This window comes from Eleginops maclovinus, chromosome 22, assembly GCF_036324505.1.
Source record: "Eleginops maclovinus isolate JMC-PN-2008 ecotype Puerto Natales chromosome 22, JC_Emac_rtc_rv5, whole genome shotgun sequence".
In the NCBI taxonomy this organism is placed as follows: Eukaryota; Metazoa; Chordata; class Actinopteri; order Perciformes; family Eleginopidae; genus Eleginops; species Eleginops maclovinus.
This window is the reverse complement of record NC_086370.1, coordinates 3,895,203-4,039,381: the sequence shown is the minus strand read 5'-3', so window position 1 is coordinate 4,039,381 and position 144,179 is coordinate 3,895,203. Positions and strand designations below refer to the sequence as shown.

The 144,179-nt window shown below is 40.6% G+C and overlaps 2 protein-coding genes across 2 annotated transcripts; both read left to right on the top strand.

Annotated features, from left to right (window-relative positions):
• Window positions 1-20,887: 20,887 nt before the first annotated feature.
• On the top strand, window positions 20,888-25,916 carry LOC134859168 (retrovirus-related Pol polyprotein from transposon 412). The gene is made up of 3 exons (XM_063875507.1): window positions 20,888-20,987; window positions 22,411-22,452; window positions 22,721-25,916. Exons 1-3 carry the CDS (start codon window positions 20,888-20,890, stop codon window positions 25,576-25,578), a joined length of 3,000 nt encoding a protein of 999 aa, XP_063731577.1. The 3' UTR covers window positions 25,579-25,916.
• Window positions 25,917-43,406: 17,490 nt separating this feature from the next.
• Window positions 43,407-142,965, top strand: LOC134858944 (cilia- and flagella-associated protein 46). The gene is given in 60 exon segments (XM_063875186.1): window positions 43,407-43,455; window positions 43,560-43,681; window positions 45,365-45,496; window positions 45,802-45,866; window positions 46,774-46,938; window positions 48,759-48,882; window positions 49,402-49,496; window positions 50,166-50,218; window positions 50,221-50,302; window positions 50,466-50,565; window positions 50,970-51,068; window positions 51,926-52,116; window positions 52,817-53,042; window positions 53,275-53,392; window positions 59,695-59,815; window positions 60,695-60,819; window positions 60,972-61,090; window positions 65,838-65,950; window positions 68,175-68,387; window positions 70,444-70,645; window positions 77,871-78,020; window positions 80,558-80,668; window positions 82,169-82,350; window positions 86,911-87,042; window positions 87,155-87,320; window positions 90,669-90,741; window positions 97,724-97,853; window positions 97,946-98,129; window positions 98,954-99,092; window positions 101,510-101,733; window positions 101,826-101,948; window positions 102,791-102,952; window positions 104,984-105,132; window positions 105,273-105,371; window positions 105,451-105,511; window positions 106,784-106,936; window positions 107,038-107,238; window positions 107,329-107,435; window positions 108,133-108,315; window positions 108,688-108,826; window positions 110,858-111,055; window positions 114,034-114,222; window positions 116,572-116,685; window positions 119,138-119,320; window positions 120,035-120,208; window positions 121,573-121,670; window positions 121,969-122,042; window positions 122,508-122,674; window positions 123,650-123,756; window positions 123,950-124,020; window positions 124,657-124,815; window positions 128,509-128,588; window positions 128,931-128,991; window positions 129,781-129,813; window positions 130,985-131,087; window positions 131,203-131,315; window positions 139,309-139,390; window positions 140,433-140,569; window positions 140,834-140,932; window positions 142,749-142,965. Coding segments are annotated over 60 exon segments (7,740 nt in total). The 3' UTR covers window positions 142,865-142,965.
• Window positions 142,966-144,179: the final 1,214 nt, after the last annotated feature.

Here is a 144,179-nt window from a genome sequence, read left to right as displayed (position 1 = left end):
CTGTAACGCTCCATCGGCGTGGAAACATAAGGAGAAGAAAAGGGCATTTGCAAAAGAGTCAGCCACAACCACGGCAACACAAACAGACACAAAGACAGAGGAGCAAGGCTGGGGTCATTATTTTGGTTTTAGCATTTCACGTTTCCTGCTGTTTTTTCAATGCATTTTCTCTTTTTGTCATGTCTTGTTTTACTTCCTGTCTCTGTGTTTTTTTTCCGCCTCATTAATTGTTCATCCTGCCCTGATTCTTTACACCTGTGTCTGATCTCCTTGCTGCCCTTGTGTCTTCGCCTGCCCTCTCCAGCTGTGTCTTATCAATGTAATTAGTCCATTCTCTATACACACCTGCCTGTCATTGTCTTCCCTGGTGGAGTTCAGCTTCCCAAGTTTCATCAGCTTCCTCATTTTGTTTGCTAATTACCCTTTTTTTGGGGGGGTACCAACTCTACCTTTTAGTAAAGCTCGCTTGTACTCCATTTGGCTCCCAATTTACTTGACTCCATGACAGGAAGAGAAAAGAAAGACACAGGGCAGTCTGCTAGAGGCTTATATTTATGATATTATTATCACCCTAGAGCACAAGTTCAGTAAGTAGGGTGTCATAAGAACATGCCGAGAATTCTAGCTGCCTATTCTATGTCTTTTGGAACCTTCTTATCCCTTAAATAGCTGCATTGACCAAAATAGCAGAGCAAAAGCTGATCTGGCTGTCAATTACAGCTTAGAATAGAAGAGCCTTAGCCAAAGCCATTAAAACAGCCAAACTTTCACCTAACTCAGATCATATAAAAAAGCAGACACAGCAACAGCTACACCAAAGCATAGGTACAGTTATTGCATGACAAAGCACAGCCAATTAAGCACAAGCACAGCCAAGTGTAGCAAATTGTAGCTCCAACCATGGCTGTGGCCATCTCGAGGAAGTGTTTCAGCTCCCAATCCTCAGCTAGGCATAACCAGCCACAGCTGTGATCACATTGTGGTCTGGCTCTCTCACATAAATAAAGGGGTTTTATTGGTTTGATTTTGAAATGTATTTCCTCCTCGTGTCTGGTCTGGTTTTACTTCCTGTCTTTTAGTTTTCCCTTGATTGTCTGATTGTGTTCACCTGCTGGCCTTGTGTTTCTGCCTTCCCTTTCCAGCTGTGTCTTGTCTCCATGATTATTCTTGTGTGTTATAAAGGCCAGTCTTTCCTTGTGTTCTTTGTCGGTTTCTCGTTGTCGTTCCCGTCAACGTTCCTGATTTTGTTCATCGTGCTCCCTGGTGTGTAGATCTTCAGTTTCTCTTTTTTTCTTCAGCTTTTGTAAACAAAGCTCACTTTCTGTTAAATCTACCTGGCATTTTGTTTTTTCTACGGCTCTTGGGTCAAACTTCCTGCCAAACCCTGACCTTGTGAAGTGACCACAATCGACCCAGCAGTGCTTTGAGAGGAGGAACTATATGATTTGTCTTAACCTCTTACGTGTATTTTTGGAGAATGGAAGAGCGACCGGAGGTCAAGCATGCTGCTCTTCAGAAGGCTCGCCAGGAGGTGAATAATGAGCCGGGGCTTAAGATCTTGTTGCCTGACCTGCTACAAGATTTGTGTATGACTCCTGATTGCCAGCCTGCACCAGTGTCAGCCCCTACTTCAGCCCCTGTTTATTCCTATCTCCTCCTGCTCCTGCCTTACTTCCAGTTCAAGATCCTGTTCTGGGATCCCATCTGGCCTTGGGAGGTCGGCAAAGCCTACGCCAGATGTCCAAGCTTCCTAGAAGGAGACGCAAGGCACAGTTCTCCAGCCCCTCCTGACTTGTTGGTAAGCCGGTCGCTTCCTGCTCAGGCATTAGTTCGTTTTTTAAACAGAGTGAAAAATGCATAATGAGATTTGTATTGTTTGTGAGCTGTCCCTTCTTTGTTCTATGGGGATTTCAGGATTGTTTCTGATGTGATATGTCTCGTACTTCCTTGTGTTTTCTTTTTCTTCAAACATCTTGGGACGAAGATGGAAGTGTTTATTATTTTAATGTTCTTTCTTCTTTTTTTTTCTCATCTGAAAATCCATTATTAATGTCAACACAGGCTAAGAAAACTGCTTTGTGGAATTCTAAGAGCAAGCAGTAAAAACCCAGAAAAATAGTTTTATGTTTGTGCAAACTGCAGGGTCTCAGTGTTTCTATAAGGAAGTGAAATGAATGAGAATCCTTAATGTACTTTGGAAATCTAAAGTTGTCATAATAATTAATCCTCAAAAAATGCTCGCTTTACGCTGCGCATCACATATTATATAAAGTTTATAAGGGCTTTTAACTGGAGTTAAGCCTCATCACTTCAGTATAATGAATGAGTTCAAGTCTGTCTGCTTGCACCCAGTGTAAAACTCATTGCTTTGCATCGCTCATCTCTCATGCATGCACCATCTGTCTGGGGATTCATTCCATTTTTTCCCTCTCCTCGTATGTTTTGTCGCTCTCTTTCACCGTCTGTCTCCCTCACATCGGGCTGCTGTCTTTTTAATATCAGGATTCTGCCAGTGATCAGGTGACAGGGGTGTACACCATGTCAGATTAGCAAGTCTGCCATATTACCAAGAAATGTGTGGGAGACTACAAAGCCCTGTCAAACGCCAGAAAGGATCCCTGTATAATCTCTCAGTACAAACTCTGCCGCAGGACACAGCGGCTGTTTTTCCTGCAACGCCACAAAAAGAAGATGGATAATAAGGAGGAGGAACCATCCTTACTCGCATGTTCAGCCAGCTGAAGTCTGTAGTAATAATGGCAGTAATACGCACACATCACAATTTAAAACACAGCAAGAGTTTAACATTAAAAACTTGTATGCAGCATAACAGCAGGTAAAATGCATGATAATACAAAACAAAACAACAATAAAATAAATTGTGATCCTTCTAGGTAAAATAAAGTAAGATGAAACCAATCAACATGATACAATATAAAAACCTATAAAACAATAAAAATAAAAAACCCAAATAAGATAATAATTCAAATGAAATAATTAATAACAATAATAAAGGTCAAATGATAAAAAATGACCAACTTAAAAGGGAATGTTGCTAATAAAACGGTTAACTAAATAATAAAAGTCAAAACCTATTAAAAAAGTAAAAAATATGAAAAATTAAAGAATAAAAGAAGATTTCATTTATTATTTTTATGTTACAATGCAATAATCACTTTTATGTAAAAACATTCATTTTTATAATTGTCCCAAAAATGTTTCATGATGTCTCAACACCTTAACATGTTACTCATGTCACTTTTGTTTTCATATCGCTGCTTCTCATTTGTAGCCCTGGTTGTGTACTTATTTGTCTTAATTTTGATATGATACTTGTGTGCTATTTCTCTATATTAAATTAGCTTACTCTTTATTATTCCTTGCCTTTTTTACCTGCTATGCCACTTTTGCTGTAACACTGTGATGTCCCCGCTACAGGTCTAATAAAGGAATCTAATTCTGAAGAGACGAGAAATGTTTGATAGTTTGTAATCCTTCCTGTTCCAGATTAAGTTTAGAATACTGCAGCATCACATCGTTTTTAATGTCATTTTTCCAGCCAGACATGTAAGCTAATTAATGTTGCTAATGGGCTACCCCACACTGGAGACGGTTAGCATTTTCTTCACACCACGTTTCAAGTAACATACTCCCGTCTTTCTGGGAGTCCATCTCCTGAGAGATGTTTGCATGTGATCTTTCCTCAACACCACGAACACCATCGAACAGATTCTCCTTTTAGAACATGGGCTCATCAAAGCTAAAGAAGGAAAACATCTAGAAAGTTTGCGATGAAGAGAAGCTAGTTTTTATGGCTCCAAAACACCATAAATTGACTCTTCAAAGCTCAATGGCTGACCTACTTTTGCGCAGCCAATTATATTATGTCTCCCTCTTGCATCTTTTTAAATGGGTCAAGAAACATAAGATATCTGAAAACAAACTTTGTGCGTTTGAACAAAAGGTATGATATTTGTTCTTCTTTAATGACTGATGATGTTTAAATTTCTTGGGTTGTCAGGATCAATTCAACATGAATACTGTTGATATAATTGGAAAGATGTTTAAGCAGAAGACATACCGGGAACTAAGATGAAAGAAGTATTTTGTTGAAAGAGGAGCTGAAAACCATCCTCAGTTATTCTATGAATGAATAGATAGTAGAAGCAGTAGCATTCTGATAAACTTTTATTTTACTCTGCTTTAGTTACCTGTATGAATTACAATATGACCAACGACACATTTGGCGTTCTTCTGAAGAAGTCCCAATGTTAAAAGTGCTAAAGTGCAGCAAGTGTGCCATTTTTAATGAATGCATATCATGCCCGCAAATGTTCATCAGCAAGTCTTAACTTCTGCAGTCTGATGTTTGTGGAGAGGAATCTTACAGTCATCTCCTTTTTCATCGGAAAAAGTTTGTTCCCGTCCCGTGCTGGTGCTAGTTTGGTTGAATATTGGTTCGCAATGTTTAACCAACTGCCAACCAGTTTGTTCTTCAAATGACCAGAGCCCTGTATGAGCCACGTCATGACGCCATTGTGTATTTTCCTGACTTTTTTGAGCCAACAAACTAAATAGTACTTATCACTATTAGTGATAGCTGTCATATAACATATTTAACCCATTGGTAATACAAAAATGTCGACAACACCACTTTAAATGCATATGTAACTAATGAATTATGTACAGTATGTGAAACATTTTCATACTATTGTCCCACTATTCACCCTATTACGCCCCGCCCATTTTTAACGGCTTTTTTCTTCCGCTTTGTGTATGATCTTCCGGTCAGCTAGTTCCGGTTAGCTAGTGTAACCTAACCTTTAGTGTGACCTTTAAGATGGATGTTACCTGGGCAGAGACAAGCGATGCTGTTCGTAGTAGTGGAGGTGAAATTTTACAACACCCTAGTCAAATAAAAGAGTGGATGGACGACATGAGGAGATGGCCCCCTGTGATGTACGGCGATTTGAAAATGAAAACCTGAATTTGCAGTGATGAACTTGTCACTGCACTTTCCTCCATATGCAGGTGACACGAACATGATAAGGCCACAAGGTGCAATTGCTACCAGGAACTTGATGGTATTTTGTCCATAGTAGTGGCTGTAAGACTCCCCTCTGGAATCAAGGTTGTGGGGCTTCTGAAGGGGCGTTTCAGAGCAGTCGATGACACAGGTGGTTAATGAATAATGCTCTTTGAAACACTGTGGCATTGTTGCCCTAATAGTCTCCCTGGGTAGCCAAGGGATGTAAAGCCGCATCCTCTCCTCCATGACCTCTAACCAGAAAGAAATTACCTTGCTGACAAAGGGCTGTGACACCTGAAACCTCTCTGCGATGTCTTGTTGAAGTAGGTTCAGACGAAGCTTCATGAGAGTCATTAAGACCTGATCCCACGGATGAATATGAGAGCTGTTAGAGAAATCACGGGTTAGGTCATCAGCCAAAGAGGTGAAAGCATCCAGATGCAACCCAGTGTAAAGTAGGCTCAGGTTGTCATTTCGCACAAGCTCTTGATATTTTGCAGTGCTCGCTGAGGGTTGCCTGGTCACACAGCAGAGGTTGGTGAAGTAAAGGTCTTGCAGCATAGTTGTGATCGGTCATGCATTGATCCTCCCACTGCGTTCCGATGTCGCGATGTCCATCACCCTCCGGCTCGAGCTCAGGCTCAGCCTCAGCAGCATTGCTGGTTGATGCCTCTATGAAAATAATGACTCAGTTAAAACTAAGATGTATCCGTGTTGTCATGGCTTAACTAAGGTTAACACTATTTTGAAAACATTTACTCCTAAACTACAATCGTTTAAAACTGTGTTGACAAGCAGTCGATAACAGAATGTTACCACAGCTACTAACTCGCGTTATGGCAAAGTATGTTCTGAGAACTTACCTGATTGCCTAACAAGCTGTCGTCGCGGACGTCGCACCGGAGCTTCATACCCAAGCCATTTCTCGGGATACGGGTGTTGGGTAGTAGGTCTACCATCCACAAAATGAAACGAACAGACATAGGGTCTTTTTGGAGTTTTTTTTAAGTGAAGTGCCCTCAGCCAAAGACGCCGGTCTTCCTCAACGCTAGGAGGCGGATATAGATGAAACGATGGCCCACAGCATTCAATTCGCTTCTTCCCGTGAGTAAAACACTCTTGCTGAAGAGACAATCTTCTTTTTCTCCAATTGTTATGGCAACCACGGACTGCACAAATTATACTCGTCATTTTACCTGACTTCTTTTTGCCCTTGCTTTTAATGTTAGCGAACGCCTCAGCTGTTCCACCGGAAGTACTAGCACAAAATAAACAAGATGGCTCCGCCCTTGTAACCATGGAGAATAGGGTGAATATGGCATAGTGTGAGAATAATCAATATATCTAATGTTACTATGTGCTAATTATGTCATTTGCCTAGCTAAGGAAGTGTTGCGTCAATGTTATTTGGTTTCGCCTCTCTCTCTCTGAGGGTGACTGAAGATCTGAGTGAAGCTGCAATGTGTTAAGAGGCCTGGACACGCCTAATTCGCAGACAAGAGGCCGATACCCCCCGCCTACCAATGGGAGAAGACTACACCTCCAAGCGGGAGGGTAGAACAGATGATTGTAAACAGACAACGTGGCTTATTTCTGTGGATCTGTGAGACAGAGAAACTACTTAAGTGAATAGGAGAGACCTTCCTTTGTAGACCTATCATATCATCATATCATTGTATACATAAACGCTGTTAACTTGACGAGAAGCTTCTGGATTAATTTTGGCTACTCCTTCCTCAAATTGTAGAAAGGCATCAATAGGAAGACTTGACTTTATGATTATCTAAAAAAAATAGGATATCTACATATTTCTTCTGAGTGTTTATAGTAAGAAGCAGGTGTCAAAGAGTATGGGAAACATTTGGCACATACTACATCCAAGTTGTGTATACTGGCATTATAGAATGGAAATATAAAGCAGCAGTGATCTTAAATAACCCTTATTTATTCAGTATTATGGGGATTTTCTGATGCCTTGACATATCTGCACTTTTAGAAAAACCCCAGCATTATCATTCAAATGGCGTTAGACAGGCGCTCTCAATCACTGTAAAAGTCGTGTCTGTTTTTTATCAGTACTAAAATGTTGATCACAAATGCTACACGTATCACCAAGATGGATGCGTCTGGCATGAGTACCTAAGTATCTCATTTTGGAGAACAGGCATTACTGAATACAACCTTGGCAGAGAGCAGTTAAATTCTTTATAACTCCATTACAAGCCAATGTCCCAACAAGACAAACAGAGGTCGGAGTGGAATTACAGATGCTGGAGTGAGCTGTGAAACAAGGATAAAGCTGCTTAACAACTCTTCCTATTTCTGTAAAAAAAACTAAAACTAAAACAGCTTACACCTCCACCGAAACAAAGCATCTGTCGGCTAAACTCCCCGAGTTAACGAGGCATGAAGTCTCTGCTACAGCTCATATCTTATTTTGTTGTCTCTCCTCTGACTGGATTTCCAACTTCATTTTTTCTTTCTGAGCAGACTGATGAATTGAAGAAATGGGCTGGCACCAGCACATTTTGCACTAAATCTGCCAAAACCCACATTCAATACCAGTAAAACTGACCGATGTAATGCCAAACAATTCCTAAAAATACCATTCACAACCTTCAGAAGATAAAGCATTGAATCAAGGCCTATGACAATAATCACATACTTAAAATATGATGATATACACATTCAATGTAGGGAGGGTTACTTTCAATAAGTTACAACTTTAAGTTACTTGTAAAAAAAGCAGTCAAAAGACAAACCCTGATACACATGAGCACATACCACAGTTTAAAAAACAGAAATAAAATCTGAACTGACAGAGAATGCTGCGTTTTAGTTTAACACACACAGTTAAGCTCACACACACTATTTTATGAACATATACATATAGGAAAGTGAAACCATAAAGCAGATTCAGGCAGTAGGTGTATAGATTCACATTCAAGTATTAGCCTACAGAACAGAACAGCTGACAGAGGAGAGATAACATCTGATCCTTTACAACACATGCAAGGTTTTTACTGACAATGTAATCTTATTGAATTTTTTGTATCCTGAGAACATCTATCATCCATCCATCCATCTTCTCCCGCTTTTCCGTCAGGGTCGCGGAGGTAACAGCTCAAGCAGAGAGCCCCAAACTTTCCTTTCCCTGGCCACATCAACCAGCTCTGACTGGGGGATTCTAAGGTGCTCCCAGGCCAGCGAAGAGATATAATCCCTCCACCTGGTCCTAGGTCTACCCCTCGGTCTCTTCCGAGCTGGACGTGCCTGGAACACCTCCCTAGGGAGGCGCCCAGGTGGAATCCTCACTAGGTGCCCGAACCACCTCAACTGGCTCCTTTCAACGCGAAAGAGCAGTGGTTCTACTCCGAGTCCCTCCCGGATGACTGAACTTCTCACCTTATCCCTAAGGGAGATGCCAGCCACCCTGCGGAGAAATCCCATTTCGGCCGCTTGTATCCGCGATCTCATTCTTTCGGTCATGACCCATCCTTCATGACCATAGGTGAGGATAGGAACGAAGATGGCCCAGTAGACAGACTCTTTTCGTCACAATGGTGCGGTAAAGCGACTGCAGTACCGCTCCCGCTGCTCCGATTCTCACACTCCATTGTTCCCTCACTCGAGAACAAGATCCCGAGATACTTGAACTCCTTCACTTGGGGTAAGGCCTTATTCCCTACCTGGAGTGGACAATCCATCGGTTTCCTGCTGAGAACCATGGCCTCAGATTTGGAGGTGCTGATCCTCATCCCAGCCGCTTCACACTCGGCCGCAAACCGATCCAGTGAGTGCTGAAGGTCACAGACCAATGAAGTCATTAGGACCACATCAAGTGCAAAAAGCAGTGGTGCAATCCTTAGCCCACCGAACTGCAGACCCCCTCCCCCATGACTATGCCTCGAAATCCTCTCCATGAATATCACAAACAGGATTGGTGACAAAGCGCAGCCATGGCGGAGGCCAACCCTCACCGGAAATCGGTCCGACATGCTACCGAGGACCCGGACACAGCTCTCGCTTTGGGAGTACAGAGATTGGATGGCCCTGAGTAGAGACCCCCTCACCCCATACTGCCGCAGCACCTCCCATAGTATCTCCCTGGGAACCCGGTCATAATCCACAAAGCACATGCAGACCGGATGAGCGTACTCCCAGGCCCTCTCCAGGATCCTTGCGAGAGTGAGAAGCTGGTCCGTCGTTCCACGACCAGGACGAAATCTGCATTGTTCCTCTCAATCTGAGGTTCGACAATCCGCCGGACCCTCCCTTCCAGCACCTTAAAGTAAACTTTCCCGGGGAGGCTGAGTAATGTGATGCCTCTGTAATTGGCACACACCCTCTGATCCCCCTTTTTTAAAAAGAGGAACCACCACCCCGGTCTGCCACTCCTTCGGTACTGTTTCCAACTTCCACGCAATGTTGATGAGACGTGTCAACCATGACAGTCCCTCAACACCCAGAGCCTTCAGCATTTCTGGGCGGAGCTCATCCACCCCCGGGGCTTTGCCACTGTGGAATAGTTTGACTACCTCAGTGAGATTGCAGTTGATCCCCCTTCATACTCCAGCTCCGCCTCTAACATAGAGGGTGGAGTTGTCGGGTTCAGGAGTTCAGTTGACAACTCCGCTCCTCTCTTCGCCTGAGTGTCCAAAACATGCGGCCTCAGGTCCGATGATACGACAACAAAATCGATCATGGACCTTCTGCCTAGGGTGCTCTGGTACCACGTACACTTGAGCATCCTTATGTTCGAACATGGTGTTTGTTATGGCCAATCCATGACTAGCACAGAAGTCCAGTTACAAACCACCACTGCGGTTCAGATCAGGGGCGCCGTTCCTCCCAATCACGCCCCTCCAAGTGTCTCCATCATTGCCCACCTGTGCTTTGAAGTCTCCCAGCAAGACTAAGGAGTCCCCTTCAGGAGCCCCGTACAGGACTATTTTCAGGGTCTCCAAGAAGGCCGAATACTCTGAACTGCTGTTTGCATAAGCACACACAACAGTCAGAGAGCATAATCCGGTTAAATGCAACCCGTTACTTCACATAGAGTTGGGTATGGAGAGTGTATGGTTATTTGATTGACATAAAGGAAACAAATTGTCGCCACCATATTACAGGGCTTTTATAAAAATCTAAACTTAGATTTCAGCCAAGCCCATAATGACATGAATTTCAGGGTATCAGTCTTGTGTGTGACTTCTCTCCAGCACTGCAACTGCAGCCAAGGCCATTTGGCAAGCAGGGCTATATATTCTATGTCACCAGGAGGAATACACAGCAGAGCCTGAGGAGGGGAAAGAAGTGGAAGAAGGCTGCCAGCGGACACTCCAGAATAATCACTCTCTCCCCCGTCAGCGACACATAGAGTTCTGTCAGCACAAATACAGCCCACCACCCACTCTCTGTCGAGGTCTTACAAACACTACAGAGCCAAACTGACACAGTTCAGCAGGATTTTGGAAAAAAAGCATATGCCAGGTAAACAGTCACAGGCAGTCCTCCTGTGCAGGTCACACAACACCGTAGTGGCAAAAAAGCCAACAGCTTCTCCTCTCAAATGTTTAATGAGAATGCTGCAGTTAGAGCCTGAGGAGAAATGGTGACTTGACTGTAGGAACTTTTGTTATTAATGTGGATTTTAAAAATGTGACAGCTAGTTTATTTTGAATTGACCTGCAGAACCTTGCTGCAAGGTAAGGGTTTTGCCTGAGAATGAAGCATTTGTGAGCTATGGACTGTTGATGAAAAGTCGGAAATTAGAACATTTTAACAGACATTGCCGCAATGTGAGGTGCAGGTGAAAAAACATCACAACAAGAAAAGTTTTTCCTTCAACCAAAAACCAGGCCCTTTTAATTCCTAGCCTTTCACAAGAACTGGAACATAAATTGCATAACGTCAAACGCTCTTTCCACTGGTGCTGCTCTTTCACCAACCAGCAAACAAATGCCCCCTCTCCCTTCTCTTCCCAGTCATTTACAGCTGTTTTCCCGCCTTCCCAAACTAGGCTGGCCAATCGGGCCGTGGCTCTGAAAGGGTATGAAGAGTTAAACAAAAATAAACATTGTTTTCAACATTTAACAAAATCCTCGAGGCCTAAGTACATTCATTATCTGACCTTACAAAACACTGTACATTCAAAACAAACGAGATCTTAACAAAAATGGGTAGTTTTTAACTTAATTGGCACACCTTACATCACACACATTTTAGACCAACCACAGCCAAGACTCCACCTACTCAGAACACATATAAGCAGCAGCGTTGTCCCCCTTGAGGCACAAGATGGCTTCCAGGTCTGAACAAGGGGAATGGTGAATGATAATGTGATTGTGTGGCTTTTTAAATGACATGCATTTAAATACACAGCATCTTTATTTGCCGATGTAAATGTATATTATAAACTTTAACTTAAATAAAAACAACTATTCTAGAACATTTGCCTACCTTTCTTAACAAAGAAACAAATGTTAGTGAGGGAATGTACATACAGTATACAGTATTTGCTTCTTCAAGACTGTGTTATTCTAACAAGGCCTTACTAGTATTGCCAGCTAGATAATTTTACAAACCCTTGGATCTTATTCAATTCAGTCTTTTTTTAAATGAATTTGTAAAACTGGACCCGTGTGGAAAAGTCTATTTCAGGTTGTCGTCAATTAACTTCTCTGTTCATGATGAAGTCTTGCACTTTGAGCCCAGGGGCTTATCATCATCAGACTGATAGCCATGGGTTTTAAGATTGCAATTACCTTTTCTATTATATAAAAAAATGGCAACTATAGAAGGTTAGAGATTTTGTCAAATAAAGTAGCTATAGGGGGCAGCCAATACAACTGTGTTACACTGACAAGCTACAGCCCTTCCACAACCACCCTTTACTAATTAGTATGGCAGCCTGATTCCTGCAACCTCATGAGATATTGGAAGAACTGCAGGATCACAAGATCACATGAACACCCATCTAGATTGCGTTTGAGCATACTGCGAGAAGCTACTAGAAACCAGGAGCGTAGTTTAGCAAAGCGAGACAAAACAGACTGTTTGTTCAAAACAACAATGGCAGCTCTAAAAGTTAGCAGAGATTGAAATAGCATCAGAACTGAAGAGTAGGCAGAAGGGCAAAGAACAACATTAAAGCACTTTTCTCGATAGAAAATACATTTTGCTCTTCTCCTGAATGCTAAACTAAGCCTGACAGATGTTATATCTATCACTAATGGGAATGGACAAGCTAACTGCCTTAGCTAGGAGTCAGAAGGAACATCTGGAGTGTGGTTTAACGTGCTTTACGAAAACATGATTGCACCTTAGCGAGGTAAGAGACTCCCCCACATATACCAAGCTAAATATCTGGACCTGTCGGCGAGTCCAAATCCTGTAGTGTGAAAAGGGTTGTACCTGGTAATGGGTGTGCCGACGAGCTACAGCCAATGAGAGCGCAAGAAACGGGGTGAGGAAAAGCCCTGGGGAGGAGCTGCACAACTTTCAAAAAAGAAGCGTTGTCCAACACAAGTCGACACAGCTGTTTGAAACCTGATTTTGAACTGTAAAGTTGTAGCTAGGCTACACAATTCACTGAAGTTAACGTTAGCTGATGTGCTAACAAGCTTAAGCTAAGTAACTTATTGACAGTTTCTAGGTAAAACAAAATAACGATCGAAATCCATCGTGTCATTTCTTGTGTCACTTCTCGCATGTTTTCGTGAGAAAACGTAGTTTGGAGAGCAGACAGACTCCTCTGGGATTTCTCCTGGTGACGGATCGTGTAGTGTGTGACCCCCTGTCGCCGACCAATGACGTAGTGTGCACACCACAACGACTTCAAGACTCCCGAGCGAGTTGTGTGGTGTGAACTGGCAATCGATCGTAGGCTACGACTTTGAAAGTCGTGTAGTCTGTGCAAGGCATTATGGTCTGACGTGCACCAGGAAATATTGGACGACGTTCCATCTTTGGCAATGTTTTTGTAACGTTTACTTTGATGGGGTATGGACTGTTGGCCTGACAGGGATTGCCAGAGATGAGCCTGAGTCTTCATCATGTCTTCACAACGAGCCTGAGTCTTCAAGATGTCTTCATCATAAGACTGGTTCTTCATCATGTCTTCACCACAAGTCTGAGTCTTCAACATGTCTTCACCACGAGCCTGAGTCTTCATCATGTCTTCACCACAAGCCTGAGTCTTCAACATGTCTTCACCACGAGCCTGAGTCTTCAAGATGTCTTCATCACAAGCCTGAGTCTTCATCATGTCTTCACCACAAGCCTGAGTCTTCATCATGTCTTCACCACGAGCCTGAGTCTTCATCATGTCTTCACCACAAGCCTGAGTCTTCAACATGTCCTCATCACAAGCCTGAGACTTCATCATGTCTTCACCACAAGCCTGAGTCTTCATCACGAGCCTGATTCTTCACAGGCTTTATGTCCGAGGACGTCCTGTCTCCTGTGTCTAAGAGGCTGTGTCGCAGTGGCTGCAAGACTTTCATTTGATCATTTTACGTTAACTCATATTAATGTATTTTATTTGATTTGATTCTATGCAAACGTTGCACCCTTTCGCAACAGATTCCAAGGTTGATGATGCTTCTGTGAAACAGTTTATCTGGTGCATCAGGTTAAGAATACTAGGGAAAAAAATGAGAGAAAACGGAACACAGTTTCTGCAATCTTAGGAACACTTCTCAGTTAATATTGTGCACATAAAGGACCCTGTCACTTAAAGTAAAGAAATGTTGTCTTTGAGGAGATGACATGATACCTTAAGCTTAGTTCACACTTTAGAGACAAAGAAAGAATCGGCAAACCCTGACCAGATAAATAGTTCAATGTTGCTCTTACTTTTTAATGTCATTACAAAGGAATAGAAAATATAACTTTATATGAAAATGATATGATTGGTAGGCATTTGATTTCAATGCGCCATTGTAGTGATGAAAAAAGTTTAGTCCCGCTCAACTTGAATTTGTGGAGACATGGAGTCAATCAGCAGCAACTGCCGGGCGTCACTCTGTAGCTTCATGGCACCGGCTTCCATTGGAAATGACATCCAGCCTGTTATCTTGACATTCGTTGCCTGGACATGTAATAAAAGAGCTGTTTCAATGAAAACAACGACAGGTTTGGTAATGCAATTTGCCTTTGAGAGATTGCTTCTATTTCCTTCTGTGTGCATTGGGTGATTGACAGGGAACAGTGCAGAGTATTGCACCGCTGATATGAAAACACCCAAACTGAGGGATGTGGAAATAAGATTATAGCTGCTGAAATCCTATTTAATCTTTATTGTTCAGATCCTGCTCTGCTGAAGAAGTTGTCAGACTACAGGAGAATAAGCAGCCATTCAAGAACAAACATTTGTATTATATTGGATGTATTGCCTCACAGTGGATTAATATGAGTCCATGTGTGAAATGTATTTCTCCACTGCATGCCATTTAGAGAAAGGTTAGAAAATAATATACCAGCAAATACGAATTGATCTAGTGTTCTCAGCTTTAAATGAGAATACAGATATCCTATTAGGCATTGTGCAGGTTTCTGTGTGTGGGGGAAAGTGAAAAACGTGTGTGCGGCTCCAGCAGGAGCTGAGACTCACTGATCATTTTGGGATGCATATGGTAGGAGGACAGAAAGGGTGGGTGGAGAAAGAGGAGAGGATGAGAGCGAGAAATTCTAATTTGCTCAGGGTTGCATGGCAAATATTTTCTGCTGATATGTTTACAGAAAAACAGGATGGTGGGATGCTTGCTTCGGTTTTTGTATCATTCAACAGTGCACTCCAAATATATTCCAGTACAATATGCTGTACACATCACTGTTTCTTGGACATTGTATCGTCAACACATTGCCATTATATGCAGAAATGTCATGTTCTAAGCAATTGTTATTGGAAGCATGTTCCTCTGGAATAGCCTTAAAGAGCCTGTGATGTTTTCTGCTCTCTGTCTCTTATGTTCTAGCTGATGCAACACTACTTTTTGAGGGTTTTTTCATACATCATGTACCCATTTTATTCTGAATGACTCAGAGAAGTGTGATTTAAATGCTATAGTGACACTTTGCTAGTGTTGTTTGAGCCCAAACTACAATGAAAATGAATGGTGTGTAAATGGAAGTCTCCACAAATGTACAACATGTTTACAACAGGAGAAATTAATGCATCTCTGAATGTTTCCTGTTCCTCATGGGATGGCAGTAGCCTGCTGTGAAATGTAATGATAGTGCTTTTGTGAAACAAATCAGGCTTTCCCATTAAAAAGGTCCACTAAATTGCAGGTGTAATTGTTTTGTTTGAAACTCTATAGAAGAAGATTGACAATGCAAAATCTGCCTTTTGAGCCATTTCCATGTAAAAAAAAAAGTGACTATTCAGAACATAGTGAAACTCAGGGGCAGTCGAAAAGTAAGATTTAGATTTGGACATTTTGCTTCACCTCAAACTCGTCATACTTTCGGAATCTATTGTGAACAACTGAATACAACCTCTCAAACCTTTGGAAACAAATAAAAGATCCACCAGCACTTACAATGAAGTTGCTTGTTTGAAGTGAATATGTCAGCACTGTTCTTGTTGTCCATAATTTGAATATTTATGGTTTATGCACTTATTGTATGTTGCTTCGGTTAAAGCATCAGCTAAGTGCAGTGTAATGTCATTTGTGTAAGAAAAATCTCACTCATCACCAGCTAGAGTTTCAAAATAAGATTCATGTATTTATTATCCATGCAAGACTTGAAGTACTGTAATCATCACATGGTACAACTAGTTCTTCGAACAGTGTCCTTCACATGCTTATATCCAAGAGAGGGTGTTACCCAAGTCACAAGATTGAAGAATACCGGTTCAAAGCAGTATACAATGTTTTGTTCAGATTAGCTAAGGCCCACGTCATGATCATGCTTGTCATATGCCTTTCTCTGTAGAGTCTGAATCATCATGTTATTTATTGTTACATAGCTATTATATACCTAAAACCATGTGTCCTGATTCTCTTCTTCTACATCCTGTCATATACACTGTTATACACTTAGGCCTTTGTTATTATACGCACCTCTGACCTTGAAAAAGCACATTCAGTATTTTCCAAATAAACGTAATGTAAAAAGAGATTTAAAAGGAGTCTGGACGCAGAAGATTACAAAAAATACTGAAAGAGAGTCAAAAACACCGGAAGCAAAGGCCTATTCTTTCGGCCTGTGCTTTGCTTTTCTTGGTTATTTTGTGTAGTGCCAACACTGACAAAACATTGCTGGAGGAACTAGCAGTACGGATGTTAAGTGAAGAACGGAGGAACCAGGAGGGAGCGGGGCAGAGAGTCAGTCTCTGACTCTTTCATAACACTGCTGCTTTAAAGAAGAACACTAAAGCACTCTGTAATCTCAGTCAGCTCAGCATTCGTGAACAAAAAAGCATCACTTTCTCAGCAGTTGAAATGGAGAACATCTGCGTAGGCACATGAACACAAAGCACACAATGTAAGTGTAATAGGCGATAGCCAACAGTGTTTTCAGTTTGACGTCTTTGTATCTGCTGTAAGCAGCAGAGAGGCTGTCTGTTCACAGGAGGTTGCTCGAACATCCTTTCACAACATAATTACGCATCAAGCTGGGATCTAAGCCCAGAGGATCTGTGAGGTTTAGGCAAAACTTTTAAAGCTGGGAAAGGACACGATAACATTTTTTAAAATAAGTGACAAGAGCTCAGTTTGTCTGTATTGTTTCTGAGCAAAAAGGAGTAAATAAGTCGATTATACTTTCGGTACTTTTCTAGCTTGAGTACAAAACCAAACAAAAGAGACAAGGTGGATTATATTGCGGCTAGGCAATAGTAAAAATGTCTAGCTATTGTAATTCTTGTATCTATTTTTGTGTGTTGGCTGTAATATTAAGCTCTTTTTGCTGTAACCAATGAAAATTTCCCCTTTGTGGGACGAATAAGGTATTCATTTTCAGATTCTGAGGCTAACATTAGCTAGAATACTAAACAGGTACATTCGTTATCCAATTTTGCACTATAAACACTTAAATCAGAGGATTTTTGTTCGAAGAAACAGTTCTTTTCCTAAAGTAATGATCAAACATGTTCATTTAATTGTAACAGTTTTGGGTTTTCTTTTACAATCTATTTTGACTGCTTGGTTGTGTTCTGTATTAACTCTGCTTTAGTTTCAGACCCATCCGCTCCCATTAACTCCACCTGCTCCCCACTCCCTAGTATACAGGCCCACTCCCACCAGTACACACCAAGATTGGTTTGCTGCCTTCAGCCTTAGCTTTCCAGCATTGAATACTAGAGCCTGACAGTAGCCTACGTGACTTCTGCCTGTTTTCCCCTGGACTCTGTGTTAGCTTAACCCTTTTTCTTGTTTTGCTTGCTTGTATTTTTGTATCCGTGCTCCTCTATTTTTTCTAAGTAAAGTTTGTGTTTCAGCTGTCTTGAGTTCTGCTTTGGGTATTTTCTTTTAATCGTGACAAGGAAAGCATGAAAAAACAATGTTCCTATGAATGTGTTTAATAAAAAAATGTGGTGCCTATCAGTAAAGATAATCCTGTAAAAGATGATGAGACATCATAGGTTGAAGCATCTTACAATATACCTAAATGTATTAGAAACTGAAGGCTACCACAAGGATTCAGAGAAAATGTAAGTTAGCTAGCTAGCTGACAGTCTGCCGCACAGCGAGTGAGCTTAATTTCCAAATACACATAACTGCAGCGCTATTTACGAATTGTCCTCATTGTGCCATAGTGCTCTCCGGTTCTTTGAGTGACTATTTACAATGCACCCAACAAGTAGTTGACAGGTGCACCATCGAGAGTATCCTGACTGGCTGCATCACCGCCTGGTATGGCTGTTCCACCGCCCTCAACCGTAAGACTCTACAGAGGGTGGTGAAAACTGCTCAGCACATCACCAGGACGGAGCGGCCATCCATGGAGGACCTCTACACCCAGCGGTGTAGGAAGAAGGCCGGTAGGATAATAAAGGACCCCCATCACCCCAGCAACAATCTGTTCTGTCTGCTGCCGTCTGACAGACGGTACCGCAGCATCCGGACCAAGACCACCAGACTCAGAGACAGTTTTATACCACAGGCTATAAGACTGCTGAACTCCTGAGCTCTGTGAATGTCTACTCACATCTGTTTATAGTACACACATACATATATATATATATATATATATATTATACACATCTGCCATACATATCTGTTTATAGTACACATATCTATATATTATACATATCTGCCATATACATCTGTTATACGTAATAGATGCATCTGTCCATACCTCCTCATTCAATAGTGTAAAGTGTTTATATACTTTCAATGTATTCCACATATGTATATATTTCACATCCTTAAATCTTTATTGTTGTTATTGTAAATATTCTTCTCTCTTTTTGCACTATTTTATTTATCTTATTTGCACCATGTATGTTGAGTTGTTGGAGGAGCATGGGATATACGATTTTCATTGCCAACATATACGTTGTATATGCTGTGCATATGACCAATAAAACCTTGAAACCTTGAAACTTTGAAACAACTATTAAAAGTGAAGTCTAAATTCTTAGGTGTAAATTGTGTAAATCCTTACCTCCAATTCCGGCGAAAAAACTGAAGAATAGAGAGCTGGCATCTCCCTGAACATCATCCAGACTGATAGGTTTGAAATGCCATTACTTTCAAGTCTTGCAGTGTGTTTGAGATTCAGAGAGAAAAACATTGTTGAAGTTATTCCTTGTGTTATGTTACATTATTCAACCCAATTTCAAAATCAGTTTGGATTTCAGAACTCCTGTAGTGTGAGCCTGTCTTACTGTATGTCCTGTAGTTCAATGTGTATCAGTTTTAAAAATTGCTGTCAAGTCTGTGCATGTTCTGACTAAAGCCTGAAAAGAAACTCTATGATGCACGGGTCATGACTGGACTCCTCTAGCAATGTGAAAGTACCAAGGGAACTTGGAGTAACCCTGATCCAGAGGAAACACTGAGGGAAGTAGTAACAGCATGACCTTTTAAACGTAAATTTGACATTGGGTCATGGATAAAGCAGACAGTCAGCACTTGACTAGCAAGTTCAGTGTGCCTCAAAAAGAGTCGGGTAGAAGATGTGAGCTAGTCACTGACCCCCTGCAGGCTCCTTCTATGAGTAAATTGAGCGTCACAGTTCTGGAGGGTAGGGACATGAGAGACAGTTACAGTAAAAGGACAGTGTTAGGGAGAGAGAGGTTGAGTATAGCCTGCAAAAGGTTTAACTTGACATCTTGGCTCACTGGGGAAGGATTTCAGAAGCAGAGTAGCCCATCTGTTCCCTTACATAAAGTGTTTCCCCTCAAGTGGGATTGTGAATTGAGGGAAATGCCCATTCAGTCTGGTGAAAGAAAAGCCAAGTGAACCATAAAAGAACTGTGACCATCCTAAAGGGCATGTGGTGGCAGAGATGTACCCTGCCTCCCTGCTTCTCACTATGTGTCATCCTTTAATACGGTCTGTTTAAGAAGTGGTTCAACTGTAAAAGACAGGAATGGAAAGAGAACTTTACTCAATTGGAAAGTGCTGTTGTTTAAAAGACCACGGCTTGACCGGCTTGCTGCTGAATACACAGCTAAATAAATCAATAATCAAGCACTGATCAAGGTTTTCAGTAACTATCCAAGTCTGTTCACCTTTTATTTCAGCAACCATTCTTTAAACACTGTCCATATTGTGTTCCTGTTAGTGTGTACTTTATGTCTGTGTAGCTGGGTGCTGGGAAAAGCAGCTCAGGGCCTGACTCCTCCCCGAACCATTCCCCCTAATTAAAGAGAGTATAAATGGCACCTGCTGCAATCATCCTTCCCCATGGCCCTGTCCTCATGGTCGGTGGTGCAGTTGTCTGCTGACTTCCTATGGTGGTAAGTGGAGCCTGAAGGAATACAAATTGTTTGTACCACATGGCCATCCATTTTTTAACCATTGTTGTCCCATTTGTTTTAGGTTTACCTGCTGCTTGCTGTTTTGTTCATTGCTGTTTAGTTTAGTTTTGTATAGTTACTTTGGTTTTGTTTAGTTTAGTTCCTTTTGCCAGCTGGGATTTTCTTGTTTGTTTAGGTTTAGTTTTTAGTCTTAGTTTGCTATTCAAGCTGAGTGCCAGTATATGGGGAAGGCTAGTCCGTATCACTGTTTGCTGTGGTGGAGATCACCGGGGAGCACGAATGAGTGACCTACTTGCTGTGACTGGTTTGCTGTGACTGCACCTGTGAGTATTTGGTTGCACCCGAGTGTCACAAAGTAGTATGCTACCCCATTAACTGGCCTCATCTCACCAAGGTTTAGTTTATTTTTCTGTTTTGATTTAAATGTCAGCTTTTACATAAAGATTTTAAAACCTTTTGTTAGTAATAAAGATATTAAACTGTACTATTGTTTACAACGTGATGACTTTGTATTTTCTCTTTTTAGCATCCTCTTCCTTAGCTTCTTTTGTTGTTTTATTCATAATTAATAAAAGTTTCTTTTCTGTACAAAACACGTCTCTGCCCCTCAGTACGAACTTGTGCCCAAATCTTTGAAGGTTTATATCTTGGGGTGCAAGTCCCCAGGTGGCGTTGTCGGTCCCCCTTTTATTAAACTTTAATACTCTAGATTTTCACCTCACCACCCCGCCACATTCTGGCGTTGACGGCAGGATCACTGTTCAGGCAGAGGCGTGTAGTTTCTTTATTTTGAATCCCAGTTGGTTAGGTTAGGTTATCTTAAGAACGTGTGTAGTTTGTTTGAAAAACAGCAGCAGGCCCTGGACGGACCCCTGCAGGTCCAGTTTGTATTCTTGTTGTCTCTACAGCCATCTTCCATCATGGAGGAGGAACTCGCCCAATTAAGAGACATGATCAAACAGCTGCAGGCCGAGAACCAGCAGATGCGTCAGGAGCGAGAGGTCAACCAGCCTGAGACCAGTGCCGCGTCTGCAAATTCTTCTGCCCCCAGACATCCTTCTGTCTTTGTACCTGCATCTGAGAGACTGGTATATTTTCCAAGAGACAGGAAGTGCCCAATGTTTAGGGGTAGGACTGGCTTAAGCATTGGTGAGTGGATGGAAGAAGTCCAAGCTTGTGTTCGTACTCGGCATATGTCATCAAGTGAACAAGCACTTTTTATGTACGACCACTTGGAGGGCGAGGCTAGAGAAGAGGTCAAATACAGGCCACAGAGGGAAAGGGAAGATCCAGATAAAGTGTTGGATATACTACAGGAAATGTATGGCTGTACAAGGTCTTATGTGTCCTTACAGGAAGAGTTATTTTCAAGGAAACAGCAACAGGGTGAGACCTTTCAAGAATTTTCTCATGCACTAATGTGTCTGATGGAGAAAGTTGCCAGAAAGTCTCCCATTGGTCTTCTAAATAAGGATGTGCTACTGAGAGACCAATTTGTTGAACATGTGTGTGACTCTTCTGTACGCAGAGAGCTAAAGCAGTTTGTCCGGCACCACCCCACCAGTACCATGATAGATGTCCGCAGTGAGGCCATTAGGTGGGAACAAGAAGGTATGCCGGGGGTTGGACGGGGTAGGAGTCACTCAGTGCCCTCTGTATTTGGTTTCCAGCACACTGTTCAAGAAGGCAATCCCAATGACAAGGCAGGTAAAACTCCTTTAGTCTCTGAGCTAGGTGAACTAAAAGAGATTCTCAAGAATCAGCAAGAGCAGCTAAATCAGCTAACCAGAAGCCTTGCGGCTCTTAATGCACCTAGTGCCCAGGTAAAGCATCACGGCAGAATAGTCATCTGTAGGCGATGCCAACAGCCCGGTCACTTTGCTAGGGAGTGTAATGGTGGGTATGTAGCCCCTAGGCCCCTGCCAGCTTCTGTAGCCGCGCACTCTAGTGCTAATGATAGCCGTGGCCCTCAAAACCAGGGAAACTTTCACCACTGAACTATTGAGCCAAAGTTCAGATGGGGGCTCCAAAGGCTCGGATCCTGCAGTAAATCTGGTGTCCGCTTGCCCGACCATTAGCATATCAATGGGCGGGGTAAGGGTTCCATGTCTTGTCGACACAGGGTCAATGGTGTCAACAGTTACTGAGAGTTTCTTTGTGCAGCACTTCGAATCTTGGGGCCCCGAGAAAACTCCGTTCTTGTAACTGGCTTAGACTAAATGCTGCTAATGGGCTAGCCATACCATATGTTGGCTATTTAGAGCTGGATGTGCAACTCTGTGGCAGAGTCATTGCAAAGCGGGGAGTGCTGGTTGTCAGGAATTCCCCACTCAGTGCAAGTACAGTCCCTGGTGTTCTAGGCATGAACATAATCAAGGAGTGTTACTGGGAGTTGTTTGTAAAGCATGGACCTACTCTCTTTAACTTGCCCTCTGTGTTGCAGGCCCTGACCCCAATTCAGCAGGCTCTTCATCGATGTCACCAGGTTGAGTCTAAGGCCTCTTCTGATCAGTCGGGTTGTGTAAAGGTAAAGGGAGGGAGAGCCTGTAGAGTCCCAGGGGGTACCATGAAAATTGTGACTGCCACATACTCCCAGCATCTGGCAGATGCCTTATTTGAGCCAGTTAGCAGTGGTTTGCCTGCAGGTCTATTGGCATCCACAGCGCTAGTTCGTGTGACTAAAGGTACTCTTCACATCCCAATTGTTAATGTAGGGACCCTAGATGTGGTACTGTACCCTCGCACTGTTCTAGGTATCCTGAGTTATGCCCACCTTGTTGGCTCACCCGAAGGCCTTGAGGAGAGGGAGATATCGGCGACAGTTTCTTCCCAGACTGTAACCCGTTCAGCTCAGGAACAGATTGCAGCAATTGATCTAGCAGCACTTGCAGAAAAGGATCAGTGTCAGGTAAAGTCTTTACTGAACAAGTACATTGGAGTCTTTTCAGCTTATGAAGGAGATATAGGTTGCACTAATCTTATTTCCCATGAAATTCCCTTAGTGGATGAGGTACCAATACGTCAGAGGTATAGGCGTATTCCCCCTTCAGAGTATGAGGCAGTAAAGGCACACATCCACCAGCTCCTTGAGTCACAGGTTATCCGGAAAAGTTGTAGTCCCTTTGCCTCTCCCATTGTGCTGGTAAAGAAAAAGGATGGCAGCCTTCGACTCTGTGTGGACTACCGGCTTTTGAACAGCAAGACTCGGAAGGATGCCTTTCCTTTGCCCCGTATTGAAGAGTCCCTTGATGCCCTGTCAGGAGCCTGCTGGTTCTCCACCCTGGACCTAGCAGCGGGGTACCACCAAGTACCAGTCTCAGAAAAGGACAAATCCAAGACTGCATTCTGCACCCCATTTGGGCTGTTCGAGTGGAACCGGATGCCATTCGGCCTTTGCAACGCCCCAAGTACCTTCCAGAGACTAATGGAAAGGATCTTTGGAGATCAGCATTGTCAGTCATTGTTACTGTATTTGGATGACATTGTTGTATTTCCTAACACTGTAGCAGAGCATGTGGAGCGACTGGAAGCTGTACTGAGCCATCTACAGCATGAGGGTCTGAAAGCCAAGCTGCAAAAATGTTCTTTCTTCAGACCAGAGGTGAGCTACTTGGGCCATGTGATATCCAGAGAAGGTGTGTCAACCGCCCCTGGGAAAATAGAAGTGGTATCCAAGTGGCAGCGACCCAACAATGGGTCAGAGTTGCGTTCTTTTCTAGGATTCTCGAGCTACTACAGATGCTTCATTGAGGGGTTTGCCAAAATAGCGTCTCCATTACATCGTTTGGTTGCTGAACTCACTGGCACTAAATCACGGAAACCATCAGGTAAAACACTAACTGATGAATGGACAGAGGAGTGTGAGCAGTGCTTTGAGGACCTAAAAAGTAGGTTGGTGGCTGCTCCAGTATTGGCCTATGCTAACTTCGCTCTGCCTTTCATTCTAGAGATTGATGCCAGCTTCAGGGGACTGGGTGCCGTGCTCTCTCAGGAACAGGACCGAAAGGTCAGACCTGTAGCTTATGCTAGTCATGGCCTTAGGCCTACAGAATGTAACATGAGCAACTACAGTTCCATGAAACTGGAATTCCTGGGCCTTAAGTGGGCCATGACTGAGAAGTTCAGAGAGTATCTGCTGGGACAGAAATGTGTTGTGTACACAGACAATAACCCTCTGAGTCATCTTTCCACAGCAAAGTTGGGCGCTACGGAACAGCGTTGGGCTGCACAACATGCTGCATTTGACTTTACAATCAAATACAGGCCTGGTCGCATTAATCAAAATGCAGATGCTCTTTCCCGACAGCAACCAGCCAGTTCAAATGGATTAGACCATCTAACCTCTGGCACCCCTGTTCCAGCACTGCAGCAACAAACTAGAGACGCTAATCAAGCGATCCAAGCTACTCAGTCCACCATTGCAGTTTTTCCTTGTCATACTCTGTCAGACCTAAATGTTTTACAGGAAGGTGACCCTACCATCAAGGAATTCCTTAAATTCTGGACCAGGAAGAAGGGCCCGGATGCCGATGAACGACGCCAGGCCTCCAAAGAGACCCTTTTGCTGTGCAGACAGTGGGACCGGCTTATGGAAAGGGATGGGGTGCTCTATCGTCGAGTATGCCAACCTAGGGGAGAAGAGGTTCTCCAACTGGTTCTTCCAATGTCACTCAAGAACAAGGTTCTGAATCAGCTGCACCAAGAACATGGACATCAAGGTGTGGAACGAACCACTGATTTGATCCATCAGCGGTGCTACTGGCCTGCAATGCATCAGGATATCAAGCAGTGGTGCCAGGAGTGTGAACATTGTCAGGTAGCTAAAAATACTCGACCTGCTGCATGTTCCTACATGGGCCATCTGCTCGCTTCTCGCCCAAATGAAATTGTTGCAGTGGATTTTACCATGTTGGAGCCATCTAAGAATGGAATGGAAAATGTTCTTGTTATGACGGATGTCTTTTCCAAGTACACTCAGGCAGTCCCAACTTATGACCAGAGAGCTTCTACAGTGGCCAAGGTGTTGATTAACGAGTGGTTCTGTAAGTTTGGAGTACCAAGTCGTATTCACTCGGACCAAGGAAGGAATTTTGAGAGCAACCTCATCCAACAGCTCTGCAGTATGTGTGGCATTCAGAAAAGCCACACAGCTCCATACCATCCAGCAGGTAATGGCCAGTGTGAGAGGTTCAATCGCACCCTGCACAACCTCCTGCGCAGCCTACCAGTCACAAAGAAAAGGGACTGGGCATGCTATCTGCCACAAGTAATCTTCTCCTACAACACCACTTCACATCAGTCGACCGGTGAGTCTCCATTCTTCTTGATGTTTGGTCAAGATCCTCAATTACCTGTTGATTTCCTCCTGGGCAGAATACAAGAACCTGTATCTGGCAGTACCAACGACTGGATAGTTGAACACCAGACCAGACTACGTCATGCATTTGAGGGGGCCACAAGGCATCTGGAAGCCTCAGCTGCGCAGCGCAAGAAGCACTACGACAAGCGGGTGAGGGAATCTCTCCTCAAAGAAGGTCAGTTGGTCTACATCAAAAATGTTGGATTAAGAGGCCGCAACAAGATCCAAGACATATGGAGCTTGGTAGTTTAAGAAGTACTCAGAGCCCCAGCAGAGAGTGGGTCAGTGTACACTGTTGCCCCTGTAAATGACCCTCGTAAAGTTAAGCACATCCACCGTTCGCTACTGAAGAGTAAGTTGGATACTGTGATTGACTACCCCCCTAGTGAGCCACCAGTGGAGATGGAGCCCCTACCGCTCGAACAGCGTTCACAAGAGGGTGAATGGTTTGTGCTGGTCCCTGGTGGTGCCGATCCTGCACCAGTGGTCGTCCAACCACCTCTGCAGAATCATGCCGCTCTACCACCAAACCAGCCAGAAGCAACAGCTAGCAATCATCCAAGCATCAGTGAGGAACCTCGGAGAAAGACCACCCGTACCAATGCTGGGAGGCACAGAAACCTTAACCACCTACCCCAGGCAGCAGGGAGTAGGGAAATAGGGGCTACAACATCCCAGGTATCTGTGGCTAGTGCTTCTTCTATCTTTAGGCCTTGGCAGTAAGTGTCAATCGTCGGGTTGGCGACTCAAAACAAGGGGGTAGATTGTAGCTGGGTGCTGGGAAAAGCAGCTCAGGGCCTGACTCCTCCCCGAACCACTCCCCCTAATTAGAGAGAGTATAAATGGCACCTGCTGCAATCATCCTTCCCCATGGCCCTGTCCTCATGGTCGGTGGTGCAGTTCTCTGCTGACTTCCTATGGTGGTAAGTGGAGCCTGAAGAATACAAATTGTTTGTACCACATGGCCATCCATTTTTTAACCATTGTTGTCCCATTTGTTTTAGGTTTACCTGCTGCTGTTTTGTTCATTGCTGTTTAGTTAAGTTTTGTATAGTTACTTTGGTTTTGTTTAGTTTAGTTCCTTTTGCCAGCTGGGATTTTCTTGTTTGTTTAGGTTTAGTTCTTAGTCTTAGTTTGCTATTCAAGCTGAGTGCCAGTATATGGGGAAGGCTAGTCCGTATCACTGTTTGCTGTGGTGGAGATCACCGGGGAGCACGAATGAGTGACCTACTTGCTGTGACTAGTTTGCTGTGACTGCACCTGTGAGTATTTGGTTGCACCCGAGTGTCACAAAGTAGTATGCTACCCCATTAACTGGCCTCATCTCACCGAGGTTTAGTTTATTTTTCTGTTTTGATTTAAATGTCAGCTTTTACATAAAGATTTTAAAACCTTTTGTTAGTAATAAAGATATTAAACTGTACTATTGTTTACAACGTGATGACTTTGTATTTTCTCTTTTTAGCATCCTCTTCCTTTGTTGTTTTATTAATAATTAATAAAAGTTTATTTTCTGTACAAAACACGTCTCTGCCCCTCAGTACGAACTTGTGCCCAAATCTTTGAAGGTTTATATCTTGGGGTGCAAGTCCCCAGGTGGCGTTGTCGGTCCCCCTTTTATTAAACTTTAATACTCTAGATTTTCACCTCACCACCCCGCCACATCGGTCTTCTTTTGCTTTTCCCTTTAGTGTTTATTTCCTGGCTTCTTCTGCTGTGCCCTTTAGTGTTTACTTACTGTTTGTCTTCTTTTACTGTTCCCGTTAGCGTTTTCTTCTTCTGTTGTTCCCGTTAGTGTTTTCTTCTTCTGTTGTTCCCGTTAGCGTTTTCTTCTTCTGTTGTTCCCGTTAGTGTTTTCTTCTTCTGTTGTTCCCTTTAGTGTTTATTTAATCTCTTTCTTCTTGTGGTGTTCACTTTAGTGATTACGTCCTGTTTGTCTTTTTTTAGGCTCATTTCCAAACCTGATCTGGTGGGGCCCACCTCTACGCACAGCGTTGGCTCTGGAACCTTACTTCTTGATAGGGGTTGGACTCTAATCTTCTCCGGAGTTGCCCAAGGTGTGAGGCGCCGAGCGGGTGCGGGGATACTCGCAAGCCCCCGGTGTGTGCCGCGTTGTTGGAGTTTACTCCAGCGGATGAGAGGCTCGCCTCCCTATGCCTGTGGGTCATGGGGGGGAAAACTCTGACTGTTGTGTGTGCTTATGCACCAAACAGCAGTTCAGAGTATTCGGCCTTCTTGGAGACCCTGAAAAGACCCCTGTACGGGGCTCCTGAAGGGGACTCCTTAGTCTTGCTGGGAGACTTCAACGCACACGTTGGCAATGATGGAGACACTTGGAGGGGCGTGATTGGGAGGAACGGCCCCCCCGATCTGAACCGGAGTGGTGGTTTGTTACTGGACTTCTGTGCTAGTCATGGATTGGCCATAACAAACACCATGTTCGAACATAAGGATGCTCATACGTGTACGTGGTACCAGAGCACCCTAGGCAGAAGGTCCATGATAGATTTTGTTATCGGACCTGAGGCCGCATGTTTTGGACACTCGGGTAAAGAGAGGGGCGGAGTTGTGAACTGATCACCATCTGGTGGTGAGTTGGGTCGAGTGGCGGGGGAAGCCTCTGGACAGACCTGGTAAGCCCAAACGTGTAGTGCAGGTGAACTGGGAACGTCTTTTTTTATGGTAGTGAGGAATAAAAGACCCAAGGATACCACAATAAGATAAAGATAAGTTTATTAAGCAACCAGTAGTGATCCACAAAGTATTAAGACCAGTTTAGTTAGCTAACAAACTTAAAAGCAACATTTCCTCCTTGTTGACTGTCTGCTCGGCTGTCATTGCCTCCATTGAATTACCTCTACTTCTTGCTACTCCAGACTAGTCAGTCGAGAATGCCCCACGTGCAAGTATATATGGGTATGTCGCTGTGTTGACGTCACAGTTGGTTTACGCAATCACCAATCCGGCAGGTATACTGGAGCCTATAGTGTTTCAGTAATTTCACCACCACTTTAGCTGGTCCAAACAAGTCAAAACATACAGTACTGGAACAAAAAAGAACAATACTGTAGATATTAATAATATTATGACTTTCTCTGCTCGACTTTCTCTGCTCGACAATAAAAGAACAATGCTTTTCCTTATGTCCTTTACATTCATAACCATATGTTGCATATGCTGACTTTTTGTGATTTTGCCTAAAGACTTCAGCCGATTAAATTGCTGTTGTCAAGTGGGAGTTATCAGTGTTTGTAATCCTCATGAAGTAGATAAGGGGTGTGTTATAACAAGTGGAAAGTCTTATCTTTTCAAACCACCCAAAAAAAGATTACAAGAAGATGGCATCAGCCAGGAGGGATGTTGAATAAAGACTAAAAAAAAGTTGAATTTCATGGGAGAGTCATCTTTTTAAGTAAAAGTAGAGAAAGTCTGAACTTTGGATCTTTTTGTCAAATGACACAGCAGCTTTTAGGCATGATAAAACTAATTTTTCCGCAGATTCTTCTTTTTTTTTTGACTGAAAGTTGGCGGGTCGTCATGCTCTCATGCATGTGCCATGCTAGAACATATGATTGACAGGCAAAGCATGTGGATGGGCTTAAAGACATTAAAGACCTTAGTATATTATTTATTTGTTAAAGGCTGCCTATTTCGTCATAAGGCTACCTTTAATTTATTCCATAATCTACTCCACTCTTCATTAAGATACCTTTCCTTTGAACATTCAAACTGAATAAAAACAATGTGTGGGGGAGGCTTTACTTTATTTGGATTTATTTCGAATTTCTTGTTATTAAATTGGGAGTTGCCCTATTTAGAATACTCATGTTGTGAGGGACAGTTGGATGCCTTATTTTGGCCCGTGTCCTTAGGCTCGAGTCAATCTGTTTGGCAAACAGCCAGGGAGCAACTGAGAGGAGACAGAGCACAGCGCTATGTTTAGAAACTAAATGATCAAGGGAAAAACAGACAAATATAATTTACGATTGATCCAAATTTCTCTTTGACACATCTGAGATTTTTTCTGTCATTGTTATTACAGCAAATGCATTATAAGTTTCTGCAAGCACATGTTACTTTTCTTATCATCAAAGAGAAAGAAGGGAGAAAGAGTGAGGGAGGGGGAGGAAGGGAAGCAGCTCCCTTCAGAAATTGCTTTCATAATGTGACCGCCATTTGAACTTTGTCATCAGCATAGCATGTCAACAATTCTTCAGCAAATATACACATAGTGTATAATGTTCAATTCTGATACGGCTTGATCATCATACGCTTACTGCCACATGTATTTCTACAAGGTTTAGAAGGCTGTTTTTTTAGTAAGGGAATAGAGGAAATAAAATGGGACACAGTCAGAGTGAGGGAGGTGGGTGGTTCTTGCTGGTTACCATGGTACCTGTGCTCAGCGATGTTGCAGAATTATTAAATATCACCGAGTGTCCTTTTGCTGTTCGTCCAACTCTTCCAGAAGCAGGTCCTGCCCCTGTCTGGGGAAACACATCAACCGGAGAACAAGATACATCAATTCATACACAGTAACACATTCACAAACTACTATGATAACAGGATGATGAAATACAGGTTCTCATTAGTCAGGTTTCTACTGAAATATTCATAAAAAGGTGTCATCCTCATCTCTCTTTGAAAGGATGGTGTCACAGTTCATAAAGTCAAGTCACGCATCTATGAAGTAAACTTTCATGACACATGAACAAAACCTAATACAATGTATAAAACCCTTTCAGGGATTGGAAATTTCATGCAAGAAAGATATAGTGAAATAAAGAATGAATATGTAAAAGTTACATGGAATCATACACAAACTGGCAAATGTATCATCCCTTTCTACAGTAGTCATATGTTCATATATGGGAACCTTGTCTTTAACGGGGGTAGTTAGGACCCAATTGCAGCACTAGACCAGCATATGGTTCGTGATGACTTTTATTAAACTAGATGGGGGTATTCTGTATGTATAACAAGCAGTTTTGTCCAACACAAAATCCTCCACAAAAACACTGATGTTGCCTCTCAGTTCAGGGCAGGATAAATCCACAGCAGGAAATAGAGAAAACTTCATACTGGAACACGAACCGGTGAAACGCCTCGCAGCAACCAGAACAGGCAAACAGGAACCAGAAAATACACAGGCTGGAATCGAGGTCGGGGACAGAAGGCTGAGGCGTTCAATGGGGAATCCAGATTACAGGTAGGTCCAAAACTGGCAGAGACGACAACAAGAAATCAGTCTGGGAAAGAGGCCGGTAAGGTCTTGCATGTAGAGAGTGAAGAAACAAAGAGGTTTGGTGAGGCAGGAGCTTAAAGACCAGGCTAATTGGATTTGATGCAGTTGTGTGAGCAGGTGTGCAGAGTCAGGAGCAGAGATCAGGTGAGGGGCGGAGAGACTGCAGACTGTGACAGTCTTACCCATATGGCAACTCAATGAGCCAGGTTTAAGGTCTTGCACGTAAAGCACGAGTGGTTGATGTTGCTTTTGATTTAATTTTCCCATCTATTTGGGTAAAGCTTAGCAATAAGAAAATGCAGATAAAGCAAGATAATAAAAAGTACACTTAATCCATCAAAAAGAGAATGGTCAGAGATCAACCAGTACAGATATACTTTAGTTCATCAGGAATTCCCGGTGACATTGAGACAACATTTACAAGTAAAATAGAGATTAAGGTGAACAAGCCTATTCTGCTTTATGGGGTTTTCCCTTTCCTGTAGTGTGCTCTATAGGTTTCTGTGTATGTAAATGGTCTGCATGTGTTCCCTCCAGAGGGAGTTTCTCTCCCACTCACTCCCCCCTGCCTGAAACACCTCCATTGGACTCCTTTGTTTGCTTCAGTCACACAGTGACATCACTACGTAAAAGAATCAGAGCAGACTGGGCTTTAGTTTCAGAGAGAGGGTGAAAAGAGGTGCTGCATCACAGGCAGTACGAGAAAAATAAAGTCCTTCTTGAACATTAAAACATGAAGACATGTCATAGTAGTAAAGAAAGTAAAGAATGTGACCTTATATCTGCCAGCTCTATCACGCACAGTCTAATTTCAACAAGATTCAACCCTTTTCACACAAATCTAATCACCAGACCATTGATCCTACACCACCATCAGGAGAGAAATAGGGTGTAGAGAAGCCCAGCTTGTCAGGGTCGGGGGAAGGACCCAGGTGCAGAAGCAATAGAGGAGGCAGGGGTTCAAACGTATAACAAAGGGCGAGCTTTTATTGATAAAAAGGCTGATAATAAAAATGTACCACGAAGGAAAAGTAACAAAAGAAAACACAGACTAACTGGTGGAAAAGGGAGGGCCGAAAAAGGGAGATGCAAGACGTCACGGGGAAACAGCAAATAACGACAACGACACGACAAAGAACAGACTAAATACAGAGGAGGGTGATCACAAGACAAGAAACAGCTGGGAAGGGGGAGGAGACACACAGGGGCAACAGATGAGCACGATCAGACAATCAGACAGGAGGGAAACTAAAGACAGGAAGTAAACTAGACAAGACAGGAAGTGAACAAGACAAGACAGGAAGTGATAAAACAAGATATACTTTAAAATAAAACTGTAGATCCTAACACAGCTCTTGAGAAACATCTTGATTAGGTAAGGCTGTTTCCTATGCGACCAGCAAATGTGCAATAACCCAATGTTTATATCAATGAGCATGAATGATAATCCCCTCGAAGAAGTGGCTCAGGGTGCAGTTATGTCCATGAATATGAGATATAGTTTTTGATGAGGTCAAGCTGCACTGAAGCACTGTCAGGCAGCAGAAGATGGGAGGTAGAAGTGCATCCAGCGTGTGTCTTTAAGTGGTTTATTGATGCCTGTCAAGGTCAACCATAGCGTGGATAATCACAACCGACACCCTGCCTCTGGGGCTGAGGGAATAGGCAGGACATGGAGGTGTTGGAACCTCTTAACAAGATCTATCAGCCTTGCTTATCACACTCAGCAATCTTAATGGAAACAACATTGAGTCTATAAACATTCTGTAGCATGTTGAGGATGAAATAAACATTACACATCAGCAAGCGTTGGAAGGAAGTGGAGAAATTGCTTCTTCTATTTTTTTATTGTTACCTTTAATGGGGCGAAAGTTTAGAGTGGTAATGGCCCAGTTTATAATACAAGCTCCAAAACGTAAAGAATGCAATGTAACGGTTCCAGAAAATAAGTATAAGAAAATGCAGTTTCATACATTCAACGTACTGCTGCTGTAATGTTTTTTTAGAAGTTATGTGCAAAAAAACAGTCATTGGGGTTACTTAGGGTTAGGGTCAGGGTCAAGCTGGTGCCATTTAAAGGTCCCCTACACATATGCATAAATATGTGTCCCCGGTGCGTAAGGAGACTCACAAAGTGTCCGAAAATACAACCCTCTCTCTTTTCCTCCTCACTTGCATCTCTAAAAATGGGGGTACAAACGAGCTGATCCAGTTTTGCTTATAGTTGTTACATATATAATACATATAATGTGTTTGTTCTAGTGGTAAACACTGAGAAGTGTATCAGAAATAATGCTGTATGTGGTTTTGAACTTAACATGGGGTTTAATCACAGCAGCGTTAAGCTGAGTATCATCTCCAAGTAGAAAACTTTCACAGAGGAGAGAGAGCTGCATGACACTCCAAAGGGGCGTGGCCAGCAGCAGCTAGCTCATTTAAAGCTACAGTCACAGAATCAGCACTTCAGGAACAGGCCTGAAATAGAGAGGGATGAGGCATGCTACAATGGGGGATCTGTTTGGTATTTTGAGCAAAACACTTCACAGACAAGTTTTGTATAGATATCGCCCTACAATATAATGTTCAAATATAGCATGATAGTAGACCTTTAACTATTGCAGAACAAGACGGCGTGATGAGATGACAAGATTAGAAGAGCACCCATCAGAAATCAAAAGATGGAAAATCATGTGGGAATCGTGTGAAAATATAGTAATTATGTTTGTTTCATGTATTAATGTGCTACACCTCCCCTTCAGTGGAGGCTTGACTTGTTGCATCATGTACTGTATGTCAGGCTGTAGTTGCTTCAGTTGTATTAATTCCATTGGGTAGAATTGAGTAAGAGTCAAACGTTTTTTGTAATATTACTTACAGGTAGATTGAAACATCCTTATTAAGAGAGACTTTTCAGAAGGGTTCTAAATGTTATTGCAGCAGATACTGTCATATATATTTATACAGGAATATGTCGCATTTGGGGGGAAAACTGTAGTTGCAAAAAGCTTAGTATTTGTATATCAGGAAAAGAAGAATTGATTGGATTAAAAACAACATTTTCTTATCTGACTCTGCAGATGTATGACCATAATCCAATTGAGTTTCCATTCCTTTTCACTCAATATTTAATCCAACAGTTTTAAGGTCAGCCATTTTTATGTCATGTTGTTTAACCAATCAACACCAAGAGTTGTACTGGAGGCCAACACCAGACCTAATTGAATCACTGGAAAAGTGATTCAAATTGATCAGACTGCATAAAAAACAACAGTCATTATAGTTTGCTGTTCTATGGATCAGCTGATGAATGCTATCGCTGACACAGTGCATTGACACCTGAATTATTCTACGGAGATTAGAAAAGGTTTATTATCTCATCAGATCTTTAAATATCGACCCTTTGGTGCTGCTAGATCATCCTACCATAACACATAAGAATCAATCTTTGGGACCATAAAAAAGACCAAATTTAATGACATCCATCTACTACTAGTTTTATATATTTATCACTCTGGACCAATGTGTTACATCAATAGACTGACTGACTGATAAATCAAAATCGAAATCCAAAAATTGAAGCCTGTGATATGGCTCAACTCGGCTGAACAAAATATGTAATTTATCTCTAAGGCACTTCACTGTACAGCTGATTTAATACTTCTCAACGCATCATAAACCTTCATCCGATACATTAGGACTTTTTAATCAGCCGGTTGAGCCAAGCAATAAAGTCAAACACTCAAACTGTCACATGATGATTTAATTATTTAGGGAAGACCTTGCCGTAGAAAAAAAAATGTTATGTCTGTAAATGTTTTTTTGTCATCGGCAAAAGATAATCACATGATAAAGAACGAGATAATCAACATAGACAATGCACCTCTTTTTATTGTGTAGTCAGATGTGAATCACGACAAACATTAACATGGTAACGTTGTGCTATCGTTTTCACACAGCACAGGCGTTGTGTGTGCATTTAGCCTATGCGTTAAACATACCCTAAAGTGCTTCTCAAAGCATATGTGTAAAATACATGCAGCTTCAGTATAATGCTCTACTTCCGTTTAACTTGAAATTAGTTACTAATCTCTATGGAGTGTAACCAAATCAGCAAATACATGCTGTGAAGGATTGGGCATCGTGTCAGTTATTGCTAAGTATGCATCCAGGGCGCCATCAAATCCAATCCCCACGCTGAACAAATCAGTGGCATCCGTCATCTCCAATAAGAGCGTGAGCTGTGAGTCAGTACCCTCATTAGCGGTCGGAACACATGCTTGCATAGATAAGAAACTGTGTGTCTGACAGCCCAGCTCTGACAGGCAAGATTATTTTCAAATGATGAATTGTTCAAGCTAGCAGTTTGGAAAACACCTCATCCCAAAAGTGCATTTGCCTATTGTGCATAAAGTAGGACATTGGTGGGGTACAGGACAAGAACTTCTGGGAACAAACGGACAGGGGAAATGTCATTCTCAGAGAAATTGAATGAAGAAACTCGTAAAGGGAAGCAAATGTCCAAGAAAAGAACCTTATGATGACTCAGCATCACTCAGGGAGGGTGAAATTATGTGCCAAAACTGCTATGGTGTGTAACAAATGTATTCAAATGCAAAACCAGTGTTCACATCACTTATCAATGGAATATGTCCATTCAAAGGGAAACTGAACACATTGGAAATGTTCTGATGGACGAATAAAAATTTTAATCATCTTGCCATATTTTTTTTGCTTGGCAGTGGACTTCATGTTAACAGTGAACTGATGGATTGGCTTGAATGATTTGAAAGGGGCACTTGGGAAGGGCTTTGGTTTTAGAGTCTCTGTCATATCTCGCAAATTATGTTAAGTTTATTTAAGTGTTTTGTCTTGTCTTGTGACTTTTCCCTTTATTTTGAATAGTAACCTTCCCTCTCGTTTCAGAATCTCTGACCTCCCTTCCTTGTGTGCCTCCCTCTCTTGTGATTGTCCGCCCCGCCCCTGATTGTTTCCACCTGTTCCCTATTACCTGATTAGTGTCCTCGTCGCCCTTTGTCCTGTGCCAGTTCGTGTTTGTTCATGGTAAATTTCTTGTGGAGTCATTAACCCACGAATACGCCTCAGAGCTTCGAGCCACGTCGTGATTTAGTTGTTTTTGTTTTTTTATGCTCCCAGTGTTTTTTCCTCTTTCAGAGTGATTTTGTGTTAATGTTGTTTTTTGTCCATCATAGTGGATCTTTTTGTTTGAATAAATCTCTTTTTGTTAAAACCGGAGAGAGTCGTGCATTTGAGTTCAATCTCGTTTTCTCAGTCGTAACAGTCTCTTAATCCAATCAACGACTGAGGCTGCTGTACTGTATGTCTGTCTTTTATTCAATGAGACTTAGGTTCATGAGAAACAAAAAAATACCCAGCTCAATGAAGGCTTTCTGCATAGGGAATGTTGAATGTATTCATTTAAAGTACAACTAATTCTGTTTAAAATGATGTGCTGATTGAGTTTAAATGGGTCAGCTAATTAGCTCAAGACAACTCACTGGTGCATACACAAGCCTTGTATGGTGTGTTTTTACTCTCGAAAACAACATGGCTTTAGGAATGTAAATGTTGCTTGGTTACAGAAGAAGAATACCCTTTAGTGTCCCACAGAAGGGACATTTACATTCTGCATTTGACCCATCCTAGTTAGGAGCAGTGGACTACCATTATGCATGGCGCCCGGGGAACAGTGTAGGGAACGATGCCTTGCTCAGGGACACCTCAGTAGCACTTGGTTTTTCAGGGACTTGTACCGGTGACCTTCTGGTTCCCTCGAAGTGTCTATGGACACCACCACCACTCTAAAGTCAGGGTTGACAACAATTGAAATGCTTGGCTAAATGAATTAGGTGATTCTTTAGCGCAGAGATGCAATAACATTTTGTTATGTGTGAAATGTTGCAGCAACTATTTCATGGATTGTTGTGTAATGCTCATGTTCTGTATAAGAAGTGGATTTTAAATGTGGCATTACTCATGGTTTTGTGGTTACTCAAGTTGGATCATTTTCCCATGGACTTATTACTTATTATTGCAACCAGTGGTGTCTTTCCCTGCTAGGAGTGAATACAAGTTTCTTTATTTACTCTCTCTATTTGCTTCACCTTTTGGTACCTAAAGTTTGCTACGTGCAAATACCTGGCCAAATACCTGCTCAACCTCAGGCATACCCATCAACCTTAGCTGTACTTTGTGCTTATTAACAAATGTCAACCTGCTTAGATTACACTCAAACTAAGGTAGTTAACAATATACACATCTTTCCTGTTCGATCAGCATTTTAGCAAGCTTATTGAGAACAGGTTAGCATTTGTAAAAGATAAGTGTAATCAGACCAGTGTAAAGCTTTAGATCATTGTAATGAAGACATACTGCATTATACTAATACAACTTTGCCAACACTGTTTATATTTAAGTCAAGCAAATTGTACAAACTAAGTATTGCTCTCTATTGCAGTCACTGTGCCATCAAAGACTAAAGTGTTTGATAAACATGCAGATAAAGAAATGTCCCCTTTAAATCATGGATGAAAGATAAAAGTGTTTTGGCTTCAAGTCTAAAAGCATGTGGGGCTTCATGATTCACATAGCTAAGCATAATGGGACTTGCTTGTATATATAGAAACAACCAGCGTTTATAATTTGGGCTGATGTAATCACTGTTTGGCTGCTGCCATTCTCGTGTATGTGTGCTTCACATGTTCAAAACGCTCAATTATTTATACAAATTTCAAAGTTGATCAATAATTGATTCAATCCCGCTGGTTTAAGATCTTAAGGATATGCTGGTAATAATGCAAAGTTCTTATTCAACACGATGGCTTTCATTTATTATAAATCGGGGGGAACGTTGCTTGTGCATAGCTTGACACAGAATAATACTTTTATGTTAATGCCTGCATAACCCGCTTCATTATAACCTCAAATAATACAGTAACAACAGTATGTGACGAATCTGTTCAGAGTCTTGTTAATTTAAATGCATGTTCACAATGAGCACCCTGCTGTGAAACACAGGGGTGGCAGCACTTTGGGGTTTCGCTTCGACTCATCTCTGGAAAATGTTCTGGCGATGAATGTGATTTCACTGCTGATGTTGCTTTGTTTATCTTTGTTCTCCACCTTGTCTGTGCTCCTGACAACATTGTGACATATGGTTTTATCCTCATTAGGCGTTGCTATCGCCTGTGTACCGGTCCAAAGATAACTCACAGAAAAAGCTCATGGATTATCACTTTATGGCATTTCCATTTCCTTCTTCATTTAACAAGAGACCACGTCACATTTTAGCAAAACAGTATTTATGCCTGTGAGTAGACAGAAGCTGAATGGAGCAAAAATGTGCTGTTGATTCCTAAATGGAGCTTAGCTTTTAGTCATTGGATTGAATTTCAACTCACTCTTCACTTCAGTTAAATTACATTCTGTGAAGAGGCCAGACTTGTTTATGTAATCCCAGACATTTAAGACTTTCTTTGTGAAAACAAGCCTTTTATAGGGCAGCTCCAGCAACAGGGAAAAATGTGTGGATGGAGTCAAAGTGTACTGGTTGTTTGTCCTGAAACACACTCTGCTTTACTGTAAAAAGGCACAGAACTATAACAAACATGTGAGAAATAGGATAATTTTTCCATAGACTTCTTTACTTGAACAGTAGTGTCTTCACCTGCCGGGAGAGAATACGTTTCTTTATTTCACTTCTGCATTTGCTTTACTTTTCATACCTAAAGTTTGCTAACAGCTTTTGACCAAATAGCGGCTCAACATAGGGAATTAAGTTAAATTCCGAGAAGAGGCCAGACGTGTTGATTTAAACCGAGACTTTTAAGACTTTCTTTGTCAATATTGATAATTTATGGGGCAGGCCAAGCAACAAGGAATAAAAGTCTGGTTTAGTGAATGGAGTGCCATGGTTGTTTTCGCTGGAACGTACTCTGCTATATATTGTAACACAGGTGCAGTAAAATGTTTTCTAATGTTTTAAAAGAAGTGAGTAGTGGAATCATTTTCTCATAGACTTTTATGCAACCTAAACTCTAATGGCAACCGGTGGTGTGATCCCCTGATGTGAGAGAATACACGTTTCTTTATTTCACTGCTGTATTTGCTTCACTTTTCCAGACAAAACAGGTTTTACCTAGAAAAAATGAGTGACCAAATACCTGCTCCAACCTGGGCATTAAATTAAATTCTGAGAAGAGGATAGACTTGTTTATGTAATTCCAGACATTCCAGACTTTCTTTGTGAATATGAGCCTTTTATGGGGCAACTCCAACAACAGTGGATAAACATCAGATTTTTCCGACAGAGTAAAGTGCCCTGTTTTTATCTTATTGTACATTCCTGTCACAGTCAAATTATTTATTGTATTTTAAAAGAAGTGAGAAGTGGTATAATTTTCTCATAGAATTCTATGCAACCTGAATTGTTTTTGCAACCAGTGGTGTCATCCCCTCCTGGGAGAGAATACAAGTTTCTTTATTTCACTTCTGCATTTGCTTCACTTTTTCAGACCCAAAGTTTGCTATACCGCGAAATGACTGACCAAATACCTGTTCAACCTAAGGCATTAAATTCAATTCGGAGAAGAGTCCACATAGGTATATGTAATCCCAGAAATAATATCAACTTTTCTTCTCTCAATGAGGTTTTCCTTGACTTCACACGTTGAATGGTAAAAGGACATGTTTTCCAGTCTTTGTGGCCCCTAAGAGTGTTTTAAGCCAGCATTCACTCATTTACTCACATTCATACAGAGGCTGCCAAACAAAGTGCCAGAGAAACTAACATTCACACACCATTGGTCATGCCATTGGGAGCAATTTGGAATTAAATATCTTGCCCAAGGACACATCGACTCACGGACTGCAGGGGCTGTGGATTGAACCACTGACCTCCAGTCCAGGACAACCATCTACCTTCCTGAGGCACAGCCAACCCAAGCCCTGTTCTCTTTCATGTATATCTTTATGCATGTACGTTCAGATATTGATATTTGATGGGATTATAGCAATTGAATATATTGTAGGAATTCTATTACATATAGGATTACAGAGCATTAACATAGAGCCGGTGTACTGTGTTATATACTGGATGACAGCTTGGACAAACACATTAAGCATTTTAGAGCCTATTCATCATCATGTAGCACCATCTGTGGTGGCCAGATTGTCTGGCTACTGACTTTGTGAATTCAGCCACACCCTCTTCTGCCCCTCTTCATAAAATAATTCTACTAAGTTTTCAAAAAGCTTGTTTGGTCTTAATCAGTTTAAATGAGCAGTGACAGTCGGTGGTAAATTATAAGTGCGTTAATCAACTCAATCAATTGAACTCTACTTATGAATCCCCATGTTTTTTAACTTGATACTTCTACTCGTCTTACTTTTTACTCAACTTTATCTGTCTGACACTTGGAATAATCTTTTTCATATCCACCCTGTCCAGTGAACATCTCCAGAAACTGAATTTACAGCAAAGCCTAATATTGTACAATAGCCAACAGTAATATACTAAATGTACAATAAGCAAAGCCCTTAAAATCTACAGCAGTAAAATGCAACATACTTTAAATATTTTAATTATATATCCACCTTTGTTTTTGAAGAAACTGCTACTTATTTTCACTACCATGGTGTGATTTGTTTCTTGCTTATTTATTTATATTTTTCTTGGTAATGTGTGCTTATCTTCTTATTAAATATATACGTCTCTTTTCCCTTTAGCTTTAATGTGCTCCGTATCTTTGCTGCTGTAATAATACATTTCCTCGCTGTGGGGCAAATACAGGATTTCTGACTCTAATTTCATATACATTCACACAGCAGTCATATTAATCAGTAAACATAATATGTGATAGTACAACACTTGAAGGTACTATTTTACAGATTTTTTGTGGTTTTGCGTGCTTTTGTGATCTTTGATTCTTTATATGGCCATTTTGAGTCTGTTTGTAGTCATTTTGCGTGTCTTTGTGGTTGTAATGCCCCTTGTCATAGCCAATAGGAATCTCTTTGTAGCTGATTTGAATACCTTGCTAATAAAGTGTGTAAATAAGACTTGCAAAACCATCTCTCCTACAAAGAAGCAAAGCCAAAAACACTTTATAGGTGCTTTGATTCTTTTTCTTGTTTGTGTCTCTGTAGAAGTTACTCTTTTCTCAAGGGATTTTTGTCCGATAGTGGTTTGTAACACTTTGTAATTGTTTTAAAAGCAGTTTTTGTCTGTTGTTTTTTAGCCCTTGGTTATTTCACATCACTTTAAAGAATATTTGTGTGTTTTATGGTTATTTTATGATGATTCTGCCTGTCTTACTAGTCATTTCTTGTGTCTTTGTGGTAGTATTGCCCCTTGTCATAAGCAATGTGAGTCTCTATGAACCCTTTACAGCTGTTTTGCATCTCTTTGTTAATCTTTTAGTAGTTGTTTTTTTTTCTGGTAATTTTTCTCTGGCCATATTTACACTGTTTCTTGTCATTTTGAGTTTATTTCTAGTTATTTTGAAAGTCTTTCAGATCATTTTATACGTGAAAGCCAGAGAGGCCCTTGACACTTTCGACCCCTGGGCCTGTGCACAGTAGGACGATTAATGCATCCACACGTTTGGAGTAAACCTAAAAAAACCAAAAACATTTTAAGAAGCAAAATCACAACCATTTGTTCATCCCCAAAATAAACAGAATATAAGTGTTTCTCACTTCAACTACAAAATATGCTTTACTGTACAAGTCTCATTGATCTGACAGTTTTGGAAATTCACAGCACAAGTACATAGCACCAACTCAACCATTAAGTAGGTCAAGTGACAGAGGAAGAATCTATTCCAGAAAATAATTATATATTTCACATTTAAAGCAATCCCAAAGGGGGAATATTCTGTTAGAGTCAGTAAATTTAGGCTTATCCCACGATGAAATGCTTAACACATTTGCTCTAGGACTACTGAGGAGGAGCTTCCTATGCTGCTTTGAAATTCTGGCAGGTAGCCTAATACTGTACGTGTCAATTAAACCTCAAACTAGTAAACCAATGTCAAACATAGTGAGAGCCACTGTAGCTACATTGCCTTTGCTACTTTCTCCACTGTCACTTCAGTAGCAGTGGCCTATTTGGTTTGACCAAGTAAATTACATTTGCACACGAGGGGCCTCATTTCTAATGATGCACTTTGAAGTTTTGAACCGTTGCAACCACAAGCATGAAGAGGTGCTTTTTGCAACAGCATGTGTGTGCGTGTGTGTGTGTGTGTGTGTGTGTGTGTGTGTGTGTGTGTGTGTGTGTGTGTGTGTGTGTGTGTGTGTGTGTGTGTGTGTGTGTGTGAGAGAGAGAGAGACAGAGAGCTAGATAATTTTAAAAAGCACAATACACACACAAACAATTGATATTAATTGAGTCCGTAAAGACAACCCATTTCTGGGGAAAATTGAATCATTTTACGAAATGGTAATCTCAATAAAAGACAAAACAGAATGGAAATTAATGTGTTGGCCATTTTGAAACACTCTATGACCACTCAGTGAGATGTGGGGTCTTTTTTCTTAATAGAATATGGCCCACTTTGCCAAACACTGTAAGACGAAATTGAAATTGAGTCTCGAAACACAATGTAGCAGCTGCACATAAACCACAAACAATGCATGCAGAGCTGAATTATACACTCCACCACAGAATTCAAAAAAGGAAAGCAAAAAAATTAACTTGAAACAGGGAGCCCTTAACGTATAATCAGAAAGACCTGCAATGCCAAGAGCTGAGCAAAGAAAATAATGCCCTCACCCTGCTCATCCTTACATGTACATCAATTACACAATTAACCCTATGATTTAACCCTGTTCTGCCTCAGGACTAGTCTGACATCATATCAATTCGAAACAACCATATAATAGCAGAAACAAAACAATATGACCAACTACAAATCACAAGCAAAAGCATCAAGCTAAAGCAGTGTTATCTTGGTATGGAGTCAGGCCCACACAAAAAACAACTGTGCAAGGAATACAAAGTGATGAATGCAGAAAAAATCAAGGAACTCAGAGGTTAACTTTACCTTTATCGTATTACCAGACTAGCAGTATAGCAGCAGTGTTTTTCCCTTTCACACTCACACACAGACAGACAGACAGACAGACAGACAGACAGACAGACAGACAGACAGACAGACAGACAGACAGACAGACAGACAGACAGACAGACAGACAGACAGACACACACACACACACACACACACACACACACACACACACACACACACACACACACACACACACACACACACACACACACACACACACACACACACACACACACACACACACACACAGAACTGATCTTCCTACTATGATACAGGTATTCTGTATGATTATAGCAATAAAGCCTCTTTGAATTGAAACCAGGACCGTCTTATATTTGTGTTGTGTATATTTTCATACACTGTATAAGAGAAAACGTTGTGTTGTGTCACCCATTTTGGCCCATTCGTTTACCGTAGTTAAAGACCTGTCTCCGGTTGCCTAGTAACGCTCCCTAACTACAAACACGGATTGTGTGTAGCTCCCAGTCGACTCACGGTTTGTTTGTTGAAGAGACTAATAAGTGGGATATTTACATTAATACCGCATTTACCGTAGAGACGTAGTGTTTTGTAACGGTTTAACAATGTTGAATTGGCGTTGACTAACCACTTTCACAGTTTCAATTGGGAAGCAGCGCGTGCAGAGTTAAAACTTGCGTCATCAGTTGTTTGCTAATGTTAGCTAGTTAACAGCTAACCTCTTAAATGAGTTAAAACGTGTTAGCAAACGCTTACTTTCCCCTGACATGGAGCTGGATATTCGGCAGTATCTTACCACGGCAAAGGAGCAACAAGGTTTTTGGTGTAGTATTCACGTTAATTCCAGAGCATGTGCAGTTGTGAAACAGTTATGAAAGTGTGACTTAACTTTTGTATCGTCGTAACGTTACTATATGCAGACTCTGGAGCTTTACAGTCAGCCTATCGTTTAATTAACGACATGACAGCAGCTGGAGCCAGAGGAGCAGCTCCACGCATTGTTCCAGAGCTGTACGTTGTATGTGCAGAAGCAGCTGTACAGGTGAGGCTGAGGCAGAGGTTTCACTGTATTGTGCCTGCACGTTTATACTTGTTCTCAGTAAAAGCCGGTTTGTATTTGTTTATTTAAGTTACACAAGTTTAAAATGCAATTGTTAATACCACAAGTGCCTGATCCTTCCATTGGCTATGGCAATTAGCTCTAAATTGCACCTGAGTAAGTTTTTGCCAATTTCTAATGAATACCAGTTCACTGAATAGGTATTAGAGTACACACATGTACTAAATGGCATACACCAGTAAGTGTAGGTCAACACATAATTCTAAATTACCCTGTTTGGTTCATAAATAATTAGTAGGCTATAATTCATCAAACTTGTTTCAAAGTTGAAAAAAGTCTAGTGCAATATCCAGGTGCAATGTTTGGTTCATGCACAATGTGTGGAAATATCATACTGTGTGAGGTATTGTGGTGCTGCAAATGGTATTCAAAGTCAAAAAATACATTTGTTTGGTTGGAATCCACTCGATAAATCACATATTTCAATTGATCAACCCCTTTTAATATCGCAAATCATGTTGAATTTCAAATATTGGTAAAATAATAGCAATATATTTTTATTTTTTAAACGTGCAGCACTAGTGTAGATCTTTACTGAAGACGTTGATTGGCCATAATGCTGTCAAGCCAACAGTCAGATGCTGAAATCCTCTGTTTGTGAGGAGTTCATCACTGCTGAGATGTCGCATAAGACATGATGCTTGAAGCAGCCTCCAAGAATGAAAGTTTCCTATCTGACTGCGCAAAAAGTTGAACTGATTCTTATCTGTACTTTGACGATATTCAAGCATCATCTGAGGAGGTTTCTGAATGTATTACTGACATTTTTGTCACATAGAGAGGATTTCTTCAGTTTGCGTTAATACCAAAACTGAAAATCTTAGGGTTTTTTGACTAATTAACCAGATATCTTTTGGTAGTGATATAAAAAAATCATGGAAATAAAAACTTCTGCAGGCCCTCTCTGCTAGAAGTCTTATCACACATTTCATTATGTCACTTTTCAGTGTTTTTTTTAGCTAAATCCCCCTATATGCTCCCAGTAGAGGATAGTAATGATTATTCATTAATGTAGTCTAAATTGCCCTAAGGCAAGGGAAACATATTTAAATAATGAAACATAATGATATTCCATAGTGGGATTTAATTTGATCAAACGGCAGGATTTCTAAGTAAAAATGCAGCTTGCGTTGAAGTCTCAGGTTGTTTCAATTCTGAATTGGTTAAACAGAACTATGCTACCTTATCATTATTGTCATTTTGAGGCATTGTATGTAACTGTAAAGTTGAAGTTGTTTCATGATCATCCCGCATGAGTTACATGACATAGCGTTCTTAGTTATGAAAACAAATGATATACTTCTTAGTATACGGCTTTCTCTACAGAATAGCCTCCCCTAACAACACTTAAATGATTTGAATTAAAACTCCTCTGCAAAAATGTATCTTAACAAAACACAACTGACATTCTCAAGGGCAAAAGCCTGCAATTAGAGCGATGTTATGTTGTGGTAAAAGAAAAAGAAAACGAGTGCTGTGCACACCCAAAGCAATTGTTTTAATAATGCATCAAAAGTATAAACATGCTGACAGAATATAGCAGGGGATAAGGTTTAAATAATCATTTTGTTTAGCTTTTGTGTGTTTCTTTTTCTGTGTTTTCAGCTTGGTTGTTTAGAGATAAGCACAGCGTGTCTAAAGATGTACTTTGAAAGGAATCCGCCGGCGAATCAATTTTTGTGTCGAGCCCACCTCTGCCAGGTCCAGCTGAAGTCTCCGCCTCCCCTTGGGAGCTTGGTGAGGACAATAAATTGGAAGAATCTCGTGGGGGGGGCTATGTATGTGTGTGTCTTTACCAATGAGATACGCACACAGTCAGAAAATACTGTACTTATTTGCTCTAACAAAGTAGCAGACGTTCTAGTTTCATAAACACATTTTTTTTGTGATTCTTCAAGGCTTATTGCTCTTTGTATTGCCACAGTTAGGTGCAGCTTTTCTCTGTATTTTAACAAACTAGCCTTTGTTGAAAACTTTGTGCGACTGATCTTTCTAAGTTTTAATAAGTTCAAATTTTCCCCTTGCATTATTTTCTATTTTAGGAAGACTTAGAAGAGGCTGTGCTGTATTTTCTTAAAGCAATTGAAATCGCAAAGCATGAACCAAGGTATGTAAACCCTCAGAAGTGTGCTAGACTTCGTTCTAACAGTGTGACTAAAGGAGATCAATGGATGCCACTTACAGTTTATCCTCTCTGATATTGCTCGGCAAATGCCATTGTGCTGCTAAGGTGCACCTGTTAAAACACACAATAAAAGAGAAGTATTGACAATAGAGGATTTTTGTTTTGTTTTATGTAAGTATGATAGGTTACAAGGGTTCAGTCTGCTGCGGTAACTGGATTCCGGGACATAAAGGTTTCATTTGCAAACAGCATTGTTGGAATAAAACATGCTTCACCCCAGGCTCTTACTCATAACAAGATTATATAAGACAGTGTTTTATTCAGAACTGTTCCAACAGTATCTGTAAGTATAGTTAAAAGGATGATAATTATAGATGTATAACAGAAACGGCGTTCCCTTGTTGCTTGCTCTGAAAGATATCTTAGGAGATAGTGGCTTAGCCTTTGGAAGCAATCAGTGCTGAATCCCTTTGCTAATGAACTCATAACTTGTCAATAAAAAAGGGCTGAATGAGCAATCCCAATTAGAACCAAAGGGAATACATATCTAATACATCCAGCCCAGACTAATGCACAACAAACTCTCTGGTGAATAAATTAGCAGCACTCAAACAGTCTGTTCCCACAATTTCCTCTAAAACAGCGCCTTGAATTCTTAAATTCTTCTCGTTTTACATAGAAACGCTCATACAGGACAACCCCCCGAGGCTCATTGGACGCTGGTTAATCCACACACATTTGTAATTCACAGAACATCTTCATACAAAGTTGACACTTGGTCTGAACTGAGTTGTGCCAAGAGATAAAATGCCTTGCCTTGCATGTGCATTGTATAAATAATTGAGTGTTCTCTGTCAACGTATTTTGCATGTGGTTTGTTTTTTTACAGAGACTTCTTCATAGTGTTCAACGCTTCAGTGCTGTACTTCCAGACTGTGCGTCTTTTCCTGCAGCCGGGGTGGGGCTCCCACCTCGTCCCCTCCCTCAGGCAGGTGGTCCGGAGTCTGGAGGAGGTGGCAGAGCAGGACCACAGCTGGAGGGCTGAACTCATGATGTAAGTGAACCCTCCGTGCTCTCTTTGCTCTCTTTCATGAAGAAGTCCAGTTTCCTGCTGGATTCATTAGGGGTGACGCACAGAGCTAATTAACCAGCTACTCATTTGTGACCACAGCTCTCTGAGTACCTAGTTAAGTTCTGGATGTATTCTCCTCAACACAGTGGAGAATCGGCTCTAATATTAGCTGTTTTAGCATGTTCTCCCATGACACCTCAGGCTCAAACGTTCTTTATCTTTGCTCAGAGGACATAATGTACCAATTGTGTAAAGTATAATTTCAGCTAGCCAGGGTGTTAATAGGATTGGTAACGTATGTCCTATGTAATCATAGCTTGGCTTACAATAAAAGATATGGCCAATATACTGTACATGGTTTCCATTAAACTCACTGTCCTGCTGCAACAATGCAGTGCTTGGTTGTTTGGAATACTTTGTTCCAAAAGAACATCCATGGGTTGAATAAAAACGCAATGACTCTGTGTTAACGGAAACAGATCATTAATTAATTCCTGGTTATGGACACTTCCATGAACTATAACAAGACGATTTGCTATGAAAAATAAATCAAGACAATTCAATATTTGCATATATTTTCGTGCAATCAAAATCTGGTCTTTCAAAACCCATAACCTATTTTCACTTGTAACACCCGAGAGTTTTGATTAATACCTGGAACGTATATTATCATCCATAAGGGTCTCCTGCAATGGAAACAGTAATCCACTCAGATCATAGAACCCTTTGGCTCAGCTGTGAACCAGGAAACTAACATTATGATCCACAGTTTAAACTAAAGTCGAAATTTAAAAGATGCTTATAACATTCAGTACAATTGAACAACAGTGGCAGCCATCTATTCAGCTATTTCATTTACTCCAAATGAACATCGAAATTTCACACCCAGACAACGGGCCATGTGTCGAGTCAACCAGAGCCTTAAGAAGTGAGTTGAATAGAGCGGCGCAGGGATGACGTATTTTTGTAAACTGCGCTTGGGTTCCCTCAACAAAAACGCTGTGCAATTTCTCCATAGGCTTTTGAAATATTGTAAAAAATAAGATCTGTTGAAAACAAAACTGTTTGATAAATGCACGTTTTGTTCAGCCAGATAATCTCCACATTTTTCGTTTTCAAATCATAAATCTAATCGCCAGAAGCAAAATGCTAACATTATGCTATAAACGAACTACAGACGAGTACAGCAGGGTCGCACGACTTCGACGTCACGCCAATTTAAGATCGTTTCAAAAATACATATTCAAAATTGTGCAAGTTGAAGCGTTTGTTTTAAGAGTTTGCAAGAGCCAAGGTATTTTCTTTCAAGCAGAACAGGTGTAAACAAACGTAGCGGGAGTGTTTACGTGTTCAGCGTAATGACGTACAATCTTCTCGACAACTTGTGTAGTCCTGTTCAGCCACTAGTTAACAACCATCATTTTTCAGACACATAAGCTCTTCAAAAATCACCAGTGGGGGGGGGGGGGTTCACTGCTGATGTATTTAATGTCGTAGAACAAAACGTGATCCGTCTCTTACATTTATGTCAACCACAGACCTTATTTCAAGCTATTTTCCAAAATCCTACGGAGAATCCCATTGACTCTGACACGAGGGAACCGGAAGTGGTAAAATGCTAACTCACTTCTGGGTTTTAGGACTCATTCCTGCACCACGCTATTGTGAATAGTATGTGGGAGGATCGCTCAAGAGAAAAAATATATAATTAAGTTCAGAGAACCTCGTACAATACAGTGGGTTTGCAGTTGTAAAAAGGGAACTTGGAATATCATTCTCCATTGCGCTGCGTTTCTATTCAGGCATCTCATCGGCTGTATTGTTGACTCTGGGAAATCAGAAGATGCTGCAAGTTATGCCAAAGAGACAGAAGGATTCATCAAGGCACACACCCCACATCTTTATCCAAGGCTCTTTAAGTTACTGGTAAGCAGCATTTCTTTGAGACTCAATACATTTATAAAGATTAAGATATTATGTGCTAACATTTCTTTCTGAAGGTAACATATCTAATGAAAACAGTGTATGTCCTTTTATCAAAATAGGAACAACTACTTTCATTTGAACTTTTATAAAATATATAAAAAACAGGACAAAGCAGAAGCATTGTGTGAACCCACTTCAGTGCTTTTCATATAAATGTATTTCAATTCCTAAAATCCCTCAATAGGTAAATATGAATGGGACTGTGTAGGTATACCATAATGACTGAGTCTGTAGCACTTTATTTAACTAGTTCAAATGTAACATTGACTAACAACCAAAACTAATTGGGCTCTTTGTAGCATCTCCATATCTATGAATCCAGATGTATCCTACGTTTAACTGATTCCTAATCAGTGGACTTCTCTTCATGCAGTCAATTAAGTAAATGGCATTCTGATTGAAACGTAGTGTACCTTTAATTGACACATTGTGCATAACTTCTTCCTTTTCTGTCCCTAGGTACAACACAGGCTGACAAATGCTGACGACCTAATTGAAAAAAGCATACAAAGCACTTCCTTAGCAGTCATTTACAAAATACAGCAATTTAAGAAGTAAGGAAAGTTCCTGTCATACTAAAGTTAAGGTTTATTTCTTCTGCTCTGAAATGATTTGTTTGTGTGCTGTCCCGATAAAAGCAAACTTGTTCTGTCTGCGGTAAAGATGAAGAAGCTAAATCAATAACACCATGAAACAGACTGTGATCTGCTTTATTGATTGTATGTATGTTTGCCTTTTTATAATGCTCCCTTAAAGGTATATATTTTATGTACGCTGGGTTTTTGAAGCTGTATAACATACAGCACCGAGGGATGCATTTCTGATCCTGAGGGTGTAATGCTTACAGCTAGCTTTTCAGACTTGAGCCTCTGTCTCTCAGTTTAGCTATTGGCGCCCTATAGAGGGCAGGTTAATCCGGCTGCATGCGAACAGCATCGGTATAGTATGGTGGCTTCTAGTGTGGCATCGTACAAACCAAGTCCCAACCCCCCCTTCTTTTCTGCAGGCATGTACTCCACATGTCAGATCTTCTTATGGTTCTTTGGCTCAGCTGTAAATGTTGGCTGCATGAGTCAGTCTGAACCCGCCTGCCTCAGCATCATATAGGTTATTTAGCCCAGGGTTAATGCACTGTTTGGTGTGAGTACATTAGAGGGCAAATGGGAATACATGCATACTTTATGTATCTACACAGACAGGATTTAATTTGTTGTTTGTAGCAGGTTGGAAGAAACAAATGTGGACGAGCCAACAAAGCAGGAGCTCGAGCAGATTCTTATCTCCTTATGGATTGTACTAAAGCTTCTCCCACTCCACCGATCTCCAGTCAGAGCCCAACACCCATCCAACCAGCAGACAGGTGTCCTCTACAAATCTCCTACCCAACAACATCACCTTCCGAGCATCCTGTCCTCTTCTTTAACATCCTATTACCATGGATATTCCAAGGGCATAACATGGCTCCCACCTCTGTACTGAAGTGTTACGGATTGTATAAATTACGCTTTATCTGGGATTTGCAGGGTTGCCTTCTTCCTGGAGTTGGCTCTGCTGGCCTTGCAAGTGAAGCATCAGGAAGTGGCGGCTGACTGTTTGAACGAGCTTAAGTTGGCGGGAGAGGCTGTGAGTGTCCGGTATTCCTTTAAAACCTCAGGCTGTTACTCTACATGTCATAAACACATGCAAATGTATGCATGGAATTTGACATCCCCTCTTAAGTAGGTTCTTGACAATAGATGAGATTAATTAACTGAGCTGATGCTCAAGGGTCAAAGAGCTTGCTGCATGTGTAATTACTTTTAGCAGTGTAGAAATGAATACATAGCATGGTTTGCAGTTTTTTTATGTGCCATTTTGATCTCATATAGGTTGTGGGTTTAGTGAAATGATTGTGTAATGAATAACAATGCATGTATAAGACATAATACACATTGTGAGATGTTTCATTCTCTTCCCTAACAATAGCCCCCTCCATGATCTGCTTGAACGCTGACTCTTTTAATCCTATGTTTGTGTTTTTCTTTTAGAGTATCGGCCAACTCGTACTAATAGAATGTGTCAACTGTGAGATCAACCTCCTGAAGAGAGAAGCCAAGAGGAATGACTATTCCAAAGCCAGTGTGGAGGTGCTCAATCATATGTCTAAATCATTAGCCATGTGTTCCCCCGCCTGTTGGGCAGGCAGTGGACCAATTACAGAAGAAATATTTTCTGTAATCTCATTCTTTGTTTATGCTCATTTATAGATCAGTATTTAGTGCCTCTCCTGTGACATTTAATGTTCAAAAAGCTGTCTGAAACCAGAACCCAGTCTGCTCTGATTGGTTAGCTGGCCGGCTCTGTTGTGATGGTCAACCGCTCAGAGATGTCCCGCCCCTTAGCCTATCACACACAATGTATTGGAGTCAGCCAATAGCCGAGAGTGTGTTACATAGTAATTTCACTATGTTACAAAAGTACACAATGGAGTCCAATGGAAGCGTTTCAGGCAGGGACACACACACACACACACACACACACACACACACACACACACACACACACACACACACACACACACACACACTCCCTCTGGGAACACAGGGATTTTAGCCTTTGCAGACCATTTACATGTAAACAAACCAATATAACACACTACAGGAGAGGGAACACCCCAAAAGCATTGTCAGGCCTCTTTATAGGCAGTAAATCCTCTTTCCCCTGTATAGATGTCCTTGACTTAAGAACACATATAAACTTCTTCATCAGTTAGAAGTTTCACAGTTTCAGTGGCGTTTAATTTATGCTCTAGTCATGTTTCAGGAGTTTTACCTCTCTAACAAAATATCTTGAGGGAAGAGGCATCATATAATCTCATTTTGGCATGAAACCTGTCACACAGGAACTGGCACTACAGTACATGTTCAATCTGAATCAATCCAAGTGTACCTGCCAAATGATAGAATCTACCGGAGAGACTCAATCTGCAGTTGTTATTCCACAGGCCCGGCTGAGGGAGATAGGCAAGCTGGATCAGTGTCTGCAGACTGCAGTGGATGGGGGGGACCTGCAGGCCATGCAGGCAGTGTGTGTTACCCAGTGGAGCTGCTGTCTGCCCCTCCTGCAGCACAACCTCAAGAAACACATCAAGAGGCCTCTGCTCAGGGTCTCCCACGTTCTGGAAGACACGCAGAGGTTGCTATTTCTTTAAATACCTCATGATATCTTTGTTGTGTTTGTCTATGTCTGTCACCATAACTGGAAAAACGTTTAGAATGAGCTGAAGCCGGAAGGTGGAAAGCTAGCCATCCTCTTCAGTTGTGCAATTACATCAATACCCTCCAATCTTATGGATAATTAACTACAAACTTGATATTAAGTAAGTTTCAAAACGTATTTAAACAATTATTTCAAATCTCAAGGTATGAATTAAGTTATGGAAAAAAGAAGTAGCAGAATATGAAGGACATGCAAGTCCGTATGCAGATCACAACATCATTTACTGTAACCATTCATCATCTTTAAAATCTTGAGTTAAGTTTTCAATTATTTTCTTGCAATAATGGATATAAATGTCATTTGAAACAATTTTATGGCCCCGATTTAATAATAGGTATGTTATAATATAGCTCAGTTTGTGTTTTAATGCGGTTATGTAGATATGTCCTTGTTTTTGGAGGTAATGCAACTCTAATATAAAATATAAATATAAATAGTGAGAGAAGTCCTACTGATTGTCAGGCTTCTTTACAGTTTTGTTATAATAACCAAGAGACAGCTTTTAAAAGATAACAAGTATCTCCTCATTTGATCTCCGTATTTGGAATGTTGCATCAGATTAATAATATTTGCATTGATTGATCATATATTAGTGTCCTGTTTGTTATTTCTGCAGTATGTTGCTGGAGATGCGCTGTCAGGTCCACTCGGAGCTGGCTGTGATTGAAGAGGAGGACGGGCGCCTTGAGGCGTCTTTGACTCATCTTCAGAAAGCCATGCTGCTGGATAACGGGACACAACGAGAACGCCTGTCGTCAGCTGTCCGTCTCCTGCAGCTCAGAGGGACCCTCTTCCAAACGGCCTCCCGGGCCGAGGATAAAGCCGCTCTGCTTATGCAGCAGGTTCTTAACCCCTCTTGTCACGCAGTGATTACATTACATAATGAAAGAGCTGTTTGAACTTTACAAGGCACAAACGTGCTTAGATGAGTTTTTGTGTTGAACTGAAATCAATTTGACTTCTATGCAGTATGTAGCTTTAATAAGACAAGGGTCTTTTGTAGACTTTAAGATACAAAGTGTGTCTTCTTAGGTAAGTTACTTCTGAAATCCAACCCTTCCATCTCTTCCTCAGGTTAGGGACATGCAGTTCCAAGACAGGACAGACATTCGTCCCATCCTGGTCGCTGTGGGTCTGCTTTTGGCCCCTGATGGTTTCCAGATGGTGCTGGATGCCGACAACACTTCCAAAAGTACATCTTTCTATTCCTTCTGTTCCTAATAGAGTGGTGCGGGAATTATTCCTAAAACCTTGAAATGATTCAGCATTTTACCTCTTCCGTTTCTCTTGGGTTTTGGTTAGATGCCCTAAAAAAGGTCAGTGTTGTTACACAAGCTTAAATGATTTCCAAGTTTTGTTGGACTACATAAAATGAGTGAGTAAATATCCCACTAGTGAATGTCTGATGCTTCTATGTGTCATGAAACGACGGTTGCTTACAAGGTGCTAAAGAAGAGTACTAAATTTCATCAAGGCAGTGATGCGATCATGATGTATTTTGTTTACAGCTCTTAGCATCGTTGCATTCATTCAAAGAAAAAGTCCTGCTGCATATAAATAGTCACCCACAACTCCCAAAAAGATTTGAATAGTGTATTATTGGTGATAGATGAATGAGTCGTCTATTATCTGGGTAGGGCTCTTCTCAGATGATCTGTGATCTGATTGGACAAAAAGCCCTGACGGCCCGTCAGAGCTGGAGATACAGTCTGACTTCAGTAATAACATGACTCTTTCTCTGGAGGGATTGCAGGAGTATTCCCTTCTCTTTTTACCCTGAATTTAGTTTATTTAACATGGCATAAAAAAAACAAGATTCAAATGAGTTTATGTTCAACAACAACAACACGCTACATCGCCTGTACAACCCCCCGATGGGGTGCCTCAAACATCTTCTAAGGCCCTCAGGATAGTGGCAAAAGATTCAATTAAATCTACAATTAATATACTCAAGCATTCCCACAAATAAAAAATGCATAATTTCAAGTTATATTTCAGTATCACCAATCATGACATCATCAGCGTGACAGATGTGTTTTGTCCGTGTTTTAAAGTTAACAATCTTTTGTATGCAGTGACATAAAATTGTTGATTGTGACAAATGAAAAAGTGATTTTTGAGACCATTCCGCGGCAGTTAAAGCTCCAAAGTATGTGGGGAGGAAAACTGTATTCATCATTTACCTTACAGTCAATGAAAAATCACCTACGGACACTCTATTTGTTTGTATACCTTTTTTCATCATTTTTCTGTTTTGTACATTTACTTTGAAAGATGGTCTAATCATATAACAATCCAAAATGGGCCTTAAGTTGAATCACACATCTATAATTACAAAGCATTTGAATTTCATAATACTTAGGTAAGATATGACGAAGCGGTTATGAAGTAACAGCTCAGGGCATCATCATCATAACACTTGGACATTTGGTCAAGTGTAAAATGATTTCAGGCTTGTAATGTTATTACTTTGACAAGACGTTTAGGCTGTACCTTTTCTCGACCTGCCAAACCAGCTGCTCGGTTCCACTCAGCTCTATTTCTATCTCTCCTTGTACTCATTTTTTAACTAATTTTCTTTGATGATTAAGCTATTGATCCTGTTGCGATAATGGTTTTTAAAGGCGTATAGATCAGTAGATTTTGTAAATAATTGAGTAATGAATAATTTGCACCTGAATGCTCCCAAAAGGCAGTGCTCTGCGCTGGTTGGGTCATGGGCTGCTCTCTCAGTGAAGCAGGCGCTGATTACATGCCGATAGCTTGATTTATGTGGCTATAGAAGACAGACAAATCAATCAGAGAAATAACATGTCAATACTTGTTTCAAACATGGTCCCACGTCTTATACACTATATAGACAAAAATATTGGGACACCCTGGTATATGGGGGTTGTTTTTCTGGGGTTGGCCTTGGCCCCTTACTTCCAGTGAAGGGGATTCTTAATGCTTCATCTTACCAAGGAAGGTGAGGGATCAGCCTAAAACTACACGGCAGGACCTGGTCAATGACCTGAAGAGAGCTGGAACCACAGTTTCAAAGAAAACCATTAGTAACACACTACGCCGTCATGGATTAAAATCCTGCAGCGCACGCAAGGTCCCCCTGCTCAAGTCAGCGCATGTCCTGGCCCATCTGAAGTTTGCCAATGAACATCTGGATGATCCAGAGGAGGAATGGGAGAAGGTCATGTGGTCTGATGAAACAAAATTAGAGCTTTTTGGTCTAAACTCTACTCGCCGTGTTTGGAGGAAGAACATGGATGAGTACAACCCCAAGAACAGCATCCCAACCGTGAAGCATGGAGGTGGACACATCATTCTTTGGGGATGCTTTTCTGCAAAGGGGACAGGACGACTGCACCGTATTGAGGGGAGGATGGGTGGGGCCATGTATCGCGAGATCTTGGCCAACAACTTCCTTCCCTCAGTAAGAGCATTGAAGATGGGTCGTGGCTGGGTCTTCCAGCATGACAACGACCCGAAACACACAGCCAGGGCAACTAAGGAGTGGCTCCGTAAGAAGCATTTCAAGGTCCTGGAGTGGCCTAGCCAGTCTCCAGACCTGAACACAATAGAAAATCTTTGGAGGGAGCTGAAAGTCCGTATTGCCCAGCGACAGCCCCAAAACCTGAAGGATCTGGAGAAGATCTGTATGGAGGAGTGGGCCAAAATCCCTGCTGCAGTGTGTGCAAACCTGGTCAAGAACTACAGGAAACATCTGATCTCTGTAATTGCAAACAAAGGTTTCTGTACCAAATATTAAATTCTGTTTTTCTGATGTATCAAATACTTATGTCATGCAATAAAATGCAAATTAATTATTTAAAAATCATACGATGTGATTCTCTGGATTTTTGTTTTAGGTTCCGTCTCTCACAGTTGAAGAGTACCTATGATAAAAATTACAGACCTCTGCATGCTTTGTAAGTGGGAGAACCTGCAAAATCGGCAGTGTATCAAAGACTTGTTCTCCCCACTGTACATAAATTTGTTATTTGGCCTTCAAATCTGGCCAGAAGGTCTTACAACCTTGTGTCGGGTGTTTGTCAAATTTCTTGGGAATTCACTATGACAAACTATCAGTTTTTTACAGCCTAATATCACAAATCACACATTTGTCCCAGGGGCGTACAGCATATGACAGCATCTGTCCCTAGACCCTAGCATACAGGAAAAAAATTCCAAGGAAATTCCATAATTAATGAGAAACCTTGGGTAGAGCAGCAGAGGAGGGATATCCTATGATGGACAGGTGCAATACATGTCAAATATACAGATTAAAATAGATAATCGAATAACTGCAAAGGATTTCAATGACAATATGAATTCAAGATTCACAGCATTTATTGTCATATTCTCAGTCACTACAGTGTAGATATGGCAATATAGTCTGAAGCTCCTCCAACAATGCGACAGAAATATATATGAGACTAAATAACACAATCAATGAAAAAACAATACCTTCGGTTCGATTATCCGAAAGGAGGGCGAGGGAGAGCTTTGAGTCCGTGTACATGTTAACCTCTTTTATTTGTATTTTATCATTTTAAAGCTCAGCTCCCTAGTTTTTGGTATTTTATTAAACATGTTTCTTAGATAACTTTTTGTTATTGTATTTTTTCCTCATTGTGAGGCACCTTGAGATGACTTTGTTTTTTAAAGTGTGCTATACAAATAAAATGTAGTATTATGTATACTAGCCATTAAGAATGTTTATATAAATTAGAAAAATTGGATCCAGGGACAAAAATCTTCCAGGTGCAAAAATAATCAGGTGGATGAGTAATGAGGTAAAAGATGAAAGGTGAAGGTCACCCGACAGTCTTAGCCTATAGCTGCATACCTAAGGGCTGATTCAAGGTAAGCCTGAGCCAGCCCTAACCATAAGCTTTATAAGCTGTATGTGTTCCAGTGTAGCTCACAGCAAAGCCTCATCGATCGCGTGCAGTTGATCATGCAGCAGAGTCTGTTCTCAGGGAGTGTCTTTGATCTCAGACGTATCGGTCCACGGCATCAAATGAACATCCTGCAGTCTAGTGACCCAGGAAAGAGTCCGTAGAGGCACCTTTTTCTTTTTGTTCTAGCGTCCCCTAGATGACAACACTTACCCTCCAAGCTTCAAAGCCAGCACACCAAATATCCCTTCAGGCTAGGACGTTTGATTAATAGTAGCATGTATTGTTACCACAATTTGGTACCGTTCCTCAGATGTTCATCAACGTGTGTGTGTGTGTGTGTGTGTGTGTGTGTGTGTGTGTGTGTGTATGTGTGTGTATGTGTATGTGTGTGTGTGTGTGTGTGTGTGTGTGTGTGTGTGTGTGTGTGTGTGTGTGTGTGTGTGTGTGTGTGTGTGTGTGTGTGTGTGTGTGTGTGTGTGTGTGTGTACATTCTCAGGGCGAACCGGACCTGGAACCTCTTTTGTTCTTTTAAAGACTCCAAAGTCACAGACCTCTATTTATAATTTACAGTGGGGCAAAAAAGTATTTAGTCAGCCACTAATTGTGCAAGTTCTCCCATTTAAAAAGATGAGAGAGGCCTGTAATTTTTATCATAGGTATACCTCAACTATGAGAGACAAAATGAGAAAATAAAATCCAGGAAATCACATTGTAGAATTTTTAAAGAATTAATTTTCAAATGATTGTGGAAAATAAGTATTTGGTCAATAACAAAAGTTCATCTCAATACTTTGTTATATACCCTTTGTTGGCAATGACAGAGGTCAAACGTTTTCTGTAAGTCTTCACAAGGTTTTCACACACTGTTGCTGGTATTTTGGCCCATTCCTCCATGCAGATCTCCTCTAAAGCAGTGATGCTTTGGGGCTGTCGCTGGGCAACACGGACTTTCAACTCCCTCCAAAGATTTTCTATGGGGTTGGGATCTGGAGACTGGCTAGGCCACTCCAGGACCTTGAAATGCTTCTTACGAAGCCACTCCTTCGTTGCCCTGGCGGTGTGTTTGGGATCATTGTCATGCTGAAAGACCCAGCCACGCTTCATCTTCAGTGCCCTTGCTGATGGAAGGAGGTTTTCACTCAAAATCTCACGATACATGGCCCCATTCATTCTTTCCTTTCCACGGATCAGTCGTCCTGGTCCTTTTGCAGAAAAACAGCCCCAAAGCATGATGTTTCCACCCCCATGCTTCACAGTAGGTATGGTGTTCTTTGGATGCAACTCTGCATTCTTTCTCCTCCAACCACGATGAGTTGAGTTTTTACCAAAAAGTTCTATTTTGGTTTCATCTGACCATATGTCATTCTCCCAATCCTCTTCTGGATCATCCAAATGCCCTCTAGCAAACTTCAGACGGGCCTGGACATGTACTGGCTTAAGCAGGGGGACACGTCTGGAACTGCAGGATTTAAGTCCCTGGCGGCGTAGTGTGTTACTGATGGTAGCCTCTGTTACTTTGGTCCCAGCTCTCTGCAGGTCATTCACTAGGTCCCCCCGTGTGATTCTGGGATTTTTGCTCACCGTTCTTGTGATCATTTTGACCCCACGGGGTGAGATCTTGCGTGGAGCCCCAGATCGAGGGAGATTAGCAGTGGTCTTGTATGTCTTCCATTTTCTAATAATTGCTCCCACAGTTGATTTCTTCACACCAAGCTGCTTACCTATTGCAGATTCAGTTTTCCCAGCCTGGTGCAGGTCTACAATTTTGTCTCTGGTCTCCTTTGACAGCTCTTTGGTCTTGGCCATAGTGGAGTTTGGAATATGACTGTTTGAGGTTGTGGACAGGTATCTTTTATGCTGATAACAAGTTCAAAAAGGTGCCATTAATACCGGTAACGAGTGGAGGACAGAGGAGCCTCTTAAAGAAGAAGTTACAGGTCTGTGAGAGCCAGAAATCTTGCTTGTTTGTAGGTGACCAAATACTTATTTTACCGAGGAATTTACCAATTAATTCATTAAAAATCAGACAATGTGATTTCCTGGATTGTTTCCCCCATTCTGTCTCTCATAGTTGAGGTATACCTATGATGAAAATTACAGGCCTCTCTCATCTTTTTAAATGGGAGAACTTGCACAATTGGTGGCTGACTAAATACTTTTTTGCCCCACTGTAGGTCATTAAACAAATGCCTGAATCCCCCCTGATACTGCTGATGGGTCTGAGTTAAAAATCTGGGACATTCTTCCTTGTTTAGGTTTTGCTTTGTGTTTTTGGCCTCACATCTTATCTTATTAGCTTGTAGTCAGTGATGTCTCTATTTTAAAGAGTTCTCAATTTTAGAAAATGGGCCATGTAGTCCTGACGTTGTTTACTTTGAAAATAGCCTAATGAGGATAAGGTCGTAATAAATTCATACTATGTATATTAGTGCACATTTATCCCATGTTCTATGAATTATAGACAATTATGTAGACTTAGGAGTCTTCCAAAAGAACAACAAGAGCTTCTGTTATGTATACTAGCCATAAAATGCATATCTTTTCTATAAATATAGATCCACTTATGTATTCAATGATTGTATAGTTCCCTCAGGCAGTGGAGGATCTGGAGCAGTGGCTCAGCTCTGTGCTAAGGCTCAGCATCGCTCAGCCTCTGTAAGGAAGGTGGACGGATACCTGGCCAGACAAGGAGACGACACAGATAACTCAGAGAGGTGAGTGTGTTTTTACACGTATTTCTCATAGTTCTTTGAGTGATTTTATTGAGCTGTCAGGCTTCCTAAGAACCCAGTTTGAAAATTGCCAATAAAAGCAGCCTTTATGCCTTGTTGGATGTATTGCTCCTCGCTGTTAACGAACACTATAGACTAATGGATGTGTGATTTATTGCTGTTAAAGTTTTTGTGTGACTTTTCTACAGCCTTTTATTACATCTCCTTCTACATACAGTATTTGAATTCCCCCTGTCTATAAGCATCAGCCCATCAGAAATTGCAGGCTTAATACTCAGGAGGGAGAAGAGACTTGATTCCCCAAAGGAAACAATTCTTTTTCATGACCCTACAAACAAACGATCATTATTTGTAGTGTGTCTCTGTGTCCTTGCCCTGACCTCCACCTTTTTAAAGAGGACAAATAATGCTAATTTCTAGGTTAATATTTGTAGTTAGTGTCTCTACTGGACATGTCTGCATGCTTTAATGTTCAAAAAGCTCTTTATTTTTCTCATACTGCCTGTGCTGCAGCACCTCTTTTCACCCTCTGTCTGAAACCAGAGCCCAGTCTGCTCTGATTGGTTAGCTGGCCGGCTCTGTTGTGATTGGTCAATTTCCGGCCCTTAGCCTATCACGTAGAATATGTTGGAGCGCTAGCAAAAAGGAGCTTGAGTAGTGATGTTCCTCTGATACATAAGTAAACAAAGGAATCCAGTGGAGGTGTTTCAGGCATGGGGGGGAGAACACATTTTAGCCTTTGAGACCATTTACATGCACACAAACCTATAGAACACACTACAGGAAAGGGAAGACTCAAAATGGCATAATAGAACCCATTGAATAGAACTTGTCTCTCAGTGTTCTTTATTTCGACTCTAGGGTAAAGTTGTGGGCAACACTGGTGAAGATGGCCAGGAAACAGGAAGTTTGGGATGTGTGCCGAGCTGCTTGTGGATTCTGTTTGCTTTACGATGACGGGAGATGGGAGATTTCCAAGACTGACAGTAAGATTATCAGTGATCCTCAGACTGAGGGTAGAAGTATTCCTCTAATTTTAGATCTTTGACAGACAGTCATGTTGGCATTAGCACAAAAAAGGAGAGAGTTGCTTTCTATGGGGGGGATTAACTTCACACATGTTGTCAATTTAATCCAGAATGTAGATGCTCCGCAGAAGAGAGCTGTGCAGAGTGCCTTCACGGTTGTAATGGAAGCCAAACATGCGTGAGGGACTTGCTGCGCCTGTTAGCTGACGTCCACTTCATCAGTGCTGAGGTGTGTGCTTTCTAACACACTCACACACAACTCATTTAAAACTGTATTATGTCTTCACATGGCTCTTCTAGAATTGTTCTTCCTTGAGGGAATTATTCAAATATACACTCTCTGATTACTGATCATAATTAAATTGTTCAAATATCAAGGTCACTGTGACCTCACACAACAGGTGATGACAGTTTTACAAAAGTTTGTAATAGAGTAATATGATTAAATGATGACATCAAGGACACATGGATTTTTGTCACACGGATGGTTTTATTTTTCATTTTCAGGTTGATGTTGCAGTTATACATAACACAAAAACACAAAGTGTCTCCCCTCCCATCCAAATAAACAAAACAAAAGACAAACAAAAGTCAGTGCATGGAGTGAAACACAATGAGGTACGACACTAACACTGTGCTGATTGATGTACCTATATATTCTAAGTAAGGCTGCCAGATTTTTCAGAAAGGTGTAATATGCTTTTTCTAAGACTTTACGTGGTCTTTTCAAGAGGAATACAACTGTTCATTTCCAAAGAACATTTATCAATAAGAAGAGATTCTCGTGTTACTCTTATGCATTTCCTGGCCACACATGAAGCGATTTCCATACATTTAATTTGGGATTTGGTTGAAGATCTATTGAGACTTCGCCCAGTAAGCAAAGTTCAGGATATAACAGGAAGATAGTTCCTGGGATCTTGCTTAAGGTGTCACAAAAATTGTACCTCACGTTTGTACAAAGCCAGGTACAGTACAGGAAGGAGCAGACCTCAATACCACACCTGAAGCACATTTCTGACAGTTTGTGTTTGGATCTATGCAGTGTCTGTCGGGTGAGGTACAGTTGATGGAGGAACTTATAGTGAGCAGGGTGAATGGTAAAAGTAGCCGACAAACTGTTTTCCCATAAATCTGACCAGGGCTGTTAATCAGTTATTATATTCAGATCTGACTCCTGTCTCGCTCTAATTTGTGTAAACCTGGCTTCAAGCCCCCATTCAGCACAAAGGAGAACATTTTAGAAATAAATTGTATCGGACAACATGGATGTTAAATGCGATTTTACTGGTAGGTGGTGCTGTGAAACATCAAAGCTATTTCTTATTGGTGTTGATCCATCAGTTAAAGTTCTAAAAACAGTCAAAACCCTGTATATATATCGCAGCAAACCATGTCGTACAGACTTATTATGGCTTTGTAATTAGATAATGGAGAGGCGTGGTCCTGAGCTGGGAAGGCAGTCCCTCTGTGTTATTTTCCAAGCGTCACTGTGATATTTTTGTATTTGCTGGCCTGGCCACTTATTGCATGAGTCCCTGTGTGTGTCACTAGGCATTTGCCACTCATAACGCCCTGAGCTGCATTCACATGATACATGATGTGCTCTGTCCTCATGGCTTGCTTGCACAGCTACATCCAGCTCTTATCTGATTGGTTGCGATTGAAAGGTCAGCGGTAAATGAGGTCATAGTTAAAATAATTTGAACTTTGACCGCAGAACTTGGCGACAATTTCGAGCCTGTCTCCATAGAAACACAACGTCAGTGCAAAGCCTCTTTACCACTTATCATTAGAGACCCACTGTATCATTGCAAAAGCGTGGCGCCCACCCCCCAGGTTCCACCTCAGGTTAACACTGTTAGCTCGGTCAGAGCCATGTAGAGAGTCAGGTGCTGGCAATCCATCCGTTATAGACATGCTCTGAGTGGCTACACCTGAAGCTACCGTAGAATCAGAGCATTTTTCACCTCTTTAGCAACTCGTTCTATGGAAAACCAACCGGTGTATTCTATTCATAACACAACCAAACAAACCCCCATTGTTTAAAAGTCAGTAAAAAGGAACTGCAATCTGATATATAATACAATATCAAAAAGGTAATTACAAGTGTAAGACTGAATGGACATACAGTGGGGCAAAAAAGTATTTAGTCAGCCACCAATTGTGCAAGTTCTCCCATTTAAAAAGATGAGAGAGGCCTGTAATTTTCATCATAGGTACACCTCAACTATGAGAGACAGAATGAGAAAAAAAATCCAGGAAATCACATTGTAGGATTTTTAATGAATTAATTGGTAAATTCCTCGGTAAAATAAGTATTTGGTCACCTACAAACAAGCAAGATTTCTGGCTCTCACAGACCTGTAACTTCTTCTTTAAGAGGCTCCTCTGTCCTCCACTCGTTACCTGTATTAATGGCACCTTTTTGAACTCATTATCAGTATAAGAGACACCTGTCCACAACCTCAAACAGTCATACTCCAAACTCCACTATGGCCAAGACCAAAGAGCTGTCAAAGGAGACCAGAGACAAAATTGTAGACCTGCACCAGGCTGGGAAAACTGAATCTGCAATAGGTAAGCAGCTTGGTGTGAAGAAATCAACTGTGGGAGCAATTATTAGAAACTGGAAGACATACAAGACCACTGCTAATCTCCCTCGATCTGGGGCTCCACGCAAGATCTCACCCCGTGGGGTCAAAATGATCACAAGAACGGTGAGCAAAAATCCCAGAACCACACGGGGGGACCTAGTGAATGACCTGCAGAGAGCTGAGACCAAAGTAACAGAGGCTACCACACAGACAGTCCCTGGCGGCGTAGTAACACACTACGCCGCCAGGGACTTAAATCCTGCAATTCAAGACGTGTCCCCCTGCTTAAGCCAGTACATGTCCAGGCCCGTCTGAATTTTGCTAGAGGGCATTTGGATGATCCAGAAGAGGATTGGGAGAATGTCATATGGTCAGATGAAACCAAAATAGAACTTTTTGGTAAAAACTCAACTCGTCGTGTTTGGAGGAGAAAGAATGCAGAGTTGCATCCAAAGAACACCATACCTACTGTGAAGCATGGGGGTGGAAACATCATGCTTTGGGGCTGTGTTTCTGCAAAGGGACCAGGACGACTGATCCGTGGAAAGGAAAGAATGAATGGGGCCATGTATCGTGAGATTTTGAGTGAAAACCTCCTTCCATCAGCAAGGGCACTGAAGATGAAGCGTGGCTGGGTCTTTCAGCATGACAATGATCCCAAACACACCGCCAGGGCAACGAAGGAGTGGCTTCGTAAGAAGCATTTCAAGGTCCTGGAGTGGCCTAGCCAGTCTCCAGATCTCAACCCCATAGAAAATCTTTGGAGGGAGTTGAAAGTCCGTGTTGCCCAGCGACAGCCCCAAAACATCAGTGCTTTAGAGGAGATCTGCACGGAGGAATGGGCCAAAATACCAGCAACAGTGTGTGGAAACCTTGTGAAGACTTACAGAAAACGTTTGACCTCTGTCATTGCCAACAAAGGGTATATAACAAAGTATTGAGATGAACTTTTGTTATTGACCAAATACTTATTTTCCACAATAATTTGAAAATAAATTCATTAAAAATCCTACAATGTGATTTTCTGGATTTTTTTTTCTCATTCTGTCTCTCATAGTCGAGGTATACCTATGATAAAAATTACAGGCCTCTCTCATCTTTTTAAATGGGAGAACTTGCTCAATTTGTGGCTGACTAAATATTTTTTTGCCCCACTGTAAATTGCAGTAAGTTTTCATGATGATCTAAAGGATTATAACCAAGGTGGAATGACAGTACATGCCATGACTGGTGGACCTTCAGTGGCACAAACACGTTTCTAGTTTTGCTAATTATTCACTGCTCAAAAACAATAAAGGAACACTTTTTAATCAGAGTATAGCATCAGGCCAATTAAACTTCTGGGATATTGATCTGGTCAGTTCAGTAGCAGAGGGGGTTGTTAATCAGTTTCAGCTGCTTTGGTGTTAATGAAATTAACAAAAGCTGCACTAGAGGGGCAGCAATGAGACGACCCCCAAAACAGGAATGGTTTTCCAGGTGGAGGCCACTGACATTTTCCAACTTCTTCAACTTTTCAGACTGTTTTTTACAACTTTCACATTTGTCCAGGGTCAGTGTCACTACTGGTGAGGCGATACCTGGACCTTACAGAGGTTACACAGGCAGTCCAACTCCACCAGGATGGCACATCAACACCTGAGGGCAATATAGAGTACTGAGTGCCATTTTGAGATGCTGCAGTGGAATTTCGGCAAAACGGACTAACCTGCCGCATCATTCATTCATTTTGATTTGATTTTGTCTTTGCATTCAGCCTATTATGCAGGTTGATCACTTTCATTTCCATCGAACGTGATCTGAAGTGTTCTGAGTTGTTCTTTTGAAAATGCTGTGTGAGGAATAGAGACTGTTTGCAGAAGTAAACATGGGATTTTTAACAAGCCCATGAGGTAGATGTTGATTGGTTGGACTCCGACACTGTTGTCTTATTGTGTAGTCCCACTTCCCATCAATCCCGCAGCTCCAAGTCTTTATTAACTCCATCGATGTGTTAACTTGACGGCGCTTTGAAGAAAATGAAGACAACTATCTTCGGTAACTACATGACCCTGTCGAAACTCACTCACAGCTGCCTCTCTTCTCACTCTTTTCATGCCTCTTTGTTCCGTGACACATATCAGCTCCCTTCTGAGAGCTTGAGAATAATTTATTCCTTTAAAATATACCTACGTCTCATTCTATTGACGAAGACAGGTTCTTCCTGTCCGCCGTCAAAATAAAAACACTCACCAGCCTTTTTGCTTTGATCTCATACAGCTGGAGAACCTGTCATTAACACAGTGGGAGGTCTTCTCTTCTCCTTTGTTATAGAGTTATCAAACCTGGGAGTCACCTTGACTATCCTCTTTTGAAGTTACTTTGTTCTGTCTTGCTCAGGCCAGTGTCCAGAAGCTTCTGGCAGAGGGGGGGCAGCTGAACAGCCCCGTGGTCCCCGCAGTGGACAGTGAGAGCTGTGTGTCTGAAGAGGATCCGCACTGGGTTGGTTACAGGTGAAAACATACAAAAAGTTGGATCTGTTGCCTGTATTGGATGTCATTTTGCCAGTGCTGTATGTTTCTGCCTTGTTGTGCATTAAAACAATTATAATAATAATTTTGAAGGCAATTTAAGTCCAGATGTATGATATGAAATGCTTAACATTGTAAATAGTCACATCAAACAATTACAATAATATGGTATTTATAATTATGAGTAGCTATAGCAGCTATACAAGCAGCGATGGTACCTCGGAAACAGTCTGACAGAACAAACCTTAAGCAGTTTCAGTGACCAAATGTCCTTGTAATTTATTTTCCTTTTTTTATCTCTTGTTATCTTAAGATATGATTATACAATAAGCTATAATAATAATCATAATAATAATAATAAAGCCTTATTTATATTGCACTTTTCATACACGAGTTCAGCTCAAAGTGCTTTATAATAGGGCACACATCACAAATTAAAATTGAATAAAAAATAAATCAACAAGAAGAAATTCACCTCAGATCAGATGTTAAGAGCTTTTCTGAACACATGCAAGTATCGTTTCAATGTATTAAAACAAAAGGATGTAAAAGGTATAATAATAAAAACAATTACACAGATAATGATCCCTCTCAAAGAAATAAAATAAATGAAGGAAGACAAAATAAATCAATACAACAAAATATAAAAAAAACTATAAAACAAATAGAATAAACATGTATTCCTAATAAAATAATAACAATGTAAAAGTATTGATAATTATTATAGGATAAACCATTAAGAGATTAAAAGACCAACTTAACAGGAAATGCCGCTGATACAACTGTTAAATAATAGAAGTTAAAACATATAAAACCTTTAGAATTGATAAAAACAATATAACGAGGGTGTCACTAATACAAAGCCAATTTTAAAAGACGAGGTAGTAAGACCTAATTCAGTATAAAAAAAGATGTATATATATATACAGTATATTGAGTTTAAAAAAAATTCCTTTATCGCAATATCTATAGACAATTATTAGAAAAATGCTATCAGTTAAAGTAATCTTTGACTTTGTGTTTTGGAGAGAGGCAGCTCCCTCTCCACCACAGATTACTTCCCATGCAGGAGCAGCTCGGGAAAACTTTCAGTTGCTACCGCCGCTAACTGAGGGGCTGCAGACTTAAGATATGCCTGGCAAAAAAACTCTCAGCATCAGGGAGTGAGCTCCTGAGGCTGAAAAGCAGGAAGCAAGGGATGCTTCTCTGTACAACCAACATAAACAAGTCCTTGAGCCGTTTCTTTGAGTTTTTAGAAGGAAAACATTAACTTACTAGGAGTCCTGTAGTGTTAATAGAAAGAAGCCATATTCAAAGCTGAATAAATAGAGTAATATTGGACAACCGTTTAATTACCACCTGTTTGTGTGGCTATTAAATGTAAGTGTACAATAACCTCAGTGACAGGTGGTGCAGTGATGTGTTTCTTAAGTGGACAGATGTGCATTATTTGTAACAGAAGATAATAGGCAGTCATTTTAATACAATAAAATAAGTTTTATTTCCTTATCTTTTGAATCACTGCAGATCTAAAACCTTTTTTTTGTTGTTATTCTTTATTTGGATTGATGTTTTATTGAAAGTACAGTTTTGCAAATCATATCTCTTTAGTGACCCGAATATGGCAAATTAAATTAATGAAATAAAATAAAAACGAGAAAGTACATAGGGGTTGTTTGAAATGACAAATATCTACACAGTTACCTACTTAAAACCATTCTGACGCCGTGGTTTGGGCATTGCTTCAGACGTCATCAATGATGCTATTATTTTGGGCTACAATAATATAGACACACGCTGCAGAGCTGCGGGATCACACTGCGTCTGAACGGCCTATTCTCGTTATAAAGTTGACACATTACATTCGGCAGTGGAACTACACTGCTACTCTTTTCCTGAAGTTCACCTCCAGCACTTGGTAACATAATGTGGGCTGCGAGCTATCACTGCGCATCCTGCTGCTAAAACAAATTGGTGTTGAACGCCTCATTAGATAAAATATGTTTGACATTGTTAAGGTAGCGATGCACTCACTCTCACAGAATCTCTCAGCAACTATTCATGTAATAGTCCTGTGAAATAAAACTTTAAAAAGCAAAGTTTTTAAAGTTTGTTTCACCTTTTAGTTGTATTGGTCACTAGAGACAACACTATGTGTCCACTGTCTCTCTCAAACTCCAACTTTTTAACTCTCCCCTCCCCACAGAGACCTGATCCAGGCTCTCTCTGCCTACGCCACCTCCAGCTTCTCGCGGGCAGCGGAGCTTGGGGCAGAGATCAGGGAGCCGTGGGTGGTAGCGAACGCAGCCGTCTACCTGTGGAACTACAGCAGCCACTTGTTGGCAGCTGGGGAGTACCAACGCCTGCTTCCCACCTTCCAGACTCTGGTGACTGGGCTCCAAAAGACAGAGTTCACCGGGTAGGCTGCGTCTCCTAACAAGTGTCAGTTATTTACTAGAGCCAGGGTTAAGAGGGTTCCTTTAAAAATGCAAATTAAGATACTAATCTAAGTATCACAATATAAAATGAGTGTAACTTTATTACTTTACGTTACTTTTGGATTACCTCCACATCAAACTACTTTTACTTAAGTGTATTATGTGAATCTAACCTTAGAGAAGAAAAAAACAAGATTTTTAGGATAAAAAATGTGTCCTTAAATGTAGACTAGACCTACAGAATAGTAGAGCTTACAAAGTGTGTTAGTTTAATAAATGAATAAAAAGCAAACAATAACTCTGTTTTAGTAAACCAGGCTCTATGTCTACCTATAATGTATTAATGCATTTTTATCAGCAACCTGTTTTTCAAAAATGGAACAGTAATCTGATTACATCTTCTCTTTATGTTACACATTTTTTGCATCATGATTAGGTAATCCCATTCCATGTAATCTGTTACTCCCCACGCCTGATAGAGCTGTACCAAATAGTTCAAAGCTTTGAAACTTTATTCATAACATTGGCATTTTAATTTCTGAATCAAAGTTCAATGTTTTTTTTGGTTGCATTTCTAACAACTATGTGCAGCATCTTTGTCTTTGTCTCAGCCATTCATCCTGGAGTCCACACACACAGTCAAACACACATTTACACACAAATACTTGTACATACACACACTGTTTGATAAGAATTTGAAACAATGCATAGGCAATGAATTCTAACTCACCATGGTCCTGTACCTGACTAATGCAGCCAGTAATCCAACCTTGCCCTCAAGTACATATATATAATCAAATAGGTCATTAATCATGATGAATCACTGTATTTCAATGGATTTTGTTTCAGAAATCCTGTAGAAAGTGTAGGGTGATGGTATCCTATGTAAGGGATAATGTGCAGTGAGGTGGTCACTATGGGGAAAAGAATACCCGACAGGCTGATCAGGGAGCCCGACGCGAAATATCTGTGGGATTATTACACAGACAGATACTAAACAAAAATCACGACTCGACTCCAAATATTAATTGAAATTATTTGATTGACTCAAAAATGATCGTATTTGATCTGCTAAGAAGAAAAACCTTCCGTTCCACCGGGCATCAACGGCTGGAACTGCGACATCAACAACTTTACGGCAGCACTCATGGAGGTTTTCTGTAACTGTTCAAGTCCGTTCAGAGTTTCTGATCCACCAACAAGTCCTTAAACCCTGCAGAGCCCAGACCAAGTTCCTGTTAGTGTTCACTTCCTGTCTGTTCTTCTTCTGGATTTATCTGATGTCCACTGCTCCGTATTTTATCATCTTTTCCTTTCTCTGTCTTGATCCTCCTGAGCAACGGTCAATAAATCCTTGTCAGCTGTCTGTACTACTGCATTAACAACGTGTCACATGTTAGGATTTGACCAATCAGAATCGAGTATTCAACTAAACCATGTAATAATATATGATGACAGATTTTGCAGTTCTGTAACAGGATATCACAGATGACACTAATGCTATTAGACTGATGATACTTTTGAATTTAAGTTGAGAAAAGTTTTCATCAGCCCATTAATCATTTAGTCAGCCGTCAGAGGACTTCAGGGCAAACACAGTTCTAATTCAGGATTTCAGCTGACACAGCATTATGCACACAGAAAATAAATTTAGGCACGGTCAAAGTCAACTTTCAATAAATGCTTCTTCATTCATTTGCCATGGCACTGAGCTTCCTGAGGAACAGACGTTTGAGCTCTGTTCTTATTTCTATCTAGAAAAAGAAGCAGTGAACGCTCATGAAAACACCTCAACTGTCCTGAGCAGTGAAATAATTATGTGAATGTTCGGACTCGGCGATATTCTCGTGTAATGATGTTGCCAAGGAAATATGCATTTTGCGTTCCAAATCTGTGGCGAGGGTTTTCACTTCCATGAAGTGCTTAAAAAGAAAAACAAAGATATCTGCTGTTTGTTTGCCTTCAAGGACCACTTTCAGTTCTTGTTCTTCTTCATATAATGTCAGTTTGGAGCATTCTCTGTTTTGTATTTCTCAGGAATCGTGCTCTGTTTGTGCTGCTGTGTGATGCCGTGGCCCGGGGGTTGATTCAGCCTCTGTGCGGACCAGACGGCATCGAGCCAGCCCCGCCGGCAGACAGGAGCAAAAACAGACCTGAGAAAGGGATGGAGAAGGCTGCCAGCGGCCAAGGGGTTTTCTTAGACCCTGTTGCCCTTCAGGATGTTCGCAAGGCATTAGAGGTATGTCAGTGTGTGTGTGTGTGTGTGTGTGTGTGTGTGTGTGTGTGTGTGTGTGTGTGTGTGTGTGTGTGTGTGTGTGTGTGTGTGTGTGTGTGTGTGTGTGTGTGTGTGTGTGTGTGTGTGGGAAATGAACTCCTGTGTGGCATGCCTGTACGTTTTTTCAGAAATAACAAATCCTTCATTCATCCCACAGCAGGGACATTTATATTGTTGCAGCTAAGGGGACAGAGCAAATTAAAAACAGGTTTGTATGAGCAAAGTTTTAGTTTTATTTGTGTTTTTGACCTAGTTTCATTCCAGAAAGCAGATTAGTGCGCAGGTCCAGAAGGTTTAGAATGTCAGACAATGAAGTCTGCAAGTGTGGTATGAAACAGTGTTTGACCGCACGCTTCCACACGCCTGATAGTATTATTACTTGTCTTTATTTGTGATGTCGAGTTAAAAGTTGCTCTGAGTTGGTAGTGGACCGCCAAGAGACGGATGGAATTTACATGAATAACACCCTCAAGATGTGCCTGTTTAACACCACATGGTCTTCATTAGAGGAATCTGGATGCTCTCAAACGAGAGTCATAGCTCGAAATCATCTTGTGGACTAAGTGGCCTTGAACTACAGTATGTATTATTGATAACATACTACACTAACATTAAATAACTCCAAGGCTTTTTCTCCCAATCTACAACGAAAAAACACAACCGACATTAATCATCCTCTCATCCCAGCATTTCAGCCGCTGCCATCCGGCTGGAGAGTGAAAGTCCCCATGGCCAGCAAATCCTTTTTCCCATCAGCTGTGACCAATAAGAGGCTGTTTAAATAAGCCTCCCCTCAATTCAACCTACACACACACACACACACACACACACACACACACACACACACACACACACACACACACACACACACACACACACACACACACACACACACACACACACACCTCATTTCAACCCTAAGCCCCCTTACCAAGCATCAAGGATGCTTTAGACATTCTGCAACCATGACCACAACATTAGTCATTTTATGTATGTTATTGTATTTCTTGTTAACACTGCTGAGTATGCTGCTCTGTTTGTGATATTTAAATTGTGATAGACTAAGGGGAAGGACATCTCTAAGCAGTTAAGAACAGACTGGGCTCTGGTTTTGGACACGGGAAAAAAAAGACCCTTTTGAACATTAGAGTCACGTGTCTCAGTAGAAACTGGAAATAGCTATATGCACCAGAAATGAAAATGAGAAGTAAAAAAGTAAGAGCACATCCAAGGTACAAGAAAAACACAAATAGCAGCATTAAAAAGTATGTTAACATTTACACAGGCTAACAGGGGCGCTGCTCCCTCTTACTGTCGGCGTGTGCCCTCAGACCAAAACAGTGCCGGCGCTAAGGGGGGGCATTCGAGGGCCGTGCCCCCCCTAGCGGTCATTGATGCCCCTCCTACCAGCTGTGAAGCATATTCTCGATCTGTCACAATCGACTATAATTGACGCTGTGTTCGAAGTTGCTAAAGAGTTTTTAATGTCACAAAAGCAAGCAAGCAAGCATATGACTCAGCAGCTTTAAGACATGAACAAACTATTATTTTCCGCTTCACTCTAATGCAGGGTTTTCACCGGAAAGTGGGCGGGCCTGAAGTGACGTTGCGCCCTCATACTGTATTTTTCTGGGCAAAACTCTAATATAAATATAGTCAGGGTAAAAGTATACTGTATATTGCACCGGTTAATTTTACAAAAGAGTTGTTACAACAAGAACAATCAATGTATATATTTCATAGGTAGCATTTATGATTTTGTGCTTTTGCAAATAATAATACTATTCTCTGTCACTAATGTCTTTTTTAAATCAAACCAAATTTGGGTAAGATAGAACTAGGTGTCATAGCAGCAATAGGAGCGAATCACAGGATAAGTAGCAGTATTTGCATACAGTGGGGCAAAAAAGTATTTAGTCAGCCACCAATTGTGCAAGTTCTCCCATTTAAAAAGATGAGAGAGGCCTGTAATTTTCATCATAGGTATACCTCAACTATGAGAGACAGAATGAGAAAAGAAAATCCAGAAAATCACATTGTAGGATTTTTAAAGAATTTATTTTCAAATTATTGTGGAAAATAAGTATTTGGTCAATAACAAAAGTTCATCTCAATACTTTGTTATATACCCTTTGTTGGCAATGACAGAGGTCAAACGTTTTCTGTAAGTCTTCACAATGTTTCCACACACTGTTGCTGGTATTTTGGCCCATTCCTCCATGCAGATCTCCTCTAAAGCAGTGATGTTTTGGGGCTGTCGCTGGGCAACACGGACTTTCAACTCCCTCCAAAGATTTTCTATGGGGTTGAGATCTGGAGATTGGCTAGGCCACTCCAGGACCTTGAAATGCTTCTTAGGAAGCCACTCCTTCGTTGCCCTGGCGGTGTGTTTGGGATCATTGTCATGCTGAAAGACCCAGCCACGCTTCATCTTCAGTGCCCTTGCTGATGGAAGGAGGTTTTCACTCAAAATCTCACGATACATGGCCCCATTCATTCTTTCCTTTACACGGATCAGTCGTCCTGGTCCCTTTGCAGAAAAACAGCCCCAAAGCATGATGTTTCCACCCCCATGCTTCACAGTAGGTATGGTGTTCTTTGGATGCAACTCTGCATTCTTTCTCCTCCAAACACGACAAGTTGAGTTTTTACCAAAAAGTTCTATTTTGGTTTCATCTGACCATATGACATTCTCCCAATCCTCTTCTGGATCATCCAAATGCCCTCTAGCAAACTTCAGATGGGCCTGGACATGTACTGGCTTAAGCAGGGGGACACGTCTGGAACTGCAGGATTTAGGTCCCTGGCGGCGTAGTGTGTTACTGATGGTAGCCTCTGTTACTTTGGTCCCAGCTCTCTGCAGGTCATTCACTAGGTCCCCCCGTGTGGTTCTGGGATTTTTGCTCACCGTTCTTGTGATCATTTTGACCCCACGGGGTGAGATCTTGCGTGGAGCCCCAGATTGAGGGAGATTAGCAGTGGTCTTGTATGTCTTCCATTTTCTAATAATTGCTCCCACAGTTGATTTCTTCACACCAAGCTGCTTACCTATTGCAGATTCAGTTTTCCCAGCCTGGTGCAGGTCTACAATTTTGTCTCTGGTGTCCTTTGACAGCTCTTTGGTCTTGGCCATAGTGGAGTTTGGAGTATGACTGTTTGAGGTTGTGGACAGGTGTCTTTTATACTGATAACGAGTTCAAAAAGGTGCCATTAATACAGGTAACGAGTGGAGGACAGAGGAGCCTCTTAAAGAAGAAGTTACAGGTCTGTGAGAGCCAGAAATCTTGCTTGTTTGTAGGTGACCAAATACTTATTTTACCGAGGAATTTACCAATTAATTCATTAAAAATCCTACAATGTGATTTCCTGGATTTCTTTTTCTCATTCTGTCTCTCATAGTTGAGGTATACCTATGATAAAAATTACAGGCATCTCTCATCTTTTTAAATGGGAGAACTTGCACAATTGGTGGCTGACTAAATACTTTTTTGCCCCACTGTATATATAGATAAGAGTGAGCATAATTATGAATCTGAATGAATATATAAACATGTCAATGTATACAAACTTCCTATGTCACATGTGTTTGCATAAAGCTGCACACATCGCTAAACATTAGCATCAAAATATCCTCTCTTCCCAAACATGCATTTCCTGCATCACAATTTATTTGCAAAGCAGTTAATGACATTCCATTACAATTTGCACAAATAAGAAAGAAAAGCACAGAGAACTGCTTTCAGGACAACTGTAAGACTCCATTGGTCACTCATGATGTTCTGAGGAGTAGCCGATGAGGCTCAGGCATTCTAAAATATCCAGTTTTAATGTAATGTGAAATCAAGAAAACTTGGAAACACGTTTTTTTCTACACATCACAACGTGAAGTTAAATGTGTTGGGATGGAAGTTTGTAGATTGCATCTATTTGTTGAAGCACACATGACTGACCAGCCACCAAATCCCCCCGTACTGATTGTGTTGACTTAAGCTGCTTTTTTTCTCCTTTTCTGATCTTTCCATTTTGAAAACAATGTCTGAAATTCCAGCATTCAAGGCATAAGAATCAATCATAATCTCTGAAAGGAGTGTTCCTATAATCTCTGAAGGGAGTTTTCTGAATTTTCTGCGAGACGTGTTCAGAAATTCAAATTGTAATCTGCTTTATAGATATACCCTTTAAAGGCTCATATTTTCCTTTATTCAAACTAAAGTTTAAACCACCTTCCAACCTTGCAAACAGAAAGGTATCAGTCACTGACCTGTTTTTATAGAAGAAATGGGAAGCTTTTTTGACATTATTTTGGAGATATTTACCTTCATGTCATCTGACCTCCATAAAATGTGCCGATAAGAGACCTTCTCATACATCTTTCCCAATGGATGTTCTGTAATGCAGCACTTTGCCTTATGCCTAAAACTTCACAGGGTTCACCAAAACAGACACTAATGAAAAGTGCATTTTGTATAGGGTTCTTACACAGGCATTGCATACAGTGACACATTTTAATCAGTTCTTAGCTTGCCTGCTTTCTTAGGTTAGGTTTTTAGCATAACATTGGTGCCGCTCCCCCTGTCGCCAGGGTTCAACCAAGGACTGGAAACTATCCCATCGCAGTGTTCCATAGCTTATAGATGTTTAAAGATATCTGGATACAGAGTTGGAGACACAGTCCATTCTTTACTATGGAAGTTGCTCAGTAGCGCAAAACTTGCCTGACTCTCGTCACAGCAGCGTCCAGTGTTGCCAACTTGGCCAAATCTGCCGACTTTTCCAAATCCTTTGGCGATTTTTCAAAAGCTACTAGCAACAAATCTAGCTACTCGTTCAAGGAGACTTTTTTATGGCAATGACTGCAAATGCATCACGCATGCACAAAGCCCCATCTGATCCCGCCCTGGCTTGCAAAGTGGCGCCTTTTGGTCACTCTGCTGGTCCCAAGCCCGGATAAAGAAGGAAGGTTGAACGTAGAGCTAGCAATTCCGTCCCACAAAGTTTTGATTAAATGTGGTATTCTAACGTTTAATGTGGGTCTAGAGACAAAGCATTGAACTCCTCAAGTGATGGCCTATTTCAATGGCAAACATATTTAAAAACAGAAGAAAGTTCAGATGTAGTTCTGAATATATTAAGGGTGTTTTTCCCATTTTTTGTCTCTCCTACAGCTTCCATTACAATTACATTCATAGAAGCAAATTTTGCAAATTAGGCTACGACTTCTTGTGACTATTCGGACAGCCAATAGCTGCTTTCCTTACTATGGAGTTGGCAACACTGGCAGCATCATATCTAGTCTTCTCTAAGTCAAATTAAAGAAAATGCTCTGGCATTTAGCACATTTTACAACTTGTATACTCTACTTATTTAAATAGGAGCTATCCAAGTGTTTGTCCTATCAAGTTAGTTTAAGTAAATAAATAAAAATGACATGTTTGCTACAGCTGTCATTTCCCCGGTGCTCCAAGTTAGTGCCGCACAGCTAACTGAGCTAATGGCTGCTTAAGTTAGCAACAAGCTAAGCTGCTAGCTTTACTTTAGCAACAAATGCTTTCTATCTAGCATGGAATTATGTAAATAACAGTTGAGGCAGAGCAACTGCTGGACATTGGAGGACAAAACACAAAACTATTTATTAGATTTTTTTGTTTATTATCAACGTGTGCTGGCCTCTGAATGATCCCGCAAAATTAAAATTTAGGGCGGTGGTGGCGAAGTCCATAGGGGGTTGGCCTGGGAACTGGAAGGTCACCAAAAAGTCCCCGAAAGACCAAGTGCCACCGTGGTGTCCCTGAGCAAGACACTGGTTACCTACACTGCTCCCCGGGCGCCATACATAATGGCAGCCCACTGCTCCTAACACTAGGATGGGTCAAATGCAGAGACCGCATTTCGTTGTCCTAGTACTTGTACTCTGTGCAATGACAATAAAGTTGAATCTTCAATCTTGAATCTTCTTCAAAATCAGCTCAGTGTTGTATGACCCTATGCCCTTCTTTGTGGGAAATTGTACCAAATATAATTAAATGTAGTATAGAGGCACCATTCACCCTTTTGTAAGTTTAGTATTAATGTAGCTGTTCATTTTATTATTTATTCTCTGATCATTTGAAGTGGCATCAAAAGCTACATGGCCTTTCAGGAAGCTTTATACCTCCTTGCCATGATATCATTATAGAGCATCACAGGTGAGAAGTTGAAGCACTTATATTGTTATCCCGTTCATCCTTTGACATACATTATTCATCCAACTATGCGCACGCATGCAGTACGCACAGCACACACTCACATGAAGCTTTCATCACTGCATGTAACTGAAGTGTAATGTGTCTGTTCTCTGAATGTGCTGCAGCTCCAAATTAAACCCTGTTCTTTTTTTTCTTTTATATTCAAATGATCCACCATGAATATCCGCTCTAACTCCACATGAAAGGCACTTTATCAGTGAATTATTAACTACATTTCATCGTGTCGGTTTCCTTTTGGAAGTAAAGATAAAAAATGATCCTCGCCAATACATTTTTTATAAATAGTCGACAGTACATCAGGGTCAGATACAGTCTCTAGCTTGAACAAAGTCTTTCTGAATTCTCAGCTTTTTATTTCAGTCAGTCTGTCGAGTCTGCAGCTGACAGGCTGGCAGAGGGCCTTGGGCTAGAGAATGTCCAGTTTCTGCAAACTCTTCTAATAAGCATGTTATTCTATGGTATATGATACAAACATTGATATCTCAATGTATTTTAGGATTATGTTTAATCCTGAGAATGTTAATGTCATGTCAATGTCAAATTACCCCACTTGATTAAATTGATGACTAAAGATTCTGTGTTATAAACACGTTTCTAACAAGTCTCTAAATAAACTACTAAACATCCTCACACCTTCAGCTTAGCCGTGACGACGTGCAGCCAAGCAACCGGGATAAAGTTTGTTTATAACCTAATGCTATAGCTTTTAATGTCTGGCCATTGCATTTACACTACACTTCAAAAATCCTAAAGTAGTGTTACATGTGGGTATTATCCTGCTTAACAAAACGTGGTAAGTATCTTAAATGTGTGAGGGCCCCAGATCTTATTTTCAGTATTATTCCAAAATCCAATGGAAAAATACCATTGATTTTAATTTCCAGGACCAAGTACTTCTAGCCGATAGAATATTATCTCATGTTGTTTTCCACTCTTTCTTCTAGCTGTGTGACTACGCCCTCAGCATATCCACCTGCAACACCCCAGCGGAGAGCGTCCCCATCGCAGCAAGGAAACAGGTGGTGGCCACATGGGTGCAGACCAAGAGGCTGTTGCAGCAGCAGATCGGCTCAAAGATGGACACTAAAGATGAGGTGCTATTCTCAGCCCAAAACGACGGAATGTTGCTAATCCATGTTCATTTCAGAATTGTTCGGTTCATTTCAGTCGAGGATTGGGTTCCACAAATTATTCATAAATCTATACTGAGCTACGACGTACACCATCAAAACTTAGGAAATGTCTTAGCTTGTAAAGGCTTTAAACATATGCCAATTGTTTGCTAGGAAACATCTGTAGCGCTGTCCCATCGAAAGGAAAAGACATAAGTAACCTGCATATGGAGATTAACCCTGCCTCGCCAGATGGTTTGTCACACAGAACCGTCTGAGAATCAATCATTAGAACATGTTTGGAAAAGGGCAGGTACCTTTACAAAAATACATGGCAGGTGGATTGGATGAACCATCTGTACATCAAACTTTTAATGAAGCTATTCACGATGAGAGCAGAAACATCCTCGTCATTGAGGAAGGTATTCTTTTATTTCAATACAGAAATGCTCTCCAGTTCTGACACCATTGATGCTAATGTAGCATTGAGCTAACCTCACGTAGGCAAGAATCCAGCTGCTGTTCAAGGCTAACAAGTTAACATGACCTCCAATAACTAGTTTATATCTCTTGTAGGAAAGTAGGTAATACTTTGTTTAAAGATAGGTCCCCTATTATGCAAAATGCACTTGTTGCTGTCTTTTCTACATAAATATGTGTCCCTGGTGTGTAAGAAGACTCAACAAGGTGTCAGAAAATACAACCCTCTCTCTTTTCCTCCTTATCCACATCTATAAAAACTGGGGTACAAACAAGCTGATCCAGATTTGCTTTAGTTATGACGTCATAACCGAAATGTGGGCTGGCTTTATATTGAACTCCTGGCAACGTCCCGCCCACGTTACACGTCCCAACCTGTCGTCCCCCATATACACTTGCGAGCTGAATCCCCTCCGCAGCACCTCTGTTGTCTGCAGGAGGGACTTAGAGTTGTTGTAAATATAATACATATACTGTCTCTGTTCTAGTGGTAAATTCTGAGAAGTGTTTCAGAAATAATGACTGATGTGGTTTGAACATAATATGGCGTTTTATCACGGCAGCGTTTAGCTCAGTTTCTCCTGGTAGAAAACTCTCTTCAGAGGAGAGATCATGACACTGCAACAGGGTGTGGCCAGCAGCAGCTAGTTCATTTAAAGAATCAGAATCAGCACTTCAGGAACAGGGCTGAAATAGAGGGGTATGGGGCATGCTACAATGGGTGATCTGTTTGGTATTTTGAGCAAAACACTTCAGAGACATGTTTTATATAGATATTGACCTACAATATATTGTTCAAATATAGCATAATAGGAGACCTTTAAGTTACATGTTTTAGTTTAGTTACATGTATGTGTAGCTCAGATGTTAATACTATAACTTATTATAAAATATGTTATATTGTTAAGAATAAGTGGGATGTCTCCGATAGGTGTGTTGTGTTATTTTTCAGGTGCACTGCTGTGGCGCCCAAGATCTATATTAATATTAACATTATGGCAGAGATCAAGGCCAACTCCCCCTTTTCTACAAAGAAGCCTTGAAGTCCACACTCTATACAGTATGCAAAATGACAAGCCACACTCGGCCTGCCATACACCACACTTTAAAAGTTAAACGTTCTACAAAGCAGAATTATTTGCAAGATCTGTCTGAATAAAAGGTGTGAGACAAAACAAGACTTTTCAAAAGTCAGATGAATGCTTCAGATGTCGTATCACTGTTGCATCACAACAATGCAGAAGAAAAGAGAGATTGGTTTTAAATTATGGCGAAAATACAAGAAAGAAAATCCATAAATGTTATATTTTTAAACTTTCCTACTTAAACTTCTATTCCCCTTGAATATCATAAATGATATAACAAATGTGGAACTTTTTTACTGCACTACTAAATAAGTAGAGGAGGGTGATTACTCGCGAGACACCCGCATCTTCCTCTCATAACCTCATCATGTCACTTTCATAATGGAGCCTTTATCAATGCGTCCCCGCTGCTCCTCTATAATGTGCTTATAAGTGTAGGATGGTGATGCCTGACATTTTTATTAATTAACATTTGATGTGGGTAGGCGTTACATCCGCCACATCCCGATCGCAGCATTGTATCCGGATGTCATATTTACCGATTGTACTGCTTTACAGTGGGAACAGAAATGTAAGCGCTTATACCATCTGTCATTTTCGCAGACTGCTCGATGTGTCACCCTAATCCTACGACCGTTTGTCAGCCAAGACTTCCCTGCCCTACATAGTGCCTTTAACCTGCCTTGACTCACAACTCCATTAGTTTTTCCTCCGGTGAAAGTCAAGAAATGCAGCGTTAATGTAAAAGGGATTGATCTTTAATCTAAATCATTCATCAACTCATTTCCCACACAATAGCACATCATACATTATAAAAGACGCTGTGCAATATCATACAGCTCCATTTATAATTTAACAGCAAATATTAATACATGTATGTGTGTTTTCTATAATTAAACTTGAGGGATGAGTGTTTGTTCAGCTCGGTGTGCTCTGTGCTTCCCTTGTTTTTAGTGTGAGAATGAGGAAGTGTCCGCCATGACGCGAGTGCTGGTTGGATTGGAGATGCTCCAGTGCAACAGGAACCCAAGGCATATGGAGTTCTCTGTTCCCAGTCTCTCGGCAGTATGCACTTCTTCGTCTCTCATCATGTTTTCCTACAGTAGCTGTTGCCCAGATGGCAGTAACAGATGCCAAGACTGCCCTCAGACCCTGTCTTTATCTCATCATTTGTCAACATCTTCTAAATACTGTCGCTGCCTTGATCATTATGCTTTGAGAATCCTCCTCTCTAACACTCTGTGCCCTTTATCTTTTGCCACACCTGTGTTTTCTCACTTTGGCCCGATTCAAAACCGACCCCTGCAAACTCCCACTCCGTCAAAAACTGCCTGTAGTCTCCCTCTCAGCTGAATGAGGCTCCTTCTTCAAGGTGGAGGCTGTGAGCAAAGTTGCTCCCCTCTCCACCGCAGAAACAAGAAGTGTCGTAGCACCTTGTTACCAAGAATCAGCATCTCTCGGATGAAAAAGGACATATAATGATGTCAAAAGTGCTTGTTTAAACATGATTGCTTGGTTTTGGCAACAGTCCCTGTAAATATACAAGACTTTCAAAGTGCAAAGTAACCACAAATATTTTAAATCTTAATGAAAATACAAAATGTCTGTCTTACTTGGTGCAGTTAATGAGTAATTGTTATTTGCATGTTAAGTCAGGACTGATGCAGATTTGTTGTTGGAGGGTTTAATAACTGTTTCTCCCCTCTAGTTGGTTTGGAATGGCACTTAACGATGCGTATCCTGCATGCAAATGCGCAGACAGAATTGAAGTGGGAGCAGGTGTATCATTCGAATCGTTCATTTATCCCTCTTCTGGCCTTCTCCTTCCTTCCTTCCCATTTTCTTTTACTCCTATCTCTCCTAAATTGTTTTATATTCCTCCTGTCGTTCTTTCCTTTCCTCTTCCCCTAATCCTTTTAATCTTTCACTTTCTGTGTACCCTCCTCATCCCTATGCTACGTTCCCCTCCATCCTGGATTAACTGCCAAATTTGCTTTCCTCCTCTGTGCCTCTCCTGTTCCCATGCTTGTCTTTACATTTTATTCTCCATCCTCTGCTTACCGCCACATGTCTTTTCCCCCTCCTGTACTTCCTTCATATCTGTCCCTTTCCTTTCTTCTGTCTGTCCTCTTGGCCTTCCTACTTTTCATTCTCTACTACCCATTTTATTTACCCCGTGTGTGTGTGACCTTAAACCATTTTTGTTATGTATATGGTACACTATATACATAGATCATATGTTCAGTAGATTGCTATCCAAGCAAGTATTCAAATTTATTCTGTATAATTTATAATGTTTCCTCTTCTGAATATAGTTTGTTTTACTGAAGATATTTTGATATTGTTGATAAACTTTTAATTGTAATGTTACTCTTTATGTTTTTAGTGATTCTGTAATTCCTGATGATTTACTGTCAAAATGCTGTATCCTCACACTTCTATGCTCTCCCTCCCCTGCTTACCTCCCATCTCTTTTTTCTCCCACTCAATCCTCTCCTCTCCTCCCTTCCCTTCACTCCCCTCTCTGCTGTTCTAATGTACCCCCTCCTCTCCCCTCACCTGAAGCTGGTGAGCATGGCCTCTGAATGCAGCTGGACTGACTCTGTGGTGGAGTTGCAGGTGTGGTGCCAGCTGGCGGCCTGCTGCCACCACGCCAAGGACCACAGCACAGTGTTATTCTGCACCAAGAGAGCTCTGCAGCTGGAGGGAGCCGCCGCAAAGAGCCTCAACACCATGCCCTGTGTACTGTGAGTGTTATTAGCTGATGACGATAGAGTGGAGCAGCGATGTATTTCTGTAGGCCGACCCGAAAGTTATCATCTCAAGTTCTCACTCGATAAAAAGCAATGGGATTTTTCCAATACTGCAGAAAATAAGATCTGTGACGAACACATGTTTATGATACTTACAAGCAGGATAATCTCCACATATGAACTTCACTTTATCATTCTTGTTGCCTTAATGCAATAGTAAAAATATCTAATGTCATGCTATAAACAAACTGCATCGCATTCACATGACCACCCATCACCACTGCCAAGCTTAAGGGGTAAAATGTTTGGCGTGATGACATCTTAAATTTTAAAAAAGGAAATGCGTTTCTATTTTTCTATGAAAAATGCTGGATTTCATATAAAATGACAAACACCTCCACTAATATACAATTAAAGAGGTGTAGTTTCTAAGTGCTGTGATGATTTGGAGTCACTTTGTTACATGTCATTGAAGCTGGTAAAAATATAACAGAACATTTCGTTAAATAAATCAGAAATATCCAATATCCCATATAAATTCATTTGGCTGCATGACATAGAAGCTTTTGAAAAAAATCAACCACATGCAGTATCCTGTTTCAACCTTCTAACCAATTACATTTAGGACTCATTCCTGCACCACTCTTGTGTATGTATTTAAACAATTAGCAACTTTAGAAATGCCCAGGTACATATAAGTATTCTTTTCTCTAATTATTAAATAATGCGCAAGCCAGACCTCACTTGATATTAATGTGTGTGCCTTGTTAAGGACTATAGGTACAGTAGGTCTAAGCAGTGGTTGAGATATTTGCTTAAAAAACCCTCTGAGGAGCAGGGGACCTCTTGTGCAATTTCAACAGTGGTGGGCCGTCAGGGCCAGCAAGGCCTTCTCTGCTGGCCTAAACATCATCAGAATATAAATTAAATTTTGATATATTTTTTCCACAAATACGTATTAAATTATTCCCCATAGTCTATTCTCTTCATTTTATAGCGTTCGTCTTGGCTGCGCTGCTTCCAGCCTCAGAACGAGATTTGGAGGGCTGGCCTTTATGTTAGAGCTTTTATCCAATCATATTTCAGCCATAATGTGTTGCTAGGGTCAAAGAAATCTGCCCTTAGGCCTTCAGAATCAACAGTGCGGGCGGCTGTAAGCTTAAAGTGAACGCAAACAAAACTGTGGCGTTAACCAATCAGATTTCGAGGTGGCGACAACGGGCCAGCTAGCAGGCGTATGCTAACGTTAGCACGTGCACATCTTCTGATTGGATACGCACTATTGAGAGGCAGAGCTAGGCAGTAGGCAGAGCCATACAGTCTATGGGCAAAGCTAGCAAACAGAATTAGAACTTGAGCGAGCTAATTTGTGTAGATTTCTACAAGCTATTTTTTTCAACCCACAATGGCTGAAGGAGGACAAGAGATCAATTTGGTAGAAGATATAATTACAACGCCATTTTCAAAACGAACTTTTCAAGTAAAGCTACACATCTTGAAAAGGGAACGACCAACTCCAACGCTAGCGAGCCTAGCACAGCAGGGAAACTACGAGCGGTACCCCTGGCTCACAGCCTCCGAGAGGCACTGCAAATTGTACTGCCGGGAATGCCTGGTATTTGCAACTGATCGATTTGGTGTTTGGAGCCACACTAAATTTGCAAACTTGAGTTGTCTAACCAAGGCAGCAGCGAGACACCAAAGCACAGCTGGGCACTTGGAAGCACTGGTGCTTTTGTAAAGCTTTGGGGACACCCGAGTGGATCTACAGCTCAACGAACAAGTGCCCAGGGAAACGGAGCTCCACAACGAAAGGGTGAACAAAAATAGGGAAATATTGAAAGACTGATTGATTGTGTCCTGTTTTTGGGTAAACAGGAACTTTCATTTAGGGGACACGATGAAAGCGCCGAGTCCAGAAACAGAGGAAACTACGTGGAGCTTCTTTCTTTTCGTGCTGAGAACAACACAGATTTGCATTACCACCTGTACACAAACAACATGTTTACTGGGACTTCAGGCAAAATACAAAACGACCTGATTTATGCTATTGCTGAAGTGATGGGAGAAGAGATCAAAATGAAGATTAAAAAAGCACCCTTTGTCGCTGTTATGGTGGACGAGACGTCAGATGTGGGTAATGTAGCACAGCTGGCACTTGTCCTGCGTTATGTGACAGACACAGGTGTCAAGGAGCGGTTTGTCAGATAATCTGATTAATTAAGTTAACTGTAAATATGCTGATGTATTCATTATAAATGCTTCAGAAATATTAATATAACTCTGTTGTACTTGACTATGTTAAGGTGATGCAACGCCCGGTTATACTGCGTTTCTGTCTAAATGTATAGTTTGTAGAGCCATGGCGTCATAATGATGGTATTAAGAGGTGGAATAATTCAGGTAGGACTGTGTAGGACATCACTGAAGGCCTAGGTGTGAAATGCACGGCCCGCCACTGAATTTCAACATTATTACAGTCGATATAAATAAGCAAGCAATGCTTTCAGTTCTAGCATGAATTTTTCTGAGCCATGTCGGTTTTAATTAAATTAATTTTATTCACAAACACTGATGGAGAAATGTGAATGGGACACTCTTATATGCTACCCAAGTCTTGAAAAAAAGGGGCCTAGACACTGAACAGGAAGTAAAGACGTGGACAAAATTGTTGGTATGGTATGGTCACTGAAATAACTTGAAACTGACCAAAGTAATAATAAATACAAATGTACCGAAAAATAACGAATGAAAATCAGACATTGCTTTTGAATTGCGGTTCAACAGAATCATTTTAAAAAACAAAATAATGAAACTGGCCTGGACAAAAATTATGGTACCCTTAGAAAAGACTGAAAATAATTTGACCACAGGGTCATGTTAAACTAAGGTGTGTCCTGTAATTAGCATCACAGGTGTCTTCAGACTTGTAATCAGTCAGTCTACCTATAAAGGGTGAACAGTAGTCACTGTGCTGTTTAGTATGATGCTGTGTACCACACTGAACATGGAGCACAGAAAGCTAAGGAGAGAGTTGTGTCAGGATGTTACAAAGAAAATTATAGACAAGCATGTTGAAGGTAAAGGCTATAAGACCATTTCCAAGCAGCTTGATGCTCCTGTGACTACAGTTGCACAGATTATTCAGAAGTTTAAGGTCCATGGGACTGTAGCCAACCTCCCTGGACGTGGCTGCTAGAGGAAAATTGATGACAAATTGAAGAGACGGATAATACGAATGGTAACCAAAGAACCCCGAACAACTTCCAAAGAGATTAGAGGTGAACTCCAAGGTCAAGGTACGTCAGTGTCAGATCGCACCATCCGCCGCTGTTTGAGCCAAAGTGGACTTAATGGAAGACCACCGAGGAGGACACCACTGTTGAAGCAAATCATAAAAAAGCGGGACTGGAATTTCCCACAATGCATGTGGACAAGCCACAAAGCTTCTGGGAGAATGTCCTTTGGACAGATGAGACAAATCTGGAACTTTTTGGCAAATCACATCAGCTCTATGTTTACAGATGCAAACATAAAGCTCACAAAGAAAAGAACAACACTGCTGTGAAACATGGAGGAGGCTCGGGAATGTTCTGGGGCTGCTTTGCTGCATCTGGCACAGGGTGTGCTGAATCTGTGCAGGGTATCATGAAATCTCAAGACCATAAAGGTATTCTTGAGCGAAAGGTGCTGCCCAGGGTCAGAAAGCTTGGTCTTGGTCTTGTCGCAGGTCATGGGTCCTCCCACAAGATAATGACCAAAAACATACAACTAAAAACACCCAAGAATGACTCAGAACAAAACGTTGGACTATTCTGAAGTGGCCTTCTATGAACCCTGATCCAAACCCTATTGAACATCTGTGGAAGGAGCTGAAAGATGCAGTCTGGAAAATGTACCCTTCAAACCTGAGACAGCTGAAGCAGTTTGTTAACGAGGAGTGGGTCAAAATACTTGTCGACAGGTGCACAACTCTCATTGAGAGTTACAAAATTCGATTGCAGTGATTCACTCAAAAGGTTGTGCAACAAAATATTAAGTTAAGGGTACCATCATTTTTGTCCAGCCAGTTTCATTATTCTGTTTTTTAAATGATTCTGTTGAACCACACAATTCAAAAGCAATGTCTGATTTTCATTCGTTATTTTTCAATACATTTTTATTTATTATTACTTTTGTCAGTTTCAAGTTATTTCAGTGACCATTGTGGCTTTTTCTTTAACGGAAGGGTACCAACAATTTTGTCCACGTCTGTAGATACAAAATATTTGACTAACTGCTCTAGAATTGGAAAGAGTCCATGTATTATTAAGCACCTAACACAATCCCAATACCCTAAAAACAGAACTTATCAAACCCCAACAACTAAATGTTCCCAAAACGTCTAAACGTTGGTGTAAAATAGGTGAGATATAGTAAAAATAGACAAATTACAAGGAAAAATAATGGTATAAATGAAATCCATTTTAGAGTAAAGTACTTTTTTTTCTTTATTGTTGAATTATAAAGTGTTTGACTTTGATTGACAGCTCATACAGTCCCTCATATCCGTAGGTATGGCCTGCCTGCGGTGAACGAGATGCTGAGCAGTGCCGCTTGTCTGATGGCTTTAAGTTTAGTCCATGAGTCCAGCGGAGATCTACACACCTACAGAGAGGCTCTGAAGGTGCTGCTGTCCAGCGTCAGGTACGTTTACACTCACTTTATCATGCCTCGTGCAGCTAGAATCTACTTTTACATGTTTTCTTTCTTATTCTGGTCCCCATTTTACGTGCTTGATATCTTCCACCTTCCATAGCTATGCAGAGAAAGCTGAGAATCCAGCACTGTGTGTTGCAGCTGCCAGACACTACTGGAACACATGTCTCCCCCTGACACACACTCCAGAGGAGAGATGGCAGCTAAAGGAGCCCCTGGAGAGCATCCTGACTGCTCTGCTTCACACCAACACCAAACTTGCAAACGTATGGACCTTTCTTTAGCCACAGTTACCCTGTAGTCCCTAAATATTTGCCTTTTTTTAGTTGGTTCCATGTTTGAGCAGTTGTTTTTCTAGGATGCTAACTCTACTCAGTAAGAATTTCAGTAATCGGCCACCAAGTCAAGATGTAAATACGGCGACAACTAGGCAAAACTAAATCATTTGGAGGGATGTCTGTGATATTTGGAACCTCCTAATCCTTCATCAGACAAACATCACCATGGACAATGTAGTGTGCCTGTAGCAGACACATAACTTGAATTCAAAACAAGTCATACATTTGCTGACTTTTTATTTGGGCTGTCAATGTTAACCCGTTAACGCTTGCGATCGATCAACAAGCCTTGAAGTTTTAGAAAAATATTAACGCAAATATCTCATGACGTAATTCAAGCGTAGATGATTACCATTAATCAATTGGTATGAAATCACAAAGAAGGCAGAGAAAGTAGTACAAGCTTCATGTGTTGCACTGACTGGAGACCACTGAACATCTGTAAGATGTAAAATAAGGACTTCCTCCCTGTAACGGACAATCAGCATGTATTAAATCACACCATTTGCTTCAGGTGAGGTGAAAACAGGAAAGGCATTTTGCTGAAGCATGCTCCAGTTTGTTGTGCTGTACAGGAGTGGGAGGGAGTCAACACGTTCACCACTGTGGGAACAGATAGAGCTCACAGTGTGATAGCAGCAGAGATAAGGTGTCCTGCGTATCACACATAATGACAAAATCGAACAAATATTAGACTCGAAACTCAAAGTTTTGGAACCCAGTTGGCAGAAGTACATCAAAACAACGTAGAACACATTTGACCAAATTGGATTTAAATTACAACAAAAACATAACAATAAAATCCTTAAATATTACATGTTTTGTAACCTAAATGTGATAACATCTTTACACTTTCCTATGCAGTTATTTTGTCATTGATAGGCTGGGATCCTCTATATGCCAAACATTAAAACTGAAGTAAAATTTACAGGAGCTTCTCCACATCATCATCACGATCAAAACTAAATCCCTTGTAGGTTTTCTATAACGTTTCCTTCATCAGACAAACCTATCACCCTAACGTGTATATAGCAGACTCCAGTTACGTGACTTGGATTCAAGTCACAAATGTGATGACTCTTTAATAGACATGACAAACCAAAAAAACATTTGATTCAAAAACTCAATGTACAGGACTGTGGATTTGAATCCAGTTTTAGGTTCAGAGACTTCTAACTTGCAAAACAATCACTTCTTCCCACCACATATATACAGTATGTAGTCTTAGCCAAGTGATCAGAGAAAAAATATACAGCCACACACAACGACCCCTTTTTAACATGTTATAGAAATTAAAAACATAAACAGTATTTTATATTTCAGTGAATACTTGAGATGATTCAACAGAGGAACAGCATTTTACAGACATCAGGAGCTTTAATCCAGTATGCAGATCCTCTCCGTTCTCCTTCACATAATATGTTTTTCAGCAACTGGCCTAAATATAGCACAGCCCACAGCTACCTTTTCTTTTGTGTTCAACAACTAAGTGCAGCCAATGAACACCTAAGAAGCAGCAATAGAGCAGGAGAGAAACCCAGCCCAGGGAAAAGTTCCTGCATCAGCGTCAGAGAATTCTTCACACTTTTACTCAACTGCTGACTGAAAGTCTGGTCAAAGAAGAACCAGCAAGAGTGAGCAGAATGACAGCCAGAACGACCTTTCATGTTCTACCACAACTTTCTTTGGTTACCAGAGTAAAACACGCTGCAAAATTCTTAAAACATTCTCAGTCATCTTTAATTGATGACATAATTGATGAAAAACTTTCTTGAGGCTGCTACAGGGGAGAAATGTGAGAAAACATCTCCCAAGTGCTGCTGGCGGACATCAATCCAGCCAGGGGGATAAACACTCATTCGAATTCAACATAACTTTAAATGTATAATTAAAGGCTTCTGTGGGAATACAGAACGGTGCGCATCTGTGGTGAGCTTTCCCACTCGCCTTTATTACCAGGGGAGAACACAGGGATAAACAGGGGAACATCTCCTATTGGCAGACCTACAGTGCAAACATAATGTTGTTTTGAGTAAATGAGTCCTGTTTTTGGTTCCAAAAGACAAAAACTCTTGAAAGCATTTTTTGCTTAGGAAAAGTAATCTTACTTTAAGAATATATCTTCGTCTTAAAATATTCCATCTTATATCGAGCTAGATTTAACCAGTAGCAAGCTAAAATAATAGTTTGCATAAATTCACAGCAGTTGAACCTGATATTTTTTTTAATTTTGAGAGTAAAACCACTTACACAACTTCTTAGTTTTAGACATTTGAAAGGACACCTATGTTAAGTTGTACTTTCTTTTTTTTTTAAACTATTTTATTAATTGTCCATGAGAACTACTATTTCCCATTTCACATAATTGCTATTAAGAGAACTGCGGTGTGGTCTACACGCAGAAAAAAATGCCTATAACCCTGCTGAACATGAACTGAACTGTTTAAAAAAACCCATTTAAAAAATCCACAAGCAGACAGCAGATAGAGCTAGTAGTTTCCAGAGATTAGACTGCATTCTGCACGCACATTCACTCCGTCAGTTACAAGCCCCCAGGAAGTGCTGCGTACTTTAAGAAAATATTCGTATAAACAGCGGGTACTACAACTTCCTTATCACTCGGTGGCTTCGCCCGGCCCAGAAAGACTTTTCCCTTTGACTTACAATTGGAAAGAGACGTTTGTTAATCGGTGGATACTTTTTTTAAACTAAATAAACTACCCAGTATGAACCCTTTTATATCCCTTATTAAAGACAGTAGGTCCTTAAATGTGTCCAATGCACTAAAAGCTGAATTTACATTTATTTTCTCTCTCAATTCATTCTACTAAGCTGAGAGTGGGAGATCGGGGGCGGCGTTTAAGGGGAAACTTATCTGCGCATGCTCTATGCTCTCGACAGCCAGGCATGATGGCTCATTTGTGAGGTTTTGCTCTCGAGAATCTCAGGCCATTTCGTCTTCATGCGCCAAAGAGCAGCTCTAATAGGAATTAACGAGGTTCCCCACCCCCCGACGCTGCATCCAGTTCTTATTATACATCCATGGTCAGTTAGGGTCCTCTACCTGCAGGACAAGTGAACCAGTGATGGTGGGGGCTCTGGGTGTGAAGGGAGATTTACAGATGAGGGGACAGGGGGATTTACAGGGCAAGGGCAGATAGCAATTTACCGTATATCAGTGAGCCTTAAGTACAACCTGCCCTCCACCACAACCCACAACACTGTCCTATCTTTTTTTCACTTTTGCAGTGACTTATTCCTTTTATGTTTTTTCAGAAACAGGCCAAAGTGAAAGGTTGGCTGACCTTGACAGCATTGCCTCCAGGGAGTTCAAAACATGAAGCAACTGGTGAGTGCTAAAAGAACCCTGACATGGTTCAACTGCTAACTCTGCTTTTACTTTTTTGTTAATAGTTTCATGTTTTGTTCTGCCATCTTTTTTCGAATCCCGTTGGTTTCTTATGTATCCCCTTATCATAAATAATGGATGACATAACAATATTTTATTCATGCCACAAGTACAATCATGAGACATACTGCAGATGTATGAAATAGGACACCCTGATTAACTATCTGAAGCTTTAGAATAATCCTGACACTAATCAGAAAGTTTTTACTCTATATATTGCAAACACATTTCATTTGAGAGAGTTCATGTTTTATGTAAGGGATAATGTGCAGCGAAGCGTCATTACTTTAAAAAGAACACCGACAGGTTGATCAGGATCCCTCTTATCACCAAGCTACCTACTAAACAAACCAACAACCTGAGCCACAATATTGATTCAAAAACAATGTTATTGTTGTAAAAAAGGCCGTATTGCTTCTGCTAAAAATTGTTAGCTCTACCACGGCAAAAGCAACGTAACATGAACAATGATCAAGGTTTTCTGTAACTGTCCGAGTCTATACGTTTATTAACAAGTCCTTAAACACTGCCAGAGCTCACACCGTGTTCCCGTTAGTGTTTACCTCCTTTCTGTCTTCTTCTGCTGTTCCCTTTAGTGTTTACTTCCTGGCTGTCTTCTATTCCCTTTAGTGTTTACTTCCTGTCTGTCTTCTTCTGCTGTTCCTTTTAGTGTTTACTTCCTGTCTGTCTTCTTCTGCTGTTCCCTTTAGTGTTTACTTCCTGTCTGTCTTCTTCTGCTGTTCCTTTTAGTGTTTACTTCCTGTCTGTCTTCTTCTGCTGTTCCCTTTAGTGTTTACTTCCTGTCTGTCTTCTTCTGCTGTTCCCTTTAGTGTTTACTTCCTGGCTGTCTTCTTCTGGGTTGCGGTTGATTTGTCAGTATATCTTAGGAAGGTTCCTAACAAAGCTAAATGACCCGGAAGTCCCTCAGTGGCAGCCATAAGAGCTTTATCGTATTCTCTAGATCAGAGGTCCCCAACCCTGGGCCCGGTCCGCGGGTCATTTGGTACCGGGCCGCACAGCAAGAATAAATAACTTACATTATTTCCGTTTTATTTATTGTCTGAGCCATAACGATCTTTTATTTTCAAAAATGACAGGATTCTCATGCTAAGATGTAACCCACAAGCGTGGGTCATATTTGGAAAGTTTCTTTGCGAAGGGGAAAAGGCCCAGTGAGGAGACGAAAGAAGAGCCTACGACTTCCAAGAAAAAGAAAAAAAAAAAGTGATTACCACGCACCAAGCCCGCTCTGTATAATATGCGGCTCTCTAATGAGGCAATGAAGCCTTCAAAACTGCTTCGCCACTTGGAGATCAAGCACCCTGCATTAAGAGACAAAAACAGGAACACGAAGGACAGAAGAAATTACTGAGGGCCACCACATCAACAAATCCGAGTGCACTGAGAGCATCATACTTGGTGGCTAACCGTAGTGCTAAGGCTAAGAAGCCATTCACTATTGGTGAATAATTGATCCTGCCCGCCACTGAAGACATTTGCCGTGAACTTCTAGGCGAGGATGCAGTTAAAAAGATAACACAGGAGCCTCTGTCGACTAGCACAGTCACTCGGCGCATTGAGGAAATAGCAGAAGACATTGAGACACAATTGTTGGAGAGGATTAATACATCACCGTAGTACGCACCCCAGGTTGACGAGTCCACAGATGTTGACAACAAGGCAATGCTACTTGTTTATGTGCGATATCTTTATCAGGATGTGCATGAGGATATCGTTGCCAACCAAAACCACAGCCACAGAACTCTTCAAGTCGCTGGATGGTTATATGTCAGGGAAACTGAAATGGTCCTTTTGTGTCGGCATATCACAGACGGAGCTGCTGCCATGACTGTCTAGTTTAACTGCTTTGATTAAGGATGTTGCACCAGAGTGTAAATCTACGCATTGTGTCATTCCCAGAGAAATGCTGGCTAGCCGAAAAATGCCACCGGAACTTAAAAGCGTATTAAATGATGTTGTTAAAGTTATTAACCACATCAAAGCACGCTCTTAACTCTCGCCTGTTTGAGCAGCTTTGTGAGGAGATGGACGCGGAGCATAGACGCCTTCTCTTATACACAGAAATAAGATGGTTATCCCGAGGGAAATCGCTGGACAGAGTGTTTGAATTACGACAGCCGCTGCAGAGATTTCTCTCAGAAAAGAAGTCACCGCTGGAAACACATTTCAGTGACGAGGAATGGGTCTCAAATCTGGCTTACTTATGCGACATATTCAACCTGCTCAATGAACTTAATCTGTCAATTCAGGGGGAAATGACAACTGTCTTCAAGTTGGCAGATAAAGTAGCTGCATTTAAAGCCAAACTGGATTTGTGGGGACGGAGCGTGAACAGAGGCATATTGGACATGTTTCAAACATTATCGGGGGTTTTGGGTGGGACTGAGTCTGAGCCGTCATTCTCCCAGCTGATGCACGATCACCTGTCTTTGCTTTTAAACAAGTTTGAGCGCTACTTCCCAACCACAAAAGACCCACAAACTGCCAAGGAATGGATTGGCCTTAAAATTCAGTTTGAGACAACAACAACAGCACTGAAAACCCTGTTGCCATTTCCGACATCATATCTGTGTGAAACGGGGTTTTCTGCAGTGACAGCAACCAAAACAAAGCTACGGAGTAGACTGGACATAAGCAACACACTTTGGGTGTCATTGTCTCCCATTGTCCCTAGATGGGACCGTCTCGTTGCAGAGAAACAAGCTCAAGGCTCCCATTGATTTAGCGTTATGGTGAGCTAAAATTTTCATGCACTTTATATTCGTTTTTGTTGTGTATCTGTGTCTTATTTTTAAGGCATGTTTAAACGTCACCATAGCGACCAGAGTCAGAGAGCGTTCGGGTTAGGGGCCAGCGAGGGTCTTATTCATGTTATGTTGTTGGGGCGATGTTACGAGGACGCTGCTAATAAAGTTGCATAGTACACAGTTTATTATTTATTGTTATATTTACAATATACCACAGTCTTTATGCCAGTCGCCATTTTTATTTTGTTGTATTTATCCATCACACCTTAAAGCCTGGTCCGTGAAAATATTAGGCTATCTGACGTTAAACCGGTCCGTGGCGCTAAAAAGGTTGGGGACCGCTGCTCTAGATGATAGGAAAGGATCTTTGAAACTTCCTCTATAACAGTGGTTCTTGACCTTGTTGGAGGTACTGAACCCCTCCAGTTTCATATGCGCGTTCACCGTACCCTTCTCTATGGAAAAATAAAATGTGATTTTTTTCAAATTCAAGACATAGGTAGCTATATGTTTTACTGGTGCACAAAATGAACCGTGCATCAACATCACTGTGTTCAAAGAACAAAACCAGCAAAACATGATTTTCACACAAAACTAAAACATAATCATGAATACTTACTGCAAATCAGTGTGACTTCTGCTGTTGCCTTTGAGAGACCAGTTCAGAAATGCGCGGCTTCACTTTGTCAAGTGCCACTCTCATGTCACTATCGCAAAACAAAGTCTGTTCCTTTTCTTTGTTTTTATGTCCAGCATCCTCGAAAAGGATTGCTCTCAAAGATATGTTGTAACAAACGGTATGAACATCTCCAGGGCTTTCTTAGCAATAACAGGGTACGTTACCATTTGTTGACACCAAAACGTTGAGAGCGTTGTTGTTCTGAAGAGTTGCTGTTGAACCTGGCTCTGCTGAATTTCAATGATTTCGTCGAGGTATTCATCATTGACATCTGCTGTCTCAACACCAAACGTGAACGGCTGTCTCACCCATGCTGGATATGACTCTCTTGTAGGGAAGTATCTGTCGAGAGACTTTGGAAGCTCATCCAAGTGCGTGGCAATTGCTTGCTTCAGTTCCGCGGGTACAAAAATGTCTCCGATTCCAGACACATCTTCGATCTTAGTTACACAGTCGTCCACCAGGGGAAAGTTTGCGAAGTTATCGTTCTCTGTTCATTGTTTCCATAATGGTAGCTTTTTTTGAAAAGCCTTCAGGTTTTCTTCCGCTTCGATGAGGTTGACTCCCTCGCCCTGCATCTGCTGATTGACACGATTGAGAGCTGCGAAGATATCAGCCATGCACGCTAAAATGAGAATGAACTCAGAATTTTTGAAGCAATCTGCATGACAATGTTGGTGCTCTTGGAAAAACAGGGCTAATTCCAGACGCAGGGCAAAAACACGATTCAGCACCTGTCCCCGGGATAACCACCGAACGTTAGAATGGTACAGAAGTACCTTGAATTCAGAGCCCATTTCTTTACACAGCTCACTGAAGATACGGTGCCTCAGAGCACTATTTCGCACATAGTTCACGCATTCCACTACAATGTTTAATACTTCTGCCAGTTTTGGAGGCAAGGGTTTTGTTGCCAACGCATGCCTGTGCAGAATACAATGCGTAACAATGATGTGTGGTGCATCGGCTTTCACTAGCGCACCAAAACCAGACTTTCTTCCCAGCATGACTGGAGCTCCGTCCGAACAAACTGCAGAAACCATATCCCACAAAAGATTGTTGTCTCTGAAGAAGTCATCCAAAAGTTTCTTCACATCGGCTGCCTTAGTTGTTGTTGTACATCTGTGGTCTCGTCGAGTTGGAGGCTGAATTTTGCCGGGCTTGAAATCAGACCTGCAACTACTTGATCCAAGATGTCTTTGCTCATCTCCTCTATTCTGTCGCTGATGGTGTCATTTGAAAGAGGAATTTGGGATAACTTAACTTCAGCCGCTTTTCCCAGCATGATATTCGCCATCTTCAACACAGCTGGTTTTATGAGTGTTTCACCAATAGTGTGTGGTTTGCCCTGCTTTGCGATCAGGTAAGCAACTTCGTACGATGCTGTGAGGAGGGGTTTGTTGATGGGTACAAAGCCGAGAACAGGCACAGTAGCCTTTTCATCGAATCTGGCTCTCTTCACCTTGCATTCAGCAAGCCTTGCACCAAATTCCCTGCAGCACACATAGGCCAAGCGATGTAGCGTGATCACCTGCAGCCAGTGATGGCAAAGCGGGGCGTGTCCTCACAAATCATATGAGTCGGCTGTGTGTCTTGACCTCCGCCGAACCCCTGGGGTTCGGTTGAACCCAGGTTAAGAACCACTGCTCTATAACCTCCTTTAGTTTAGGAAACACTGGACCTTCCTTTACGAAAGGAAAGGAGAGAATGCTGTCCCACAATGCCTTGAGGTCGCTAAATTTACTGTGTCACAACATTCAGCCGTTCACCGAATCAACCGATCATGACAAGAAATGCGTATTGTGGAAGTTACGCGGCTTATTAAGCAAAAACGTGTGCCATAACGTGCTTTGTTTTGAATGTTCAGCACTGTATTAATCAAAAGGAGAAATATGAACGTTACTTTTTTACGGAAATGATCAAATAAAGTCCACATTTCACAGTGTTTGTCAGAACCATAAGTTTCACTTTGCTTTTTTATTTCCGTACAATTCCAACCTAATGAAGAATATCTCTCACTGTTGTCCACGTTCCTAAAGCATAAACAACTCCATCAGAGCACGGTGCGCAGTAGATGCACTTTCAGTAGTCCTGTACAGAGAACTGTAGTTCCCTGCAGCAGACGCATAGGAATAGAAGATATGAGCTGATTTTTGGACAATTTGACCGTACCCCCAATCTGTCCTCTTCTGCTGTTCCCTTTACAAGTTCACTTCCTGTATGTCGTCTTCTGTCGTTTCTCTGATGTCCATCTGTCAGTCTTGTAACTTCTTTCATCTTGTTCTATTTTTTTTATCTTTACTGGGGACAGTTGAGCCATCATGAATCCAAAGTTTGGTGCCCTAAAAAATCCCCAAAATAATATTGAAAAAGTATTCCATACTGCTTTCTGATGGAGAAAAGTGAATGTTTGTTGTCCACAGCTGACGCTACATTTACGGGACTTATTTCTGCAGATTGCTATGACTGCATATAGTCCCTTGATCCTCCTTAGCAACCGTCTGCTCTCCCCAGCAGTTAGCAAGTATGAACAACCTCTGGAATTTCCATGTTGACCATTCAGAATCAATTATTCAATGAAGCCATGCCTTAAAGAGAAATATGACATGCCAAAGAACACCTAACACTGTCCGAATAAAGTGGCGCATGACGTATTTGTGTAGGCCGACCCAGAAGTAAGCTGCGCAGGGGTCCCTCAACAAAAAAGCAATGCGATTTTTCCATAGGCTTTTGAAATATTGTAAAAAATAAGATCTGTGGGGGGGCGTGATCCGTCTCTTAAAGTCAACCACAGACCTTATTTCTAGCTATTTTGCAAAATCCTACCGAGAAATCCCACTGACTCTGCGACGAGGAAACCAGAAGTGGTAAAATGCTAACTCACTTCCGGGTTTTAGGACTCTTTCCTGCACCACTCTATACCATCCATCCATCCATCTTCTCCCGCTTTTCCGTCAGGGTCGCGGAGGTAACAGCTCCAGCAGAGAGCCCCAAACTTTCCTTTCCCTGGCCACATCAACCACTCTATACCTTACATAATAAACACAAACGCATCACTAGTGAAATTACTGCTATTAATTCAATGCATTTCAGAGCAAAGTGAACTTGTAGAGAAGTCTTCAGCCATTAAGTGCAGTCAAACTTTGACATATTTGCTTAACAATTGCTTTATTGACAGACACAGATTCTTATTGTGTTTTATATCTCACGCAATATTTGCATTTGGGCGGCTATATGCATGGAATTTCCTCTACATTGATGATTACATTAAAAACAAACCCTTACAGTATCACTGATGTTAATATGTGTGTGTGTGTGTGTGTGTGTGTGTGTGTGTGTGTGTGTGTGTGTGTGTGTGTGTGTGTGTGTGTGTGTGTGTGTCTGTGTGTGTGTGTGTGTGTGTCTGTTTGTCTGTGTCTGTGTGTGTGTGTGTCTGTTTGTCTGTGTCTGTGTCTGCTCCTCTGTGACACTGAAGAGGACCTTCTCCTCAGAGCAGCCATTTACGCTCTGTTGCTCGACATCCACAATGATAAAGCAGACTGGAAAAGTGCTCTGCAGCTTCTGGAGCAAGCCATTAGAGACATGCCACGTAGCAAACACAGGCTGTGAGTAAAAAAAATAAGGGGGGGGGGCTATGACAGAGGCTGGGGAGGCTGATTGACGGAATGAAATGTAATTTTCCTCTGTGTTTTCCCAGACATTTTCTGAAACACAGAATACTGATTAAAGCTCGTCTGGGGGAAAGCGTGCTGATGGACATGCAGAAGCTACAGGATGAAGGAGAGCAGTGCTGTTCGTACATGTGGCACCAGGTGGCGCTGTGTGCCCACGACACCGCCCAACAGCTCACCTGCTACCAGAAATCCATCACTTCTCTGTCGGTAATACATCTGTTCTGCAGCGTTTTTACATTATCACCCAAACCTCACACATCAGTAGATTCATGCATTGTTTAAATATAGTACAGATATAATACAGAATGAAACAGATTTAAAGAATGCACTTTATTGGTGTAGAAAATGACCATCAGAGGGCTGAGAAACCTTTATTTTGAGTGAGTTTAAAAATATATATAATTTAATAAATTAGAATAAAAATATGTATATAAACATAAGAAATACAAATGTCCAATAAAATAAGAATATATTATGTAGACTTTAAGAAGTGTGGTTCCTTAAAATCTATCTCCTATTCATTGTCTATGAAGCAACATTTAATGCTTGAGTTTAGAGCTTTGGGAGAGGGTGGCTTATGTTCATAAATATTGTTTAAGCTTTTCACGGCAGAGGAAATAACATTGCTATCCTCAATTTGGTGGTTTTCCCTTTTATTTTTTATAAAGGTCTTTAAATCCACAATTTTCTTTCTTATAAACGTTTGGTGTTAGAGGCATACAGTGAGCTGACAGTGTAGAAAAACAGTGTAACTTAAGGAGTACAGCTATCAGAAAACTCTCCTCATACTCAAAATGTAATTTCCTGTCGTCCTTTTGCACTTAGCAGAGACTATTTCTATACAAATCTCTAGCACCATCATGTGGAGCCATTGTGTTATTGCAACTTTTATGTGTGCATTGCAAGAGAAACAAATACAGTTGCAGATATCATCCAAACTCACTAACATTCAAGCTCCAGGCCACAATGAGGACTTTTTGCTGTTTACAATCATGAAAGATGTTTTAAATTGACTTTGTGTCTGTGGACAGAGTTCAAAGGCTCAGTGGCAGAAGGCCAACCTACTGCTGGAGTTTGGAGAGTGGCTGTACTCTCACAACTTTCCCAAAGCTGATGCCCATCACCAGGTTCAGTGGGCTATAGACGTCCTTCTCCAGGCAGAGGAAGCAGGTAGAACTCATCCACTCATCTTGTTCATCAGAGCATGATACTACTTATGCCTCTAGTGGATTATGCTGCTGTGTATTCTAAAATCTAAAGGGATGGTTAAGATTCTTTGTGTGGTTGTATGAGATACTTATGCAATCCCAGAGACAAGATCAGAACTGAAGAGGTTCTGCACTTCCTCTTTGTCTTATATTGCTTTGTTTCTTTTATGTAATCACTTGTGGTTAGGGTTAGGGTTAGGGTTAGACATGAAAACTCTCAGATTGTGAGAAAAGTATACAGGTCAGTACGGTACACAAAAAGCCCAATTTGACAAGCGTAAACGTCTACAGATATTCAGGTTTTTATCAGACAGTAAAGGTACTCAAATTACTTGGCGTTTATTAATCCAGTTAAGACATTATCTGTCACTTTATTGGCCATACTAATTTATTTTTGAATAAATGTGAACCTCAAACTGTAGATCAGTCAAATATACGAATGTGATGCTTCATGCATATATTGTTCTTTAGCAGAAACTTTTAAAAGAAAACATGAAAGTAAAATGTAAACATATCATTACACATATGGAGCTTTACTGTGTCACTTAACCTGAGATTTAGATTCAAGAAACTATCATTAACTTTGGGTTTTACACGTTTTATAAGCTTTAAAGTGTAAGCTATTGCAATTAACCTGCTTTACAAACAGATGTGTGTTGCTATAGTGAGGAATTGTTACATTTCTAAGTCGCTGGGGCTTATATTTAGTAATTAAACCTGTCTGCATTCATCAAGAAGAAAAAAAGCAATAAAGCAATATCAGTTGAAATGTACACTATATTTAAAATATTTTCACCGCTTCTCCTTAAAGTCTGTATTTCTGACATTGAATGCCAACTAACAAAAGCCCCACAATAACACTATCAACGTAACTACATGATTGAGGCAGCTAAAGGTAAATTCCGTGATCTGCGTAGACAAATTATTCCTTTCAATGAAGTCCTGATGAGATAAAAGCTTCAGTTACCCACCCCAAAGTGCTCAACTAAAACAAATCTATATACAGCAAATATTTTTTTTATTTTGGTGGGCTTTTCATAGTTCAAAATATCAGAATTATTCCTTTAACTGATTTAGGTAATTCCCCTAGAGGGACGCGTGTGGGCATGAAACACAGATTTCTCAGGGGTCTTTCTCCATAAGGATTCGGTTGGCCTGAGGTTGCACACGAACACATATGGCTATGTACTTTAGTCTCAGGGAGGTTTCACACGGTGTTAGTCGAAGGGGAATACTCTAACATGTGATCCAGAATAAAGCAGTGTCACAGCTCTTTGATAGTTGCATCATCAGTGGAGTTCAGTTTGTACTCACATTTCAGACGTTACGCTGTGATGACATTAATGACCCTGTAAGGCCCCCCCGTTGTAATTTTACTACATTAATTTAAGCTATCCTAAAAAATTCAGTAAATGAAATGAAAGTCAAAGGGTCCTTTTGTTCAGCCTCACCATGCTATTGGGTAGTACATGTGCTTATAGGTCTCGCCGTCTGGCCATCTTCCAAATGTCAAAGCCAAGCAACATTTCTTAGTTTTATTGGATTTGTCAGAAGTAAGTAAAATGCCTCAAATATTTTGTATTTATTATTATTTAAATGTCTAGAGCATGTGCATAATTAGTTATTGTGGAATACATTAATCACATTTCATTTTCCTTTATTTTATTTTACATTGCAATATTACAACATTTCCATAAAAAGTTCAAACGTAAAACAATTGGAAACCCTTTCATTTCTGCACCAGAGGCTTCCTACAACAACATCTGAATTGCTAAAGTTTTTTCTATATTTGAGCTTTAAACAAGCCAATAGTGTTCACAGAAAAGGGAACTGACAGAGACAAATCCCACCGAGAGTAGAATAGCACTGCAGAGCGGTGCAAGAACGAGTGCTAAACCTGGCTATCAGTTAGCATTTCAGCCCTTTCTGTTCCCTTGTCTGGAAGTCAGTGGTTTTATGAATCACATTTTGGTTATCAGCCTGAAATAAGGTCTGTGGACAATACAAGCTTACGAGAATTCCCATGTCCTCAAAACAGCTGGGACTAAATGAGATGGCTAAACGTCATCACACCGAACATTAGCCGCCTTTAGCTTTGCGTTCCTGTCATCTTGAAGACATTCAACCGTGTTAGTTTATTTGATCACTTTAGCTATTTACTTAAATTGATTGGGAAAATCCAATTGATTTTATGGAGGGAGCCCTTGCGATGATAACTCCCAGGTCGTCCCATGTGTCATCACTGTACTACTCTTTTTACAAGACTGCTGAGAGAAGTGTTTTTAGTCTACTGCTATGAACCCCAATGCAGATGTTGTATCTGTCCTGTTTCCCATTTAACTTTTATATAGTGAATAATATATGTCATCTTTCCTCTAGACGATGAGTCGAAAAAAAGGGATTTGAGCTCAGTGAAATGTGAGTTTCTGGTGGGAGTCCACGGCTTGTTTTTGACAGACGGTTTGTCGAATCTGAAAGAGGTGCGACGCCTCGATGGCTTGGTACGCGCTCACACTCTGCTCGCTGTCATGGCCGACAGGACTTCACCTGAGCACCAACATAACCTGCTCAGAGCCTACACCTTTGTTCTTCAAATATGGCAGGTACTGCATCCCGACCACAGCAAGGCAGATTTTCAAATAAAAATGATGTTTTAAGATGCGTATGGGACACCTACTCGCCTTTGTTCCTCCAGGTGTCCATCGCTGTGGCTTGTGAGACTTCCATTGAGATAACAAAGAGCCAGACACCCCCGCCTCCTCCTTCTGCTGGATCCAAGAAGGTCAAAGACAAGAGCAAGAGCAAAAAAGGAAAGGATGTAAGTCCATAACTCCATTTTTAAATGTTCTGTTGACAGTGTTACATACAGTGCAAGGTATTTCCTTTTGAGGAATAGTGAAGTCACTCGGCTCAACATCAGACTTTTTCACCAAACCACTGTCATTAATTTTGTGTGTTTGTATTGCAGTAACTTCCTGCAGTAACTCATCCTTTATCAGCCTTAATGAAGATACGTGTCCTGGCTTTTCTCTGCTTGGAAAATAAATTGAAATCCTTTTAACTCTGGTTACAGCTGTAGAGGTCACGCCCTTGACAATACACGTGTGAACATTGAAAAACGTTGGATCAGAGCATGCAAAACACACTATTTTTTGTGTGTTTTGCAACCTTTTGTGTTTTGCTAAACACACTATTTTTGCATGCTCTGCTCAACTATTTGTCAGCCCCTTATGCGGCATGCAAATGTTATTTTTCCTCAGAAAAAAAGGCCCGGATCCCGGCACTATAAGCGCCGTCCTCCCAGCAATGGCCCCTTGTTGCGAGCTTGGGGCATCACTGAGAGAGTGTGACTTGTCTGTTTCATCTTTTTCAAACACACTTTCAATTCTGCTCAGGGGGAATTGTTCATTATAATTTAAGATTTAAATTTGTTGGACTTCTTCAGATTTTTCCGCTCAAAGTCTGGTCAATACCGGCTAAGGGAAACACTATTTCCTATTAAATTCAGAATTACATTTTAGAAATTAAACTAATTACCAAATGACACAATACTATAAAGGTTAGGATTATTTACAAAAATTGCGGTAGTACATTTGATTTATAAGATATTAACCAAACTTGAATCTATTATACTTCATCATAAACTCTGTGTTCACCCAGCCCCCCCCTGCAGAGGAGAGACCTAAACTGGTTGTCTTGGATCAGGAACTTCCCTCCACCCTGAAGGACTGGGCTGGATTTGTCTGTCCTGACCCGGCCAGGCTCATCTTCAGAACCAACAGCAACCCCCACTGTATCAACACACACAGCATCAACCAGCAGGCAAGACAATACACAGGAGTGGAATGTGACAGAAAACATTTACTCTACACACAACATAGTTGTTTTTTTCTTGAGCATTTTGCAGTGACTTTTTATATATACAATTACATTATATTCCATTATTAAATGATGGTGTACTTTACTACTGATCTATGTTGGCGATAAAGACATTTTTTTAAATAATCTCTAATTTTGGGCAAAAAGGACATTCTGCATACTGAGTACTTTTACTTCTGATAATTGAAGTATATCTTCTTGATTATTTATGTGTACTTCTATCTCAGTAACATTTTCAATATAGAGCTTTTACTTGTATTGAAGTGTTTAAAGACCACAGTGTTTCCAATATTACTTAAGTAAAGGATCTGTGGAGCGTTATACATTCGTAGCATAACAGCGTAACATGACTGGGAAAGCAAATAGACAACAGACAACAGATGTTTGATCTCATTGACATGGGTTTGTGTGTTAGCCAAGGTGTAGGGCAGTCTATTGGTACAGGTTCTTATGAGTGTAGGTGAGGAAGAAAAGAATACAATAAGGAGAAATACTGAAATGAAATAAGCGATACATATTAAAAAGAACAAATGCCATCCTGACAAGAAATCCCTTGGTCTAACCCTTTTTTTTCTGTATTTGCTTTATTTGCCCTCCCACATTTGTCGTACTTTTGCCGATCATGAAAAGCTCCCACACATATTGGGGAAAAAAATCAAAGCTCAGCGTAAAAGATAAACGTAAATGATTCTCCCTGAAGGAACTGATGAAATGCATCTATTGATCTGTGTGGGTCAAATTCAAATGTCAGGTTAAGTCAATTAAGGTATAAGTTATTAGGTATGATTTAGTATACAGTGGAGGAAATAAGTATTTGATCCCCTGCCAATTTAGTTAGTTTGCCCACTTACAAAGAAATGAACAGTCTGTATTCTTTATGGTAGGTTTATTTTAACAGTGAGAGACAGAATATCAAAAGAAAATCCAGAAATATAGATTAAAAAAAGATCTACATTGATTAGCATTTAATTGGGGGAATAAGTATTTGATCCCTCGCAAAACATGCCTCAGTTCTTGGTGGAGAAAGCCTTGTTGGACAGCACAGAGGTCAGATGCTTCTTGTAGTCGGTCACCAGGTTTGCTCACATCTCAGGAGGGATTTTGGTCCTCTCCTCTCTGCAGATCCTCTCAAAATCCTTAAGGTTTGGAGGCTGATGCTTGGCAGCTGGAAGCTTCAGCTCCCTCCACAGATTTTCTATGGGATGGAGGTCCGGAGACTGGCCCCTCTGGCCCCATATGTATATTTCTGGATTTAGTTTTTGATGTTCTGTCTCTCACTGTTAAAATAAACCTACCATAAAAATGACAGACTGTTCATTTCTTTGTAAGTGGGTAAACTAACTAAATTGGCAGGGGATCAAATACTTATTTACTCCACTGTATGTTCTGATGGTTTTCTAGCACCAAAAATGTGATGGGAGTATGTGATAGACATGGCACAAACAGATGCCACTGGACCACATCCTATTGTTATAACATATATGAAAAGCTGAGGAAAGAATCCCCTATTGGAGGTGTTTCTAGGGGTCCGTTTGCAGTATTCTTTTGACCATTTTCAAACTTCACAATGCATAAAAAAAAGTCTTTATTTAATTATATAAGGCATTAATAACGCACTGTTTATTATCAGGCCCTACTGACTACTGTATATGTAAGCAGCACAATACTGTTTTAGGCTAGCCTGATTATAATTAATTAAGTAATCTATAATTTATTTTTCAATACTTAGTAATTAAAATATATCAATTTGAAAGGTTGTATTAATAAAATGTGTTAAATAGCCAATATATTCGTAAGATTACCTTATTTTCCCTTTTCTTTAATAGAAAAAAACAAAGGACGCAAAACTGATTATAATAGTCATCCACTGATAGTGATCAATTTGAGCCATCACTTTAAAAAAAGTGTCCACTGTATTTTGGTTATCAATTTCTATTGAATTAATTTCTTTCTCCTTTGTGTTTGTTGCCTAAGACTCAGACTTTGTTTTATCTGAACCTGCTGGAGAAAGAGCTTCACTCTCTCTCACTTGACCACCTGACTCTACCCATAATGCATCTGGCCGAGACCATTGCTCATGACCTTTTGGATAGGAGGAGCCTCTCCGACCTTTACCGACTCAGGTAAGAACACTAATAAGTTGAAAAAGGAGCTCCACAGATGCATTGTGGAAGAACATGTTGCTACATTAACAACCAATATCCAGTTCATACAACATTCCGTGATGTTGTTCTTTGTTTGTTTGCTTTTTTTCCTGTATTAGAATTGTGAGGACCTGCAGTCAGCTCGGTTTGGAGACACATTCACCATATCAGGAGAAGCTCCTGAATCTGAGCAGAATCCAGGAGCAAGAACAGATGGGGTATGTCGACTCAGCCATAAAGACTTCCTGTTTGCACATTTTGATTTATTGACCTGTGATATTATGTTCATGATTCTAGGTGCCACAAAGCCATTGCTTTCTCCCAGGAGCGGAGAGGCCTTCACACAGCGCACAATCAGGTCCGTCTGCCTTAAAATACATAGGGTTAGAGAAATGAAGACAATGGAAAGTGGGCAAACAGCGACCTAAATTGATAAAGGAAATGTACTATACCTAATTAGTACTTCTAAAATGTAACATAGAGGGATAATAGATTAATTCATAAAGGGAACTACTGTCCAATGACATGTCTCATAAACTTGGAAGGATCATCGGCACTTCCGTTTTGTGAGATGAGATGAAATCAGAATTGTTTTATTATAATAATGAATGAATGAGTGGATTCACTTCATTTATACAGCACATCTCTTGAACAGAATGCAGCAAAAAACATTTCAAACAAAAGCAATACACATACACAAGAAGCAAGGAAGTGAGTGTTTCTACTCTAAAAAGATTACAGGAAAAAACAACTGACAGCAAGATGTTAGTTATAGGTAATATTAAAGGGAGGCATTTTTAGTTGTCGTTCAAAACTGTCCTCTGAGTCTGCAAGTCGAACATTGATTGGCACTAGGTTTTATATTTTATGGGAAACGATATTTGCACCCGGGTGTAGATAATCAACAATGCTATTTGTGAATCAGGTTCCTGTCACTGCATTTGGTGTTGGCAGGGAGATGGAAGTGGGATTTGGGGGAATAATGTGCTGGTAAATGAGAAGTGGCTTTTAAATGTTTTGGAATGAGCACATAAAGGCTGGAAGTGGAGATACAATATACATGGAGAGCTGAACATGGTACTTTTTGTTTCACAAAACGAGGTATAAGAATCAAAAACCTGGGTATAAAAAGTCAACAATGCTATTTGCACCCAGTTGAAATTTGTCAACAATAAAATTTGCGAATCAGGTTCCTGTCACTGCATTTGGTGTCGGCCTGGAGATGGAAGTCTGATTTGGATGAATGGAGGTAGGATTTGGGGGAATAATGTGCTGGAAGCTGAGAAGTGGCTTTTAAAGGTTTTGGAGTGAGCGCATAAAGGCTGGCAGTAGAGATACAATAGACATGGAGAGCTAGACAAGGTACTTTTTGTTGCAATAAACGAGGTAAAAAAACCAGAAACCCAGGTGTAAGATGACAACAATCTGCCTATAAAATGATTATATTTAGTTTAGTCCTTTCCCATGTTCACTACTCTAGCCTTTGAATTTCACAAATGAAAGGAAGGGACTTTCTCGCATACTTGTGTGAACATTTAGTTTTTAAAAGTTCTAAATAATTGTTGTCCATTTGAGCCAATTTCGAAAAATCAATTTCCTACTAAATGTTTTTTTATTTTTATTTTTTCAGAAAGTTCATGTGGATGAAGCAGCTGGTTCTGGGCCACAGTGCATGGATATGTGTGTTCAGGACATCTGGCTGGATAAGGCGGAGGTGTGCCTCAGCATGGGGCTCTGTCAGCCAGCCCGGCAGCTCCTGGCAGAGTCCCACCGTGTGGCTGCGGTGAGTCAAAGCAGAGGAAGACCAGAATTTCCCAAAACAGTTTTATTTTTCTGTTTATTTTCTTCTCCCTTACAACTTTTACTACATTTCTGTGAAATCAGGGGCTTGGAGACCAGAAAGCAATGGCTAGAAGTCTGCTCAGTCTGGCCATTTTGGCGTGTGAAGAGCAGAACTACGCCCAGGCTCTGATCCTGTTGGACAAAGCCCGGGCTCTGGGAGGGGGAGAGGAGTTCTGGTACCAGCTCACCCTCACCACGGTCACAGCTGTAGTCGGCCAGAGAGACCCGGACGCACACTTCAAGGTATAGAACCCCTCCCTTTTTGCAGCCCTGTGCAGTACGACAGCCTTGTTTTTAAATACTTTTCCCATCATGCCTTTCTTTTGTTCACAGGTGGATCAGATTATAAAACAAAGCTGTGGAGCATTGAAGCTGGTTCTGGAGCAGCGGGTGAACCGAGTCCCAGAGATCTCTTTCCTTATCACTTCATTAGAGATGAGGTAACCCCCAGACCTGCTGAATGTGTCATTTTTACTACTTAAAACGTCTTTAAGTGCTGCACGTCTTTGATTAAGCTCTCTGTAATCTTGAGCTGCACTATCCAGTATGAGGAAATAGAAAGTACACAAAAATCATCATCAAATATTGACTCTGAATTCAAATTTCATCCTACAAACAACCTGGTGAAGAACGATGTAAACCCCAGGGGATGGGATTTGAGTTTTTATGTGTTTTGGTTGGAAGTGTTTAACTTCTTCTTTACTTTTTCTTATGCATTTTGTATAAATGTCGTTATTCCTTATGAACTCAAACAAAATGGAGGAGAGCAGTTTTTGTATTTTAGGACTTTCCTTAGACACAAAATATTAAGGAGGGAAGAAAAATGATAGAAATTGAAACTGCATCTGGCTCATCTCTGCAGACAAATCAGTGTGGTTGAAGGAACTATATGTGACATTAATGTCCTGAAAAAGAAGCTTTTCTAATGGAGCCACATGAATGGGAGACTATATCAATTGTTTTGACAAAGAAAAATGTTGCTTACTATCCTCAAATAATTCAGCATAAAACATTTAACTATGCTTGTAAAACATTATTTTAATCTCATTTAAAGGTTAAGCCTGACAAACACAGAGGAGTTTGCTTCCAACAATGCATTAATATAATCTTGCTTTATCGGGATGTGTTGTGTTGCAGAGGTGCCATTGAATGTATTCGTTCCCTCGGTGGTGAACATGGAGAGACCCTCAGCAGCAGCGAGGCGGTCCAGAGGCTGACGTCTGCCTGTGAAACACTCAGAGAGAGCGCCAGTGGCTTCACTAAACTGGGCTTCAGAGAGCATGCTGCAGAGGCACAGGAGGAGTTTGCACACGCTCGGAGGTTAGTCCGTCTAGGGCAATTCCAAAATAACTTTTTTTATATTGTAGTCAATGCCAAATACAAATATTTGTTTAAGTCTACATGGGTGCAAGTGGATGGGCTATGACCTTAGAAAAGAAGAAACCAAGATATTTAAGAAATGATTTTATTGATAGGAGAAGCTGCCTTTCTTGAAGCAGGGTTAAGGTTAGCAGCCTAACACTGAAACACATAGAATCGGAGGATGAAACCCTCCGATTGGCATAAATTCTGTATCTGAATCAAGCTTGCTTTTATGAGAACAAATGTGTTCATTCACGTGCATTCTTTCATTTGTTTCCCACTCACAAAACCATACTTTGTTTTTCTCTGTCTTTGTTTATCGCTCTACAGAATCCTAGCCAGACGTTTTACCTCCGCTGAAGACAGGCAACGCTTCCTGCTCGATGGCCTGTCCCAGATGCAGCTCGCGGTCACAGAGCAGGAACACGTGGCACTGAATGCTCAGAGGCTGCTCCCCCAGCAGGAGGAGGTAAATAAAAGTGCATGAAAATGTATTTGTTATTGAAACAATAACCCTTCACAAAGCTTACCATCAGGTCCTCCTGACATAAGGGTTAAAAGGCTTTTATTTTAATTTGACTGCTGATAGGATGATTGGCAAGCAGTCACAGGTGGTATTGGTGAAGGATATGTACTTTGCTTTATAATGTAACACTCACTGATAATAGGTTAAGTTTACCTTTCATTTATTTGTCAATCAGAACGTTGGTTGATGAGATGAACTCATAATTCTTGTATGATAATTATCAATGAATGGATGATCTTCATTTATTTCATTTGATTACACATTGCATGCAAACAATGCAGCTAAAAATACAATTCACATACACAAGAAGGAAGGAATACGTGTGTTTGTTATCAAAAAGTTGCAGAAAATCACAAATAATAAAAACAACAGTAAGATGCTACATGTAGTCATGTGAAAGGGAGGCATACTGAGTTGTTGTTAAACTGTCCTCAGAGAGAGAAAGTCTGACATGTATTGACACATTGTTTGTTTTTTTGGGGAGTAGTTGCTAAAAGCTTCAAATAGAAAGGTTATTGTAATGATACAGGAACAGTTACATAACACGAGTCTTTCACCATTTTCAGTTTGTCATTCAATTAAACCACTCATGATCATATTTAGAGAAGTGTGTGAACATGATTTTGTCAGTGTTAAAGAGAAGTCTAATTAAGCTGCTGCAGGAGTTCATTAGGGCCATGTCGTGCCACACTCACACTCCGGGCTTCCTTGCTGTGTGATGTGTGTTTATATCTGACAGATGCTCTGACACAAACACATAAACCCTCCATTACTGCCTTGTGACAAAAGCAGGTGGGTGTTAGAGCCCTTTTTTATGGAGACCCTATACAAGCTGTCCCTCAGAGGAGGTTATCCGAAGGCTTCAGTGCCAGAGACGGGCTGGCACAGCACTGCACTGCAAACTCGATTTATATGCTGATTGAATCAAGAAAGTGGACTGAACACGCCTGACACCTGCTGCAGGATCTACCCCATCGAGTTTGGTATTAAATCATCAGTGGATGTTGAAGGCCGGGCTGCTTCAGTTTGCTTTCAGCAGACGGTGCTGCTAAACTAATACATTTTGACATCCAACCTGCAAAGGAAACAAGGGACAGCTGAAATCACTGAAATCTTATTTTTTGAAGCTTCCTATATAAGATGTCATCTTATTTAAAGTACTGTAGGTGTTTTCAGATTCAAACCAACTTTCTTATTTCCAATATTTGATCTCTAACCAAAGTTCCTGTTTGTCTCTGAATTTATCTTCAAACCAAACTTCAGCACCCTAACCCGCCGCTTAAAAATGGTTATTTTCAATTCCCATTCAACAAGTATTCTGACCTTTTACTGTCCCAGACGATCATTTGTTATTTACCTGACACTTTTATCAAAAGCAACTCAGAATGCAATATCATTTAGTGCATTTAATAAAATGTGTTTATTATTAAATACAAATGTATTTATAAATGTACAATAAAAACTAAATAAAAAAGAGTTTACAAATTATTAAAAATTAAAAAAGCTATGATTCCTGTTGTATCATCTGCTGCTACTGCGAGAATAAAATAATCATACATTAAAAAGAATGATAAGACATGATTAAGTTGCACAAAAGAATAAATAAAAAGAATATAATACAAAATCACTCTTCTGTTTTTTACCACCTACTGCATGTATTTAAATAAAGTAAAGCATTCAAATATATTTAACATAATAAAAAAATAAACGCCTAAGACATAATTCAAAATGATAGATAATAATACCAACATAGAAATACATCTCTCTTATGTTTGTGGCACTCTGAAAGGTTTGGCTCATTGTTATTATGGTGAGCTTTATTGAAAGCTAATGTTCTTGCAGGATTCTTGCTCGTTAAATTGGTTAAAGGCATTTACTGTAAGTCACTTTGTATAAAACACTTGACTTTGTCGACTTAATGAAATGTAATGCAAAGTGTGCTGAATAATTTTGGATGTTTTCATTTTTCACCAGAGTCATGGCCTGTCGCTGGCGGCCGTACGGAGGCTGCTGCGCCTGAGGCTGGCTCTGGCAGACTTTAGTCTGGCCATCATGGAGGAACACTGTGCTGAGGAGAAACGCGAAGCTCTGGCCCGCCAGAGGAAGACTTCTGCTGAGGTGGCACTGCAGGAGTTCACACGCTGCATGCCTGAGCCAGGCTCTGTAGAACAGGTAGGACAGAACACCTCAGCCCCGGGTCACTGTAACCTGTCACATGTATTATAGACACACTTTCACCCAGCACAGTAATGATGATGTGCTGCAGTTCTGCAGTACAACACCAGGAACATTAACAGATTATGCCAAAGCACTTTAACACATCTTTCCATTGGCTGGTTATTTTTGTTTTTCATCATGAGGGCATAGCATCTTATTTTAAAGGATAAGAAATGATTATAGGATTGATAAACAAAGAGAAAACATAGGCTTAAGGTTATCCTGTGCCTACATCACATGTAACTGCACTTTGATTTTCTTTATTTTCTTTTACACTTTCTTTATTAGAGTTTGAAAAATCTAAACCATACATGACTAAAACAATATTCATAAATAAGAAATATTGAAATAAAACACAGTTGATCCCATTTTACTCCTTAACATATTTCAAATGTAATGTCAAGGACTTGACTTCATAAAATACAAAACCTTTCTGTAAACATCAACTCTCTTATGTCGATAAATCCTGGATTACCCCGTAAAGCAGAATGTTAGTTGCGTATCTTTGCCACTTAGGGGGCGCTAACATGCAATGTAACACGCAGGCTGATTGAATAGCCTCTTATCTCTGACCACTCTTTAGAGCAAATCACTTAAGGCTAACAAACACCTGACAGGGATGTTTTGCCCACACAACCCCATTTGTCTTATTTTCGGGGGACATGGATCTTTAAGGGGGGAGTTTTCCAGTAAACAGTAGATTCCACGGAGATGTGCTGTATTTCATCTGACAGCTGGGAACCCAGACTCATTTAAAATGTTCCGCACTGTGTGTCAAGCTTTCAACTCATAAATCTGTGATTGCTGTGAGCGTATAAGAGTTTGAAGATTAGCATCCAATAATATATCCACAGTAAGGGTCGGGTATTGTTTCAGGATTTCAGTGGTTCTTGTTTTTTGATTCTTTGTGGGGGTTCAAACAGGTCACCTGCTTATTTTACAGCAAATAAAACACAAAGTACTACAAGCCATTTGGAGACTTATTTGGGGGAAATTGCTCAAATCCCTTTCTTTTCGATATGCTAAGAAAAAAAAAAAACACAAAAAACTGGGGGATTTTTGCCCAAAACGGAATAGGATAAGCATGATATGGGGACCTTTGTTCTCCAAATTATATTTTGGGGCTTTATTTTTCTTAACTGGGCTACCTCAATGGATGATACACTGAGTCGTTGGCGGTGTTTTGTTCAAGGGCAAAGTTATAACAATAAACATAATCACAGTGATACATTTATAACACTTTTCAAGCTGGCAGCGAACTCTTAGCATTAGCTTTAGCCTACACTTTCTAATTTAAAGGCGTTTTGTTCCTCTCTACAGGCTACACTGTCTCATCATAATCATCTCTGACATCACCATTCTCATTGATAAGCAAGAGGCACCGCTTATTGTTTCTGTTCATATTAATAGATAAGATAAGATTTACTTAATTAATCCCAGACTGGGAAATGTTTGTGTTGCAGCAGCAAAATACAATACAAGTCACTGCACATAGAATTAAATAAAAAGAACAGCAACCGAGGACCGAGGTACTCAGACGTAAAGATCAGTCTTGGGTGTAACACGTTACAAAAGTAACGGAGTTACAGTAATGTATTACTTCTGAAATTTGGATAATATAACACCTGTTACAATTCTCAGTAATGCACGTTACAACACATTTTAACCCGAAATGATGTGGTGTTTAGTTTCCAAGACATCACAAAAGCAAGACATTCTGACACCAGATAAATAATTGTGCCGGTAGAATAGTAACTCAGTAGGCCTGTTTACTATTGGTTAAGAGGGCTGCAGGAACAGATTCGAGATTGAGAGCTGCAGGAACAGATTCGAGATTGAGAGCTGCAGGAACAGATTCGAGATTGAGAGCTGCAGATTCACAATGCAGAGCTGCAGATTCACAATGCAGAGCTGCAGATTCACAATGCAGAGGTGCAGATTCACAATGCAGAGCTGCAGATTCACAATGCAGAGCTGCAGGCTCACAATGCAGAGCTGCAGGCTCGGAGAAAAGAAAAGAAAAAGACATGAGTGCGTGCAGGCCGAAGCAACAGAAGGTAACTTTCTCTGGGTCTGCCTCTTGAACCCCGAGAAGTTCAGAGACTCGTGGCAGAGTGTTGAAGATCTGCAGCCTCTGTCCTCTGTGGAATCTGGTTTTTAGAAAGCTCGTCAGCAAAATAGCCGTTAACACACCAATGACAAGGTGAGCTAACGCTGCCAACTCGTTCATATACAGCAGGTTACAGGGCCGTGCAGAGGCTCCACTAACATGTTATTAATAACACACAGACGTAATGTTGCCGGTATCACATATTGATTTAGCCCACTTAAACGGAGCATATGTTTAATTTTTAGCTCTTTCCCTAATGTTCAGCATGTACTGCTAGATAGATAGATAGCTTTAATTAATGAGCTGCAATAAACTACATGTTAGCATTTAAAGCCATACTTTTGGGGTTATTTTGGTGAAAGTAACTCAAAGTAACGCACAAGTAGTGTAACGCATTATCAGTTGAGACAGTAATAATGTAATGTAACTTCTGACTTTAAAAGACAGTAATAAGTAATATGTACTGTATTACATTTTGGAAGTAACTTGCCCAACACTGGCCATGATCCAAACTCAGCAGTTGGAACACTCTGGACTGGAACATGAGTCTCTGCCGGCCCTGAGCCATGTCTCCACAAAATATAATATATATAATAAATAAGTGACTCCTGTGTTATGTGTTCTTTTGCTTTTATAACCACTTTTCTAAAAACTAGACAAATTCAAAGGATTTGTTCCTAGAGTTGTTTCTGTTCGGCAAAATCCTGTGCATCAGGAGCTTTGTGAATCCACGAAACTGTGTGTCAGATGATAGTGCGAGTGAGTATTGCTTGTCCTCCATCCTTGTCCTCATATCTCCTTAACTCCCCTCTGTCTCGTCCAGGAATGGGTGACTGTGGGCTCCACCTCGGGGCAGCTGGCTCTGGGTCAACTTTCTGCAGTCAACTCTCTCTCTCCGGACAGTGTGGAGAGCAGGGCGCGCTGCCTGAGTCTGATGGGGAAGTTCCTCAGACTGCTGGCTGTGCAGGAGGACCCCCCCTATCTGTGTGCTCTCTGGGACTCACACACACAGGTGTCACACTGATCAGATATACTTTCATCCCAAATATGTTTTTTTTTCACAGAAGCATGTTAAGACTTTACACATGAGTTCATATATGATCAAACCAAAAAAATAAACAGTACATAGATCAACAATTTAAGGAATATTTGATATACAGAATAATATAATAAACCAATCTACTACTAAAACAACAATCTACAAACAAAGGATACATTACAATAGTAGAGGATACTGATCTTTATACAGTACTTATGGGTGTCAGTAGCTAAGTCCCTTGATTTTGGATCGCAAGGGTTGCCGGTTCAAATCCCTGAACAGACTAGGTTTGGAATGTCGACTGGTCCCTCGAGCCAGTTCACATTTAAATCCTCTATTTTCATTTCCTCTTAATGCACATGTAGACAAACAATATGTGTGGTAACTACATTGTTACTGGCCCCGTATCCTAGGTTTAAGTTTGACAGTTTATTTGGAATGACAATATAAAGAAGTGATTAGAAATAGAACCTAGACAATTGGAAATATTAAACAGTAGATTACTTTTACCCTCTTCTGACTATTAAAATACCAAATCTCTTATATCACACATCCTTGAGGGCCAAATAACTTTGTTGTCTGTATCCCTTAATTCAACAAGTTGCTTTATAACCTCCTGGCATTGGAATGGATTTCTGAAATAGATCATAAAAGAATCACATTTTTCAAGGGGCACTTCTCCAATTGTGTAATGCCTTTCATGGCTCTGGACCGAATTTTATGCAGCTTACTAAAAAATGCTATTGAATTGTTTTATTGGAAGTCTCTGATCCCTCTGTAGACACAGCTTCCCTCATACTTAGAAATAAAAGTCAGCATATCTTTTATTTTCAAAATCACTTTCTTTTAAGTCCCTGATCTTTTTCCCCATCAGGGGAGCACAATATAAGGGATGGAAATTGTTGGAAAATTGTTTACCTGATGTTTGGAGATGTTTTATCTAGGCTGTGGAGGCATGGCGTCACCAGCCTGATGGTGCGCTTCATTTAACAGCTGGTGCACCCGGGCTGCGGTCAAATTCTCAAAAAGTGATCTTTTCCAAACCGTTTTACCCTAACCTCAGTGAAAAACATCACGTAGTAAAAGGAGCCTATCATGCTTTTTGGGGTTTTCCCTTTCCTGTAGTATGTTCTAGGTTTCTGTGCATGTAAAGTGTCTGCAAAGGCTAAAATCCCTGTGTTCCCTCCAGAGGGAGTTTCTCTCCCACACTCCCCCGATGCCTGAAACGCCTCCATTTCACTCCTCTGTTCGCTTCTGTTGTAGTGACATCACTGCAACAATCGATCTTCTTTTGGCTAACGCTCCATCACATTGTAGGTAATAGGATAAGGGACGGGACATCTCTAAGAGGTTGACCAATCACAACAGAGTTGTCCAGCTTTCTACATCTAAATATTTCAACCATGCGTTTTTATCATGTCCGGCTTCATCACAGAAAAACTCCAAACTATTGGAATAAATAATATTTTAAGCAATTAATACATTAATTGTTGGCCTTACACATCGACTTCATCGACTTCTGTATTTTTATGCGTTTAAAAATGTTAGAATCAGAATCAGAAGAAATACAGTACTTCTGATTCTAACAAACTTAGTGTGACGGTGACTTTATGTGATGATTTCACAGTAATTAGGGTAATGCTCATAGTTCGCCTTTTGATGGAACATGGTTCGGATAGTTCAAAATGGTTAAGCGTCACAGTCGTCGTTTATGTGAACGGCTGATGCATCAAGTTAAATGGTGCAGCTGCAAGGAATTATGGGACAGCTTTAACTCCTTTGATTTCATAAAAGAGGGTCCAGTCTATCCTAAGCTGAAGGAGAAAACAACGGGATGTTTGAAGCTCTTTTCATCATCAACTGCCATTCAGGTACTTCAGGGTCATTTTACTCTGTCGGGAACTACACTAGTTCCATTAGTTAAGTCTTAAGACTTCTTTACCTTCGCCTAATTTTGGTTTTAAGCTAAAAGCCAAATCTTAAAACTGAACTATCCAGGCTCTTTATGACCTTAGAAATTGTGTGAGCAATAATTGTTTTTAAAAGTAAAAATCCCTTTTATGCAAGTTCTGCTTTTTTTCCATTTTTGGGAATCTTGAGGCCAAATTGCACACACACACAAGCACACACATACCTTTAATGGGCAAAATAACCTAGAGAAAGTTTCTCTACAGGGTGAGAAGCTTGCAGTGATTAGAGAGATGGATGTCTGCTTACATAATTTAAGACAGATGAGCTCAGGGTCTTCATGCTCTGTGATCACAAGGGGATTTCATGCTAATCACGCTCATTGTTCTGTGATCTTGAATCAACTTTGTGCAGAAGGAGGCCCATGCTGACCCTAAAGCTGCTCCCGCGGTGGAACATTCAGAGAAAGACGGAGAATCAAGCAGAAAAAATCCCAGGGTGACGCTTGCCAAAAGTGCTGAGCTGCAGGTACATACCTCCTGGCAAGTGACCCATCCCCTCTGACTCATCTCTAATCTGAGGTGTTTATGCTCAGGTTCCCCTCACATCTATAATCCCTCTGGAGGAACATCTCTGGGCACTCTGCATAGTTCTAATATTGAAAGTCAGCACACCAAGATATGCTGTCCACATCAAACCCCGGTGCAGAGTAAAAAGGGCGATTGTTTTATTTAAGTGGGAACATTTGGGAATATGAAGTAAGATTCAGATGTGTTGAAAGGTTTACTTGGGCCATGCCACAAACTCTAATCAAACTAAATGTTTCTAAATAAGACAGTGTCACTGTATCTGGCAGTGATACTGAAAGTGTGTTTTCACAGGCAGCTTTAATAAGTTATGTTATTGTACTTCTAAATCTGATTCCAAAAAGAATTACAGCTCTAATTGCATATTTGCTAGCTTTATGTAGAGAATTTGACTATCAATATACTCTATCCCTTTTAATGTATTAAAGATGTACTTCCTACAAATATACAAATATTTAGCTTTATAACATTGATGAATGAACTTCTGGCCTAACTGCATATTGAAGCAAAAGAGGTCTTTAGAGCATTACAAAAATGCTTAAATCAATTCCTTTCAATGTTCAACATTGAAAGGAATTGGTTCATAAGTGAATATTTTTAAGCAGATAAAGGATTTTAGTTATTGGAAATCTGGAGAATCAAGCTGGGCAAACTTAGCCTTAAGCTCGTAGCCCTTTTGTCCAATAGGGAAACACTGATTTGTGAAATGATTTTCGTGGTTATAATCACCGGATCCATTTGATTTGGAAAGAAAGAGACCTCTCTTGATAATTTAGTTCCTAGTAAAATCATTGTCAAGCCAAACATACTTAGCCTGTAGCTCATACAATGCACGGATATTTAACGTGAAACTGCTTTAAATTGTAATTTGGCTGACAGTAAGAAGCTCATTAAAGATCCAGTTAATCCCTACCCAGGAGAAGTAGATGCAAAGACAAACTCCCGTGATCAATAATGCTACATTGTGGTGGTGTGTTGTTGTTGTTGTTGTTGTTGTTGTTGTTGTTACTACATTTTAGAGCCCCCTAGTGGCAAAATGACATACTTTACATTTGAAGTAACCGTATGTGATGTGCAGGAAAATGTTCCCTTTTAGGTGTTCTCCTTTTTTATATGAAATTTCTGGATTAATAGCACTGCTGTTGATATTTAAGGTTGGGTTTGAACTTCTCTGTATGCTGTTGGTAAGTACCCAACAGCATACAGAGAAGTTCAAATCAAGTATATTATAATAAGGAAAAGCGTTTAATACCGGAGTAAATGTTCTTATTGTACTGCATTCCACCACTAATGTGAATACAATACTTCTTAATGTGTTTCCAGTGCCAAATGTTTGGAGCTAACCCCCTCTGTTAGAGTAAAATAACATTTTTAGGCTTAATACAAGCTCAACAAGGCCTCAGCAGTCTGATTGAGTTACCGTCTCTTTAAGATTTCCTTACTCTTAGCTTACCTCACTGTCCAGGAAAACAGAAACTCTCTAAATCCAGGGTAAGCCTGCTATTAGCTGCAGCTCAACGCTGGAATGTACTTTTTACAGAAAAATGTCCTCCTGCAAAGACGGCATGTGTATGAGGATAAAGTCTTAAAATAACATAGAGACAAAACAATGCTTTTGAGTGGAGAGAGTTTAGATACAATATATTCACAAACAATGAAAGCCAAGTGAGAACATAGTAAAGCTAGTGGAACATTTAGGAGCCATATGTCAGAAATGTATAATTATATTTATATTTGAACATCGTCTTTCTTTGTTATTATTATTCATGAAACCAGCCGTTATTGGAGGACGTCATAGCTTCCCGCAGCTGCTGGTAATTAAAAGACGTTGCAGCTTATTGTAATTAGAAGGAAAGAGCCACGAAGCAAAATAGTTTTTGAACTCTGAAAAATCTATTTTCTTTTGTACTGTCACCACTTTCCAAGTAAACAGTCAAACTGACCTTCAAAGTATTTCTTTTGTCTGAGTCAAGCTTATTGCTAAAACATTAAGAAGTGTGTGCATTGTTGCCTTTATTTGAGAGAGGACAGACTGAACCCAAGATCTGTAAAGTTTTATCACATTCTCAAAAATTAATTAAGAGACCACTCCATATTGTTTCTTAAATCTTTATCTCTACATGTACTGGCAGCCATTCCAGTGTCTGTGGAATTCCAACACAGAGAAATGTTGTCAGTAGTTTATAGAATACAATAAAAAATCATTTAACTCAAAGACAAACCAATAAATAATAAAACCAGAGGAACTGATAATGCTGAAGTGGTCTCTCAATTTGTTCTGGAACTATATGTGCTCATGTTCGATTGATCAAGATGCAGACTTGTAGAACTGTGTTTCCAGTCTGCCTCACTTACCTGTGTCTCCATGTGTGTTTCTGCTATCTACTCATCAGCAGAGGAGGCACAGAGCCCAGCAGCTTTTGGCTCAGGCCAGTCAGGCGCTGACTGAAGCCGTCAGCCTGTGTCTCCAACACCAGCTGCCCCCCCACATCCTGGCTGAAGCCTCTCTCAACATGTTGGAGTGTCATGGCCAGTCCGACCCTGCAGAGGCAGGTCAATATCTGGCCCTGTTCCAGGTACTGTGCATTAGATCATATCATATTTTAAATAATCTGCCTGAACTTGAGTATGCTGTGTTTTTGTAAAGGAAAGACATGCTGATCATCTTTCAGTCTAATCCCTTTCATTCCTACACTGAAGAAAGTCATAACTAGAGCACAGTGTATTAAACAGGGGTCCATATGCTGCCACTAACACCAGCAAAATTAAGTCCGATTGAATAGAAGTCTATGAGAAAATGACCTTATAATTTGATTTATTACCTCTATAAACATTGTGTAATGAGTTTATGGTCTCAAATGTACATTTCAAGTCCTCTACAGTACAGCATGATGTTCATTTTTAAGTAAAATAGACAATATGCTATAGGGGGGTTTGTGATTGACAGGCTGCTGCAACTTTCTGGTCTGCATGCTTTCCTGGTTTTGTCTTAAGACTAAAACCCTTTTTTATGGAAAAAAAAAAGAGATTGTTCAGAGTTCTGTTTAAGCTTTGCTCCAACTTCCAGTGTTTGTTATGGTTACAAAAAAAAACAAATGTCATATTCCTCCCACAGTGAGTGAATGCACTTTTTATATACAGCCTATGGACAAAACACAGGTGGCTCCAGGAACATCACGGTTCGATGCAACAGTAGCCACAAATCATCTTCACTTACTTAATGGTTCTCCTCAGGACCGCCCTGCTATCATTCTTGCTATTACCAACCTTCCTCACTCCTCTGTTCCCAGAGCTGCTGCACTGCTGCTACCGTTGCTGAGCTCCTGAGTCGTGCATGTTCTGGCTCCGGTGTGTCCCAGCTCTCCGCTCTGCTCAACCTTCACAGGAAGCTGCTGCTTTCTCAGGAGGAGAGGCCCAGCAGCAGGCTGAAGGGAGTGCAGGACTCCCTCAATAGCCTCTCCAAGGTAGGAGGTCACCAAACCCCACCTCTAATGATTAATGGAGCCTGTCATAGCCAGCTTGGTGTATTCCCTAGATAAGACACACACATCGGTACTGTTATTGGCCTTTGCTCTGAACACACTCCTCAAACCAGAGTACTGGAGCTTCAAGACAACTACTTGTAAGGAACAACATGTACAGTATATGCTATTCGGGACGGCAAGCAGTCCTAAAAAGGGAGTATCATCTCTAGGAATTATTTAACAGTAACAGGTTCATTATTATATTACCAGTACAAATATAAATGGCCTTTGTAGTGCAACTGTTTATCTTTACCTTTGTGTTGTCTTTCCGGCAGCTGTGACATTTTTGTTCTCCCAGTTTGACTACTTATCATGCATCACCCAAATCTGTGTTACACCTACTAACAAACTGTATTCCTACTTAATACAGTCGGAGTAAAAGGTTCAACTTTTTAATGATTTTACAGAATTGACATGGGAAGACCATAGATGCTGTAAATAAAAAAAATAAACCTAATTCAATGAAAATATGAATCATAACTCATTCTTGCAAATGATGTAGTATGGAACCATTCATGATGTTTTTATGGTAATTAGATCAAATAAGCCCCTTATCCCGACATAAAAACCTTTGTGACGGGTCAAACTGACACGGCGACAACACTAAGCTAAGAATAACATCATGGGTATTATAATCCATCATTTAGTTTGAAACAAATTTGACTTTTGTTTTGAATCATTCTATAAATGGTTTCATTTATGACTATTGGAATTCCAAATCCTCTGGATCAGTCGTCTTTGTGGTCTTTATCCTTTAATTCAGGAAGTTTGCTTTAACACATGGTATTAATTCCTAAAATGGATCCTGAAAGTCGTCAGGGGCCACTTCACCAACTGTTTGATGTCTTTTGTGGCTCCGAAAGGAATTTGATGCAGCTTAATAAAAATGATTGTCAGTCGTTTTATTGTAAATCTTAGATCCTTAATTCATTCTAAAAGTAGAACCATAGTAAATACTGTTATGCAATATTCCTGCAGTAACAATAGAAACTCATAGACAGTTGCCTAATATTTGACCTTGGTAGCTATTTCCTGGAGATTTTCTCTGTCTGTCTGTCTGTCTGTCTGTCTGTCTGTCTGTCTGTCTGTCTGTCTGTCTGTCTGTCTGTCTGTCTGTCTGTCTGTCTTTTAAAACCAACTGACATTCTGTAACTATTCATGCTGTTCCTGTTTGCATGCTGTATCCCTGGTGATGCTTCTCCTGTGAACATGTTTTATTTTATGTTCTGAACTGAACTTTTAAGCACTTTAAGATTCAATATATAGTGAACTTTGTGATCTTGAAATGCATTTCTGTTCCGCAGGCCTTCAGCCACCTGACCGTCCTCCCCGGCCACCTGCAGATCCTCGCAGAGCTCCCCCCGAACCTGAGAATCCTGCTGCTTCAGCACTCAGAGGATGGGTAATGTTTCATTTGTTATTATCTGCTTTCTATATCACTACTCCCCTTTCTTTTCCCTGTTGTCTATGGTTCCTTATCCGACAGTTTAAAGATACACAAGTAAAAAAGTACAGTATGTCAAAGGTCACAATGGGTTGAAATGAATAAATAATATCTGTGAAGAAGAAGTGTCCAGCTGTTTGGTGCACCTGCCACTAGAGGGCTGAATGAATGAAGATGGAATGCATTTTATATTTTCTAACCTCATTTTATACAGTCAAATGTTAAAGAAAGTCCTTTTTGTTTTTTCTGTATTTAGCTCAGAGCTTTTTGGTGCCTTCTATGAGATGAACAGAGCTCCACATCAAAAGGGAAAGACCACGCAAGGAACAGGTTAGAGATTTTTTCCCTTCACAGTACCCAGTACTTTCAGACTCCCCACGTGTGTGAGAGTATTAACTGCATTTCTGTTTGTAGCATTGAAGTTAGCGCTTACATGGAGCCACATGTATTTAGTATTCCCACGTAACATTTATCTGCAAGCCAGAGGAAAAGTTCAGATTTAATGAAGACCAGGAATGAGGAATAACTCAGCCCAATTGTACCTCTTTGGTGCTGCCTGAAAAAGCATCTTGCATAAGTCATCACATCCTATTAGCATACCCTATCACCTTCTCACATGACCTCTCCTCGGACTAGTCTGGCATTAGTAGTTATATGAAAATAAGATGAGACATAAAAGGAGAGATCTTACAAAAGTTCCAGAAGAAAAGGGAGGAAGTGCTCATCGGGACCAATTACAAGGTTTGTCTAGGAGTATGCACGACTGATGGAGTGTCAATAATCCTGTTGTTGCAGGTAGCCTGACGTGCTCCAAGGTGGCAAAGGTTTCTGTCTGCCCCCGGGCTCTGCTGGCGCTGAGGGAGCAGACCCGGGCCTTTTGCCAGGAGACGAGGCACGCCCTCCTCAGGCACGCTGCTGAGGGAAGGACTCAGCCCTCGGAGGAGCCTTGTGTGTTTCCCCGTGTACGTCTTGATCAGACCTCTGCTCTTCTTTCACTCTATTAACATGATCCACTGCAAGCCTCATGAATAGGCTCCCTCCACTGCTATCATTATCCTGTCTCTCCTCGCTTGCTGGGGAGACTTGGGACAGCCGAGTTTTATACACAAGCACCATGTTGCTGTAGCGGGTATGAGACCAATCAGTGGTCTGCAACAGTAAATACTGCATTACAGCTATTGAAATTCACAATGTCAGCTATCAAACAACACATTTTCTTGGTACCACTTTACAATACGACTACCCTTATCAAGGATTCATAAAGGGGTTTATAATTAGGTTATTCATTAGTTTGTAAACACTTTATTAATCATTAAGAACCATTTATAAACCAGTTCTAACATAGTTTTCATACATCAACACAGGCTCACTATTTGGCAAGATGAAGCCTTATATTGGCTACCTAGCTTACTTCGTGTTCTTCATCAGCCATCATCCTCGGTATGTGTTGTTCACTGAGTTGATTCTCCCCCCATCCATCTTGATGTTTCTTGGCATCTCTTTATGACGAAGTAAGCTACGTAGCCAATAAAGGCTTAGCAGTACAGATAAATGTGGGCTCACTATTTGGCAAGCAACCGGTCACAGTTGCCCTGTTTATGTCTTGTCCTATAAAACCTTTTAATGATTTATAAAGTGTTTACAACCTAATTAATAAATGAATTACAAACTATTTGTTGACCCTTTATAAGGGTAGTCTTATTGTAAATTGGTACCGTTTTCTTGTTGTCGGCCTATGCTTAATAACGCCTTTGAGGGAATTTCTCCAAATGATACATGAAAGTACACTAAGACTCAAGGATGAACTGGTTAGAATTTGGTGATCTGGAGTCAGAGGAATCCTTGAGCGGCTTTATATCAACATTTCACACAAACTTCTTGCAGGATAAAATGATGTAATGACATTTTGGACCTCTTTTTTTTCTTCTCCTCTACAGAAAACTGCTGCAGAGGAAACGTTCGGACCTCACTTCAGAGAAATTGTAGCAAATATGGAAGACTATTTGAATCCACTCCTCACACAGTTTGACTTCTCATGCTTAAGGTAAATGTCATCAGACTCCCCGTTTTGTCCACTACTCAGGGAATGGTTGGTGCTCTGAAATGAAGATATGCCTGCATGCAGCAAGCTAACACAAAGCGAGTGTCTCTATGTCTTATACTCTGTCACACTATCTGGATCTCATGGCGTTGTCAGTAATAAGGTAGTGATTCTTGCCTTCCCTTGCATGCCTCAGGCTGCAGACTGCAGCACCACCAGTCCCTGAGATGACCAAAGCCAGAGATAAAGAAGAGAAAGTGAGCTCAGGTAAAGGAAGAGTATGTTGGATCTGAGAACCTAAGGACTTATCTTCACAGTGTATCACATGAACAACATACGACATCTGCTCTGATCCCTATCTGTTTTATTGGCACTGCATCAGCACTGTGGTTCTATTTGAGCAGGCTGCAGCTCATCCTCCTCAGGACAATTGTTGCTGCATATGTGCTTTAATGTGATACACGCTGATAGGGGGATTCATTAAGTATTCACTTAAAGATAGATCACTTGGTTCGATTACACTCTATCAGTTAATAATGATGAAAATACTGAGTTTAGCAATAGTTCCTTAGAGGTTGTTGTACAGCATCACCTAACAGATTAAACAGAACTACTATTTGGTCATAATATTTACTAAACAGGAGAAAAGTTCCATGGTTTAAACGTTTCTTTATTACTACCCTAAAGGGGAATGTGTTCCCAAGGGGTTCTTTGGCATTCCACAGTTAAAACGAGACATCACAGTGATACAAATTGAAAGATCACCAAAACAAAAACATTAAAACAACTATCATAGAATATAGAAATACAGATTGTTTATGTGTGTGTTCGCCGCAAGTGAAGATCAGAAACATGGACCCCAATGCAAATTAAAAAATTGTATTTGTGTGTGTGTGTGTGCAGAATCAGGGGAGTATGTGGTGTTGCTGGCAGACAGGAAGTTGCTGGAGTTGCCGCTGGAAGCCCTGTCCGTGCTGCAGGAGGAATGCCTGGACTCTGTGTCTCGAGACTTCTCCCTGCAGCTCCTCCACAGCCGCCTGATCAGAGCAGAGCCAGACAAAGGTACCAGAGACACGCACGCACAAACATCCACAGGACTGTCTGCAAACACTGCCACCGCCAAGAATTCCTAACCAGTCCCATGGAAATTTAACTCCAACAACGTCATAGAGCAGTGTCAGTAGAGTCTGTCTCGTTTGTTTTGACTGGGGATTTTTTTAATGCAGAATGTTTGCCTCACTTAGTTCACATCATATTTTAGTATGTAATGGCTTACACTGCCTGGATTGAAACAGCCAGCTGCCATCCATAGAATTATTGTTTTTAGTAGATAAATGTTATCCCACATTCTGCTGGCATGCAGAAGTTTATGCGGACATTTTTGTGTTTGTCTCCTCAATCTGTAAAAAAAGTCTCAGCTGCCATATATACTAAATCAAAGGACTAAGTGATGTTTAGTTCAACACCCTCTAACATGTTTTGACAGTAGTTGATACAGCTCAGGAAAAAATGAAGAGACCACTCCAAATGTTTCTTTAGTCTTTATCTCTACATGTACGGCAGCCATTCCAGTGTCTGTTGAATTCCAACACAGAGAAAAAATGAAATCAGTAATTTAGAGAATATAATAAAAAAAATGTTTTAAAATTGAACTCAAAGACATGTGTCTAAATAATAAAACTAGAGAAACTGATAATGCTGTGGTTTTGGAGCTGTGTATCATACCAATTAGAACTGTCTCTATGTTCACCAATACTGTTAGCAGAACCTAATTTGCTATACAGCCTCGCTCTGCTAAGAATATCTCACTTTGGATTTAACTTGAGTTTTAATGTTTTGTTATCATTGACCCAAACTTTGATTGGAACAACAGGTGAGCAACGGGTACAGTAGTATCATTCTGGAAGACAGTTTAAGAATCCATATCCAAAACTAATGCACAAATAGAAGATCGCACATCTGTACTTGCTGAGCCAAACCAGCATCACTTCCATCATTTTTTCTCATCACTGTATTACTGTATATTACGAAAAGGTGTTTACTGTGAAATGTGGCTAATTGTTTTTGTTGGATTAGGAATCAAACAACAGAAACATGTCATGTTGGAGGACAGAATCTGATAAAAACCAGTTTAAAAACACCTTTATGTTGAAAAAACTAAATAAAACCACCATTGAATTGCATTATTTTACATGAATATAATCCACGTTTATTTCTTCTCCAGTCGTTTTTCAGAGGTCTCCTATAAGCTTAAAATCCCATGAAAAAAATCCAGTTGTTTTTTCTGGTAACGATTCTTGCATCCCCTGGGGAATAATGCACATTCATATTTTGAAAGAGGAGGAAGGAAAAGTAGCGCTGAGTTTGATGCTGCAGACATCGTTACCTTTTTAAAGGTTGACTCATTTGCATAACTTGAGTGAATATTCAAAGGTTACTATTAAACGTGGGTGTGTGGGTGTGTGGGTGTGTGTCACTTCACAATTGCGTTTACCAAAGGCAGGAAAATACACTAACATATATTTTCTAGGATATTTGTCTGAACCATCATTACCACAATCTTGACATCTACTGTTTACCATTCTGTCAAGAAGATCTAGTGCCTGAAACCAGCTTTTAAAGTGGGTATAGTTTATAGTTTTATTTTTAGATACTGTGGGAGCCGCTACAAAAGCCAGTGGAATATCCGGTGAAAGTGGAAAGGAGGTAGTGTCTGTAAAGTAGCAGTATACACACTGATGCCCTGTGATGAGTGACGCTATCTGATCCATACGTAGTGCAGCCTGACAATAGATGAGGAAAAGGGTTACGGCATCAGATCAGAATACCTTTATTAGTCCCACAGATGGGACATTTACAAAGGTGTGGTATTAAAGTAAAATATTAGGATACCACGGCGTTTGGCAATGATGTATTAATACCAAAAGGTCAGCTTAGTATGGGTGGGTCAAACAAATACAAGACTCTCACCCAGTGTGTGCCCCCTTTGTAACAAAAAGTTGGCATTGATTTATTTAAACTGACTTTTGCCTATGTAAGCAAAGTGATAGAGCATACGTCATTAATGAGGCATTACCAAGCAGCATCCTCCAGAAAATTAAAGCCTTAGTGTCAAAACTGGAGTTTTTAAATGTCTACTTAGACTGAGTGAGCCAGAAGTTAAAGGTAGTTTCTGTCGTGGCCAAACGGTGGTACCACAACTCCCTTGTCTACCCAATTTTGGCAAAAAATACTTATTTTCCATTGACTCGTGTTAAAGAGGTATCTGTAAATGACTCAGTATGTACACTTGTAAAGCCCTTGTTTTACTCATTAGGTCCCTAAAGTTGCCTGATCTAAAGTTCTTTTCCATGTTCAGTCATTTTATTAGCCGTGACAGAGTGGATTGGAGGTGGGGCCTTAGGAAAACCCAAGTGTGCATACTTTATGGGCCCAAATACACGCATCATCCGGCTATTTTAGTTCTCGAGAGTCAGGACATTTTGGCTTTATTATGCATAACTTTCATCAAAATGAACGGGGGCCCGTCTCAAATGTTGTGTCCAGTTTTTGTCCCCCTGTGACAGCCTCAACTTCACCTCTTTGCCCATTTTTGGATAAGCCTTAAATCAGGCTGTGTCAAAACTGCCAAGATGGCCAGAGTAGGAACTGCACACTTTTTAACAGAAGAGGATTAGGGCCGATTGTGAAACATTTTTTAGAGAACTGACCAAGAGTGGATAATAACTTGGAGTTCTGACCTTAATCCCAGCTCCCCACAAAATTCCCATGTGGCTGCAGTGTGCCACTTTTAAAACTTAAGTGTGGTAATAATGATACACCTACTCCGTGTTTAAGATGTTTGAATGTTCATTTTAAAACATTCTAAGTAGCTTACACATTGGGCTGTGACCTTTTCCAAATGTATTCCCAAAATACTCCAGCACAGTTGTTAACAGTAGCAGACTAAACAACTGGGTCGGGAAACTTCCAGAAAGGAAACTGAAAGGTCTGAGGAGTTTGCCTTGAGCGTGGTGTTAAAGGTTGACATCGGTGTGCGTTTCTGTATTAACTCCCACGCTGAAAGGCTTCCCCCTGGCCCTCTCTTTAGAAAGGTCAGGAAAGGATTTAGATAGCTAGCGATGTTGGTCACAAAATGACCCACAGAGCTCTTTGCTGCATGATTACATGTTTGAGCTAAACCCAACCTCTCTGGAACATACATTGTCCTCTGTATTCCTTCTTCTCAATATTCTACATCATTCTAAACGTACCAGAAGCCACACAAAGTTTTAACCACTGCTTGCTAGGGAAACCTTTTCCTTGAACGTAAACACCCCTCCCCCACCCACCATAATAAATGGATTCTAACATGTATATTTAACCTAATTTCAGTCTGATCCCAACACAGCATTTCCATACCCAAGCCCAGGATCTGCTTAAAAGAGTGTGAGGAATACAACATTTATAAAGCTGAAAATTGTAGGGACAAGCTACAGTGATAAAAGCAAAGGGAAATAAAGCATTTTGGGTTTGTGGTTCATAAGAAAAAAGGGAACCAATCTAATTAGGTAGGTAAATAAATCAATGCTTTCTCAATCGCTTTCATTCGCAGAGGGAAATATATGTTGCCGCCATGAGGAAACTTTTACAGTTCTTTGGTTACCAATAAATGTGTTTGACTTTGCAGATACTGAGAAGGTTTCCCTTCCAAATGCCTTGCGATCTACCCTGCAGACAAGTGTACGTATTAATTCTGCTTCCTGTCTGTGGCAGTTGAAAGTGACAACAAAAAGGAGACCAAAGGTGGCAAGGGAACGAAGGGGAAGGCAGATCAAAGCCAAGCCATCAAAGTGGTGAGTTCAGTAAATTAATCTGTGGCTGCCAGATACTGACAGCAATATAGCTTTAACCTGCTGTCAGCATCTGCAATTATTTAACTTCCTCCCGCTTCCTTTTAAGTGTGCTTTTTCAATCAATTACATAATGTGTGTTCTTGAACATCCTATTGCTGCTGTGATTTATCCTCTGCCATGCACTACTTCTGTTTTTTCCACCAACCCCTTCCTGTTTAATCCATCTTCTGTGTAAAATCCACGTTGACATTGACATTTGTGTATGTCTGATACTATGTATACATTCTATGTGTGTTACTGTTCTGTATTTCAGAGGCAATAACTTTGCATTTATGTTTCCAGATTCCTGTGAACCGTGTGCTGCCTCCAAACACCTTTCCAGTGGACATGCGTCATTTGAAATGTATCTTTTTAAAATAATATTCTTCATATTTCAGTTTTTTCTTAAAAGGTATAGATGAGAGTTACACCTACGTCACTTCCTGGCGAAATTCTGGCCCAGCCCACTTTCTGTGGAAAACGTTTGCTGCAGCGTTGTTTTTGATCAACAAGAAGCCCAATTATGATGGTCCGACAGGCAAACTATTAAAAAATATCAATGGAGATCGATGATCTGCGTCGATTTAAATCAATTGTAACACTTAAGGCACCTCCGGGCGAAATGACGGCCCCGCCCACTTTACTGCCCAAAAATCCTGCATTAGAGTGAAGCGGAAAATAATATTTTCTTTATGTCTTAAAGCTGCTGAGTCATATATTGCACCTCAAACATCAATTTAATCAAGAGTTACAGTTTCTATACTTCCTTTTCAAAAAAAAATGACAGTAAAAGAAAGGATGTAATTCAGAAATCACAGTTTCAGTGTCAGCCTGCTGCCTCCCACTCGTCCACCGGCAGACCCACTGGACATCATTTCCCTATTGATTTAAATGAAACCATAAAATCTCCATTGACATTTTTTTAGAGTTTGCCTGTCCCACCATCATAACTGCGCTTCTTGTAGATAAAAGGAAGCGCGGTTATCTTCATTTTTGATGTCATTGCCGAAAGTTTCAGAATCTGTATTGACCGCCATTCAAATGACAGCAAATGTTTTCCCCCAAAAGTGGGCGGGGCTGTTTCTGTAGAAGTGATACTCTCATCCATAGGATGTTTTTTTCACAGAGGATTTTTCTTAACATTCTTTGACAGATATTGTTGACCATCACAATGAAGGCACCTTTGGTAAGTAAAGGACTCATTAATATAGTTTGAGAATGCACATTACAAACCTTGAATGACATATTTACAGGATAAAAACCAGTGTAAACATAAACTGTATCCTGGTAAATCCCTCAGAGTGGAAATTCCCTTCACTATGACAGGTCTAATTTCAAATCAGAAGGTTTATTTCATCTCACTTGTTCAAGATTTTTTTACTGTATTTTTTAATAGTTACAGAGGGTATGCAAATAATAATTTAAAAACAGAGGAGGAAGACACATTTTAATAGCTGCCTTAAGCAGTTTTTCAGACGGACAGAGTCAAAGACAGTTGTACGTGTTATTATCATTCTCATGTGGATCTCTGCAAAGCACACTAAAGCGGGTGTATTTAAGTTGACATGTTGTTACCCTTTATAAGAGGATTTTTCCTCGTCAAATATGTATTGGGGGGAAATAGGTTGGGGAAGATTCACACAGTCTGTCACTATATTTAACACGATGGTTGGGAGGGTAACTTAAAAAATGTAATCGGTTGCTTTTACTAGTTACCTGTAAAAACAGTAACGTGATCTAAGTATGAAAATATAAATGGAATATAACCTGATTACTTTCTCTTATTTTGGATTTTCTCAATATCAAATGCTATGCAGTAACAGAAATATCAATAAGATGATCTTTACTTCTTTCTACTTTTTACAACAAAACAATGAGACCCAAGAAAAGAAGAAACCAAGTTAGGCCTACAGAACAGTGCAGCTAACAAAGAAAACAATAACATCTGATCCTTTTACAACAAACACCATGTGCTATGTTTAGCTTTTTTGTAACACTGTAATCCCAATGTTTTACAAATGTCACAGTAATCAGATTGTGTCTTTTTTTTTGTAACTATTAGGCAATCGTTACCTTTTTTTGTGTCCTGTAATCCCATTACACGTTATCCGTTACTGCCCATGCCTGTTTACTACATTATACCTCTAAACAGGCATAGTGACAAATAATACATCGGTGAGATTCAGGAGACTGAGGCTTTGAAAAATAAAGGGGGTCAGTGGGCGCATGGACCCTGATATAGGCATCACATCTAAGGATGTCATTATGAAGGATCATTGGAAAGGTTGTGTGTGTATTCCTCACCCATTCTCCCCATCCGTTTAAGGATTCATAATATGCTGTTCTCTCTGGCACAGAAGGGACCAGCTTAAGCAGGGGGATGAAGGAGATTTTGGAAACCCACAGCCAGCATTGCACCCATCTTTGGGAGGGCTTCATGGGAAGCACAGGAACACCCAGGTTAGAATTCAAGTCAGCATGTTAGGGTCTTTGCACTGAGATCAAACTGTATGTGTCACACTGCAACACACCTAATCATTTGTGCAGCACTAACCCCTCTGCCATATGCATTAAGTCTCTCCGAGGTGGAGCAGCTGCTGTGCGGATGCAGCGCCTTCATTTATCTGGGGATGGAGCGCTTCCTGGCAAACATTCCACCTGGCAAACTGACAGCACTGAATCTGTGTGGTACTGTACACCCATACACAATTGGATATTTGAATGAATGTATGCTGTTTTTATTATGTTAGATGCCAGAATGAACATGAATACTATTGTTTATTCATACTTAAACACAACAATATGCCATTTCTGCCACTGGGGTTGTCTTTTTTAAATAACAAAAGGGGCTTGGTATCTGGCCTGCGAACACAAATGTATCGCGTGAAATACAATAATAAGCTGTGAGTAATCACGATCCATCAATTTATCGCAAGTTTAAAATAATAGTACCTTAGTATTGAGCTACAATATCGACAAAGCCCCGCAGGCCGCTATGATTCACAAGGCATACGCTTGTACGCTTGAAATTTTTGCTGCTATCATACTGCCAGCATTATCTGCAAAATGCCTTTGCTCCGTCCTCATCACACCTAAAGGTTCAGTGGATCACATGTCCCTTACGTCTTACTGATGTCCAGTGGTTTCGAGTCAGTACTGTACATAATAATGAATAATAATAAAGCTTTATTTATATAGCACTTTTCGTGCAGCCCAAAGTGCTTTACAAAATGTCACAAATCACAAGTTAAAAACTAACAATAAACCTTCACAATTATAATAAAGGGTGAGCTTTTAAAAGACCAACTTAACAGGAAAGGTTGCAATTTAAACGGATAAATAAATAATATAAGACCTATAGATGAATAAAACAATATAATAGTAGGTCAATAATAAAGACTAAAAGGCCATTTGAAGGGGGGTGTAGCTAATAAAAAGCTCATCTAAAAACATGTGTCTTTAGCTGTCGTTTGAAAATGTCCATGTGGCATGTACTGTCTGCTTTCTTTGCCTTTTTCACTGCCGTGAGATTTGTGGTAAAAATCTGCACTGATAATGGGAGAAGGTTTGGGTCTAACTCATTTATTAATGTGTGAAATAAAATATATATATATATTGATCGCGTGCATTCAAATATATTCTTTAAAAAAATAATCCAAGAGGTGTATTGTGAAAAATGTGGCTTATATCTGGAAAGATATTGGTACAGCTTCCTCGAAGACAACTACTTCGGTCAGGCATGCAGAAACTGGATATGATTAAATCAGAATCAACAGACGTTTTAAAGCAGAAATATTAAATATTATACCTTCAATAGCAATCACCTGGGAAACTAAACAAAATAAACAATCATAATATGCCCATTACTAACCTGCATTGACTGTTAATGACACCACCCCACAGCCTGTTTTCGGGCCACAGCAGATTTCCATGAGGGTTGTCAATAAAAGATAGAAAAGAAGAAAAGCAAAGACTGAGGTCCCATCCATTACCGCTACCACTGCATAAACGCCTTGCAAACTACTAAATAAAATGATCAATAAAGTCACCATCCCAACTAAAAGACAAATAATAACAACATCTCTAGCATCTGTGTTTCGTAATGTTCCAGATTTAACAACATGGTACCGTTTTTTGGGTTTGTATAAACCCCTCTAAATGATTACTCAGACATAAATATAGGTGGCAAACTACTGTAATAACTGAAGGACTGACTTTTGGAGCAGAGCTGTTTGTGGATTATGTAAGCAATAAATGGAGCATCAGGCCTAATCTCTTCAAACCCATCAATCTTCCTCCCCTTTGTGGGTAAATATAGAAATATCCCCATTCTGCTGTGAGAAATCAACAAGGTTTTACTGTCAGATCGTGCTATAACATTACTACAACACCGCTCACTCAGTGGCTGTAAAACATCGCATTACTAACTGAAACTAATGAGGACTGCTCAGGAGAACTGTTCATTTCAGTCACTGTAAGGTCTTTTATTATGTTTGCTCCAATACAAAAAACAGCAGTGACCCGTTGCTCCATTTTAGAATGAAATTAAATAAAATATGTTTTAAAGATATTATATTATATCAACATAAAAGGTAAGGTTGTACAATATAAAATAGAATACAAATATTATCAAAACATAAATTAAAGAAAATGTGCACCTAAGTTCATCTGTATGTATTTAAAGACATATATTTATTTTATCCCATCAATCGTTTTGTCTCAGGTAGGCTAATCAATCATTTTAGAGAAATTAAACTAACTTTTTTTTTTCCTCTGCGTGATTTTCAAAGAACCTTTGGCCGTTTTAATTTATTTATAGTAGGGGGACAAAACGATTCCAGACCGACCACCTCTCCCCTTTTTAATTTATTAGAGAAGGCCTTTTCCTTTGTAGTACTGTTTAAATAAATAATAACCGCGATAAAGAAACTTGAACTTCTTCACATCTTCAAAGATATTTCACGAGACCGCTTCTTCCGTGTTTCAGCAGCATACAGAGGTGGTCTGAGTGTGTGTGGACTTGAGAGTGATTGACAGAGTGTCAGGTTGCCCTTACACATTGCCCCAGGCCAGACATATGTGCCTCCCTCCAGCCTGGCGCTACTGCTGCTAACTATAGTGTGATTGACACCAAGGTCTGAATTCCAGCTGTTACTTCACAACAAGCACGACCCATCACAGTTAATTGGCCATCAGGATATGATAAGCCGAACATAAGATGGCAGATTTGGGTTTCTCAGAAAAATAATGTCACCCAGCACCATCTGCATATCTTATCTGGGAATTGTGTTAATTTGCCATCACTGCATTTGTATGCGTTTTATACATCCCCTTTTCCAAGTGTATCGAAGAACTGTGAAGGTAAGTAGAAGACCCTCGCTAGAGCCAGAGATTGTTGGTCTGTTTTGGGTTACTGTAGAAACATGGCAGTGATGGCCATGGATGTGTAAAAAGAACTGGATGCAGCACCGGAGCGGGGGCCCTGTTAATTCCTGAAAGTTGCTCAGTGGCATGCATGAAGCCAAAAATTGACTGACTCTTGAGAAGAAAAATACCTCTGTCTGGGCCCTTAGAGCCTAAGCGTCTTTCTTAGGCCCCAACTACAATCTGCTCCGTCATTGGAACGCCACCTCTGGTTTCGGCTAAAGACAAATGATGGAAAATTACTTTGGATTTGGATCTTCATTTATTCAAAACGATGCTTATTTACAGACGTATCTTTCCAATGTAAGGCATTGAGGAAAAGTCTTACATGGCCCAAATGATGTCAGAGGCCGACCCATAAATTGTAGTACCACCGTTTGGCCACTAAGAAAATATACTTCAACGATTAGCCAACTTCCTGGGGCCTTAAACCAGAGGTGATTTCTCTAAGACTGCAAGGGAAGCTTAGCTTCCCCTAAAATGTCAAAAATTAAATGGTCAAATATGTACTGTTGTGTTAACATTTCACTGACTACAAATGCGTTAGAATACGTTCATCTCGAAGATGAGTTCTTTCAGACTCAGCTACTTATCACAGGTCGACTGACTCGATTTTGTTAACTTCTCATACATTCCCGTAATGTCAATGCATTTGCCCGTAGAAGCCGAGCGTCCATCCGCTTCAATGAGACTGCATGGAACAGTTTTTTTCATTGCCTCAAAACTCGATGGTCATTGGATAAATGCCACGATTTGGTCCCGCCCCCGGACGCTCAGCGTCTCTGGGGTGGATGGAGCAGTGGGCTGGCCTCGGCTAGCCTGGACGCTGGGCTTCTGCATGATGATTTGAGGATCAGTCGAAAGGCTGAATCACTTTTTGATTGACAGCTAATTTGAGATACACGTCACTTCAGCATTTGGGAGCTCAGTCCCATCACGGATTTTGAAGTCAAAAGACCAACTGCAACCCATTACTTGATATTTGCTTGGCGAAATTGCTTGACCATTTCCATTGTTCAGTTCTTACACTGTAAGTAAAACACAAACATCGTATTTCCTTGTTTCAGTTTAACATAATTCCCACATTTCCTTGTTCGAGTTTAATATTGTTTCGTTAGTTCGTTCATTCATCCATACTGTTGGCTAGGCCGGAGTGAACTAGCCAGCTAGTAAGGTGCACACGATGGCAGACCATGCTAATATTGTCGACCTGATTTTGGCGAAGACATTTGAGTCTTCCTTACGAGGAGAAAGTTAGAATTAAACAGCAGGGCAGATCAACACCTAAGATTGATTTGGTGCAAAAAGTAGGGAAAAGTAACAGCTCTTTTCAGCTCTCCTGGTATGACAAAGTTAGCTGGCTGACTGGAAGTGCTGTGACAAAGAAAGTGTACTGTTGGCTATGTCTCTTGAGGAAACCATCTCAGGGATGTGTTGTCTGGTCAAAATTGGGTTTTGGGGATCTGTCTAACTATGACAGGGCATATAAAAGGCATGAAAAGAGCAATGAACGTGTGAGTGCATGTGCAAGGTTAAGTTGCCTGAGCAGGGTCAGGGTTGAACATGGCCTCAATGAAGGTGCTCGCATTCAAGTTGCAAAACTTAATGAGGCAGTCAAACAAAACAGGGCCTTCCTAAACCGCCTTATTGATGTGACTTCCTTGCTTGGCTGGCAGGAGCTATCATTTAGGGGGCATGATGAGAGTAGTGCATCATCCAACAAGGGGAATTACAGGGAGTACAGAAACATTATCTAAATAATCTAGCTGTGTTTTCTGGTATGTCTCATTCCATCCAAAATGACTTGATCTCTGCTCTTGCAGCCACTCTTTCTGATGAGATCAGAGATGGAATTCAGTCTGCTCCCTTTGGATGGCAAGTGGATGAAACAACTGATATTGCTTGCCGTGCCCTACTCTGAACAATTCAGTACAATTTTGGTACAATTCAGGAGCGCTTTATGGGTTTTTTATGTTTCTGGGGGGCGAGATGCTCAGTCTGTTTTTGAAGTATTAAATGGAAACAGGGCTACAATTTTAGGGATAAACCTGTGGCACAGATACACAATGGGGCTGCTGTCATGGCTTCAGCCCTCAATGGTCTGCAGGCCGAAGTGAAGGCAATTGCACCCAGTGCAATGTGTGTGCATTGCTATGCACACACACTTAATCTGGTGCTGTCACAAGGGGCTAAATGCTTGTCTGAGTGCAGAATATTTTTTGCGTCACTCTCTGGGTTTGCCACATTTTTCTCCAAATCCACAAAGAGGACACATTTTCTTGAGTCTGCAGGCTGTACAAGGTTGCCCAGAAACCATCCTACTGGATGGAATTTCACATCACGGATAGTGAACACTGTGGCAAAGAACTATGATGGCCTCCGGCAGACTTCTGATAACATCATTGCAGATAAGACAATGGATGATGACACATTGGATTGTGCCAAAGGTTTTGTCATGAAACTGGAGGATTTTGAGTTTGTGTTCATGTTATACACATAAACAAATCTTCTCAGAGTCTGATGTGGTCTTTGATATCGCCCAGCAGACGGCAATGGACGTTCTGTACTGCAAGAAAAGAATTGAGTCTCTTCTTGCTTTTGTCAAAGAGAAGAGCTCAGAGGGGGATCCCCAGGAGCGCTACAGAAATCTGTAATGGGCCATCCTTGATAATCTCATGGAGCAAATTCCTCAGCGTTTTTTAAATTTGGAAAGTTTGCGCTTCTTAGAATGAGTCAATCCAGGGAAGTTTGATGAGATGAGCGAAGTTTTTCCAGAGGAGGCATTCCAGAGTGTCATGGAAAGTTTTCAAGTCCTGTATTCAAATCAGGAAATGCCCCATTTGCAAATGCAATGCCCCAGCTGTACAAACTGTTATCATTCGTGGCAACAATTGGAGTTACATCTGCGGGTGTAGAAAGGAGCTTCTCCTGTTTAAAAAGGCTTAAATCTTACATCTGCAACACAATGGGCCAAGACTGTCTAAGCAGCCTAGCTCTGCTGGCCATTGAGAGGACACTGGTCAAGTCCCTGGAAAAGACGCTTACTTGGTACAACAGGGTCACAGACCATTTTGTTGAAAAGCAACGGAGGGCAGAATTTAGGTATAAATAAATTGACAACTTTTATGATGTAGGCCAACAATGAGCTTCCCCTCTTTGAAAGACCAGCCGCCGCCACTGCCTTAAACATAGCAGACACTCTGGAAGAGGACATCAAAGGTTCATTTTAAGCCAAAATGTTTTAGTTGCAGGTTTAGGACTGGGAGATATATTGAATATACTTGATGTTTTGTGGCTTGTCATGTGTGGGTTGTAGTAAAAACATTTGAGTACAAATGCCCTTCTAAGCGGCCAGCATTAGACCCGCAGACGCAGCCTCCTTGGCACGAGTGTTTGTGGTGTATCAGGTGTGTATTTTTATATCTGAAGGAAGGGAGGGAACAAGTAAAGAGACTGGAGAGAGGAAAAGGAGTCAAGCAAAAATCAAGTGTGTTCATGCTAAGGTTGGAAACAGTAATGGAAGATATCAAAAGATAGTCAAACTAGCCACCACCAAATATTACAGCAACAGCATTTAAGAACAGACTTTCCAAAAAAAGAGACCCTCCAGAAACTTGCATTGTTAAATTGATTTGAATATTTCAAACAAAATCAATTTAGAGTTTAATAAAGGAGGACTTTGGCTCTGTTGTGACAATGATTGGATGACTGACATCTTAGTAGACTGCTGATGTGGCCCCAGGCAGCTCAGTAGCGAAGGGGGGGCAGCCTACAATGTGTTGCCACGGACACAATATGATTCTAAGTGTAAAAGAAGTGAACTAAAATAGCTGCAAGGCACTGCCCAGCATCACTGCAGCAGAGAATAAAGTAAGATGACCTCACTGACACACACCTGGTGTCTGACCAGTCCTCTCACACCTACAGGTCTAGTCCAAGAGCTGGTACAGTGATAGCCTGTTTTGTGTATGAACAGATAAACTGACCGTTATAGTAACAGGATTGGTGGGTTTGGGAGTCCTGCTAATAGCATCTGATTGCCACTTAACAGCAGGTGTTTTCAGTGCTTCCCAATGTGTGAAGTGCTGTAGAATTCTGATGGAGGCTTATGGCTTTAACGTTACTGTTTAGTTTATATATAGTAACATACAATACTGTTTTTTTTTATAGAAGAAGTGTGTTGCTTCTATCTTCAACCTCAAAGTACTTAAAGGAAATTATGAATTTACTATACCTTACTTTCATAGTAGATTTACTATTTAGTCCCTCAGCTTTTCACACCTCTGCTCCATGATGTATGTTTTGAATAGAAAAGGCTTTTAATAGAGGGATTGTTCTGTTATTCTCAAGTGGCTTGGCTTTATACTTAGCAAATATTAAAATAGAATCAGGATTTTAACTATTACACAGAATGCTAAGGAGGACGCTCAGATTATGGAACTACAGTATGTGCAGTCATATCAATCTGCAGAGGAATCCGCTCAATTTAACTTCAACTGTGGACATTCATTCTCATCTATCGTCATTTTCTTATTTTCCCTTTCATATTTGTGGAGAGCACGAAACTTTGGATTCATGATGTTTGAACTCTCCCCAGTAAAGAACAGATAAAGAGTGCAAAAGAGAGAAAGAGGATTAGACACAGTGAGTTGGACGTCACAGAAATCCACAGAAGAACACAGACAGGAAGTAAATAGTAACGGGAACAGCAGAAAGAGGCCGACAGGAAGCAAACACTAAAGGGAACCGCAGAACAAGACAGTTCCAGCCGTTGGTACGGAGTAGATTGGACTATTTTCTTTTAGCAGAAGCATTACAATCCTTTTTAAATCAATACAATAATGTTCTATCAGTATTGTGAGTGAACTCGTTGCAGCCGTGAGTCGGGATCCTGCTCATCCTGTCGGTATTCTTATTTATTGTTTAACGTCCGACTCGCTGCACATCCTCCCCATCTTTATTATTCAAAGCACTTTTTAGCAACTGTGTACTTCACCTTACTCTTCTTCACACTTCAATCTGCCCAGCTTGATACTGGCCTTCAACTCCTACTGTATGGCTTGACTCATTGTGTTCAGATGGAGCTGAAGAAAGGGAACATTGTTTACACAGACAAATGAAATCCATTTCTGTCCGCTCTGTGACTCTGTTTGCTTTTTAACTTTGGTGTCAACAGTTCTTTATGTACAGTATGTCTTCTAGAGTTCTTCTCTTTATCCTGTTGCCAGATAATGATGCTGATGTTTCCTGTCCTCAGAGTGCCGTATGGCTCTTCTCTTTGACCTGGTTCAGAACAATGCCAGTGTTCTCCGCCAATCCAGCCTTGATATGCACAAGAGGTAACAACGTAAATCATTTGAAAAAGCACAAAAGTATTGTCAATCTTCTTCTTTTTCAAAGCTGCACTAGAATAGAGCTTCATCCTGGCATCAGTTAAAGAATATGCCACAAACAGTTAGTGTAGCATTCATTTAATGAGATGATTATTAGCTCATTTGGCACTCAAACAAAATCAAAAGCTATACTGTCCTCTGTCTGTGCTGCTGTAACCTGTTGCTATCTTGTTGTTTTTCAAAGGTTTTTATTTTATATTTGGTTTATTCGGCATTTCCTCTATCAGGAACCTCTATGTTGCACATTTTCAAGGATTTTATTAACGTACATTTTTGTTTGTATAATTGGATTAAAGGGGCGACTTTGGAAGATCCCTCCAGGCATTACTGGCCCATTTATAGTAATCTTTATAAATCTGCGATGTCCCTTTAAAATAAACTAATGAAGACATTTGTAGAATTAATTTGTAATAAACTTTCTTAAAGTTTTTCAAAAGATCATCTTACAATAGTGTAACAACAACGTTTGTGTCTTTGTCTCTTTATACGTATATCAGCTGAACAAACGAACACACATTTAAAAAGTGTATTTTGGGATGTGAATCAAACCAGAATTAGTCATTTTAGATTAATATTGAATATTCTATCTTCAATAGCGATCAAAAGCAAACACCCCAGTTATTTATTCTCACCTAAACATAAAGCATAATCATGATACGTCCGTTCTGAACGTGCATTTACTGTTAATGACACCCCTCTACTGGCTCTTAGCAGAACACATCAAGTATCTCTAATGTCCATTAGAGTCATCAATTTAAAAAAATGATTCATGATTTAAATTAAGACTATTCAAGCGTTCATACTAACAAGTGAATCTAGCTAAAATAAAATCTAGTATGATATTCAGAATATGTTTAAAATATGCCAGTTGTCGTTTAGATAAGATAACACATTTGTCAGCATTAAACAGATGTATATTGTTTATCAGTTTTTGGTAGGTAACTACAAACTCCCTGACACATGACTGTAATGTTTGTCCCCTCTCCAGTGCACGACAGTTGGACCTGGAGAAGCCCCTGCAGACTGCCCTGCTGCTGAGTGTGGGTGGAGTTGGCTCCATTGTGCTAAACCAGTGGCACAGCAGCCTCCAACAGAACACACACAATCTGGCCGATGTACTAGAGAGTATGTTTTGCATTTGCCTTTAAGTAACTATCACCCTAATACATTGCAAGTTAGCCTCTTTAAACATTTACTTTATGTCTGTAGGGCTTTTCATGACTTACAGTTATATATAGTGTGTGTGTGTGTGTGTGTGTGTGTGTGTGTGTGTGTGTGTGTGTGTGTGTGTGTGTGTGTGTGTGTGTGTGTGTGTGTGTGTGTGTGTGTGTGTGTGTGTGTGTGTGTGTGTGTGTGTGTGTGTGTGTGTGTGTGTGTGCGCGCGTGCAGATCTGCTGAGGGTCAGACAGACATCTGGCCAGAGCATCCAGGCCTTGAGGAGAGGGGAGCGTTCAGAGACAGCACAGCACAAGGTTACAGGATCATTTGGTACTGTATTTCCTACTCATAACATCATTCAACCTATTTACTGTAAACACACCGAAGTCCATGTCTGTTTTATAATTTACACACACCTTCACATTCTCTGTATGTGAGGCTGTGGGTCCTTTGCTTTCCAAAAAGAGCACAGCTAATGCATTAGGATGGCAATCATATTGAAATATAAAGCTTCAATCAGGCTTTATGACTACGCGTTCAACTGTATTAAAACAATGTCCCTGTGACTTGTAGAGAAGAGTCCTATGGATGCTCTTGATTTGTTTAAACTAAAGGGTTCACTGATAGCTTATTATAAATAATGACTGTCTATACCTAAACACGCCCGGACAATTTACCGTAGAGAGGGCTCTTAATATACCAAAAATAAAGATAACAGTGTTATTTGAGAAAGGAAATGGTGATATCATTCAAAGTACACACATACAAATATTTCACTCTTTATTTTGAGTGCAATTAAATAACAAAAAAAGCAGCAAAAACAAAGAAGCCTTTTTATGCATTTTGAATTTCCCTTTCCTGTATTGTGTTATTTAGGCTTTTGTGCCTCTAGACCGCATTGTATATTCATATACACATACACATAATAAAAAGAATAACATAATAATAAAGTAACAATAAAATAAGATTATTAAAACACAAAAGACACAGTTCAGTTTAAAGCTACAGTAAATTAAAAAGGCGGGTCTTGAATTTGCTCTTGAAAATGTGAACGCTCACTGCTGACCAGGTCCTCTGCGAGGCTGGTCCGTAATAATGAAATTACGCATCACTGTGGTTTGTTTTCAGTTGGGTATAATTAAAAAGCCAGTACCAGAAGACCTTAGGGTTCTAGAGGACTCGTAGGTTAAAAGCAAATCCGATAAATAGCTAGGCCGAAGACCATTAAAAGAATGTTCAAATTGATTTTGTAGCTCACAGGGAGTCAGTGCAGTGACTTTAAAATAAGGGCAATGTGTGCTCTCTTTCTGGTCCTTATTAAAACATGTGCAGCTGAGCTTTGCAGCAGTTGTAGTGGTGTAATATTATTTTCGAGTGGACCACAAAGTGGAGCATTGCAGTAATTCTACATGTTATAAAAGTGTGCATTAGTGTCTCTGTACTGGCCTGAGAGAGAAATGGTCAAACTTTAAGATGATAAACCTCTCTTTTTGTTAAATGTCTGATATATGGCTCAAAGTTGAGCTCCGAGTCTAAGATTACCCCTAGGTTCGAAATTTGTAGGCAAGGTTTTATTTTTAGTTAATGAAGTGTTGAACACAGTTTCTCTCAGAACCAATAATTAGGGGCTCAGTTTTGTCCTCTTGAGCTGAAATGCTCAGCCATCCAATGCTTTATATCTAAAATACAGTTAAAAAGGGCATAAAATGGTCCAAAGTCATCAGGAGACACGGCAATAAAGAGTTATGTGTCATCAGCATAACTATTGAAACTCATGTCGTGATTCCTGAGGACCTTTCCAAGTGGAAACATGTAAAGATTAAAAAGTGTAGGACCTAAAATTGAGCCTTGGGGCACACCAGTCAGTGTTAATAACAGTATATTGAGACACTAGTTCATAACTAGTCATGTGCATCCATAAGTCATGTATTATTAATAATAGAGTTGCACTGTGTGGCTTCAAAAGTGAAGTCATAAAGATTAATGCACTACCTTTCAGCCGAAAGCACTCAAGATTGTGTCTCCACAAAAATGTATAACCAAAGGTGAAAGTCTAACAGAATCATTCACAGTATCTGTCCTGCACAGCTGGATGTCAGTATAACCCTCAGATATTGTTATTGATTTATTTGACTTTCCTCTGCAGATCCAGCTCTCCTCGCTGACTCAAAGGAAGAGGATGATGTTCACCAGCAATTAACTCTCACACCATCAGCCTTCAACTGCATTCTATATGGATTACCTAACCTCATAGTCTCGTAATATACTCTACATGCTCGCTTGTATTTCACAGTTCAAGTTGATACATGCCACATGGCTTTGCAATAGTACTGAATGCAAACACACTAAGCCAGTGTCGTATGAAGGGGTTAGAAATGTCATTAAATATGATCTATTATTCTTTGTATTATACTGACTTTACACTTTTTTTTAATACTGTTGATATCGCACAAGCACACGCAAGTTATGCAACATGCCCGACTCTGTAAAATGAGGCGACAGCTCATGGAGAGGGTAGCTTACGGAGATTCACCCCGAACACGTCTTGTATTATTAAAATAGCAACGTTACCGCTCTAGCCGTCCTGACAAGTTGTACCTTTGGGATCTGAGCCTGGCAGAAAACACTGAATCTAATGTTTAGAGTGTACACCCACCACAGTCCCCATGCATGTTTCATTGATGCTGGTACTTAGACATCACAAAATTAAACGTGAGAAATGAATACATGTTAAGTTACTACTCGCAGCAGCCTTACTATAGCAGACGAGGAATGGAAGATGAAATGGATAGGCAGGTATGCTTTCAGTGCAGTGAACGAGCTTCAGCTATGACTGATGCCCCCACAATAGAAAGTGCACTCAATGTGTCACACTGCGCGACCATGTTCTTTTTCATTTGCTTGTATTAAGATATTGCAGTTCACACTCAACCCTTACAAACCTGAGGTTATAAAGGAAATCCTGTTTATTGGAAATAAATGAAATCTAATATTTGAGAGTGGAAATCATTAAGACCATTTCCATGCTTTGTTCCTCAACATATTTGGATACGTAAATGAACTTAAATTCAGTCCAGTTTTCACATGAAAGAGTGGAAGAATGGAGAGATTTTGTTAAGCTTTGGTAAGCAAATTCTCGTCTGATTGTCACTCACAAACCCACTACTGTAGAAGCGAGAGCAAGACACCTGAAAGCAGTTGGTTAGCTTAGTTTAGCCTTGCGTAAAGCAGGAAACTGGGGATAAAGACTGGCTTAGATCTGCATACTTTTCAGGGCATAGGACCTGAACCTGACCGAAGGCACTTGGGGAAGTCCTGAGCAACTCAATTCAGATTAAGAGGAAATGCAGAAAAATAACCAAACCAATGCATTTAGAAGCATAAACCAAAATAAGTGTTGCATCTTTACAGAAAAAAAACACCTAAGCGATTAATATTCTATATTTAAATATGTCCTTAATCACTGCAGTGGCTGACCAGTCAAAAATATAAGCGCTTTTCAGACGTGTCTTTATAGGATTATCGGAAAGCTGCAAGCCACAGAAAGGCTTACACATTAGGTATATGTTTTCAACCC

Bases quoted from the DNA above. Each gene is read 5' to 3' on its own strand.
- LOC134859168 (XM_063875507.1), top strand. From the start codon at position 20,888: ATGGAGGAGGAACTCGCCCAATTAAGAGACATGATCAAACAGCTGCAG. The intron at 20,988-22,410 runs GTGCCGCGTCTG...TCTGTGTTGCAG, and splicing joins GGTCAACCAGCCTGAGACCA to GCCCTGACCCCAATTCAGCA. The intron at 22,453-22,720 runs GTTGAGTCTAAG...GCACTGTTCTAG, and splicing joins CTCTTCATCGATGTCACCAG to GTATCCTGAGTTATGCCCAC.